This window comes from Lates calcarifer, linkage group LG4 (assembly GCF_001640805.2).
Source record: "Lates calcarifer isolate ASB-BC8 linkage group LG4, TLL_Latcal_v3, whole genome shotgun sequence".
Taxonomy (NCBI): domain Eukaryota; kingdom Metazoa; phylum Chordata; class Actinopteri; family Centropomidae; genus Lates; species Lates calcarifer.
In genome coordinates, this window is record NC_066836.1 from 11,643,295 (window position 1) to 11,787,473 (window position 144,179).

The 144,179-nt window shown below is 40.7% G+C and overlaps 1 protein-coding gene across 1 annotated transcript; it reads left to right on the plus strand.

Annotated features, from left to right (window-relative positions):
- The first annotated feature begins 41,390 nt into the window (after positions 1–41,390).
- On the plus strand, positions 41,391–100,281 carry cdh2 (cadherin 2, type 1, N-cadherin (neuronal)). Its single transcript, XM_018676541.2, has 16 exons — positions 41,391–41,744; positions 43,481–43,589; positions 77,703–77,923; positions 81,215–81,382; positions 82,634–82,789; positions 83,983–84,127; positions 84,446–84,618; positions 85,950–86,087; positions 86,557–86,742; positions 87,447–87,700; positions 88,489–88,631; positions 89,734–89,967; positions 90,903–91,136; positions 91,368–91,507; positions 95,825–95,989; positions 98,713–100,281. Exons 1-16 carry the CDS (start codon positions 41,685–41,687, stop codon positions 98,917–98,919), a joined length of 2,733 nt encoding a protein of 910 aa, XP_018532057.1. The 5' UTR covers positions 41,391–41,684; the 3' UTR covers positions 98,920–100,281.
- Positions 100,282–144,179: the final 43,898 nt, after the last annotated feature.

The window sequence follows — 144,179 nt, forward strand, 5'->3', positions numbered from 1 at the left end:
AGTGTCTCTCATTAGCGGTGCCACCGTGGCCATTGATGTTGAACTGGCCGAGGTTACCTATGGGCCAGTGCCTGGCTGTTTTTTCAACAGTGGTTCAACAAGCAGAAATTGAGGTACTGCTTCCATCCATTGGCAACACTGATGAAAATGAATGAGAGTCACTTTAATGTGTGGTTTGTTCGAGGAAGTAAAGCTGCCACTTGAAAGTGTACTTGAAAAAAAAAAAAAAAGAAAAAAGGTGTATCGCCTCCGAGTGTGTGTTCACAAATCCAGGACAAAAGTGCGAAAAAAAGAATCTGGGAAGGAGAGGAGACAGGCTTATCGCTCTGTGTGGCTGATCTTGCAAAGCTGACAGTCCGTGTCCACAGAGTGTGAATTGTTGTGGCACAGGAAGCTTAGCAGCTGCTCGACGCTAATTGTGGGCCTCAGGTGAGTTGGCAGCTGATACTTTCTGAGACACCTGAACAGCACAAGTCAGAGTAAAGTCATCATCAGAGAATTCAAGTAGAACTCAGGAAACCAGCTTTAAGTGCAGACGTGTACCAGTCTACAGCAGAACTGAAGACTGAGGTCACTCGGACATATCAGTTATCCTGTTGAGCATTAGGGTCAGTAGTGCAAATTTATTTTCTACTGTTTAGTGCTCCAGTTGTTCTTTTTTGCTGAAAACAGGATGTGAGACTGAAAATTGCTTCTAATATCTTAATGGCTCATAAGTGCTTTGTTGTTCCAGGGGATATTTTGGGCTGTACTAAAATAAAGATTGAGAAAGATAAATTTAAATAAAGCAACATTAGATGTATTGCAGACATTATCAGGCCTAGTGTGGACAAAACCCAATGAAACCTTTTTAAAAGCAACATTAAAAATAAAAAGTGTGGCAGCAAAGTGTGTCAAATGTGCGCCCAAACCCAATCTGTGTGCACATTTGTTACACCAAAAGCATACAGTTTAAGAACTTAACATCACAAATAATACACGTGCAGGTGTACTGTATCTTCCATGTCACGCACAAATACACAAACATGCAGCATCGCACCCTGAACACCATTTTCAACCGTTTTGTTGGCTAATTCTCTGTCGCTGCCAAATAAATGGAATCTGACAGAGCAGCGTATGTGAGCGGGAGACAAAATATATAATTGCTTATTTATTTTCAAATTACATAGAGTCAAATAAATTGCATATGCTGAAGACTGTAATAAGCTTTTTAATCGAGTATGACCTTTCCAGTGTGGGTGTGTGTGTTTTTTTTGTCTGTGCAAAAAAGAAAAGAGGAACAGACAGAGAGGGAGGGAGAGTAGAGGAGGGGAGAAAGAAGTAATACTGTTTTGTATCCGCTACCCTGTTGCCCTGTGGCCATGACATGGTCTGTAGGAGTTTCTCCATTAGTACGCACTGACCTAATGTAATAAACATCCAGGGCTGATTCCTCCCAGACCATGGGTACTTTATCACAGATGATAAACCCTGTTCTGGTAAGGCTAACGGGGAGGGAGGGTGGACTGGGAAGGAGGATGTGTGCGTGTGTATGTGTGTGTGTGTGGGGGGGGGGCCTTAAAGTGTGAGCAGAGCCGTTACAAAGGGCAGAAACAGACTGTCATGCTTTTGCGTCAGCCTCAAACTCCCCTTTCTCTCTCTCTCCCTCTCTCTCTCTCTCTCTCTCTCTCTCTGCATTCTGCTTCAGTTGTCAGGAAAATTGGCAAGCAGTGGGAATGAAAAAAGCGGATCAAGTTGAGCAAGCTCCCAACTCAGAGGCCATGCCCAGGCGTTGGAAAAAAAGAAAAGAGAAAGTAAAGGTCCTCCCACTTGACAAAACAAGTGGAGGAGAAGTACAAGGGGAAAAGAAACAGAAGGGCTATTTTTAGACCAGCCTTTACAGCTGTGAACATTTATACTGCAACTAAAAGTTGTCAGATTTGACTGTACTGGGATCAACATCTGAGCGCTTATAACCACACAGGGAGTCATACAAGATGAGCAGTGCAAAGATTAGTTTCTGTTGAGAGAAGTTAAATTTCCTTCTTAACATCACTGCACTTACAGCCGAGTTGTGCTCGAATGGAGAAAAGTACTGGCCAGCGGTGGTTGGTTCTGGTTCTGTCCCTGGAGCAGCTAAGCTTCAGAGTAAACTGTCTTTTCCTTGAATGCTAAATGAGCTGTTAAACGTTATCATGCCATCTCATCTCTTCTTAGTAGGTCTCACTTTGAGAACTGAGGGCGTGATGCAAAATGTGTGGTATCTGTCAGGGAGGAAGGTGTTTATCTTTAGAAAGATTTTGCCTGTGTGCACACGGAGAAAAAGGTTTAAGCTCACAAACCTGAGGCACGGCCTGAACTTTACACACACACACACACACACACATATCTACACTCATCCTTTGAACATTGTATCAATAAAAAAACACTCCGCCTTGCATTACTGAAGGCTGACTCTTTAGTCCTATGAAAACTAGCCAGGTGGGTTTGGTATAAAAGCAAGGGAGGATTTTGTGTCCCTGATGTGGCTACAGCAACACTGAGCTTTAGTAATTAATATACCTCCCACAGTGTGCTCTCAGCTAGTGAGAACCGTGGGAAGCTCTGCAATTTGGTCAAGTGCTGGGTTCTCACTAGTGCATTTTCACTCTTCCCTCTTTCATGGTAAGTCCACTCTCAAGAAGTCATTAAATATCTGACTTTTTGAACTGTCACACAGAGTAACTTGGCTGAGTAATTCTCTCAGACTGCACGGCCATTTCTTGCAGCTTTGTTTCAATGCTAAAAGTTAACTTCTAATAAAGTAATGCCACTGGGAAATGAACTCCTCCTAACTACTGGGAAGAAGTGGAGACTGTAATTCATACCACTGTAATGTAGTTATATGTACAACTGGGCTGAACCAAAGGTGATTATATTGGTAGGATTGTGAGAAGTGGAGTCTTAGCTTATATAAAACCAGAGACATCCTACAGCATGGCTTCTCTGTATGGTCATGTCACAGTGAAATGGAAAAAAAAAAAAAAAAAAAAAAAAAACACTTGCTGGAGGGCTGCTTGGCAGTGATCCAGCCGGCATCTGCTGACAAGGAGACAGGAGCTGACAGTGGACGTCCACACATTACACAGGAACAGTTACTGATGACACTTTACAGCAGTCATTCCCAAGCAGGAGAAGTTGTAACACAAAGGGTACTTCAGCAGTTGCCAGCAGGTGTGTGAAAAGGTTGACTAGCTCAAGTAATTACGGAAAAACTCTTAATTACACTTAGAAATTACAGTTTGATTGGAAAGAAATATCCACATATTAAGTCAGCTATGACGCCTGAACAAATGTGTTGCTATTGACAGTATGTGAAAAGTTGTAGCACAGAGGTCTGAACAGTTAAAACTAATGCATAAATAAAAAATGAAATGAAAGATAAAACTAACGGTCAAATATTTGTTCAAACGTTCAAAATTTTTGGCTAAAAGCAGTGGATAAATGCTTGAAAAACTTAGCTAAAAGTAATAGCTTAATGGTGGAAATAGATAGCCAAAAGTAATGGACAAATGTTTGAGTAGATGGGGAAAGTAACGGTTAAACAGCTGAAACAGATCAAAGTTAATGATGATGATAAATATATTGGATAAATTGTTGAAATGGTTGGCTAAAAAAATGGACAAATGGTTGAAATATAGAGTCAAGGATGAATGACCCTACCCTCTTCCACTCCATGTGGTTGTAGTACAAATACAAACTTGAACAAACTGATTGGAACATTACCTCAAATGTATGAAAAATGGTTCCCTTATGTAATTAATAATGTTAAATAACATCCTGGTTTAAAATCAGTTCAAATGAACATATTTGGAACATGACAGGTGGTGGTGATGAAGGGGTGTTTGAGTTCATCTAACAGGGCTGTGGGGATATGTCATTCAAGAAGAATGGGAACCAGTGCTTTACAGCTCCTAATAAAAGCTCAGGAGTGCTTTCCCTTCCAGTTTTAGCGGTCCAAAAAACCCCCACTCTGCTACTGTATTATTTCTGTATGAGTTGGAGTGGGTAACTATTGTGGGATGGTGCCAGGTAATACATGTTGACAAACCCATCAGGAGCCATTGGTAACTAATTGTCTGACAGGGGTGCAACACCCTGGCTCAGTTCACTCCAAATGGGATTGGCTGAGTTTTCCCTACCCCCTGTGCATGTGTGTGTGTGTGTGTGTAGTTGTATTTGTGCTGTTCACACTACACAGGAAATGGATAGCCATGAACTTTTACTCCTACAAACAAAGCCAGATGACAGGAGGAAGATTATGGAGGGAGAGATGTAATTAAGTAAATTGCTATGGGCACAAAAAGTGGAAGAACAATGTATGTTCAGGTTTGTTGATTTATTGACTGCGTCTGAATCGGGTGGACGTGACTGAGTGTGTGCGTGTACATGCATGTGTGCATGGGTGTGGGGATTTGTTGCCCTTGAAATGATAATACAATCCACAAACATCTGTGATTAAAAATTCTCTGAAAAGTTACTTTGTGTCTTTCCATGAAAATATACACAGACAGACACTTTAATCCAAAGAAAACAAAGCTAAAACTCTGTCGATTTCATTATTTGCACACTGTCTACAATTTTAAGATCCCCATCACACTAAGGAAATAGCTATACACCTTAGTGAACATAAGAGAGCCAACTGAGACGCAGACAAGTTTGGAAATAGCAACAGAAATGCACTTTCTGCATCCTCAGAATGTGGCAATTTCATACTACATTTACACAAGATAGTTATGATATCAAACTATCACAGCTAAGACAGATATATATATATATATATATATATATATTAGATATGAATAGAAATCCACTGGAGGTTGATTGAGGCAGTGAATGAACACTGCTAGATGCATCTGTCTTTCCAAGATCACATATAAAGCAACAGTCTTTACTTTTTGTATGGCTTCCTGGGAGCACAGATGAACTCAACTTCCCAGAATCCCTCAGGTCTCACATCTATACTGGAACTCTGCCCATGGACCCAACAACAAGCTACCATTGGTCTCTGTGTGGCCTAAGACCCATGACATCACAGGGCCATCAAAACCCCCACACAACTCTAACTGACACCATCATAATGATGTTTGACACTGTAATAACATGTTATTATTAAAGCCTGCCTTGATAGATTATGGCTTCTTGACTAATGTTAAAATGTCATAGCAGAACTGTTATAGGGGAGTGTAAACTTTGCATTGACAGTGACATTATTAACAAAATGACAATCACAACAGTCGTAAACATTCATAAAGTTTAATTTACTTTCTTGTCATTTTTCCTGACATTGTTACGGCAGCCTTACACACTCCCCCTTCACATAAAGCGTTACCCAACAGTTCAGTGCTAAAACCCAGCTAAAGGCTCCCACTTGAGCCAGAATTTTTACTGCAGAGCTATCAAATCATGTCTTCGTGCTGGGAGAGCTGGGTGCACTTCCTGCTGACATATTTGCATTTCCATACATCTTCTGACAAATCCCAGGGGACACAGGCCATTAGCAACCTGGGTTAAAGGTACTATACATGAATGCTAAATGAGCTGTTAAATAAAATCACCATCCTCATATTTCCTATCTGGGGAGCTTGGCAAGCCCAGTCCAACTGCTAGTAGTGACATATTGCTACACATGTGAGTGGAACACACAGTATGTCTCACATGCAAAGTAGGGAGGGAGTATTGCTCATACATTATCACTTAATGTTGCTATGATCAATGTACATTGAGCGAATATACGTTATATATTTAAAAAGGAAAATCTATCCAACCATACCTCCAGTGCATCGTTTATAAGGAGGATCCATGACTTTCTGGGTTCTCAATGGCTAGTGAAAGCTAAACTAAGCTAAACTATCTGTGTTTTTTTTAACATAGATGAGTAGAGGAGAGATTGATCTAGTCTTGCTCGTAACTTTTTTAAAGCAAAAATTTCACAAGAAAAAACTATCACAAGGTTTTGATGTTTCATGAAGCTCCTTATCAATATAGAGTCTATATTTACACCAAACCTCTGAACACAACACAAAGAAGAATCATTTGGTTTCCTTGACATTCCTTTGTGCTTTGCATTTGCAATAACTGTAAAGCCGTCTTTGTTTTCATTGTGTTCAGAGCTGACTGCCCGAACATCAATAACTAAAAGGTTTGTGAAAACGACCTTTGCCGTGATCAGTCTTCCTCAATACTGATCTACTCTCTAGTGACTATTCTTCAACGCTGCTCTCAAATTTGAAAAGCCGTTCTCAAGCTTGAAAGTGTAAATTCAAACCAACTTGGCCTTGAACTTAATTCTTGCTGGCTCCCTCTCTACGTCTACCCATCTAACCAAACATCAAAGTGCGGGGCTGCTGAGGCCCAGTGGTGAGTCCGCATCCACCGAGGTGTCTGCATGTGAGAAAAGTTTAGAGAAACACCAGGACTTTCAACAACTTAAAATCTTGTAAAAGTGGGATTATGATTTCTGATTCTCTTTTATATCCCTGATTCTGACAGCGCTGTTGGCCTAATACCAATCAAAACAACCAATTGTTGAGTAGACAGATAACCGCAGTCTTGAGGCGGTATCAAGGCCTGTTAAGGAAACTGAATTTGACAGAACTTCCACAGAAAAAAGCTATTCAGACACTACTGCCAGGGAGCACAGGTTAATAGTAGCCAGGTTCTATATAGTACATTGGTGAAGGAGGTTAATAAAATATTTTCCCATCACTTCACATCAGTAGCTTGTCTTTTGTTGATGAAGTGCATTTATTCATGCATTCTGCACAGGCTAGAGAAGGGCTGCTTTTTGACAGGTCTATAATGAAATGACATACAATCGAAAAGAAACAGATATTATTTTATATTGGCTGTTACTTAACTAGCAAAATAAAACATAACATCAAATGCATCTATGTCTAAAGTAATTAATGAAGTGTTTTTTTTGGGGGGGGGGGGCTCAAGAGAATTGCTTTTCAAAATTCTATGCGCAAAACACAGTGTGAGAAATATACAGCCTTCAGAGAATATAAAGCAGGGTATATTCACTTTTAAGAGCCTTACTGCTGCTTAATAGGCATCATGCAGTAAGTCTAACTAAAGGATGTGTTACATTCTTCATTACCAGGATATTGACCATTATCATACAGCGCATACTGCACAAATAACAGTCTAATGTTTTAATTTTTCATGTACTTCTTGTAATTATCTTGACATGGTGGGTATGAAAACATATACGGGTGAAACAAGGGAGGTATTAAAGCGCGTGTGTGTGTGTATGTATGTGTGCCTTGAGGCTTGCATAATTTCCATCTCTTTTAAAATATTCTGTTAATTGTGCTTCATAGCCATTATTCTGCCAACTGCATGCTGGAAAAAAGACAAGAGAAAACGCACTGTATTCCTCACAACGTTCAGTTCTGTTTATGATGCGCTTGATTAATGCAAAGCCAAACCATATGGATGCATGCTATCATCTACAACCATGTTTATGTGGCCTTTTGCCTACATCTCCTGTGTAGCATATTGTGGGTTTATAGTCTAATGGAAGCCAAAACTGTGTGTTCTAGATTAAAGCATTTACCTAATATTTTAGTATGTCAAGTTATGATACAATAGCTTCTACATAGGAAGGTCTTAAAGCAGAATTGTACGATTTTTTTGAAATTTTGGTTTTGATTGACAAAAATAAATAAGTCAATGTGCTAATAATATATATATAAAGAGGCGTGTTCTCTATGAACCTGTGCTTTTTAAAGCTTGTTCTTGGTGACTTGCACATTTCAAATTGTTTTGCTGGGTTCGTAGAGAAAAAACACCAGTCACTTGACTGCATTTGCCTGTATTTTTAGACAGACAAAAATAGCCAAAAACGTTCCTAAAATCTTCAGAATGCCTTTCAGACCTTGAAAAGCCCCTGGGAATGGATTATATTTTTAGTAATATGAGATATGTTTTCTCTCTTGGGGGAATTCTGAGGAGCAACACAAGGTAAATTATCTCAAAGATACCAAGAGCAGCCATGGTTGGCTCTCTTTATTTTTCATCTGGTTATCTTGGGCTCTTGTCTTAATGCTGAGGGTGCTGCTCTTGTAGTGACCAGCAGCAGGTTTTTCCAGTATCTGCCTATGTGTTTTACTGCTGTGTGTCTTTTGTGTTATTGATGTTTTGCTGTTGCTGTTAGATAAGGAACAATAAGAGTAGGATGAAGTGAAAAGAACTACAGAACGGTATCTTGTTATCTTGACATTTCAATATTAACCTTTATAAAAATGTTTTTATGGTGTGATGATAAAACAGTTTCCCTCAGATCAAAACATAGTTAAGAAGACCATTATTTAATATGACTCAAATAAAACAGAATTCATTTATTGTGTCTACTAAAATACAAAGAGGAAAAGCACCATTTTTGACTTTACAACCTGAAATTGCAATCTCATTATCTCTGTCTAACAATATAAGAAATAATTAAGTGTGTGTTAAAATAGAAAAACACTTTCCTCACACCATCAACAGTTTCCTTATTCGCCTTACAAATTTAAATATTTAGGCCACATTATGCAACATGTTCCCAGTTTCCCTGCAGGGATTGTTAAAGTTAAATCTAATTTAGTCTAAGACCATTAGGAGAATTTTACAAGACGTTGTACAAAACTGAAACTTACCTTCCTTTATCAACATGTATAAAACTGGTCTTTTTGAGTTGAGCAGTTAAATGCACAATATGTTGACTGTTAAAAGTCATCCATCATGAAACTGTACTAAAAAGAACATTTTTGTTCTATTAACAGCACTGGGTGCAGCAAACGAATGACACAATAACAAAACAAACAGCACAGGGAGATATAAACAGGCAAAATGTTGCATGAAAAACAGCTCGGAGCAGACTGTTGAGAAAGGCGGAATAGCAAATAATCCCTGCTCATTAATTCACTACATTAAGGCTGTCCATAAGTATCACCTCTAAAGCTTTACAGCTCAGAATCAGATGTTGATTTTTTTTTCTGATGCTCTCATCTCACTCTAAATGAAGACAGACGGATTCATTTATTTGCATAATTTCCTATATTAATTTGTTATTCATAAGATACAGCAAATTGGCAGGAGTGTTTCTGTCTTCTTCAGATATCACCACTTGCAACTCAAGTGCTGCAGATGTATTTCACTTCTTGATTAAATAACGGCTTTTATTTTAATTACCAAGTCTCTCGCCTTATTTGTCCACTCTTATCAGCATTTATTTATTTTTTACCGTTTGATAAATCATGAAATCATGTAAAATACCTGATTTTAGGTGCTTCCCTGCTTCCTGTTGAGCAACCGAGGGTGCTGCAGCCCTGTCACATCAGCATAATAACAATTCAGAGTTCATGAGACTCAGCCAAGGAGGCTCAGATGTTTTTTCCCTGATATTTTCCTCACTTTGATTCCAGGGATTGGGCAGAGGAAAATGATAAGTTTTTACCCAAAATAAGATTTGACTGGAGATGTGCTTGTCATGACTCAGTGCCAGAAGATATCACTCTGCTCAGGGGTGGCAACCCCCACGACTAAATCATAGTGACACAGAGGGAAATGTGTTTAGCAGTGTTTACATGAAATAAATTGTCTTTTCTCTTATGGCTTGAGGAAAAGAAAGCACAGCATTTGCAAGGAGAATTAATATTAGTCTCTAGAGTTCCACATCTGATCCTCTGATTTATGTAACGATGAACTTGGTTTCAAAATAAAACCTGTTATAGCATTCACAAGGCAATTTTAATGGAGGAGAAGGTCCAATTTACAAAAAAAATAACATTTCAATTTATGCAGTCTGGTGTATTCTACCTTCCACTTTCAAAGGGGTGATAAATAATAAAGGTGAACAAGTTTGAAGCCATATGCAGAACGACCTCAGCCTTTATGTGACCTTATTTTCCTTTGTTAGACTGATGCACACCGACCTCATCATCCATTTCTGAAAGGGTTCTGAGAGCTTGTGAGAAAGAGAAATTCAGTCTTCTTTTTTTACATTTTTTTTCTTCCTTTCCATTTTTAATTTCAGTGTGAATAAATATCCACCAGAGTGAAAAATAAAAATGCCCTGAAAACCAAGTACAGGAGGCAGGTGCCCATCTTTTCCCACAGTGATAATTCTTCACTTCATCCACATCAGAGCACTGCCTCAGGGGACGGGGATGGGAAACACAGATAGAGCCTGTGTAGTTCTTTTAGGGACGGATAGGGAGAAGCTCAGACTGTCACATCAATCACGGCTTGTTTTTACTTTGTGCACCAATATAAAGCAGAAAATCACATTTGTTACCTTCTCATGAGAAACATTTGTATGCAGGGAAAAAGTGGCCAGTGTCTAATGGTGATTGCTCTATAGTAAGTAGTCGTGAATGTAATATTTGTCAGTGAAAGGTCCAGCTAGCAATATCATAATAGCTCAAAATCAATTAACGTTAACAATCATATTATTAGCATATTTGCAAACTGATAAATCATTAACTTAAGCAGCTAGAGTGCAGCCCCATCAACAGTCTCATTAACTGTCATCAGTCTAACATGAAAATATCAAATACAATATAATATTATTGAATTATATAATCAGATGTTATGTGAGTGTGAATGGTTGTTTGTCTGTATAGGCTGGCCTTGCGATGGATCTGTCCAGAGTGTACCCCGCCTCTTGCCCAATGTCAGCAGGGACTGGCTCGAGCCCCCACACCCCCTGCTGCTCCCCCTGCGACCCTTGAGGATAGGTGGTATAGATAATGAACAAACAGTGTCTGTCATGACCACCATAAATGGTCAACTTAGCCATGATCAGTAAGTGGAACTGTGCTTGTAAACTCTGTGACTACAACTGAGTATTAATAAGTAATGTTAAGTCCACCACTAATGTATTATCTTAGTAAATGACAGATTAAGTGGGGCATTTTTCACTTAGTGACTGTTCAAGACAAGAAAACTGGAAAGACATCTCAAATGAGCAACTGCTTAGGAATTCAAAATAATTCAAACTAATGCATAATTTGTTCAAAAATAATTCAAAGGAAACCCACAAAGCCTAATGCTGTATTATGATGTACAGTCAACTCAAGGTGCCTCTGCTGATTCACTGAGTGACAAGCTAATAGCAGGTGTGTTTTACATGTGTATAGCAAACAGCCTCACTGTATTACTTCTCTTGGATAGGTGTCATGATGACATGTTCAGCATGGCTCAGTAGTTTTCTCAGTTTTGCATCAGTAAAGAGAACCACAATAGTCCTGTTTACTTCAGCTGATTGGCTGGACAAACACGACAAGAATGATCAATACAGGTAATATACATTTTTCATGACAGCCCTAGCAACTGTGCGATTTATCTTATTCTATTCTGATCCTTATTCTAGTTGTGAACAAACAAGACAAGCCTGTGATAATGCCTGGTACCACTGTGCCTTGTTTATTCCTTTGTAGAGGCAAATACAAGTCTTGGGTCCAATTTAAAGAAAATAATCGCAATCACAATGTTGGTCAGAAAAAGCACAATTACATATCCTCCTCAAATTGTTCAGCCCTAATTCTCTGACTCTGACTCAAATGACTCATCCACATTCTTGCAGAGGATAGATATATATCAAGAATATTATATAATATAAACTCTACTGCAGGGGCAAATAGTAAAATCAAGCAATCAAGCATACGCACTGCAAATGAGACGCAGACAGTGAACTACAGATTTTGTTGAGAACTACTGCAAATGCTGGAATTTCCAAACACTAAATACATTTTTATAATCCTCTCCTGACATCAACACAAGAGCATAGCACTACTGATGTGTAAACTTTGGTTTCTGTGTCACTGTGCTCAAGGTTTTAGCAGTGAATACAAGTAAAAGATTCAACAAGCTCTCGCTGCTTCCTTAGAGTTCCATCCACGTCTCATTCAGAGCAATAAGCATCATCAGCACTGATTCAGGGATAATTGTTCCATATAGTCATCTCTGACTACTGGTTATACAGACCAGTGGTTTAATATCTAATCAATCTGAATGAATTATGAGCTCCTGTCGGCTCTATTAGAAATACAGACTTGACCATTACATTTTTAATTAACCCCAAGTACAACATATCGGAGAGCTGTCCCAGATGTCACCATGTATAACTCTGGCTAATAGAATGAAATGGCTTCACATATTTCACATACTGAATTTGAAATCACACTGGAAAGTGAAAGTCTTTGGTCAGACGAGAGCAGAGTTTGTACTACTTATCAAGTGATTAAGGCAATCTCTTTATTCGACTCTAGTTTCCATGGAGACGTGGCTTGATTTGACGAGCACAATGTGTGCGGTGTGTGTATAAGAGAATATGTTTATGCGAGCGTATGTGTGTGTGTGTGTCTGTGAAGTAGGGAAGAGATACAGCTGAAAGTAAACCCCAAAACCCTTTTTTTAGTGTAAAATGCACATCCTCTATCTCTAAGACTTCAGGATCCCAGTCAACCTGAAAGCCTATAAGGAACAAATCAATATATTTTTCATATTAAAAGCTGCATGTGGACTATAAAATAGAAGATTGGTTCATTCAACTGTTCACCAGAAACACTGTAATTGACTGAAACTAAACACAATCTGAATCAGACACATGGAGAAACTGGCCCAAGGCAATATACAGTGTCTGGAAAAGCCAGATGTGATTTGAAGTGATAGAGGTTTTCAGTGCCATATTACAAACAAAAAACAACTTGAAAAGCTGCAGGGTGGAGAGTTTTACCAGAGGCGAGTCTTGTTTGATGAATAATGCAGTCATCTATGATCAACAAAACTGCAGAGATCCTTACAGCACGTTTGCACATGTCTCTCAGGCTTGCTTTTAATATGCAGCAGGGCTGTGTCCAAAGTGTTTCTAAAATGTTGTCCACTGCTATTTTCACACAGAACAAAAATACAAAAAATTATAAAACCAAAACAACACCATAATAGCCTGCAGCCTTTGAAATTAAAATAGAGAATCAACACCTCTGTGACAGAGTCAACAACACTTATTATTATCAGTCTCACAAAAGGAAGGATATATTGCAAAGCTGCTGTATTAGATTGCACTGTGAGTGTGTTGATATCTAATAAAAAAAAAGGTGATATCAGTGTTGGTTATGCCAAATTTGTTTTTTAATTAGTTTAGTTAATTATCAAGTTGAACACACCTAAAAGTAAGTAATATTAGGTTATATGCAGACTCTGCCTCACACACTCACATGAACACACACACGCGCTATGTATGTGTGCACGTGGCACCGGCTTGGCTAAACAGGCTGCAAGAGAACGAGGGTTTGGGGACTGCCTGAGGAGATACTGAATTCGCTTGATCCTAATTGCACTGTCCTGCTGGGGGAGAAAATGTACATCATTATGGCCATTAGTTGTAATCATAGCCGATTAAGGCCTGGGCTAGCATGCACATGGGCGAGCTATCAGCTAACGTGCCCTCATGTGCCAGAGCAAGCTACGCGAACCATCATCACGTGTGATGAGCACTGCTTTCACAGTGTAATGAGGCTGCTCGCTTTGATTTCTCTGCTCCTATATGGGATTGCATTGTAAATGTGCAGACATGTTATATTGTATTGTTTCATGGGAGGGAGTGATTTATGACAAGAGATGATGGTAGATGGTTGTCAGGTGCCACAGGTTAACGACCGCATGTGATGGATGGTGACAAGGCTGGGTCAAATTTCCAGATCTGAGAATATCAATGAAGAGTGAGGCTTTGTGGCTGTAACTTTTGCCCATAATGTTGGTTACAGCCTTAAAATGCATTTTTGGTAGCTTTTCTTTAGGTCAGGTATTTGCTTAAAAAAAAGAAAAAAGAAGAAAAAAAAAATCACATCCTTAGCTTTATTTGCCACAAGAGAGCCCAGGCTAATCCTTTGAGCACATCCTTTCTCTGTGGTACATCTATTACACTCTTCTCTCAGTGTACACACACCACAGCAACAGAGTAGTAGAGGTCATCTCCAGTTCAGTCTGCAATTAACTCTACACAATTAATTGCTGATTTCAAGAGAATAAACTGTTGAGAAAAATAAGGCGCACTGTGGAATTTGGAAGGTTATGGTTTGATTGGCTTTCATGGTAGCTTAGGCTGAAACGGTTCATGTATAATGGCTGCATTAGTATGCCACACTGTGCATTAGTGTGCCATTAGGTCCCCTTTTGCATATGGGGATGAGTATGCATTTGGCAGGAATATATAATTAAATAAGCCTTGTGTGTTTGAACTGTGGAATAAGGGGGCTCTTATTGTATTATTTGTCCAGGCTGCCCATTAGTTATCCTTGACTTTCATACAAATTAATTTAGCCTTCAGCACCCAGAGGAAGACTCAGCTATTCAGTATGCATTGCCTAGCTACATTATAATTGTACAGTTTGTGTACAAGCACAGGTCAAAGGTGTAGGTCAATTACAACCTCCAGTAGCCGAGTGTTACAAGCCCTGCGTGAACCTGGGGGTTTGATCTCAAGAGGCCCAGACGTATAGGGGTGGGGGGGTGTCGGTGGGGGGGTTGGAGGGGGCAGACTGCCACAGTCGGGGCCATGATCCGAAAAAGGGAATTAGGCCTCTTTGTCTGTTGGAAGGAAAAGACTTTGAGACAGAGCCATCCCTTCACAATTAGCTCAAGATCTGGCCTTTTTTAACAGGAGAAGAAAGGACACTGTTGATTAATTTAGACAGAAAAAGAGTTTGCGGCCTATGAACCATTTTAGAAATGACATGGAGGAAACTAATCAGAAAAAAAATCCAGCAGCCTCAAAGACAAGAGAATAGAGATGACAGGCTAATTAGTTTGGTTCCAGCCTGGTTCAGGATAGAAAGTACTGATGCTGTGCTGTGAACCAGGGTGTAATGATGAGAGAGCTAGAGTGTGACTGCCAGCATGGCCCTGAGACCCTGAAGTTTTCGGGAGGCGTGGGAGGGAAAGGCAGCCAAGCTCTCCCCCGTGACTTGACAATGTTTGTTTCACCATCTGATATTTGACATAATGAGCAAAAGTATGTGTGCCTGTGTCATGTGTGTGTGTGTGTGTGTGTGTGTGTGTGGGCTACTACTTTCTAGTAAGCGTAGATTGGGCTGGTGGTAATAACTGGGAAAAAGGAAACTGAGCGCTCCATCTGGTGCTAGGCACTACAACTTCCCCTGTCAACAATCCCTAATCACTGGGGAAAGGCTCTATTAAAGGACACAGACTGAGATGTCCAGCCCTCACCAGAGCCCCTTCGGAGTGCAAATCATTACTCTCCGTGTGTTAAATAAAGAGATAGCTGTGCCCCTTCTCTCTTGTCAGCACAGGTCATTAGCCAGTGTAAATATGTAATACTCTGACATTTAGGCTAAGGGATAGGGCGTAATGCAAAAGCAAATTTAAACCTGGGTAATTAGGGGGGAAAAAAAGAGAGAACTGTGAAAAAATTTAATGAAAATGATCAAATTAATCCATGTTTTCCTGCTCAATAGAGAGAGCAAAACCCAAACCTAATTTAGCACTAACCTTTAGCAATAACCATCTTTCTAATAAATTTATGTTAGGGATCTGGGATACATAATCAAATTCACAGAAGGTCAAATATTCACAGGAAGTATTTCATTTCTCACAAAATGGTCCAGTGATCATGTATTAGTGTTTAGTGTGTGATTTAATTGTGTGTCACATACTTTGCTGCAGTTTAAATATAATAATTGGTGGTCATTCATTGAGAGAGAAGACGTTTGTATGTGGCTGTTAATCATATACCTATCAGCCATGGTTGTTGGTTTTAATGTTGTGGACGAATGGTGTATATACAGTATGCACACTCTACACAGGAAACCAGGTTTCGAACCCGGAACCTTCTTACTGTGAGGCAACATATGTGACCGTATATATACACAACATAAATATATAAAGCCCATCAGCCCATCTTAATATTTTAGTGACTAAAATGGTGAGGCCACTTTTTAAGAAGATAAATATTTAATTGACTACAAGTTCACCAAGTTTGTCTTGACATTCTGATGTAAGTGACGGCTGTCTGCCACAGTTATATACTACTACTGTCATAGTTAAGAAGCATGGATCTCAACCAATTCAAGAGGAAAGACTTCCTCTGGCTTATGGGCATAATGTGTTATTGCCTGGGTGAAATTATGCGGTAAATATGTTCTGTGCACTACATGGAAAGAAGTCATCCTGTAATTTTTACATCAGTGAAAATGGGGTTTTCTCAAAGACACGTTCTGAACTGTTGCACAACCGAAAAAGAGAGAGATAGCAAAGAACTGAGAGGAAGAAGAGAGATAAAGAAAAATGTTATGGTTGCTTTCCCAAATTTGTGGTTAATCTGCGATTTTAATATCTAGTAATCAGCCATTCAGGCTGTATCACACATACCCCTTACTGCTTCACAGCATACTGCTGATGGCATGCAATTGTGCAAAAAAGAAAAGGCTGAAAGCAAAAATGGAAATAACATTTTCTCTGGAGTCTATGATTTAATAATCGAGGTACAGAGCTGACAAATTCTTCTCTGTGACATATAGTATTGCACAATGTAAAATCTTTCTTGTTAGGGGTAAAGCTCCCTCCTGCAGGAATGTGTAGTAGACATAAGTTAGAAGTAAGTAAGGTACAAGTAGTCAACTGCAACTCCAGCATTGTCTCTAACATCACTCTTGAGCTAATTCCTATTTGAAATATAAAAAAGAACATATACAGTATCTGATTGATTGAATCTGTATGATCAATAAAGAACTGTATTTCCCAAGGATCAAGAAGGGTTTGAGTTGGTCAATACCACATGCAGTCAGTTTTCTCCTCCTCTCGGTCAAGTCTTCCATTTAATCTAGAGGGCTTTTACTTCAGGTTAATGTGTGCTATTGAATGAGAGCTTATTGGGTTGTGTGTAAGTGGATTTGGCTGCGACGATGACCAAAGCTCAGCACCAGAGATCTCTCCGACAACACATTTGGGGCTTGAGAATGCCAGCCCTGACCACCTGTCAACTTAAAAGCCACTTAAAGCAAACAGCTCAGCAAGAGATGCGGGGAGAATATTGACTTGTGCTTTTACCCGGGGGGATGGCAGAGCACAAGGAAAATAGCGGAATGTCAAAGAAATCTGAGGGGGGAAGAAACAGGTTGTTTGCAGCACCTAGAATACTTTGGCAGGTTGTAAAACGAGACTTCTGGAGGAAAACTGTGATGATAGTTTCTCCTCTGTGAGAAAAGTGCCTGCGACCTGGAAACCTCATTGTCATTAAGTTTGTGGTACCAGCGGCTCTTGTGTATTGTAGTCCGGAGGATTTAGTCTGTTCCATTACTGAGACGCTTTACCGTCCCACACCGTATCTGCTCTAGTCACTCACTGCATCCATCATATCCTTTAATGTTAGCTTTGCAGGATAAGCAATTTAGAAGGACAAAAAGGGCAGCCTGTGTTAATTCCACGAAGCTCCAAACTTTTAATTAGGACAAGCCACGAGACAACAACAACATTAACAATAGAATACAAAACAATAAAAGGGTAATTATCGGGAAGCCATACTGTGGCTGCCAAGAACACCATAAAACTAATTACCAGTGTCTGACAGCAGATGGTTTGGGGGTGGCAAGTAAAGCTGGGAAGGTATATGTACATCAGAGGATGCACTTGTGCATGCATTTAAAAAAAAAAAAAGTTGTTGATTCCAAATAGAGTCTTATTTGTAGTTCTCCTGAGTCTACTGCAACAGCAACGCATTAGAGTGACAGAAAAGTAAAATGACAGTTTCTCCTCATAATTCAATTAAGACACCAGGCTGGCAGGTTGTTCAGCCGGCTCTAACAAGAAACCATTCTATTTTATGGATACGAGATGAGAGAACAGACATTATAGAACCGCAGACAGGATGGGACACACGTGAACTTTAAACTTCACAGGCTGATCTTGCCGAGCACATTTTTAATTGCCTTCAGATGTTAAGGGGGGGGGAAAGTGACCATTACTGCCTGTGGACCCAGCAGAGCGAGTTCAAGTGGAGGTAAAAAAGTTGAGGAAAGGTCAACTAATGTGTCAATTAAAGAGAAGAACAAGCAAACATGGTTGAGTCAAAGCAAACATCCTGGGGAGTGATTTCCAGTTGACATAAACCAATTTGATGAACACTATGTCAAACTATTACACCCCTACCCTGGTCACCCAAGCAGCTCAAATTTTCCTTTAATGGAGAAACATATTTGTGTATGTCACAGTATAGACTAATAGCACATTGGCAGCCATTTTTAACAAAGCCAGTATTTCACTTAGTTCAATGCTGCTGATTCTATCTGTCTTGGTTTTAAAAATATGTCTTTAGTCTTTATATGGCCATGAGGCCTGCCTGTAGAGAGGAACAGGGCACTACTCATTGGATTTCAGGACTGATCACTCAGACCCATTTAAAAGGCTGAACCTGGAACATGTTGAGGACACCACTTTATATTCCTGAAAGCATCATGGCTGCATTCCAGAAGCACTGGAATAAATGTAATTAACAATTATGGTCTGCCCTGCTTGACATCTCATTATTTGAGCTTTCCTGATGTCCTTCGCCTTTCCTGCCTGCATCCCTTTCTCTCTGCCACGGAAATGTTTTTAGTGAGTCAAAACACACAATGACAGCTGGGGTTGAGACAGACAGGAGTCTAAGGGAATGCTTGTGTTTAAGTACATTTTTGGCTTGGGCTTCAAAAACCGGGGGTTGAAAGAACCTCCAGCAAACAAGTGGATTAGAAAATCCATTTGTGAGCCCTGACACTGTGCTGCCTGCTGATATTCTGACATAAAAAAGAGTAGGTGGGTATGTGGTATGCACACATCAACTACAGAGTCAAACATGCCTGTCTGCGGCAAGCCATTAGGCTCAGGTGAAGTGGCTGATGGATGATATCTCTGTCTGCCTCCAATCGCTCACATCCAGCTTAGTCCAGAGCGTGACTGGATGAGGTCTTGTAAAACTTCTCAAAGTCACAGAGTGGGCCAACTGTCTCAGCTAGCCCACCTCTGAGCACAGTGACAGCAACACATCTTTTCTTCCCGGGTTACTGGAAATGCTTGGAATTTCTAGCTTATCATAATGACATGCTTGAATTTTACATATCAAACACACTGAGGAGGCGAAACATGGATTCAAGCAATGTGGCATGTACATGTAAAGGCATATCTTTGCTCTTCTTTATATATTTATCTTATTCAGGTCTCTTGTCATTTAACAGTCAGAAACAGGATCTGATAAGACTGGAGGACATGGTATAAAAATAAATAACTAAATAAAAAGTGTAGACATTTAAAAGCTAGAAGGCTGTCTATCTGAGGTGTCTGGAGGCAACGAAAAACCTTGTCACTCACTCAGTGATCCCACATTCATGTCAGACTCACCGTCGTTGGCCATATGCATCAAAGAAAAATTATGCATGACTGATGAAACGCTTGCAAAGTGACTTTTAAGCACACTACACTTGAATGACAGAAAGTAGCTCTAACATGGTCATATAAGAGTCACTCCAGCACTCCAGACAAGCTCGCGCTTTGATTTTGCAGGGCAATCCCACTTAAAAACTAAATTATTCAGTCTGTTTTGGCAAAAATGTGCGCCTTAAGTGTGAGAACGTAGCAGGAATCTAAAAGAGGCCACAAAACATGGTGTACATAACTATAAAAGAATTGTTAAAGGAATACGAAATTGCTCACCCCTCACAGCCCTGCAGTGTAGTCTCTAAAAATGGTAAGCAGTGGTAGCAACTGGTGTAGCCAGTGGTCCAGCGAATAAGCATCTGGTTGTTGAGAATTAGCGCCCACATGAAGCACTAAAAGTATATATCTGTTATTGTAGCTTCTAAATAATTTTATTTAAAGCAAAAAGTGTACCAGCATTTACAAATCTTCTGATGACACACCACCACATTTTTACATTTGAGGTGTGCCTGCATAACAAAAAAAAAAAAAAACCAATCAGGATCATCAGAGGCAGACGTCAACTTCACTCTGATTAACATGCAAGGACATCTCTTTTATATACAATCTAAGCATTTGTCAAGGTTTTTCATCATTCGCATGTAGCACATGTGCTTGAATTTTAACCTGCACATAAAGACGGGGACTCAGAAAGTGACAGTAAGTAGGTACAGTAGTTTGTCCATGACAGGCTAATGAAATCTGTGGTGTGATGAGGATTTGATAAAATAAGATGTAACTTGTGAATACAAAGCCCCATATTAACAAATGTATTATTAAGATAATTGGTGAATTCATTGTCCTACTGCAGCATATACTGAATTTCAAAGATGATGCTTTATAATCCAGCATTTTAACCTGTGGAGCTGAAAAGGTTTTGGAAATATATCAAAAACACTCAGTTAACACAGTTCCCGTGTTGTTTAGACACCATTTGTTACACATTTAGTGTGATTGTTTTTATTGTCAAAACAAACAGTACATTTTCACCATGCACGTATCAGCTTGCAGTAATCGTAAATAACACGTTTTGCTTTCATTATCGACTTTATCTTTTTATAGCATGGTGTGTTATCAAATCAAACTGAAGTAATTTTACTTTTATTCATTTGATTAATTTATTTCTAATTTTGCTATTATTATCAGTATTATTTTTAAAATATCATTATTGCTACCAAAGTAACTGTAGCTCAGGTCCAAAATAAAAAGTGCTTATGTAAACACAGTACTTTTCAGCATTTCACCTGTGACAGTCAATGTTATTTCACAGTGGTGACATGCTGCAAAAATATTTACTTGCGGTGCATCAGCTTTTCACCATTCTGCTCCACCGTATCAATGTTAACAGCTTGTCTGGATGTAAGACGTGTGGCGAGTGTGGCCCAGATAAGTAGGGAGAGGAGTATTTTTCCCTCTCACTGCAACAGAAATCCCTGCTAAGAGAGAAAAAGAAGCTACACTTAGGAGAGATCAATACCAGCTCTGACCAAAGTAAAATGGATGACACGTCTGACCTGCTGAACTTGTTGGAACAGAAAGTCATCAGACCATTATCAGTGCATTCGTGCAGGATGCACCCAACAACAGAGGGAACAAGGACAGACCTTCAAGAGTGGCTTGTTGAGGACACACAGGCTGCACTCAGTAGTAAAGAAATGTTGCTAGCTGCCAGCTAACAACTCTAACCTCTTAAAAAAATCATTTTACAGTGTAATATACTTGTAAAGATAATACATATCATTGAAATAGGCTGTGCTTGGACTGAACAAGTGATAACAATAACATCAGAAAAGGATCAAATTGGAAAACGTTCAACCCTGGGGTGGATCATTTTGTTACGCTCCTGTGTGTTACTGGAACTTTCTCTCTGTCATATTAGGCTAATGTATTGCATTGCTGCTGGTCTGAGTAATTGTGTCTTAATTGATTTGATGGAGCCTCTTCATGCACCTTTTATCAAACATCCCCATTGTATTGATCAGGTGAAAATGTACAATTGCCTTGCACTGCCATAAAAGAGGAATCACTCAGGGGAAACTGTCCTATAATTAAGAACCTGCCCAAAACCATTAAACTGCTCAGTAGCTCAAGCCTCTTTAGTTTGGAGTGCACAGCCTCCAATAGTCCATTACTTTGATCTACAGGTCACAGAGGAACAAAACTCAATACACGAGGCTTAGATGGTGTTATGAGCTATATCAAGTTCAGTTTGGTGTCGGTTGGAAATCCATGACTTTTCTACAGTATATCAGCTGTAATTTCTCAATACGATGGAGAAAGGAGATAAAAATAGCTTAAGACTGTCACAGTGCATCAATTCAGTAATACAGCCGAGCGGCTCAATGGTGACAGAATAAATGAATAGGAAGCCCCAACTCCAAACAGCTCCATCTAAATCCCCATAAAAAAGATAACTGCATTTTGCCACATTTGAATTTCAGTGAGGTACTTGCTGATGGTGTGCCATACTTCAAACGATAAGCCAAGGTTTGTGGTTTATTGAGGACATATTGGCAGGGCTCTCCATGCCGTATAAAAATTTTAGCATCGAGTCTGACCATGAGTGTAGGCTGTGGAGCCAAAATCCACAGCACTACAGTGAATTAGGATGAAAATATCAACAAACTTCGACAATGACCAGGTTACGTTTTTATAAAATAAAGTGCAGCTGTTTCGTTAACAAGATTTAAAAACTACTCAGTTAGGTTTTAGAAAAGATCATACTTTGGGTTAAAATAAGTACTTCCTTAAGGTTAGAGAACCTTTGGGGCTTGTTTTTTTTTTTTTTTTTTTTTTTTTTACAGGCAGACAGTCACGCTGCTTTCAAATGACAAATTTCAAGACTACTGCTGATCTAAAAGGTCATTTCATAGAGAATCATGTCCAGAAATGCACAAACTGGAAGTTTCAGCATGAGGACATTCAATAAGGGCACTGAAAAAAAAAACAGTACTTATCCCTCTTATTTGGAATACCTGGTGAGAATCTCTGTACATCCTGACCACACACCTGGTTGGACAGAACTGCAAAATTCCTGTCAATCACACATGCACAGCTCAGTTTGGTCCATACATGCAATGTCAGGGCAAGATATGGTTTCACTTTATATGCAAATGCAGTGAGTGGTATGTATCACTTCCACAGTAGTAGTATATGTTCACAGCTGCTACAGGGTAAACACAGGTATATATTATAGTATGTTGTCAAGCTATATACACAGGTTATTTGCTTGGTGATATACCAAACCTACTTTTGGGTTCAATCAGCAGTTTTTTTTGGTTTTTTTTTTTTACAAATTGTACATGTGCCACCACAGTGTTGCCATAAACTTTTTCTTGCCAGACACTGTGTATAACTTCCCAAAATGCAGAACTCATTTGCCTGTGGTGACATTTTTGAGATATTTGACCGCCATATTTGGAGTTGTGTAAATTTGTTTTTTAGGAGTCTGCAACTTTTCCTGACAAGATATAAACAGGGTAACAGGATACCAGCGTGGCAGGTGGTAAACTTTTACAAGCTGTTTCAAAAGTACCTCACTAGAAAACTAACTGTGATGGAAAAAGAAGGACTCTTTCCTGTTTGCTGCTCCAGCGCTCTCAGCTCTGGTGCTGAATGCTAATGAAGTCGACTAAATTCCTTTTGAACCAGACGCTGGTTTGAATCTCCTCTACTCGTGTCCGGTGCGAGTGATTCGGCTGACAGCCAAGTCAAGCAGGAGAGATGCTCTTTGGTAGGATTTTACAACTGGACTATGACCAGGATGCACACCTTTTATTTGTCTAATAGCTAAAACATTGGACTCCAGATGGAGTGCTAACTTTTAGTCGACCCTGAAATCCTGACTTGGGTACAACCCGAGCTGTAGCCAAGCCCTGAGCGTACACTTGCATTTGTGCTTGCACTCAGTCTCAAGTCATGTATTTCCCGTGACATTTTCCTATAGTTTATGATTTCCCATAATCTAGGTGTGTTGTTGCAGCATGTATAATCATTCTGTCAAGTCGTCTGTATAAAATTCTGTTAGTAGAGGGAGAAACCACAAAGGTTTACAAAAATCTTTTGACTAAATAATTACACCTACCTGTTACTCAGTTTTGTTGAAGCTCAGAAAAAGAATTGATTTGGTGAGGTGAAAGCTAACCATAAAACATAAAAGAAAAATGAAGATTTTACAGTCTACTTCCTTGGACGGGCTGCTTTTACAAAAGAACTTCACTTTTTCAAGCAGTGGCATTAGTAACAAGTGTTGCAGACTTGCACACCTACTGACTGCAAAATAACCTGAAATGTCCTTAGAAATAACAATAGTAATCAAAAAGCACTCAAGGGCTGGATTATTTGCACAAAATGAATTTCAATTATTGAAGATTCACAAAGTGTCACTAAAATCTGTTAATAGGTTTTTTGAGATCTCCTGACAACAAACTTGAAAATCAACAAAGAGGCAGTACTGAAAACATCACATCCTTGATGGAGGTTAAAAAAAAAAAAAAAAAAGGAAAAACAGGAAACATAGGTGGAGAGTATTGAGTAGTGTAATTTGGGTTAATGCTATTTCAAGAGGGGGAATCCTGTAGTCCTGTAGGCATCTTTGAGTGCTGGGGTTTACACTGACCCACTGTCTGATTAACCTCTTGATTTCTGTGTTTTTACAGGAAATGTACCCTGAAATTGCTCACAATTTAGCCAACCATAAAACACTGTGTTCAAAAGCTAGTGTGGACTGTGTTTTCTGCATACCAACAGGCATGATGTAATGCTCCTTTTCAGCCTCTCAGCTCTTGCTCTGCGTCAACGAACGAGGTGACACTCACAGCTGTACTTTGAATTTGAACATGGGTAAAATGTTAGAGCTGAATCTGGCATAATGAAAGGACAGTATTTGAGCTGAGCTGTGCTAAATTAATGATGAACACATACAGAAGTACCACAATCACAGCAATATTTGTACCATAAGAGCGTGTCATAAAACTACTAGAGAAATCCCTATCATGTTGTATAATTAAATATCTAAAATGTCCTTTAACAGCATTTCATCTGGCTGAAATATCTACATGCAACGCGTGTAATGCTCCTTTAATGTTTTCAGAAATTGGTTTTTCCACTTCTCCCACAGCTGGGATAAACTCAGGTGATTTGTCTCTGTAATTACCACCGTAAACTCTGCAGCAGTAGTCTGAGAAACCTCTTTGGCTTCCTGTACAGCAGCACCATTATAATATCTGATTTCAGTGGTCTTAACGTGCAGGTACAATAAGTGGTAAATGATGCAGAGTTAGTCTCCCCACAGAGGGGAACGCTCTGACTACTGCTATTTTTGCAGAAACCCTTGTGAGCTAATTATCTTATATTTCGGGGTAAATTCATCTAAATCAATCAGCACAAAAACAATAGCATCTGAGGCACAATTTACAGTCCTGTGTGTCCCATTCTATAAATAAAGCTAAAAACGCCTTCCATCCTTTCAGTGTTATCACAATTTCTGCCAACCAAATGTTAAAAGCCTACAAAATGCAGCCCTCTCCATTTTCTAAGAGACATAAAACTGCCTAACTGTTGGTTGTTTTGGAGAGGTGGGAACCTTTATTTTCTAGAAATGCAAGTTTTGATTGAATGGGTCTTCTTTTAGGGAATTTAATTATATCGTTTATGAGGTGAGTAGATTTCCATTGTCAGGTGAACAGCAATACCCTTTTCATGATAGCTCCCTCCAGATCCCAGCTGTCATTGCATGTGACAACAGCAGCGGTGTCTGCATTTTAGTCTGAGAACACTTTTTTTTTTTTTTTTTTTGGTAGCGCCTTAATCAGGGCTGTTCGGTGACAGTTTGACACCAAAAGATTCTTTGTTTTTCTTATCAAAAGTCCTTTTCTACAATCAGCCTCTTGTTTTTGTTTCCCGTATCTGAACGGCTTTGATGATAATCATGCTCAACTAAATTTAGGCTTCAAAATGCTTTGTTGCTCCGTTTGAATAAGCCGCATACATCCATTAACGGCAATAGGCAGGCAGATGTACAATACTGTATAGCTCTTGAATCCAAGGGTGGCCAGTCCATTCTTTTTAAGTCTAATCCATCCCATGTACTGTGACATTTTATTAACCCTAGTCAGTTCCTTGTGAAAACTGTATTTTAAACATAATCTTTACTCAGAGAAATGAGAGGTCATAATCCCCAGGGCAGCATAAAAATTAAAACCACGGATCAAATGCAAAACTCCACTGATTCGTTAATTAGCTTCTTCTGGCTGTTTTGTTGTCTTCTGAGTGTAATGAGGATAATGTTCGGTGTGAGAACAGAAGTAAGGCATTTTCATATAATCCTTAAAATGGAAAAAATGTCCCTAAATACCACTGCCGTTCTGTCTGTATTAGCTGCCTTGGCGTTGGGGCTATTTTTGCATCATTGCTGCCATGATATTAGCGAGATCCCAAGAGCCTTCTAACATGCTGTATACACAGATTTTACAAATGTTTTTCATCGGTCTTTGCCGTTTTATCCTCCTGAGGCGTCATGTTGGCTTCCACTTCATTTGATATAGTCCAATACTGATGCTTTATCTCCCATCAAATGAGTCCATAATGTATCACTAAGGAAGCCACAGAGTTTCAAGTGATTATTGTGTTTTTGTAAAATATAGTTATACTCAGTATTTAGGCTGTAGGTAAAACTACATTCAAACTGGCATTATGTTAGGTGGTGTCACTGTTAGGCTGGGTAACTAAATAATCTGTACTGCACTCTACCAATCAGGTAAAATGGGGTACACAGCATTGAACAAGAACATCATCACAAAGCTCTGAAGGTCACAAGACCAAACTATTACTGACAACACAACAATATCGAGCTACAATACGTCCAAACAAAACCAGAGCACCATTGTTACATATGGCAGTGAGTCAATGCAGTGACAAACCACAAGGTTGACAAAACATACCAGAGAAAGCAGAGATATATGCAGCATATTAGCAGTATGCCTGGTATACAGATTTGCCTACAGCAAAGCAGCACAACAATGTCAGTGGGGGAAAAAATCCAATAAAACTTAACTCACCATCAGAGTAACTGGAGGATGTGTGGGGGTTGGTGTAATCTCAGGGATAAGGTGTCCTTAGGCCTCATGCTATAGCAACATCCTGGTGTGAAAAAATTTACATGTGGCAGTGAAGGCCGGTTCCACTGATGCTCCAGGGCAAACAATATTCAACTTCTGCCTTGCACTGTGCTCACGTGCCTCTACGGTTATACCGTGCATCATCCACAAATTAGCACATTTTTGTCATTGTCAGCAACAGTGTTAATTGTCTTGGGTCGGTGGTTTTTTTTCCGTCCCTGTGATCATCCATGGCCTGCGGGCGGAAGGCAGCGAGTCCTGGCAGGGAAAGCCGACACAGCCATGCGGGGATGGAGCGCGAGGGGGGAGTGCTGAGTGACAGGGCGCACCTGACCAGCGCCAGCCGGTGAGGCGATACACCTTAGCGGGCACAGGTGTTTGTCTCTGAACTTGGCTGAATTTCCTCACTTGTTGCACTGGTTTTGGCCACAACTTGTTCCTCGGCTGCTGGAATACCGATTTCCCCAAAACAAGTGTGCTTTTGTTGAGTTTTTATAGCTAACTGAATCTGCGTATGTACCTTTAAAAGTGCTGTTACATTAATTATCTCCCCTGTAGACAAAATCCCTACGTCTGGAGTTCCGGAGTGCCAGTTTATCTCAGGTAATTAATTTGATAATTTATTAAATATTTAAGCATCATAATTTTTTATTAAATAATTTAGATCTTTGGCTGAAGCTTTGTGTGTGTGTGTGTATGTGTGTGTGTGCGCCTGTGCGTGTTACACTTTGTTAAACATCTGTTGTTTGTCACTAGTTGTTTGGGTATGAGCCATCCAAATGTCATTTTCTGTTTATTTTTCAAGAGAACATCACTTGTATTAGTACAGCATTTACAGATAAAGGAGACTCCCCAGCTTCTGAAGAATGTCTCCTGTGTTGTGGTACTGCACTCCCCTACTGTCATCACACTGAGCTAAAACACATGTGACTGTTAACAGGGGTTGTACCAGGTCAGGGAGGATGTGTCACTGCTGGTCCAAGGCATTTTCAGTAAAGGCACTCAGGCCAAGGCCTTCAGAGATATCCCCGGGTGAAACTGAAGCCTTGCCAGCTCCACAGTTAAGTCTCACAGTCACTGAAGTAGTTTCAGTTGGAACTTGAGTGAAAACTCAAAGTCTGGCCAGTAAGGTGTGGAATGTCTTAAGTATTTATTCAGCCTATCTGACTGAGATTAATTCAGGCATGTTTATTTTATTACACATTCCCAAAAGCTGTGCCATTTCAAGAAAGGAAAGGGTGATGTGAGACTGATACGTACTGTTGAAATCTGGAGCTTGATAGTGTAAGAGCTACAGGACAGTAAACATATGCTGTAAATGAATGTGCTTACAGTATCTTTATTTATGTGCTCTTTCCGTACTTCCTCTCCATTGTAAGTGGTCTTTTCAACATTCTATCTAAACAAAGGTGAATGGAAAATGTTGCCATATTGATGCAGTGCTGAGTTATTTGCTGTAATAGGTCTGTGAAGTCTGAGTCCATCTTTTATTATTCCCCAACTGGGAAATAATCACCTGGAAGCCTGCAGTGCAGTTAAGTGCTCCATCTTAGGGCAGTCCTATAGGCTAAAAGAGGCCAAGCATGGGGCCACCTAATTTTTCTATTTGTGGCATGTTTCGCCTAGAGAGCTTGCAGAACGATTTCAGCTGGCAAGTTTCACCCAGAAGAGGTTAAGGACTCTCATTCAAGAGAAAATATTTGTATTATTTCTGACTTTCTGACAAAGTTTCATTGTAGGCAACGTGAATGCACAAGACACACTTTCATCAAATAAATAGTCCATCAAGCATGTTGTTTGTGTGCATTTCAAATATGCTTTTATAATGCCTCCCTCTGATGACCGCATATAATTGAAAAAATATGGAGAGATGCTATAATAGAAGTCCATTAACAAATCCGAGGTGATTATTGGAAGCAATGATGTTAGCTGCAACAAACAGTATGCAAATTCACCAGGTAATTTGTTTTTGCACCAGGATTAGAGCTATGCCATTTAACAGAGGGAGGAGCAAAAACAACAAACAGCCCCGGACCCTGGTGTGCTCAGATTGGACAGGATCATCGACACATCAGCATGATGTTGACCACATATCAGCCACATTTCTACTAACAAGAATGCATTCATTTGTTTATAAAAAATTGGAAGCCTTGTTATTATTCTTGCTGTAGCCTGCAACCCTGAAAAAACATTAATTTTATCAGTTAAGAGGAACTCTGTGGACTTGGGTGTTTTGATATATTTTGGGTTGGTGATGGTGAAAAAAACAATACTGCTGACGACTAATTTTCAATTTGCCTCATATGTCCCACCACCCTGTGCTCATAAAAGTGGCAACAGAAGCTATAGATAGATAGATATAGATTTTATATATAATGCTGGTTAGGGGGTAGAATTTGGACAAAAGCCACATAAAAATACAGACTTAATTACAACTTAAAAAAAAAAAAAACCTTATGATGTACATACTGCAAGAACTAGTCTTTGTGTTTTGTGACTGCACAGCAGCAGCAGATGATTGTACCACTGGATACTTATTAAAACATCTGTGTAGCCCGACTAGTTAAGCAAACACCATCGTCTGCTATGGAAAAAAACAGAATTAGTCCTCACTGGGAAATAGCTTCAGCCCAAATGCTCGACATCAATAGATCAACACAACAAATTATTTTTGATATGACCGAGGAAGCTCCGTGCCACTACACAGGCCGAGAGATGTTTCCACTCTGTTGGCAGGATTAATAGTAATCATAAACATGAGAGCAGCCCATGAAGGACACTGGTAGGAGAAACCTGTTTAACATGTCAGTATTCACATAAGAAATCTAATTAGCTGTTATAAGATAACACATTTTCTTCCTGCTTTGCATGCAGGGAGATGTCACATAGTCCTTTCAAATCATAAAGTGGGAATACAAATTAAATTAACATCGTAATATTGCAAGGGCAATATTCAGTATCCTATTCATAGCATTTGTTATTTTTACCCAGAGCAGGGCCGAACACATCTCAGATGTCTGATGTGTTTGAGGAGTAGGAGAGACACAGTGGTGCGTGACATTGAATAAAGCAGGCTTTTTGTGATAGTTTTTTGAAAATCTTCAGCCACATTTTTGACCCATTTTTCCCCTAACTCCCAGCAAAGGTTGGGAAAGCACAACAAAGATGTCCAGCTTTTTGTCTCAGAGCTTCGGCAAGAGCCTGATGATGAGCACTGGGAGCCACAAAGTTTCTTCTCTGCCTGTCTGACTAAGAGTCACCATCTCATCACTGTACTTCAACAGTAGATCATGAAAAAAAAAAACAGCTTCCAAAAGATACTTAAGGGGATTAAGCCTCAGAAATAACATGCCTTTGAAATCAGTCATTTTAATCCCCTAAGTAATAATGCAGGTTAAAACAAGGTGATTCACAGCATAAACAACAGCATTTTAATAGAATAAAATTGACTGGCATGCAATGAGCTAAGAATAAAATTTCATTAAATACAGTTAATTAAACACCGGAGATAAACAGCAGTATAAGAGCAGAAGTATTTCAAAAAAAGAATGATGATAAGGCAAGGACAACAACAGTGACAGAACCTGTGAGAAAAACACAGGATAAGAGGCTACTCTAAGAGGGATCAAAGGGGAAAATATGGAAGTTTCCTTATAAGTTTCTTAAAAGCTGGCGCCAAATAGAGGGGATCATATGAAAGAGGTTGCACAGTTTGGGGGCAATATGAATATGAAGGCACAGCCAGCTTTAGTCACTTCCCTAGATCCAGAATTGCTCAAAGAATTGCTAAAAATAAAATGCAGGTAATGGGAAGTGGTGAATCTCAGCTGGGTTTCTTCTCTGTTCTACCACCATATTTTGTGATTCCAACATGATGCCGTGGGGAGACTGGGTGTTAGACCCATTCCAACTTTATACTGTGGGAAGAGAGGTTTGATAAGGAGCTTTTAGCTGTTATCCGATTGTTACTGTTCTGTGTGACATAAAGGAGCAAAGGGTTTGTTTTTTTAAATTTCCAAAATATATGGCATTATATGTTTGTATCTACCCCCCCAAAAAAGAAGAAATACAGAAAAAATGTCAGCAGCAAAATGGGAAATCTTGTGGTTCTTTGTCAGCAGTGCAAAACCCAGAAATTAAAAAAATCACTTGGCTACACCGGCTCTTCCTCTCAGCGCTTGAACAGCGTAAAGCTTGTCAGGAGTGAACAGTCTCATCTGCTGACTGCCTCTCTCCACCTCGCTGCCACCTTGTTTAGCCTGATCCGCCAATCTTCAGCACGCTAATGCAAGATGACACTTTGTCACCAGAATCCTAAACTCTACCCACAATACAATTTGTCATCACATTCAGGGGCCCATGACATTCATAAGAGCTTCTCTGTCAGTATCAATTTCAGTCTTATTTTAAGGGGCCTGAGCCCTGACATTCTCACTAACAGATGCTCAAACAGTGTCCCCAAGGTTCATTGCCACTGAGTAAGCCAAGAGCGCCCACGTCCCAAACGAACAGCTGGTCATTTCCATAACATTATATCTACGTTTCCTCTGCAGGTTTAGGTTTGCCCCTGATTAAAACAGTCATTTTGAAACAAACAAACAAGACAAAATGTCTCCTTGGCACGATGTTGAAACCTGTGCTTAAGGAATTAGAGTAATTTATATCCATCAAAGTGTGCAATTATAATTGCACATTGATTATCACTGCATATATTACTGACCTATGAGGCTGAAACTTTGTAACAGCAACTTCCAATCAAGGTGATGTCTGTCCAATTTGGCCCTGAAGGCAGAACTGAAATACAGGTGTAATGATGCGTTTATGAGAAGTAATTTCTGACCCTCAAGGAAACAAAGCAAATTAGGCACCAGGGCATTAACATTTCAGCTCCTGACCTAACGGCCATTATACTAACATTTACATTACTGCTCTCCATATAGTGTGAGAAATGTGAAGAAGGTTTTAATTGAAGGTTGATGTAACCTTTTTCATGTGTAAGGTTGGGTAATCAGTCTTAATGTTGGGGGTGCAATGCTCGGTTAACCTACTCAGGTTACATCACATCTAATATATCTGCCGTTTGCAATCTGCCCACATTAGAAAAGCAAAGTAATGAAGTGAACATAGAACCTAATTAAAAGTTGTCTGTGAATCTGTATGTCAGAGGGTCAGCAGTCTGTCTTACTGTACTTGGGGCCTCACAAAATTAACCTTGTCAAGTTAGATTAGGTTAAAAATACTTATGGCAAATCCAGAAACACAAATATAATCAACTCAGTGAGATCGATGTGAATTTTAAAGGTGAAGTCTTAACCCTCTGTAAGTTACTGCTTCCCACAGCAAGCCCTGGCAAAGTGATTAATCTTTCTATTTTTAGATCAGTTTCCTACTTATTTATTTCTTTATTTTTTTAATGTAGAAGAGAGACGGCAGCACTGCCAACAGAAATACTTTGTCAGCAACTTGATTGCATTTACATGGTAGAGTGAAGCCAAAGCTGGGGCAAATTAGAGAGCTCAGCCATGGGCTGTGCTGAAATAAAAGGCAAGAAATGCCATGTGAGGAGACTTCTCAAAAATCAACACCTCAGGAATGTGATTTTTTTTCTTAATATGCCCCGAAATTTTTACCATTCACCATGGTGATCTTACACAGCATCTTTTTTAACAACTTTGCACTCTGGTCTTATTTTCAATCCTAAAAATGTTGCAACAGGAGAAGAAAATTGGAATATTGAGAACTGTTTATTAGAAGTGCTATAAATACAGATTTTTCTTTACCCATTTTCTCAAACTGATAATTCTGCTGATTTTATTCTTGTTTTTTGTCTGTTGTTGTTGCTTTCAGTCAAATGACCAGCCAACCAGTTTTTATTTGGGCAGCCATTGCCACTGAGGTTATGAAGAGGCCCTTGCTTTCAGATTTAGAAAGATTGATGGTAAAACCACTGATGTTTTCAGTGAAGCATTCCCACTGTGATGTAATCCCACTACCAAACATGTGGCAGCTCTGGAAAAATCTCAAGGTGACCTCACCTCAGTTTACGTAGTTTACAGTTGAGCAGTTCTCTGCAATAACAGAAATATGTCACCCAGCAACAGGCCCAGAAAAGTACTGTACATTACCGATGACTGTTTGACTATGAATTTTTCCTTCAGCTATATAGTAGAGTTGATTTATACATTTTAAGAAAATCTGGCCCCTTAGCTGCTAAATGCTCTGCACTGCTCACCAGATAGTTTCCAACATTGTCTGTCAACTGTTTGGTCCTAGGCAGTTTGTGTAGTGGGTTTATCAGAGCTATTTTTGCTGAGAATAGCAGCCTGCTGCAGCTGGAACCAAAACGGTAAAGTTCTGGGCTCTAAAACCAAAACAATAAGCTGAAAGTTGCCAAAATGCTCCACAGACCCTTTTAACAGTGGTAGTCATTTGATCAATTGCTCAAAAACTGAACTGAAAAAGCTGATTAGTGCAGCTTTAAACATAAAATATGTTTAGCATGTGATGTCAGTCAATATTTTGTACAATATCCTTTAGTAGAGCCCACATTCACAAATCCCTACAGAAGTTTAATATACTGATATAAGACATCTCTGCACTACAGGAGTTTATATAATCATTTGGCTGCCTTGCAGCGCGATAGTGCTCATATGGATGGAAAATGTATTGCGGTAACACCTGCTTTTTAGGTTGCCTTTGCAATGTGTTCCAGGAATGCAAATCTGCCCATTTTGTCCACTTAAATGCAATAATATCTCTAAAATTAAACAAATTCAAGTTCATGAAAACACCAGTGGCCCGTGGAAATCTCAATCAAACAATAAAAGCCCAATTTAAACTGTGAATTTGGATCATAGCACTGTGAATACAACAGTTGTGTGAGGCTGATTCATGTAATATCCCCCCCTCTCCCTGGCTCCAGAGTCCCGCTGACACAGCAGCTGTGAGCAATACGTACACGCGTGGGCGTGTGTGTATGTGTGTGCACTACTGCTGCTTGTGTGTGTGTGTGTGTGTGTGTGTGTGTGTGTGTGCCTGTGCAGGTGGTAAGAGGGAGGGACAGCAATGCCTGTGAGCTGAATAACAAATCTAGCATACTGCACACCTGAGGAGCTGTCACTGTCATAATCAGCCGTTTATAATGCATGGCAGAAGGGGGACAGGAGTCGAGAGGAGGAAACGAGGACACAGTTGGTATCAAAGCTCTGTCTGTATTACATCCTTTTCTTCTTATCCTCTCTATTGCTGTATGGAGAATTGAAAAGGTGAGGGTATTCTTTTTTAATTTTCACTCTCCACTCAAATTTCCTTCAAGTTATTGCTCAGCTCTCTCTCATCCACTGAGCCGCAGATGTCGCATATGGAAAGCTGGATAGCTAGCTCCACTTCCTCTCTGCTTTCATCCTGCCTCCCTCTTCACACCCCGTCTGGCCCAGCAGGTTTGTGTCCGGACACCTCCTCCAGTGAGCTCAAGGTGACACATGGTTGTTCAGGCACAGATGAGTGTCTGTGTCCCCAGGCCTCTTGACGACCGCCAGTTGGCCCCCTGACTTTTTCCCCTCTACAGCCATTACTAGAGTCCCTGAGCTGTGGGCACAAACACCCCTCCTCCCTTAGAGCCTTTTGGTTTTTTCAGTGCGACGCTAATCTATGGTTCTGCTGCGAGGGCCACAGGAGCGGCAGGTTGACGCACTTCCAGCTCACTGACACAATCATTCAACGCTTGTATTGGGAGTGCTGGGGTGTGTGTGTGTGTGTGTGTGTGTGTGTGTGTAGCTGGAACGGTGCCTGTTAGACAGCCAGGCTATTTTTTTGCGGGGTCAGCAGAGAGTTGGCCAAGCCAGCATCATAGTGGAGTAAATCAATGAAACCCAATTAGACACCAAGAAAGGTGAGAGAGGAATTGAGCAGCTAAAAAAGCACAGACTGAGACAAAAGGCATCTTTGCTGTAGTGACACACACGCCATAGTGCTCTTTATGTTTAACTGTGCAAAACCTGGTATCAAAAACACCACAGCTTCACTCACGATTCGTGGGAGTTTCAAAAGTATCGTGTGGGATATGCTGGAGATGTGTGAGTCACATCAGTGCATCATTCTGCCTCACTTTAACCAAATACAGCTTTGCTATGAGAGACTATGAGGAGCCTCTGATAACAGTTTTTCATAAACAAACATTGGGAAACACCTGAAATATTGCTACAAAAAACTGCTCATTCCAGACTTTTTTGGTATCCCGCTGGCCCTTTGATATTAGTCTTGCTGAATTCCCTCAGTGGGTGGAGAGAGCAGTCGTGTGTCCGTGTGGAGGGCGAGAGTAAAGGCAATATGTCTCATGATCACCTCCCGAGTGAGCCAAATGAGGCACCCTTTTGCTTTGAGCAACCTGCCACTAACATCTGCTGCTTTGGCTGCAAGTGCCCTTAAATCCTGTCCGCTTATTGGTTCGCACTGTCACCTATACCACACAGGTAGAAACTTTCGGACAAAAACAGCATGCTGCTTTCGCATTAGTCATCTTTCCTCAGTTACAGTCCTTAATTTCATGGATGTCAGGACCTTGCTTAAAGTGAAGGCAAGTCAACAGTGGAAAGTTGATTGCTGGTTGCAATTCAGACAGGATCATTACAAGCAGCTTTAAATGTGCCACGTTGTTTGGCGTGCATGTGCGTGTGTGTATTTTTTGGCAATTATCTGATTCAGATGAAAAAATGCTGCTTTATTTTCTGAATTAATGAAAGAAAAACATCATCTTAAGCTTTTGATAACCTGCTGACTACTAATGAGTTGCAGAGATAGCATTATGCAGTAGATAATAATCCTGATCACATTGACAGGGGGAAAAAAATAGATACTAATACCCACAGGCAAGTGTGTTGGAATAAGGTACTAAGGCAATTACCATGAATTAGGATCATATTTTAATCTCATTAAAGCACACCATCTTGTGTCAAATCAACAATATTCTCTATTATATTCTACTGTAAAATAGATAATGTTCTTAATTTAGTTGTTGTTTATTAGGTACAATAGTACAATAACACATTAAACATTTCATATGTGTTAGATAAACTGGCTATATACCACCATGATAAAGGGAATTTGCAGTAATAAGGCATCTTAATATTCCATGTTTCATTTATCATTGTGGCCTATTAACCAGATTGCCTTTTATCATACTTTTCATCATGATTTTAATCCTTTTAATGAACACACTCTACCTCTTTATGCAGTCTTGACAGGCCAGCCATTCGCCACCTTCTTAAGCCCACAGTAATTATTAACACATTTTTGTAATCAGGCCTCTCCGCCATTTGCATGAAAGCAATCTAATAAATGTGAAAACTAAACTCTCCCAGCTGAAAACATTAAGATAACCAGAAATTCTAGCATTTTATTGAAGTTACCTCTAATCTCATTACCTCTATGATTACGAAAAAGGAGAGTGTCTCATTCCCTGACTGCCTCCAAAATTAAGCTCTTGATAAGAAAGCGCAGTTTGGGACAGAGGAACGCGCAGGGGTGGATCAGCAGCAGCAACAGTCCTAATATAAATCCATCCAGGCTCCTGGGCTCAGACAGGCTGTTGGTCCACCCCTAAATCAGACAGGCTGGGCTGTCATGACCGGGGACCTTGTCTTCTTGCAGATCAATGGTGATAAGAAGAAATAAATTTTCAGCTGCAAACACTGAAGACACCAAAGAGGCACTCGGGTTGCAAAGAACTCCATAGGCGTATACTGAATTTTTGAATATTACAGTGGAAAAATTGCACACTGACAGCTGTGATGATGATTTGGTCAACTTTGTTCATGCTGAGGATAACAAGAAGAGGAGGCTGGTAGTGTGTGATAGGTCACTTTGAAAATAATGGATTCCCTGCATGAGATGAGCTTGTCACTGAGGTGTTATGGTTTTTCTGTACTTGTTTGATATTGTGTGGAATATGGCTGCACACTGATCAAAAACACGTGCCTAATGATAAAAAGCCATTCTAAATTACTTTCAATTATTAACTTGTAAACTTACTTGTAAGTGCAAGTGACTGTGTGTGCGTGTGTGTGTGTGCGCAAGCACTTGACCAAATGACCTATCACGTACGGAAGATAAAGCCATCTATTAAAACAAAACTTTCTGCAGTTTTGTTTTGTCCTGAAAGCTCTGATAACAACACCATCACCGTTTATTATTTTCTCATTAGGTGCTGAAGAGAGGAACAGAAACTTGTTCTGTTGCTTCTCTTTTATTGTGTCTTTGGAGTAGCAATTTGTATGGTAAATGTTTTAAGTCATGCTAGTGGTTTGGCTCTGTGAATGGTAATAATGGTTTGTTATTTGTTCTGCTGCTGTGGTACAGACTGAAATATCTCAACAACTATGTAATGGGTTGCCATTAAAGCTTGTACATACCACACATTTATGATACCCAGACAATGCATCCTAATGACTTTGGTGATTTTCTGACATCCACTATAGCACCACCATGTGGTTGACATTTATGGTTTTATGTAAAAAATGTTTAGCAACTATCAGATGGTTTGTCGTAAAATTTTGTTGAGACATTCAGGTCTCCATCAGAAAAAACTGTAATCACTGGTTATGCCCTGACTCTTCATATAGCGCCTTCTGGTACTTTGGTTTATGACCAAATATTTGCAAAATTGATCACACTTCATCAGCCAACCTTATTCTCAGTGCTAATTATCTAATTATTAGCATGCCAAACAAGCTCAACTATGACAATGAACATGTTAAACATCACAACTACTAAGCATTCTCAGTAAGAGCATGTTAGCTTGCAAACTTTAGCATTTAGCTCAAAGCACAGCTGTATCTAGAACAGTTTTCAGTTCCTCTATTGTAGACTTATGCAAAATTGCTGTATTTTCATAAGTATGGCAATACTTTGTCCAACCGAATAAGCCCTAATATCTTGTTTTTGTTCAAAACAAATTCTGTGATTTCTACTTATTTATACAGTTTTGAATTGAAATGATGAACAGGCAAACCTTTTGGACATGGTTCGTTGATAGAAAATACAGGCTAACAAGTGAACAATAAATAATTGAGACAACTGCCTTTTCCACACATGTGCCATTACAAATCAATAGCCACACTTTTATTGCATCACTAACTAAAGATGCTTTCTTCTCTCCTTGGGTTGTTCTGGAGTTCAGCACAATTTGCCTTAATCAGGCAATCAATCACTGTTAGATCTGTGTGCCACACCAGCACACAGCAGGCAGATGTGGCCCCCAGCAATCCCCAAATTGGGGCAGACACACACTTGTATGAGCCCTCTGACACAGTAGACGTTGCCAGAGCTGCTGCCAGAGCTCGCAAAGCAGCATTTTGCCTTTATTTGTCGACAAGGGGGTGGCACCAAGCTGCTTTAGTGACATGTCTTTTCACAAGAAATTACAGAGAAAATGCTCAGCGGAAACGTTCCTGCATGTCTTTGTCACTGTTTGTCACTTTGCATACAACACAATATAATCAGATCTCTTTTAAGGTTGCAAAAAAAGTAATCATGCAATATTTTATGTCTAAAACATGTCATGCATTATATTTCTGGAAGATGACATTCTCTGACTTTGCTATAAAATACATAAACACAAATGCATAAGATTTACATATAGACAATATAAATACACACCATACATTTTCACATATATGTGTGTGCGCATCCTAATACATAATACATACAACTCTATTTGGCTCCATTGTTTGAATGATATAAAAGACTGAATGAGCCAATTTGGCATTAGAGGAGAATAATCAGAGCATTACTGTGGTCCTTAGAGATCCTTTATTGAATGCATCACAATGAAGCTTGATTGGAATTGATAATGGCTTCGATGCTTCTAGGTTGCTCCTTTGCACTGACTAATTTGTTCCAAAGCAACCTTTGACATGCGAGGGTTTGGCAATGACAAGGTAATTAGCCAACTGTTATGGAAGGTCAAAATATGTGTTTTTATACCAGAGGAGAATACATTGTCCCTTAATGACTGAATGTTTAAAATATTTCATCTCTGTCTCTGTCAATTTACATAAGCAGCCAATAAATTTGACACAAATAGGCTGTATGGATGTGTGTCACTGAATATTATCATCTATATTTGGCTTTGAGTAGAAATGACTGAGCTCTGCATTACAGCGTGAGGGAGCAGCAGGTGAACTGTATGATATTCCCTGTATCAACACAAAGTCAGCACGAAGAAGTGCCGCGGATGTGAAAGTGCTGCTGACCTCGTCCATTTTTCTTCCAGTGCCATCAAGGCCACCGCACCACAATGCCCCACACTGCATCCAATTGTACAAAGTTAAAGGCTTGAGAATCAAGGGCTCCTCCAGGCCAAGAGCCCCTCAGACACCTGCGCTTAGGCGAGTCAACCGCAGTGTCAGCACGGCAACCAACATGCATCATACGGCTGCCTCACGCATGCCTGCAAAACATTGTTATCTGTCTACACACAGACAGCGCAGGCCTGAGAATATATTAATCACAGACTGCAAAGCGACCTTGATGGTAAATTTCTCCTTTGATTGCACATTCTAGACCATGCCAAAGTCAGGTATATGCTGCACAGCAGAGTTCACGGGGGCATCAGACTGGTTTTATGAATTGTGCAACATGATATTGTTTGATTGAATGCACAAAGTCCAAATTGGATTCCCACTAACGCCTCCTCCCCTCCCTGCGAGGACGAGTACTGATGAAAGATAACCGCCTCTGCATTAATCAAAGAGATGGAGCATTTTGATCCCACTCTCAATTAGATTAGATTACATAAATTTAACAATTTGTACAAAACGCAATATTAATTATCAACAGGTCATTTAATTTGATCTCTTGCCCAATTCTGCCACAGCAAACAAAAGAAGTGTACAATGAAATCTGACTGCCTTTAGTAAAAACATGATTTTGTCATGTTCTGTAATAGCTGTGAGGAAACCATGACCACAGTGGAGTTCTTTTAATGGAGTGCGTTATCTTAATTTTGTTGCACTTTCTTTTTTCTTTTGTTTTGCGTCCCTATCCCACCAAAGAGAGAGCCTAATTATTTTAAAACATGGATGATCAGGCGTGCTAATCAATGACAGAAGTGTGAAGTGACATGAGTCACTTATCACAAAAAGCGAGTGCTTTCAAAAACTGTTCAGCCCCTCTCTTCCTGCCTATGTGTGTGCAGGCTGTAAGTGGGATGTGATAGTGCTTACTGTTTGTTTAGGATTACAACACACTCTCAGGGGCGGATGGTTTGATTTGTAGGAGGAGGGGAGCTGCATCACTCCCATCACATACTTGCCTGCACCTCAAAACGCCAATAACTTGGAAAACAACAGATTGCCCAGGAGGAGTTGAACCAAAAGTCAGCTCTTGTTTATTATTGGAGGTGGAATAAGTGTTTTTCCTCATCTTCCAAGCTGAAATATCTCTGTATCACAGATGAAATCTATTCCATAGAGCCATCTCTTGATAGTTAATTAGGTGTCAGCAGCACAGCCGAGGTAATTTAACCTTCATCAGGCTGTATCACATGAGAAGATAATGTAAGGGAATTATTCATTGCATATTTTAATGGGACATGAAAAAAAAAAGCTTTACTTACAAATTCTAGGCTTAAGTGAAGATGAATGAATAGAATGCAAAATTCAAAAAAGTGATCGAGTCAATTGTGGAACAGTGATGAGTGATGAGGCTGCTTGAATATGATTTTGTGTGTGTGTGCATGCGTGAGAGAGAGAGAGACGGGGAAACACTACACACACATGCAGATTTAGCACCAAAGCATTGACAATTAATAATCCTTAAGATCAAACATGCAGTAAACAGCAACTATCTAGAGGCAATGTGATCAAAATCTCCCACCTAATGATCAATAGAGTCTGGGCTCTTTATGCGAGCTGAGAGACAACTGACTGAATCCTGAACTACCTGACGCCCATGGCATTTAAAAATCATTTTCCTCAGCAGAGTCTGGAGCTAATATATGTTAACTAATGTATGCTAATACACAGAGCCATGGATGTACATACAACTCAGTGTATCATGATCCAAAATAACACGCTACCATTCGATAGCCTAATAATTTCCGGTACTTATAAACAAACTAGTGTATGCTATGGTGAAATTTATTCAAGCTGAAAGATATTTACATACAGGAAATGTGTGTTTTGATCATTTGTCTTTGTATTTATGGCAGTCTTGGGTGAGAGTCTCATTTAAATATAATGTGCATGTAAAGTGAAACCAGACAATAAGCAAATAAATGGTGACCTCAAACTGACTTTAAAAGGTTGGAAACTACTGCAGGGTATTGTTGTAATCAGAACTGATAAGGCGTTTTCTCTCGCAGTAAGTAAGTAACAGTAAAGTCATTTAATTTTGACTGGAAAGATAGCTTATATTGTGTATGAGTCATATCATAATTGCATTGTGTGGGTATTACTAATCAGGATACTAAAGCCCTGTCAGCAGTTTTGCATTTACTTATCATCATCATAAAATACTTCACACATCAAAGATAATAGGCAACAGGAAGGACAATAGAAAAATATATACCATAATGTAAGATGCCATAATTTAAAGCCACTATAAACCCTGCACTTACTAGCCCACACTGAGAATAAACATAACTATTGTGTGAGAATATTATAATACTCAGTCATTTGGGATAATGGTTAACATAAGGGACCATGGTCCGTCCCAGCAGTGAAATTGGCAGTGTGGCCAGTAGGGAGAGACAGTGAGAATGGGCGGTTTATAGACTAGTGGCCGGGGCTCTTTTTGTTTTTGTGTTGGACTGGATGGGAGGGAGCAGCAGCCTCAGTACCAGGCACTGCTCTCCCTCAGTACTGACTGGATAGATAGAGGAGGAGGCTGCTACATGCTGCCGCCACCGCTCCTGCTGCCACTGCTGCTCCTGCCTTTGTCGTAGAGGGACGGTTTTTTTTTCCACCGCGGCCACACTTGAGCCACAGGAAATATTCTTTTTTTTATTTTTTAAATTTTCTATCGTTCCTTTTCTTTTTTTTTCTTTTACACGGATTCCGAAGTGGGAAATTAAAACAGTCAACGGGCGTACCAATGTACTCACTACACGAGGGCAGCGGTCTGCTTCTGCTGGCGGTCTTGGCAGGACTGCAGGTAATGTAACATCAGAGCCGTTCTCGGGCGGAGTTACACCGGACAGTTGAGGTGCTTGTTTTGCTGCGGCGATGCTGTTTGTTGAGTTACGAGCCCGGTCGAGCCGCTAGCCTCACGACGGGCACTTTACATGGCGTGCAGTTTGTAAAGCAGCGCTATGTATGTAACCAAAAAAATCACGAGAAAGTAGGTCCAGCACGAATTGTAATCTTTTCAGCTAACGGTTCTTTTTTTTATTAAACGCTCACGCGACGCAGTGTTGTGGAAAATTGCGCACATTTAAATTCAAATTTGCAATGACGTAGCCTAATTTAAGTTCATATAGCTGAATCTTTTATTGTGTGGAAGTTGGCTCACACAGGCCCATATTAACCTAGTTCTCACTTGGTTATATTTAGTTTAGGTTTAATATTTATGTAGATTGCTGCAGCGTGTCCCTGTCCCCCGGCGAGTTAATTACCTCTCTGGTAAAATTGCGTTACGAGCAACAATGAAAAGTAGCCTACTGTAAATTATTGTGGTAGTATATGTTATGTATAGCCTAAGTACATGTAGCAGTGATGGGATAATGATTGTTGTCCAACCCGAAGGATGGAAACTGTCGATGTAGTGGAGTGTTTTTGTGGAGACCATTTGTTTTCTTGAGTATGTGGCTACTTTGTTAAAACTGTGTCCCCTGAGCAACAGAGAATGGCAGCCACATACTTAAATAATGCAGTTTTGGCAGCTGAAATAAGATTATGTGAAGGATTGGCTTGTGTTTTAACACTTAAAACCATAATATTGTACATCCTGGTGCCATTGTTGTAACATGCTAGAATTCTAGCTCTTCCACCCCCTCCCCTCTGCAAGCATTTTCCATTTAAATTCCTCTGATTAAGAATGGCAAGTGGCACGGATACCCACAATGCTCTTTTTCAGCAGGACTCCTCTCGTTTTACATTCTTTTGAGAGAGCATGCAAAGCAATAGGGCCAGGTCTCTCTGTTCCTGAGAGCTGAATCAATGCTGAGGTTGTGTGATGGAGTATATTTGGACATGCCCGGACACCAGAGCATTTTCCTCAGTTATGCTCTTGTCTGTGATTTCTCACTGTCAGTGATTTCTTTCTTTCCTGCTAGATTCATGCTTTATGGAAACACCAGCCCCAGTGATTAACAGTTTTTTTTCCTTTGCAACATCCCTGTTATTCCTTAGATCTTTTGTGTTGACACCCTAAGAAAAGAGTTATCTTCTTCAAAAGGTGACAAAAAAGCACTGTATTGATCACAGTCACACCAGTTTCTTTAGACATCAGCAGTTGTTATTTCTCGTTTATTCAGACATTCACACATAGATGTTGATTCCCACAACAGTGGATCGTTAGCATTTACTTTTTATTCCCTTGTTCCTGCCACTTCAAAGTGGAGTGTTTGTCCAGAGTGGTGTGTTGATCAGAGGGGCCGACCAAGAACGCTGGTTATAACCCTACCCTGTGCCTGGGCCCCACCAGGGGGACAAATGGAGCTTGTTCTTGCCTAGCCATGCTTTTTGGCTAATGCTTAACCCTTTTGGCCTCATTATCCTAATTGCAGTCCCTGCTATAAAAACAACAGATGCTTTTGTACAACTGTTGGGGCTTCAGAACGTGACCAAGAGGTTTTTTGGAGGCAACAGAGTGCATTTTTGGAGGTTGATTTATGACTCATTTTGCACCCCCACCTCTCTCTCTTTCTCCATCTCTTCCCACCATCACAGATTGCAGCAGAGGGCAGGGGCACCGCACCATGCAAGCCAGGCTTCTCTGAAGATGTATACAAGGTTGTGGTGCCAGATATCACAGAGAAAGGACAGCCCCTTTTCAATGGTGAGTGGCGAAATATTCCTACTGCTGTTTCCGTGGTGGATTCTTGTTATGTCTGCGTTTGATTGAGTGTGCGTATGTGTCGGCGTGTGCGTGCTTGCCCCCATGTGTTACATTTCAGGGAGGATCAGAACAAGCCTGACATATTTAAACAATTAGCTTCGGTGTAGCTGTGTGGTATTGCAAGTCGTGTAGTTTGCCTTGTAAACCAGCTCAAATGTGGTTTAGATTTATACAGCTCTTGTCCTTGCTTACATGCTGTTTTCTCTTTCAAAGCAGACACAAACATAAGCAGATTTTTACTTAAATGCTAGATCATACATCACAGCTAAACAGTTTCTGCTTTTGCAATTTGCATTCAGTTGAGATGAAAATTAACTGCTGCCTTTGTCATTAAAAGTAGGAAAACTTTGTTGATTGCACTGGGGACACTTCTTGTTGCGATGAATAAAAATCAATTACACACAGATTTGAATACTTATGCAACTTTAATCAAGCAAATAACCTAGCTATTAAACATTTCATGCCTAGCGCTGGTGAATTGAATTATTTCCATTATCATATGCCATGATTATGCATTTGTCTTGTCCTAATTTAACATCACTTCAGTACAGATTTAAACCGTATGCAGTGGGTGCTTGTTTCTCTCACTTTAAACACGTTTATGCCTAGAGGTTCTTGTTAGAATCCTATGGTAAAGCACCCAATTGCAGTGTTACACTGCTAAGCCCACTCAATGGCAGTAATAACAGCCATTTAAGTATCTTTGAAAATGTTTGTCATAGCAATAGTCCTTCTGTCGGAAACCCAGCTGGGGTTTATTTATTTCTAACATCTAACCTGGTGCAAACAAGAAAGTGAAAAATAATGATTTTCTTTGCAGTAGTCCATTACACTGCAGCAGGCATGACCAATACTGCCTCTTTGGAGTTAAATATTGGCAAAATGAGGATGCAGCTACCGTGAAACGGTATGCAGGCCTACAGACGGTAATAAAAAGTGGAATATATCACCAGTGTGCCATTAGAGAGGTTAGAGCCTTGAGGTCATTTGGACCAGAAAACATTCTCACTTGTGTTGGATTTCACAGTGTGTGCCTAAAACTTGCACGTTGCCGTTGGTGTGAGTCAGGGAGGTGGAGGGGGGAGGTAGCAGTGACGGGGGAAGAAAAGGAGAGAGGGAAGAGAGTGCTTAGATGGGTGGGTACAGCTTTCACTGGGCTTTACCTTGTGCACAAGTTTCCGTTTGATCCTGCAGGTGATGGATTTCCCTGTGTTGGCTTGTGGATGAGCCGTGACCAGGGGTAATCAGGTTCCCTTTTGTTTGCCCCCCCCCCATGCACGCTACTACCCCCCTCTCCTCTTTTCTCTCTGCTTTCCCCTCCCCCCAGTGAGCTGTTGCTCTGTGGAGATTTCCTTGACAGAGAGGGGCACTCCTGTGTCATTGTAATGCAGCAGGGCTCAGCAGCGTGGGATGATGTTAATGAAACTGCATTCTCTAATGAAAAGCTCCTGTGGCATGTTTTGAAAGACAAAGCCCCCACAGTGTGCAGAGTATACCTAAAGTTTTTCAACTTTGCTTTCACCATGCTGGTTAAGAATATTGTTTTTGACCTGGGGCAAAGGGGTTTTTTTTCAAACTGATTCTTCTGTAGCTGCATGTAGCATGCTAATACTTCACATTTCCTGGTATCTCATTAACTCGGTCAGTTGTTCCCTTGAATAGTGAATGAAAAGGCATTGAGTGAATCTTATTGGGAGTCATTTTACTAGATATACCTGAAGGCCTGAACGTGTTAGAACTGAACACATAGGCTTTGTCATGTTATAAATAACCAAGTGGCTAATTCCAGTATGCAGAAGCTTCTCCTTAAATTATTTGTTGAGTGGTCACCAGTTGTCTGTTGGGGTTATTAGATGATTTGAAATAAGATCTGCCTGAGTATCAGTGTAATATTATCAGTAGACTGTGTAAGGTGTCAGTAATATGACTCCCTTGCCATTATATTGTATTGCTTTTGACCCCCGATATGCATGAGACACACTGTTGGGGGTGGGCTGTTGGATATCTTTGTCGCATCTAATTGCAGTCTCTTCCTTGCTATTGATTAAGAGAATACACATCCTGAGGCCTGTAAAACCTGGAAATGGGAACAGTTTACATGTAAACAGCTGACATTGTATGCGCCAAGTTAAAGACATCCTGTGGATTTGATGATGGCAATTGTGGCCAGCCAGTTAACATAGCTATTTGATTGTAAGATTTAATCACATTCCTGGGGGCATAAACTAGACTTTAACTGTTAGCTGGCCAAGTGATGCCCCATTGATTTGCAATAGATTTGCTAAAATGCATTTCTTCAAAGTCGCTAGGCAGAGCAGCTGAGAAGAAAGCCAGGAAGGATAATTATTCTTCTATGAGAACTCCTTCCCAATGATCCATTAAAGGGAGGTTACGCTTATTGTTTGCAGATGCAAAACCACGTCAGGCTTAGGAGGTTACCCACTGTCTACCCTCTGGGCTCTGTGTGACCTTGCTTTTAAGGTTGCAGTATTTCCTCTAGCCTGATAGTGAAGAAAGAAAGAGAAACGACCCGAACATCGTCATTTGTTATCAGACCATCATACAGATGAAAGCAGCTAAGTCTTTTTTTGTCCCTTGTTCCTCTTATCTTGTTTGGTTGCTTGATAAAGTCACTTGTTTTACTAAATTGCATTTAATTTCAGGTAGACTGCAGCCACGGGTGGTTTGCCCCAGGGTGTCTAATAGAATTCTGGTGGCTTTGGAGAGCTGACACACATTGTGCAGGTTTTTTTTTTCCAGATGAGGCCTTTAAAGCGGGGTTGCAAAGTGAGTCAGTCAGAGCATTATTCAGCAGAGGTTTCCCTCCCTAAAAACTGGGTTAATGAAAAGCCCAAAAGCCTAATTGAGCTTAATACACTCTCTTATGCTGCTGTTCTTCCGTCCCTACCCCCAACCTTCTATTCTGCTTTCATTTTTCTCCCCCCCCCCAGCCCTGTGTTTTATTTCTTTTCTTGACAATTATGCGAGCTCTGGTGATGAAAGAGATGTATGTTTATAGTCTGCTTTTAGCCTTGGTTCAAGTGCTTTTGAACGTGAGCGTGTCAAGAGGGTCCAGTGAGCTGACTCCAGAGAAGCATTTGCGGGATGGAGGGGGTGGGGGTTTACAGTTGACCAGTTTAATAATGTGATTGAAACAATTAGTGTCAACGTCACAGTAAGAACACAAAGTGGAAAGCGCGCATGGACTAAATATATCTCAGAATTTTCAGTTAATCTATCATTAGGCATAATTACTTCTCTGCACAGTGTTTGTTTAAGGCAAATCTTTTAAACAAACCAAATTTCTCCCTTTTTGACAAGAAAAACATTGTATTCGTGAAACCTAAAACTTGAGCACTGAGTGAGCCCATTTTTAATGTTGTTGTGGTTCTCTGCGCTCTGTTAAGATTCTGATGGCCCTGGGTACAGCTGGGGCCACTCACATGTGTTTAAGGGGCCCCAGTGTTTGGTGAGACGTGACCCTGCTCGACCCTCTCCTGTAAACTGGGCCAAGTGCTCAGAAGCATACTCAACCCCTTTTTCCTGCTCACAGATTGGGAATGAGGCTGGTGGGGGTTGGTTTTCCTGGTGAGGTGTAGATGAATGGAACACCAGCCACAGAGGTCCCGACCCATCACCAGGGAAGCCACAAATGCACGGCACCCCTACCTCATGTTGTTCTGACCTATGAAGTTGATCGTTCATCACTTGGAGAAAGAGACAAAGCCAAATTTTACAAAACTATGTTTTCAGGCAGCCCGAATAGCAATCTTCGTAGTATTTTTCCTTCAACAGCATGATGGACAGTGAACACCCATTGTGACCCTTGTGGTATGCCAAGGACTGGACTGTCTCTTGAACATTGCTGAATTTCAGTTTTATACAGCTCTGTTGTTTATTGAAATGTTCAGTGAGAAATAGCTTGAAAAAGGGTATTTGCCAAAGCCCGTGGTGTCAGAAAAAGAATGTCTGCTATGGAGATCTTTGTGTTTGAGGTATATGAGGTCTGCATTGATGTCTGTGCCAGTGCTGAATAATTCAATAGTCAAACATGACTTTCTTAATATTCAAATCCCTGCTCGAGATGAGATCCATAAGCACAGAGGAGCCATCATACAGCAGATGAGAAAAATGAAGAGCAACACGAGACACAGTGAAACTCTTTCCTTTTAATAGTATAGGGGGGGTTATGCACATTTCACATATTCTCTTTATCACTGTGAGACATCAAGAGCACCCCCTCCCCTGACCATCCATCTCTTTTAGGTGCAGCTCAAACTCCATCTCCCATCTTTTTTTTTTTCCTCAAGCTAAGGCAGCTGTTTCGCTGTAAGTTTGTTCTTAGCAGTCTATTGCCCCCCCGCACCCCCCACCCTACCCTCTTTTTTTCTGGAAGTGGATCAATGAATCCAGGGTCTTTGTTTGCTGTGATCAATATGTTGTAATGAAGGCTGCGCTCCAATTCCCAGCTAAAGCATCACTGGCAGGTTGGGGCTGAATTTGTTTTATTCTTTATTGTTATCAGCCTGCATAAATTTATTTTCATCTCCCGTCACTGTGTCTTTTTTTCCCCCCTTTTCCTGGGAGCACCATGGCCTAGATAACCACCACATATTGTGACAACAGATTGAATCTTGGCAGTATATGGTTTCGGAAAGTAACCTTTGATGTGGTTTGCCGACAATATAGCAAGGAAGCAGAGTTAGTCGACTGCTATTGCTTGGTGGTAGGGCTGCTGTAGCCATTTGTCAGAAGATCACGGCTCTGTTGCAGTCCTAAGGCTATATCATAAAATGAAATAATAATAATGTCGGCGTATTAGAGCAAGTGCACCCATCTGTCGCTAATTTGTGGATGTGCTTTCTGAAGCTGCTGGGTGGCATGACAGGATGGGACATATTTTATTTATGTCTGACCTTTTTAAGGCTCTAAGTTCTTAACCAAACTAAAGTAGGAAAACAAGTACTTGTGCAATGCGAAAATGTAGATAAAGTATTTTGTGGAGGTCTGACGTTGCCCCAGTGGCTTCTCATCACCTCTGTTCATATCGTTCTTATCAGCTACAGGCCCTGCCCTGCGCTATTGGCACCTAACTGTGTGCCTCTGACATTGGGCAGCAGTTAAGGTGTCCCTCTCTCATCTGTGTGTGTGTGTGTGTGTGTGTGTGTGTGTGTGTGTGTGTGGGAGGGGGGGATTTGTCCTTGGCATATAATTAGATTGTTCTACCCAGACAGTTCTCAGTGGTGGTGGTGGACAAATGTAACAGAGACTTCTATAACCAGCAATCAACACAACAACAAGATTTGACAGAAAATGAGCAGCCCGACCAAGCTATTTAATCTGACTGTGACTAGTTAAATGTTAGTTATTTGTCTCTCAAAAGGTTGTGTGTAACTACATTTTCCAAATCAAATTTTCATTGTCTACTATTACCTGCAGTGAATGGAGACCTTTCACTGTATTGCTCCCTCACACAGCCATGTGAAGGTTAAAAGGGGGGGTTTATAGGTTATCTGGATCTAAACTGCACCTGGTCTCCTCCATTCATGATGCCGTATTGCTTAGGTTTTAAAATGTATGTGTGCTTCCATCTGAAAGACTGTCAAAAGAGAAAAGATAAATGTGTTCTTCAAAAACAATCCCTCCTGGTTTGTAGTTGGTCCCTACATGGAAGGAAGGAGGAGTCATTCTCAGTGACTGTGGCGTGGCACGCTTGGCACTTGGTTCTGATGTGTTTTATTTAATACGAAAGAACACCCAGGAAGCGCATAAGATGACCCCACTATGTAATGAGGCCATGTATAAATAGCCGTATTGACCTGGCTTTCTGCATATATGCCTCCATATAACTGGGCTAGTGTTATTTTTCACAAGTGAAACGCTAGAACCAGTGTGGAAACGAAAATGCCAGCTTGCACCTAGAAGACAATACATCAGCACTATGGAGTGAATTGTTTTCTTTTCTAGGGACTGATTTGTGGATTTCAGTGCCATTTTTCTTCTGTGGGACAGTCTTTTTTGGTTGGTAGAGCAAACAACTCTATATCTCTTCCACAGATCCTGTCTCTACAAAGAAAGCGCTGTTTGCCGTGTTGCGTCAGCTGTTTATTGTGCAACACGGGTGTTCGATTTTTGCCCAGTTTGACTCTCTGCCGTGCTTGTTTTTCTCATTATGTTAAGCTAGATGAGAGCATAGAGGCTTGTCTTCACATTTTCCATCAGCAGGCATGTGAGGGGAAGCCACTCCCATTCCCCCGCTACTTTCTCAAATCTTTTGTTAGTGGGGCAATACATTTAGCTTCAGCTTTGTTGCATTTAGACAAGAGTGCATTCACTCACTGCCCCAGTGTAGATTCTCCAGCATTACCTGTCTCACGTAGCTGTGAACGACAGACAGGAGGCAGACGCAGCGTCTTTGTGCACAGGGTCAAAGAGGGAAGCTAATACTCAAATGAATATATTAATGAGAGTTTGAGCAAATGTAGAAAATAGAAACAGAACTAGGCCCGTGTTTTTTCTGTATACAAATGACACACATAGCTCACATTTTCAAACCTCACGCTGCGTTCAGGAGGCTACATGAATTGGCACACTATTATTCCTCTGATAACAAAAGAGAAATTTGAAGCAGGGACACGTTAATTGACCCAGATAGTGTAGCCATGTTCACAAAGGCCAATATCCTGCCTGGGAATAGACGTCTACCTCCTGCGGGCCACGCCAACTATTGTTTTCCGGCAGAGGCTTCAATTTCAACGCACCAGCTCTTCTCTGGACACTAGCCTCTGATGAGTCACTTGCTCGTATCCAGTGACATTCTCCATGCTTCTTCCTTTTATCCAACCCTCTATCACCTCCACCGCTTTCCTCCTCGTCGTCCCCTTCCCCCTCCGTCACACGTGAGCTTTAAGGTGGAGGAGCTCCCTTGGCTCTACATTATGATTGATGTGTCTTAATTGAGTAAAGCAAGGGCAGTAGTGAAGCATTTAGCCCTTGTTTCTTGCAGTGATCTGGGTTGCTTCATGGCTTCAGCCATGAGTGTGATGTGCAATTTTAGTGATGTTAATAATATTTTTGATAGATGGCTGTCTAAGGTTTTGTGAAGCATGTGGGGTTTTTTTGATATCTCCTTATGAGAGGATACAAGAGATAGGAAATGAATAAAGCATCCCCATTTGCTATTGATTGATCATATCATTCCAGGCACCCCAGGGCAACAGTTATTCCTATTTTTTGCTTGTCTTTCAAAATAAAGAACATCATTACTTTTACTTATGGCAAAGATTGGTGATTGGTAACATTACCCCCACCCTACCCCAAAGTGTTGGCTCATCAGATAACCATAGGTAGCCCACCATATTACTTGTCTCAAGTGATCTACTATTACTCGGCCTTGCTGACACCAGTGTCTGCCATCACCACATAGATATTATGATTGACCTGCAGCAATTTTCGAGTCTCCATTTGAGCGCACACTATGGCAGTAAGCAACATAGCGCTCTGCGGCCTGTGTTGTCTGAGTTTATTTTATCTCTTCCTCTGTCGATATTTACTGAGGCATTAAAGAGCGTGCAGCATGTTGCCACTTTATTTCCTGTAGCACTGCCTGCTCAGCAGGATAGGGGCTGGAGGGAGGTAGATTCTCACTGAAGGATATAACTGCTGCTACAAACTGAGGGTCTGCTAATTTCTCCAAACATGTTGTGTCTGACTTGTATAAAATATCCTTGTGTGTTAGGCAAATGGCTAAGACAAAGGTACGTGGCATAACAGTTTGAATATTACATTTTTGATTTTTTCTTGTGGTAAATGACTTTCTGTCTCAATGTGAGCGCAATGAACCAGATTTTGGAAATAATCCAAAGGTTTGATTATCAGTTGCTAGAAGTGACTAAACCAAGAGATATCTGAAATCTAAGTGCCAACAAGACTCCATTACAGACCTCACAACAATATTTATACATAATCAGCTTTTACAGCTTAGCAAACCATTTTTCAAAAGCTAGCAAAAGTTAGAGCAGCACGGACATCCCAACAGGCTCTTGTCAAATCAAAGTCCGATATTCTCTGCTTTTTTTATGTTTAGTTTGTTCCAAGTCCTGAATAAAATATCTGGTCTTTTTATCTGGCTAGATATTTAAAGCTCTTCAAAAGGCTCTCTGCCATTTTATCCCAGGAAGGTACAATCTGCTTGTGTGAGGTTGTGAGCTTGGCTTGGAGCAGGTGTCCACTAGAGGTGCAAGATTAATTGTATTAAAATCAATATTTATATCTGTAATTCTGAAATCTCATTCATATAGATGACAGTGACTCTGCTGGTTTAGGATTAGCAGGAGATCAGTTGCATTAAGCCAAACACACTTAATTTCTCCCTAAATCATAAATTGAGATCAGAATGAGTCAGAAAAAAGGATTGTTAGCAGGAGGAAATAAATTTATCCAAGCTGGTGCATCAACATTTTCATACCCAAATAAAGGTCACATACTTCTGCAGAAGTTTTTTTTAGACTTAAAGATAATAATGGCAACCAAAAGCACATTGCAAGCAAATCATCATTGCAGTACTGGAAGGTAATGCCACAGATTTATTCAAAATTATGATACGATCAAGGCCATAATAACCAACAGAAAATCCCTGCTGCCTGCAGGTTCTAATCTCTTGCTGTTTGGAGAAAAGGTCTCAACAAAAACTTTCAAGGTAGTACTTTTTGCAGGATCAATGCATTGCATTACATTTTCCACGTGCTGCTCCTTTCTAGTCACCATTACTATAAGTTTCAACCTAAACAAATAAAGCAAATTAAGCAAATTTCCACATAACAGAGCATTATTTGACTCAATGTTAATATAGAATCTTTTTTTATTATTCTTTAAACCTGAAAGAAATCTTTGTGTTTTATTTCATAATATTTCATACTATGCACATAGTATGCTCAACAACCATAACACAGGTTTTCAAATGCAGCTTCCCAGCTGCCTTTAATCTGATTCCAATATAAGATTGGGTGCAATACACTCTATCTTATATAGGTCCTTTGTCAACCCCTCACTCTCACACTAAGTGTTCCAAGCACCGTGACCTTTGTAGAAGATAAGCTTCCATCGGCTGACTTGAAGAGTTTGGAATAACGGCCTCAACCATTAATTTATAGCGTTGCTAACCATATGAGGGCTATGAGCCAAGGTTATTGACCTTTCACGCCTGTCACTAGTGATAGAGGGAGCCAGACCCAGGAGGAAAATGAATTGGGCTTATTAAGGATCCGGGCTTGGAATCAAACCTAGGGGGCAACTTTATTCTACAGTTTTCTCTTTCATTTAAATCATTACTTTTTTATACCATTTGACCAATTGTCTTCTGTCAAAGTAGAAACTGAGAGCTCATACAGCAGGAGTTGCACTGAATCATAATGCTGCCTTAAATGTGTCTGGGAGCGATCAGGGTGCAATGTGTGAACTGCCTGAAGGATTAACACTTGGAGCACGAAAAGCATTACAGCAGCACATCTTGAACTGAGGTCATCATTACCAGATGAAGGATTTTGTGGATTCAGAATCACTCAATCAAAGTTGTTTTTTTTTTTTTTTTTTGCAAATGCGATTTGAACTTCAAGGCAGACATCACAGTTTTATTTAAGTCACAAATCTTTTTGTCTTTGTGGATCTTTGCTTGTGATTTACTTGCACATTTGTAGCTGTAAGACAAAGGAGGAAGAGAAACCATTAGAATAAAATGAAGCATGTAAAGAAAGTAGTGTGGACTGTGGAGAAACAGAGCCATGGATAGAGAAGATTGAGCGCATGTTATTTCAGCCCTGTCCTCCCTCAGAGCTCCCAGTCTGTAAAACCTGGTGGGAGGCAAGGGAGGCATGCATTTATATTGGATCAACATGGTATGATGTTATTTTTCCAGCTCCACTACTTGTGTATATAATCATACACGGTCCCTTATGGGGTTCAACTAAAACCATTTTTATTGACTCTGGAGAAGCTTATCTCTGCCTGATGCATTGTTTGTACATAGGACCACAATCACATCCCAATGGAAATAAGAAATAGACAACAGAGAACTTGTACCATAGATGTGTTTTTGCTATTAGATGACATCCACAGTGAGGTCAAGCTTAAAGGACATTTTTAATATTGTACATTTGTTCCATTCATACGTTTACCTTAGATATTACAAGCGGGCTTAGCTATAACCTCATTTAGATAGCAAGAACAGAGACAGAATCACCACTGCTGCTTCAACCATCCTCTGTAGTATTAATTTAGAGGAGCTTGTTGAATTTTTCAAGTGTTTGTTTATTCGCAACGAGATAGCCAGAGGATGAGGTAAAAGGACTAATGCATGCGAATTCTGTGCACTCGAGAGTGCTGTGACTAAATCCAGTGCATTCTTGTGTGCTGCTGGAACTTATTTACTTGCTCAGGTGTGCTACTTATCGAAATGTACAGTATGTACAAAATGGAAAAAATATACATTATCTTTGCCTGTGGGTAAGCGGGGTTTTCGTATAAGCAGGAGGGCTATTTTGGAACTGAAAAAGCTCCATATCGCAAAAGCTTATACCTCAAGTGGGGACTGTGGACAAGTGGGTGCCAGCTGAAGGAGAAAACATACACTTAGGGTATGATCACACTGCAGCTAAATGTGGTTGTCACTCTAAATCTGAAGTTCACACACAGTTCAGCTATAAAAGAGGATGATCACCAAATACTGAAAAAAATAAAGTGGCCGCTTGAAATTTTCAGTTGAATTTTACTGTGTTTATTTGAAATCTGCAGCATGTACTCAAAACCTCATTGGACAGCTAGACGTCGGCAACATCATACACATAGCTTTTCTTTTTTTTTTACACCCTCCTCCTTCCTCTTTGAGGTGTGAGTTCTCTTTTTTTTATGCAAGATACCAGTTATTCATGGAGATAGAGATGAGATGTAACATCCTCACATTTTCAACCCAGACGCCGCCTTTCCACTGGAGTTGCTCCCATTGTGGGCAATCTTGTGCTCTGGGACCAAATGCTGCACTTAACACCAAGCACTTTTCCTTCCAGTTACTAAATTTGTCAGGAGAAAAAAGCATATGAAATCACTGTTGGTTTGTCACAGTGTGATGGTTAAAATCATACCTTTTGGTTGTTTGAGCAATCAAGTCCATAAAGGTAGTGGAGGCAACGTTTTTGGTCTTTACTTGCGTTGCTGTGGTTACACGTGTTAGTAATGGATGAGGGCATAAATTCCAGTTACCTGTTTATGCTCATCACGCTGTGCTCTGATTTAGTATAGAATTTAAAATCCCTGACAGTGGTTGATAGAGCTGTCAGTCATTAACAGTCACTGTGAATAGGGCTGCCTCTGTTGTTCATTAGTCATTAGGGTTTAGGTTGACTGAGAAATTTTTAGACAATGAGTCAGGTTTTGTGGAGAATGAGCCATCAGTTGTTATCTATTCTTGGGATGTTTAAGGGATGATAGAGTTGAAGAAACATTTTGATAGACTTTGTGGTAAAATCAACTAATAGATTAACTTGGAAATCTTATGAGTAGTGAACAAAGAGCCTCTTCTGCTGAGAACAGTCCTAAACAAAGTATGCTGTGACTGGCTTGCCAAGGATATAAACCATTGGGTTGACACGGCATTATTTCTTCAGTGTTTAGTGTTTGTTTAAAGCAGCTCCCCCACCCTCTGCGCACACACACACGCACACCTTGTCTTTTAAAGGGGCTCTTATTGGATAAATAGCGGAAAAACAACTGTGGTGAACCCGTTTGAATGTTTCCCCTCTGTCCTACCAAGAATGTGTTGTCTAGGAGAGCTGAGGTCAAAAGACACAAATAAGGCTTTGTTCTGCATTTACCAGGCTTACTCTGTTCAGAGCCACTGTAGTGGGCAACACTGGTACACATTGTTCTTTTATACATCTGTTGAAAGATTGGGTAGTTTATTGCAAGAGAATATTTATTCATGAGCTTTAATGCTCTATATTAATTTTATTCCTGCTTGACAGCCAAGATAGTCACACATTCTTGTCTGCTGAATTGGGATATAATGAAGTTGTGCATTCAGAGTTTTTCCGTAGACATAAAAACAATCTAAACAGAAAAGATTCATGACCGGCAGTAGGTTACATATTGATGTGTGGAAGAGATCTGTAGCTTTTCTGTAATAGATATTTGATGATACAAGATGGAGTACTATAAAATCTACTTTTGTCTTTGCGACTTCAAACTACAGACATAGTGCAATCAAGCATACAGTGCTGCCTCATTTTATGACATCAGACTTCAATATTACCAATTATTTATAGGGTTTGAATGCTGATACTAAACTACATTTGCGTAAATGAACATCCTGAGTGATAAGGTCGACAAATCATTCCATTACAAAAATGATTAATCCACATTTTTGCACGATTTACAACTCACCACATTCTCACAGGAAAACGGTGTGGCCGTTGTTGCTTTTAATGGAAGACAAACTAACAACTAAAGCGCTCTCACACTGAGCACCTTATGAGCAGGGCTGTTGCAGGCATTAAAAGGTATGTATGTGTGTGTGTATGTGCATGCGCGCACGCAGCAGTAGGTGTTGGACCCTGCTGACAGCTGGAACAGCGTTCTATGAAACTTGGCCACAGCCAGTTGCAGTGTCTAGCCTCTCCTCAGTCTATCCTCTGATCCCAGGCCTTCATTTATTGGTCCGTCTGCAATGCACTTGGAAAATGCAATTGCACCATTGATTTGTGCCTGTTTGAAAGAGGGCGGCCCAGACACTGGGCACATGAATAAGTGGGAGTTTTTATTCTTTTCCTCTCTCATTCTCTCTCCATTTCCATTCCTATCTCCTTTTCTCTCCCCTCCACTTCTCACGAATCCATTCTCAGTGTGCCACACAGGCGAGACGACAGTTCCTTAGCCGCTTATCATGCTTTCCACCAGACCACCAAGGGGTCTAAGCATGTGTACACAGGCAGCTGTGCACCGCTGTTATTCTCCATTCTGTGCAGGATAAGTGGGGATTGGCATGTTCTCTGCCCGTCAGAGCAGTTTCATCTGCTCAAAAGTGCGACAGCTGGGCAGAGCTTTTTCACTCCTCCCATATGAGAGAGACACACAGAAATGAGACATAGAGAGACAGAATGAGAGGAGGGATGCAGAGAGTGGGGTAGCCACAGCTTCCTGACTGTGGCTTGGAGCAAAGCAAATGTTGGCACATGTGTTATGAGTTAGCGCCGACATAACTGTTTTTAAGAGTGGCCTAACACTTTAAAGATGTGTGGCTGGCTCATCGACTTTCTTCCTTTATTCTTTATGCTGTAAACACTGAGCAGTAATGGGAGGAAGGGCATAAGAAGAGTAATTTATGTGCGGAGGAGAAGCCTGAGATGAGCCCTCCCCCCGGGATTAATGGGAGTCTCTGTCTCTGTTCACAGGAAATATGAAAGGCCCTTTGTTGGTAAAGGGCTTGCTGCTGCCAGCAAATAACTACCCCCTGTCATATCGAAAATCCCCCAACCTCTAAATTCATTGCCTCCTCTACTGCTCATCCTTCACCCCTTTTTTTCTATAGGCCTATGTGTTTTCTGTCAAAGTCGCTCATTTATGATTCCGTGCCGTGCCTGCTGTACAGAGACCCAGGAGACACTAGCTTGCGTTGTTAGTATTCACTGTCACTTCGAGAGTTCCGGCCATTGGATGAGCAGAAGAAAGACTGGGAGAAATAGCGCTGTACAGGTGGTGATTCATAGTTTCACCTTTCATCCCGTGTTCAGTCTTTTGCCTCTCCTGCTTTCTGTCTGGTGTGTTTAATTCCGAGACTCGCTATCATATCAGGCAGGGAATAGCTAGTTTGCTGTGGTTAATGTGTGACCAGCGGGCTGTGCTGGTGGTAGCGGCTTATTTTTAGTGTCGGCGCCGGTGTGTGTTGGTCTGTGTGATGGCTAAGCACACCTCCTTAGGCTATGCTAAATAAAGAATGGCCTATCAGTGAGGGGAAATGACTGGCACTACACTGGCAGTGTGTCTTTCATCAGGTCACACATTGGTCTCCTCACACCTGCGGCTCAGGACAGGAGGGTGAAAGGCTGTTGGCAGGTGTTAATTACTAAAAAAGGCTCTAGAAAACAAGGTGTGGTGTTATATATATATTTTATATTATATGTGTGTGTGTGTGTGTGTGTGTGTGTGTGTGTTGTAGCAGTCTTTTGCTGTCTCCTGAGCTCCTATTCCTCACTTGCTGACATTATTTTTTTGAACAGTTTTTATTTTCTGACTCAAACCAAAATGGGAGGAATAAAGTATTTCACAGCTGATTGTTCTGTCCTTTGTCTGCCTTAAATTTGAATTTTCTGTTTGCACAAGGACTTCAATAAACTATGCAGATTAATGTGTAGAAAAATCCTCTTTTCTGTGGCTCTGAAAAGAGTTTCATTCATTTGTCATGTCCAGCTTTTCATTCCAGCATGGGGGCTTTAATTTTTTTTCATTTACTTGTACACTGCTAGGAAGAAAAACAGTTTACTGGAACATCTCTGTCACACCTGAATAAATCTTGAGTGAGTGTGTGAAGAAATAGCTACTGAATTGTTTTTTTTTTTTTTCAAAATACCAGCTCCTACCCCAAAATATATATTCTTGCCTTAGATAAAAAAAAAATGTTAGAGTTGTTTTGAGCTGTCCGTGATAGTTTCAGCTGTGTTTGCCTTCCCTGCCTCAGGAGTTCCACGGTGAGAGCAGAGAATCTATTGGCTCCATTGACATCCTCAGGCTGCCTCCAATGGATTTGACATGGATAACGCAGTTGTGTTTGTAACGAAAGGGGGAGGGGACTTAATAAAAGCAGGAGACCCCCAGCTGAAAAAAGAGGGAGGAAGAGTGAAGCGAAGACGACGGGAACTTAAATGAAGAGGGCTCAACTTGGCAAAAGCCACGGGTTGTCAGGGGCAACGAAAATGGCTCTGCGTAACCTGCCTCCCTCCCACCCTCCCTCACTCCCTCCCTACGAGAAACTCAGATGCAGGCGTATAGTAGGACTGAGCATGAGAGGCTGACATTGGAAGGGTGAAACAAAATACACACATTGGATGTCTGCCTTATAAATGATTTATAATTGAGTTTTCCCGGGCTCTGCTTGGAGTGTAGATGGAGTAGAGCTTTAATGAGCCTCATAGTTTCATGTTATTCTATGCTTTAATTGTAATACTGAGGACGCCATTCATTTGTTTAATTTACTAGACTGGGAACTGATGACTGGGCTGGCATGGTAGGGGGGAGTTTAATGGCCATCCTCTGGAAGGGATAAGGCTTATTAGGTCTGATGGGCCTCCTGTCTCACATAACCTAATGTGGCCATGATGGACAGATGATTCTGGGTTTGGATACATTGGAACTATAAATCGAAGCATATTCCCAGGCCCCGGACTTTGTAATTGCCCATTAAGGGCCATGTTTGTAGATGGAGGGGCCAGATGTCCCTGATGTGGCTGAGGGTCCGACGTGGGCTTTGAAGCAGCATGCGGTTAAAGTGAGGAGGAGCATAGGCTGGACATTGCCCCTCATTAAAGTGACCTGCTCTCTGCTCGGAGACCCATAAAAAAACCTTTTAATGTTCTTAGCAGAGAAGCTCCACAATTTGCCCACAATTCCACAGCTGTAAAAAAGGGGATTGGGATTCAATAAGAATTCTCTGCTGTCATAGCTCATGGCACCAGCTGTCTGCCCGTGTTTAAATCTAACCCTTGGGCGCCACTCCCTCTCAGTTTTGTGTGTTCCATATGTTACATTGATCTTAAAAGCTCGGCTCCCACTGGTCTACTTGAGCAGAAGACCTTAGCCTGATTGAGTGGGACATATGCAAGGACAACATCAAACATTTCAGTATTTGGTGTAAGATCACATGACCCTGGTGATGTTATCCTGATTGATTTATGATGCAAATGGGGTTTCTCGTGTTACCACTCGCCTCATTTCTCATCCTCTTTTTTTTAGTAAATATACGTAAATGTGTATTTGGCTCCTTGAAACTGGTTGTCATGAAATGGTAATTTAATTTTCTCCAGGCACACCGTCAGGGATAGTGTGTCAGTGTCATACTGTACATGCATGGCAGCACTCATCCCTCTCTGAACACCCTATCTCTTGTTTGTGTTTGGGCTGTAAACCCCTCCGTGCACAGCTGCCACCAGGGCATGTCTGGGGGGGGTCTGCAATGCCGATGACCTCCTAATGTGAATTCCAGCGAGGCAGAAAGGCAAATGTTTGTGCTTCCAGGTCTTTCCAGTATCCTGGGTCGCTACAGCTGTCATGTTATCCCCTTTCCTGCGCAAATCTTTCAGCTCAGAATGCAACACAATATCTGCTAGCATCCCAGCTGCAGAAACTTCAAGATATTTGCAGTTATTTTGACAGAAGCCTGCATACTTAGGCTTCCGGCACATACATAGGCTTCCGGCACAATAGCCTTCTTTGAGGCTCAAGTACCAACCGGAAAACAACAACTGTAGTTTTCAAGGAAGGAATCTGGTTTAATTCCCTCATAATGCTATGCTCTCCTATTAGCACTGAATGCTCTTTATGTGAACTATACTTTTAAATAATGTACACTCTAAGTATTGTTCAGGGTAAAAGGTAGTAAACTCTCTGCTTAGCTACATTTGGGTAGTGTACAAGAATCATCCCTCCCACCATCTCTTTAATTTCATTGTTTTCTTTTCTGTGGAATGTTATGGCCTTGTTTTGTATGCTGGTCATAATGAGTGCCAGTGGAAATGTTATTTACACTAGCTGGGTTTCAGAGTGTTGGCAAGGACAGTGGAAAGTGTCCCCTCTTTGCCAGTCTGCAGGGACTACATTGAGCTGTGCTTCTGATGGATGGGTCTTTTAATGTGACAACTGAAAGAAGCCCCACAGTTTCCGCCATAGAACAGGATACAATAAAACAGCTACTAGTAGAGCTCTGCTTTTACCCCTCCCCTTTCTCTTTGTTTCACTTTTTTTTCTGCCTCATTCTGTTCCCTCTCTCTCTCATCTCGTTCGAAAACTGATACGCAATAAACTGCTTCAGGTTACAGTGCAGGCTATAAGATTCTTTTGAAATGGTAAACTTAGTGAATAACAGGATGTAGCAGAGGTGCGGGTATAGGGATGGAGGAACGTAGCACTGAGGGAGGAGCAACTCTCCCCTTTTGCCGCCAGGCTAAAAGCATTCAGCTCCTGCCCATTGTGAGTCCTCACTCTGAGGGATTTGTGATGTGGATGATCTTTGACCCTTCTACACCCACGTTATGCAAATGAGTGTGCAAAAGAGAGGCATGATATAATTATTTTCCTACACACACACTGATGTTTGCTAGTTTGCACACAATGAAGTGGTTGATGTCAATGCGACACTTTTGTAAAGTAGACTTAAATTTTTGTTGCGTTTTCAACATCACTACAGGCCAAACACTCTGCTTCTCCCCTACGTATGTGTGTTTACTGCTTAGCAATCAGTGTCCTGAGGCGTCTGAACGGCATAGAGAGAGAGAGAGAAATCTAGGAAGATGGACCTGTTGTCACGTAACCGAGCTTCGTCCATACGTTGTTATGGCAGTGGTTGGGAAGGTAACCAGATCCCATCCCCCATAAGCCCTGCAGCCCCCCACCCCCACCCCATCCAAAAAAAGCTGTTATTGTCCATGCGCACAAAGGATGGGGAGATGTGTAACACAAGATGGAGCAACATGCTGAGGTTCATGGACAACGCCCTTTCCCAGACTGTATCTCAGCATATCAACTGACCATTCCTGGTCTTAGAAGTGTTATATTTCACACCAGAGAAACAATCTGGGAAAATGCTGACTTCTTCATAAGTGTGAATGTGTTCAACATGAGTTTTGTGACCTGGGTCTGTGTTCTGGATTCTGCCTGCTTTGGTATGAAACTGAGAAACACTAATTATCATACAGTTACAGCAACTAGTGGTGACAACTTCTATTCTTGTCAACCAGAAAGGGAATAAATCTCAAACCTCAGCCATTTTACCTGATGTGGAGATGTGACAGTGCTGTACAGCACATCATAGGACATAATATAAGGCGTTGTAGAACTATGCAAGTGAGGTGAGGTCACAGCTGACCTGTGACTGATACGGATTAGATATCAATTAAACCAGTGTTCAGTATGTACACGCTTCATCCTCTGGCTGTATTGTTAAAGAGACAGTACTCTCCAATTGGTGACTTATTAGTCTTGACCGTGTTTGCTTTAACCAGAAACTGAAAACCAGCCTTCCACTGCCTTTTTGTGTGCAGGGTTAATGAGTGTGACAGCACCCTGTCTGACACTTCAGTAATGGAAGTTGCACAACTGGACTTAATGGCTCTCAGTATTTAGTATTGTCTTTTTTACACACTTTATTCTACTTTTATGATGATTTCTGCTCAGTGCAGTGATGTATCTCAGAACAGAATAATGCATTTGAAAGAAAGGATGGCCTTCAAATCCGGTTAACTGAAGTTTTACCTATGCGTGTTTGGCAGCAGTTGGTTAATGTGTGTCTGAATGTGTGCCGGAGGTGCTGGGAGGAGGGGTTGTTTTATTAAACACTTAAAAGCTTGTAGCCTGACAGTGTAAGGTCTTATATACACAAGTTCCTTTGCTGATAAAATATGGGCTGTGATAGCTGCATTTAATTTAAAACCATGTTAGGTTTTATGAATATTTGTCACATGAACAATAGTTTTAGAGGTGGGATAAGTGTATATAGTCCACTCCAGCACCCCATTATAGAGTATAATCCTTGATTTTATATGAATAGGACATTGAGCCTCACCGTCAAATGCTGTTTTTAATTTGTTTCTACACAGTTGCTGGATCACACGGAAACCTTTGGCCAAGTATTCCTTTTTCTCTTTTCAATTGTGCTATGGAATTATGTGGTCACATAAGTACAGTGTCAGCATTTCTACATGTCAGGATTCATTTTATGACGTGTTTTTCAAATGTTTTTAATTAATCCAACATTTTGCAAATGCATGGGACCTTTGCTTGTTTTTAAAGCTCAGTATGACTCTGATGTACATGATTTAAACCATATGTTGAAGGGGCTTGAAAGGGTTCCACATCAACATCAACAGACACAGCTGGCCGGCAGTCTGTGATCTCATCATAGCATGCCATGTTCGCCATATTTTGCTGCACTCGTCAGCCCTGCCAAAAATCCGTACCTCCACGAACTAATCATTTGCCCTCGGATGCCAAATCACATGCTGATGAATAACCATCAAAAGTGGTGAGTGTCATGTTTTCCTGAGAAAACAATGAGAGCGGGTGAATCACTGTGGTGAGTTTTAGGGGCACCGCAAGTCCGATGCTGACGTCACAGAGCTGGTAAGCCTGTAAAAACATCAGCTGAATGTTATTTATGGGCGCTGTGTATCTGCCTGTTTTGGAGGGACATCTCTTTGACACTCGCGTTCAGGCCTAGTGTAAACATTAGAATTACCGTCTGCATTGGCAGTGAGGTGACTGTGGACAGTGAGTTACAGCCTAACTGCTCTCAGCACTGATCATTAACAGTTCTAACACACTGGGATATTAAAGTTTGTTTTACTGCTCCCATCAACAACCATGCAGGGCTATAGACACGTGTTATTGAATTCATATAATGTGAGTTATTAGGCCGTACATCTTGAGTGTCCATGTATATTGCCGGATCTGTCCTGTGTGGTCCTAGAGGAAATAGAGTAGCGTAGGAGATCATATTGGTCAATAAGCAGCTGTGTCATACCCATACCACAGAAGACATGAAGAAAAAATAAAAGGTTATTATTATTATTATTATCACCCCTGGACTGCTTGTCCGAGTCCCCACATCCGTCTGAGCATGCTCACACACCTGGTGCAGATAGTCTTTGTTCAAAACAATAAATAATGAGGTTACTTTTTGCACAGAGTTTTATCAGCCAATGAAAGTAATGAGATTAAGCCAGTAAAAAAAAAAGAGACATAATTCCTGTGCCCACTCCAGTGAATCAGAGGCATGTGGTTAAGTGGAGAGAACGGGCTTAGATGAGAAGCAGTGTAAGTAATAAAACCAGCCACAGACCAAGTGATGCAGCCCCCCATCATTCCTGTTGGTCTGTTCATGCGCTTTAAAAAATAGGATCAATTCCAGTCTTGGGAATTGCTATTCTTATACCTGCAGGCCTAGCAGAGGAGTTTGAAAGAAAAAAGGACCCCACCTGGAACAATTTAATCCTCTAACTATTTTCAACAAAGAAGCAGTGCTCTATCATGTGCCTGCTGGCCAGTTGTTGCCAACTTTTACCCAACTTTGGCCTCTCCCCAGTAATGAAAAAGCAGATAAATGTCCATCAAAACCAAAATTACATTTTCCTCATTAAGTTAGTCGTAGCTTTTCTTGCGAGTATGTAAGCTGTAACAAAGGGGAATCTTCTCAGCTGTGTAAGAAAGTCTTACTGCCACTTTTCAAACATAACATCTTATTGTGGGATTATTTCTGAATAGTGTTAGGAATCAACACGTCTCTACTTATGTATATGTGAAGGAAAAAAGTGAGACATACAGGGCCGCACATCAGGAATTGGGTGGTGGATTAGGGTGCAACAGTGTGGTTTGATGTTTAATCACTCCTTATGCGTAAGCTGTTCTAAGGGGGATAGAAAGGCTTTTCAGTAAGCTTTAATGGCAGTGGGATGCCTTCCTGGTGAATCTTGCCTCTGTTGGCATAACACACTGTGAACCTGCATTTTTTTTGTTTGCCTGAGAGGTTGCAGTGAGGCAGAATGATAGGACAGCACAGACCAAACATAGCACCTCACTTCTCTCCCTTTCATCTGCTTCTCTCGCGCTCTCTCAGGGATGGTTAGGGTGACTCAGGTGGAGGCACTATGATCACTTGCATTTTTTTTAAGCTTAAAAGCCCACTTCACGACAGTGCAGATGCGCTGTTAGGCCTCTCCTAAAAGCATTGTGTAATTGGGCAACAATTACCCTGCTTAATAACAGATCAGACCGGGATCCAAAATAAAGAAACAGATAAATAGAAACAGCAGGAAAACAGCATGTCATTCGTAAAACTAAGGACCACGACAAAAACACTACTGATAGTTTCCTTGAGACTCACGCAGAGACCACACAACAGAGCCAGAAGCTGTCCACAATGATTCACATTCTTGCGCCACCTGCTTGTTTGTGCCACCATTGTCGATGTTAGTGTGACCCTGACGAACATCGCTATCACTGCGAGGCGACAGGTTATTCCCACGAGTCCTCGTGTTAAAAACCCAAGGTCTGGAAACATTTCCGCAGGCGGCCCTTTCCAAGCGGAGACAGATTTGTACATGGCCATGCTTGTGGTTTGGTGTTATACTGCAGACAAACTGAGGACAGATGTGTTTGGAGTCACCCCCCCCCACCCCTCTCCAAGTCCCCCATGATCCTCTATTCCCTCCCTCCCACCCTCCCTCCTTCCAGTTCCCCTAATCTGGGACTCATTGTGTCTGTAATAAAGCACAGCTGCACAGATCCTTCTCTGAACCCACTCAGTTCAGCTGATTACATGGGAGTAAGAGGGCTCTCCTCTCATATAGTCCAGTCACACAGCCATGCTCCCCACATGGTAATGCTCTACTGTTCACTTAACACACATAACGCATGTGAGAGGGGACACTTCCTGGTGCTGGACTGATGCCAAGACTAATTGTTCATACCTGATGTTGCATTTGCAATGGGCAACTGTTACAGTGCGGGGACTGTAATATCCATTTCTGTTTGTGATGTGCAACACAGATCTTGCTCACATAAGGGAAAACATGTGCTCTTTTTACCTATATGAACTCTTAAAAATCCATATTGCAGCTTTGCAGATTGCAGACATGCATACATATTTCTCAAACAACAGGGATTTTGAAAACTTTTTCAAATTATCAAATAGTTTGTGTCGTTTTTTAATGCTGCTCACACCACATTATGTGAAGGCAAGACCCCTATGCAGTATGTCAATTTGTCGGGTTGGATTGTGTTAAATTGCTTCTGCTCAGAAATAAAAAAGAAGTCATGCATATGAAAGTGAGCAGCCCTAATAGAAAGATGTGTCTCTCTTACAAATTGATGCCGCATTGAGCGTCAGAGGCTGAACTTCTGCATTAAAGACAAAAAAAATAAATAAATAAAAAACAGTAAGAGGGATCAATAACAGCTCTGAATTGTGCCCAAGATGCTTGTATCATACAACATACCAACTTTCCATCCAGATCAGATAAACAACTCAAGTTCTCAAAGTCGACATAATGGAAGCATTTAAAGAATGCTTTTAAACAGATTCCTTTGTCCACTGCAAGTATACAGGTTTGTACTGTCAATTTGAAAATATGGCTCATTCAGCCTTAAGATACTGAAATTAATTGCTTTGCACAGACGGATGTTATACTTTCATCTATCCATAGAAAAAACCTGCCTCCTCCCCTTTTTCCTTTTCCACACAGTTGATCTCTTTTAAGCTCAAACTATGTGTGGGGGGAGGGTCAAGCAGGTCAAAGTAGGTTAGAAGCAAGATGCGTTCTGTATTTCAGTTGTAGCGTGATAGCTCCAGGAACCAGCACAGTACAAAGGGGATAAGCTCGGTTGACACATTAAGACAGCGTTTGTAAATTCATACAAATGCATGCTTTCCTCTCTGTTTGCTTTCTTTCGACTGGAGCAGCACATAACAAGCTGTCATGAGTCTGAAAAGCTGTGTATGTGTTAGATATGAAAGCTTTTGAGAGGAACATTGGGCTTGTCTTTAATCTTCCTTCTGTGTATTTTTCATCGTTTTCTTTAAGCAGGGGCTAATTGTGTTTCAAGCAGAATTTGACACGTATTGATTCAAACGTGCAGTGGCAAACGCGCACAACCCGTGTATTGGCAGCTGCCCTAATCCGTCTCTTTGAAGAAGCTTTATTTTCCTTGCTGTCATTGTTTTGAGGACTGATTTTTTTTCTTTTTACATTTTCTTCTCTCCCCAACCCTTCAGAGAAGGCGGGTTTCTAAACCCAGAGACTCTACAGCCTGGGGTTTTTCCATACGTTGGTTTGTTTTGCTCTTATGAAGGGATTTTAGAGAGAGAGGGAGAGATTTTCAAGTGTCTCGTGACATGTGGCATAGGGCAAGTGAGTAAAATGAAGATAATGGTTGGTAGCTGTGACCGTAATGGTCTACCCACCACGATGACTCATTTGCTTTGGCTAGTTTGAAAAAGAAGCACTGAAATGTCCTTATGGCCTCTTCAGCATGAGTGCTTTCCCCCTTGTTCTTCTCCTCATCCTTGAATATTTGTGTGCATTGAAATTTAAAATATATTCTATATATACTTATTCCACCCCTCTAGGAATATTTTAACTGATTACCACCACAACTGAATATAGATTTGTACAATTCACAGTTGTTGGTGTAAGCAGTAAGGAAGAATATAAAGTATGAATTGTTGGTATGTGTGCAAATGACTCAGTAAATCATTGCACTTTACTTGGAGAGAGATGCCGAGGCAGCGCCTATCTTACAGTATCTATCTTACAGTACAACAGGCTTCTCCAGAGGCTGTCAGCCTCATCTTCCTTTGTCTGCTGCTTTGTTTCCCAGCCAAAGAGGATTCACATGCCTTCTCCTTGTTTCTCCCCGTGCCCCGACTCCTCCAAAGGAAAAGGCGGAGAAGCAGGAATTCCATTAGCTTTGTTCTCAGAAACTCAGCGTGAACTGGTGACAGTGCCACACATGACATAATGGCCTCAGAGCTGGTCCCAGAACCCCCATGCATTCTTCTACAGCTTTTATTTTACATCGCATACTGTAGGTGAGTGCATCACATCCTCTCACGTCTTTTCTTTTTACAGATGCTCTGCGTTGTATAAAATCCCCCTCCTTTCGAATCTAGCTTAAATTGCTTCGCTTTTCTGTTTTCAGCACACAGTGGGATAAAGGGAAACTGTATATGTGTGAGTGTATTTGTGTGTGCGCGTGCACACATCCGTATGTGCATGTAAAAAAAAGAAGAAGCAGAAAACGTGAGCAGAAACAGCATGTTTGTGTGTGTGGTTAGGTTTGTAATTGGATGCAGTGGACCGCATCAATCTTTACCTGAGCTAGTTATTTGCATTGGTTTGATTGACAGCAGAGCTATGCAAAGTAGGCGCCAGTATTATGCCTCATGAAGGTAGAGAGGCTGCACAAATCATGCCTTTTTCATTAGATATCACTTTCTTGTTAATTAGCACCAAGTCATTATTGCTAAGAAAACGGTAGAAGTTTTTTATTTGCGTAAAGGCATAAAGGTCCATCGACTGGAGTGTCTGAGTTTATATTGGCAGATTAGCTCTCACCTCAGGTTAAACATAGTGGGAGGTGTCTGTAAATTTGCTGAAGCCATCAAACTTAATATACTCACAAGAATCATAAACGTCTAAGTCCACCTTAGCAGGTGCAGCAAGGCTGAACAGAGGGGAACATCAGGGAGGCATGAATCAAGAACAGACTAAAGGCACCCATACAGAGCTCCTTTTTGTGTGTCTGTGCCTCTAAACATAGAAATAAAACGGACTTCCTTTTTTCTCTACTAATGTTTTTCTAATTTTAATTTTTCCAGGATGTTGTTTTTTTTTACACCCACTGCAATAGGCTGCCTTGATTACCAGTCACTTGTGAATGTGTGAATATGACTCACTAAACACATAGTGGGAAGTAGTACATGTGAAGTGGAGTGTTATTCTGTTACATTGCCTTGAATATCCTATCGTGATGTCCTTGCCATTGTGTGTGTTCTGACTGGTCATTCATGTGGTTTATTCAGCACCATACAATGAAAGTATAAATATAGTGAAGGAAACAAGATGGCAACATTTATTACAATGCAGAGAGAGCACACAGGGAGTGTAGGATTAGTGTGCGCTGTACAGCTATGCATGGGGTATGTCACATACGAAGCGTGGGCACCTACCGCTGTCGCACATAATGGTTATTATTTACGGTGGCTGGATCTGCTCCCTTTGAGCATTAAATGAACTCCATGTCAAACAATGGCACAAGAGGTTAGACAGCCTGACAGAATTTAATCACATCCTAATATACAGCCATGTTAATTTTATCAAAACTGATAACGTACAAATTGCGTCCTTGGTGGTCAATCTCCTGGGAAATGGCTTTGTCTGCTTGAACATTAATTTGCACAACCTTCGTCCAGTTCAAATCAAAGTTTTAATTAACTGTGTGGTTTGTTGTCTCCCAGCAAAGGTGCTGTCTGTCTTTTAAGTGTCTTCAAACAATATCCAGTATTTGCAAAGATGCAGTGTACTTATGACTGTTATGGCTTTTTAACATCAAATTCTTATGTCTTATTCCTTTTTTCATTACCATTTCTATTGCAGACTTCAACACAAATCAAGCTTTTTATAAAATGTCAGCCTTGTTTTTTTATTTTCCAAGTAATCAAAAGTGATATTCCATCTGTTGATACTCATCCCAACAAGCGACACTCCTCCCAGTATTCAACTGCTGTCTGCTTGAAAAGTGGCTGTTAAAGGTCAGATGTTTTCTGCTTCGCAGAGAGCCCTGGTAACAAGTTTTCTTTCTTTTTCTTCTTCTTTTTTTTAAGAAGTATGAAAAATTTGCTGAAATTTTTCAGATCACTCCTGTAGCAGAATTCATTTCACAGCTGCCAATCTGTATGCCAAAATGTGGCCAAATACAGGGCTTCCGTTGGTTACTCCATCACTGCAAGAACGACAAATATGCGAGTGGTCAGGATTTGATTGATACAATATGTTTCCACCCTCCGCTAAAACACGCACTGTTTGCACACAATCGAGCGTCGGGGCATTTCTGTCTGGCACCAGCCATCTTGAACCACAGAGACGCCAGTAGTGTGTTTTCAGCAGTGATAACAGTTCTACTCTCTTTCTCTGTAAGTGAGTATCTTGTTGCACACCAGCCTTAAGTGATTGTTGATGTAATTTCCATAAACATGCACTTCTGACTCAGTTAAAATTGTGGGGAGAGATACAGTGCCAGTGCTGAGCCATAGCATTGGCTGGCAGTGTTTGACGGATGATATTTACTACAGCCGGAGACAGTGAAGCTGGAGCCTAACTATGCATGATTTTAACGCTATTAGTTTCCCCACCCGGTGAAAGCAGAATGAGACATTGACATCATTGCATAAGTCACCTATTCTGTTTTTCCACCAAAAGCTCTGTCTCTGTGGAGCAATGATTGGCAAAGTTCTGCCAGAGTGATATGTTTCTGTTTCTTCTCTTACCAAGAAATCAGAGACAGGAACCGCTCAGCCGGTGTGATTTAAAAAGTCTTACAGGACCCAGAGAACATGCCAGCAGAGGTTACCTCACCACTGGCCCCTGCCTCCTCCTTTGTCTCTTTGATTTTTATGAAGATATTTTGACAGGAATGATCAAGGGGAAGAACTAAATAGCTCAGAGTCTGTGCTTTGGAGATCAAAAGGACCTAATAATGTCACATTACAGGTTTCACTGAGGCAGTTTTAGTGCCCGGCCCTCGTGATCAGCCTCTTCAGAAAATATCAGCTCAGCTTGGAACCAGGGCTCATAGTGATCAGCTGATGCAGCCCTTGGCTATTTTACTTTTATATTTGTCTTGATTCTAACCCCAAATATGTTAAGGAAAAAATCCTCTATAACATCAGTTCTTTCATCTAATTCAAGCAAGTTGTTCACTGTGTATATACTGTATAGGCTTGTGTTTGACTTATCAACATAGACATACGTAACAGTGATGAAATGGATGTGGTTTTCTTACTTAAAAATTGATTCAGGTTTCTGAGTGAATCTGACTGTGCTTAATACTTGAGCTCTTTCCTTCAAGTGGTGTCCTTGTTTTTATCACAGTAGATGCATAGTAATTGCAATCAATATCTGATGTTTATTAATATTTATGGTTATTTTTCACCCAACCAGAGCCTCTGCAGAGATGAGTTAACTTCATGTTCAGTTGAAAGTGCCTGAGACGCGGTAGCACTGCAGCAGCATTACAGCACCGCCGAGATGGATGCACTGTGCAGTGGAGCATTTCCTAAAATGTGTATTAGCGTGGTGGACGGTCACTAGAGAATGACCCAGTAATACAGAAACAATAAAAAATGATGCATGTGGACACCTTAAATGGCTTATTATTCACGATCTGATTTCTAAAAGGCATCTCGGTGTCTCAACCTGCCTCTGGCCTCTACCCTCACGCAGATTGCTTTATTTTACACCTACCTGCTTTTGTTCTCCATCTCCCGTCCCTTGCCACTTCAACCCGTTAATCATTAAAGCCTTTTGTAGAGTGAACAAAGTGACCAATGCCAGCAGTTCTATGGTGAATAAGGGTATAAAAAGCAATTAAAACCCTGTGACCTTCAATGCAAGGACACAATGAGGTCAAATTATATCTGTTATGGACATAAAGTTCAACACCTCATTTCATATAACTCTTGATTTATGTCTGTGAGCTGGGCGATTTAGAGACAGGAGGGTGTGTTTGTATTACATGGTTACATTTACCTAACACTTAGGCCCATCATAGTCTACAGTAATTGTACGTTTCCTTCAAAAAGAAAAAATTTATCATCCTTTGAACTTGAAGGAGACAGGACAATGAGACATACTGTTTTTTTTCTTGCATCTGTAAAACTATCAGCATTTATGATTTTTGCCATCTGATTTACTGGTATATCAACGCCATTCTTTTCCGTAATGGGCTTCACCTATAAGCATTTGCAAGGGGTCACAGAGCTTTAGCTGAAAGACATCATAAACAGCAAAAGTGTTTGACATCCTGGTAATGTGGTCAGTTTAATACCCCACTAAAGCCTCTGTATCAAGCCGCTCGTCTCAATAACTCGCAGAACAAAATCCCAGTAGCTATGCGCTGATAACTGCAGAAGGATGTAGCTTAGCCTTATCAGCTCTTGGCTCCAGTGACACAGTAATCCACACAATGCTCGGCTGTCATTGTACTGGAAAACACACAATCATTTCATTTACCCAACAAAGGCCCAAGAATAATTGTGATGTCCTCCTGTACTCCCCCTCTTGCAACCATCCCATTGAGATTGCTAGTTTTCAAAGGCCAAGTATTACTTATTCAAAAGAGCCTGACTGTCATCACGCATTTTTTTCTTTGCAGAAGAACCTGTTTTGCCACTGGAATAAGAGGCTCTTCCTGAATGTCGGTTTATGAAGATCACAGCAGTCAGTTGCATCAGGCTAGCTTTTTGCTTAGAACCCAGCAGGTATCTGCAAAGCATGAAGTTGATGTGTAGGCATGGGACAGCCAGTGGAGAAGGGTAATGGTCGTTTCCTTGAGGCTAATCACTGCTGAGATGCAACATAGAGCCTTTGTACTCAACAGTAGCAGGGAGAAGCTCTGACACTCTGAAGAAAATGGAAGTGACTCTTGGTCTGGTGGGGAGTCTGCTTACCTTGTAATTGTCCTTTGAATACAATAGTTGTCAAAGGGAGGTTGCTGTATCCTGGGAGAGCGACGTGGCCGTGTGCAAATGTGATATAAATGCTGTTAAAAGAAAAGAGAGAACACGTCAAAATGAAAGAACATAGTTTCCCTCTCCTAAGGGCCGATTTGCTAGATCAAGGGAGCTTAAAAGTGTCTGTGTTTGAGATTGAGTAAGCTCATATGGCTATAGCTGCTTAGACGTCCACGGTGCTTATGTTTCGCAGTGTGTATACAATATGGGTATGTGTGATAAGGGAAGGTACTATCAATACATTTTTTTTTTTGAGGGGGTCTTCGTAATTCTATAATTGAAGCAGTAGATTTAGGAAAGAAAAACAGCCCCAACAATATGCATAAACTACACAAACCTAGTGCTAGGGGAATGGTCACTGCAATCAAGCTCGGAAAACGAGCCAGCTGCTTGTTAAATGTGTTTATGCTCTGATGCAATTCCTCTTTAGTTTTCTTAATTGCTAGAGACACTGAACAGAGTACAAACACTGCATGTTTTTTTCATGCAAATCCCTTACATATTTTAGGAGCAGCTATAAATGCATGGAATGCTTTGCACGTTTGAAGTGCATTGCATTAGTAAAACGCCTTCAAGGGCTTAGTCTGGCAAAAGGGAGTATCATCATTTCCAGATCCAAGCTTCAGCTACAAACAGTTTACTTTCTCTGAAGAATACCCTATTTTCTAAAAACAGAAATATACCATAGTCTCATCTCCGCATCTGAGCTTCTTTGAATAAACGGATGTTTAGAAATGTCTTGATTCAGACAAGTAGTGGAACATAGCATCACCTCAGATACCATGATCTCCCCTCTACTAGCGCCAGTTGTTTTATTTGAATAGGACTGATGTTGCTTCCACAACCGCAGATTTATTGACATAATTACATTGACACAATTAATTGTAGTTTTAGATCATTAGTTTGAATGTGAAGAAATAAATTTATAGACTGCATTATATCAGAGAGCAACAAAACACTGGAGGATTTACTTAGAAAAATAGCCTTACATTTTAAGCACCTGCAGAGAGATGACTGCACTTGTGCAGAATAGGATGTAATAAGTTGCACATTGGTGCTTGTTTACTTACCAGCCTTGAAGCTGTAGAATGTGCGTTCATAATAATAGCATCAGAAGAAACTACGGTTGGAAGAAAAAACATATGCATGCACAATTACATATGGCAAGCAGTCATCTCATTAAAAAAAACATTAGTGTATTGTGCTTTTAGCATTTTGTGCAATAATTGGGCAATTATAGAATATGCTGTGAAGCATATTTGTGTGGTCAGGCGCGATGTTTGTACACTGTTAGAGAATGCTGACCTTAATTTAGCACGTTCTCCCCCAATTTTGGATGGGATTAGAATTTCATATCACAGCAGTTTGAATTGAGGTACCAGAGTGCGAGCTCCACTGGGGCTTAACAGGATCTTATAAACAGTGGTGCTGGCATGGATGTCTCACACAGCACATTCAGTTGGAGCCTCTGCTTCATATTGCATTGTCTCAGTGCCAGTGCAGGCCACTGTACTAAACCTGGTCACATTCATTTGTGAATAATGCATTTTGTCAGGGGTGTTGTACTATTTGCCAGGGTTGGGTGGGCGGCGGTGGCAGCGGCGGTGGCAGTGGAGATAGGGGGTGGGGTGGCCGTGGGAGGTGGGGGGATCAGGGATTGCCACTGGGGTATTTGCCTGGGTCTGCATTTATCTGCAGTTCCTGATGAAACACCTATGCTGAGTATTTCTCAACTGTCAGTGACCTCACTTCTCAGAAATGAATGATGGTGTATTGGGATGATCTCACATGAGAGGTTTCAGTCTTGTCACATTTACAGCACATTAGAGGGGACTTTTCAGCCCCGCTCACTTGCAAGCCAGTGTATTTGGCAGGCAGGCATAAAAGCTGAGATTGTGGAACATTTTCTTTTCGTCTCTGCAGTCACGGAGTCTACATTCCATGTTCCAAATTAAATGTATCTCTCTCTCTCTCGCTCCCTGCCTCTGCTTCTCCCTATCTCTCTCTAACTATTTGTGTCTGTCTGAGTTAGAGTTATCACGTGATGGAGCAGACAATAGCGAGGCACTCTGGCGCTACGGAGAGGTTAGCCTGGGTTTTTGTGTTGCTTGTCAGTGAGGGGGGGCATCTAAGCCGTGAATAGGATCATTGAGTCGGAGGTAATTTTGGGCCCCGGTGCAGGGCATTAGTTGGACAGGCCTTTCTGCTGACAGGCTTGTTTCTCCCTCCCTCTCTCTCTCACTCCCCTCCTTCTTTTTTTTTTTTTTAACCCCAACCCCCAATCCCCCTCTGCTGCATCGGCATTTCTGTCCAAACCAAAGGCCTTTATCGTTGTGCCCATGACGACATGTCTGATAGGGCGTGGCAGCAAAAGATCTATTTTAACCCTGTACCTTGGGGAGCCAATACATCTAGATATAGATAAGTGGCAGCAGTCAGGATTTAAGCTGAGCCCCACTACACATTTCTGTGGTTTTATAAGCCACCAGAGTTCGCCTGATAAGTGAATAGACACACGCTGGACATTCCCATTCATTATCATTGGAAATGGTCATGCCTGCTGGGAGTTTGTGTTGCGATTGCTGTGGGGGCTGACTGTTGAAGGGCCTCTCAGAGGTGTCCTGATGGCTAAATTTCAGACAATGTTAAAGTGCTGGAGCTCCGCTCAACAAGAGGCATGGGCTAAAATAACTCGCATGGGGGAACACTGCTGTCAAGTGCACCACTACACTCGCTCGCAAAAATGTATAGTCAAAAGTGCCAGAAGGACAGAAAATGGAAACACATGGGCTGCAGCTTCACGGGGCAGAAAGGCAATATGTGTGAAACCAAAATTTGGCAGTGAGTGTTACATTACTGGTGTCCAGTTACTGGTTATTGACAAAATGCTTACTGGAATGCCCCTAAATACAATAAGGGAGGATGTACAGGCCAAATAGTACAGCTGGAAGAACGCAGACGTAGACAAAAATATTGAACAGTTCCTTTAAATCATTAGCGCAACCCAAACTCATATCTGCTGGCAACATATTTTTCAATTGCAAGTAATAGACAATTTCACTGAGCCAGCAATATTTAATTTACATATGATATAATGATGATGTAACATCACATAAAGCATCAAATCTTGAGGCGGGAGCCATCAAATTTCTCTTAATAGAGTTATCTACTGATTGTTTCAGCTCTACTTACATTTGCTGAATAACACTGTATAGCATTCTTGATCCAAGCACAGGAGTCAGAATAGTGCGAGTGAGACTATACCCACCAGCAATGTTGTGAAGCCTCTTAAATCTATGGACTTTTCTTCTGCTGTACTGTGAGTTATTTTGACAGTCCCTTACTCTGTATTCTACCTCTGTCTGAGTATCTGCTGACTTGGGCCAGCTAGCTTGATTGCCTGAAGGCTTTGAGTTTACAGGCGGCTGGCTTTAAGGCGAAAAACCTTAGGTGAGAGAAGGTCATCCATCTGATGTCAGCTTCGCCAGGTTCAAAGAAAAAAACAAAACTAATTGGTTAATGATAATTGAGCAAAAGCAGCCAGGAAGGAGGTTTGTCAATATGAAGTGTATTCCAGTATAGAGGAGAGATCTTGTCATCGTCCGTCTTCATTATTGGAACTGCTGCCTCTCCTGCAGTGCTATTTCACCTTGTGTGCTGTTAGGCAATATTTAGATGAATAGCAATTCTTCAGGTGAAAAAAAAGAGTCCAGTTTGCAGCATTGCTTTCTTGTTTTGTTAGTGTTTAAATCTTTTAGGAGGCTGTAATGGAATGCAGCACATGGTCCTTGCAAAAGATTTGTTCTCCCTGTTTGGGTTTTGATAAAGTAGAGTAAGATTGCATTTTCATTCATCTGGATGAATACATTGTGATTACACTGCATGTCAATTTCCAAACCTTCCTTGGGCAACCTCATATTTTTGATTCATTCTCTCTCTCTCTCTCTCTCTCTCTCTCTCTCTCTCTCTCTCTCTCTCTCTCTCTCTCTCTCTCTCTCTCTCTCTCTCTCTCTCCCCCTCTCTTGCATTCTTCTCATTCAAAAACACACTAGTTTGTATGGGACGCTTGCTGTGGCATTTGGTTTTTTCCACTTTTCTTTCCCCACATTCACTTTTCAATAATAGTGTTTTTATAGGAGTATTTGCCTTTCCATTTCCTGCTGCTGTCTTGCATACAGCCATTGTGCCTTTAGTTGCTCATTGAGAAAACAGGTACATCTTTGTCAGCGCTGGAACCAAGGGACTGAAAAACATTTGTCCTGTCTGCTGTTACAGGCAGCAAGAAAAGTGTTAAATTTGCCCCCCTGCCCTGTCATCACTGAGAGATTTATTAGGAGTAGGGTGTGTTGCACTTTGGCAAAATTGATTGCAAGTGTTTGGGTGATCATATTAAATTAGGTCCAGGGGTAAATGTATCACTTCCTTTAGACCCCAAGCTGATCTACTGCATCCTCTCTCCATAAGCCCAGAGGAGCTCAATGCACTCGGAGTGCAGATGATACTCTGAAGACATCAGTGGGTCCCCAAGGTAGCAGCACAAAGGAAGATTAGGCACCCTCCTTCAAGGCTTTTGTTAAGTAATTCCACATCTGCTTTAATAATTCAAAGCAGCACCAGCAGAGCCTCCACACAAACGATATATGGTAGCGTTGTGATCTCTGTGGCCAGGAGGAATTTTTATCTTTCCCTTTATGCCATTTTGTGTGTTACAAACATGAGGTGGGTCTGCCAGAGAAACATATCCACACAAAAGCATCACACAATGAAGCTCTTAGGTGCTGAAGCATGTATGTGTGTGCGTGTGTGTACATGTAGGAGCTACATAGGCTGTGCTGTACTGTCACTCACTTGTAACATGAACCGGTTGTTGTACCACTGCCACTCAGGCACCTGTGGGACCCGAGCCCCCATGAGCCACCTGTCTGTGGTGTCTGTATGTGTGCGCGAGTTTCGCTGCGTTCCCCGTGTGAACACGCCGATGAAATAAACATCACACGCACTTACCTCTGTCTCTCGAGGAGCCAAGGATTGGTAGTCATCCACGGAAGGCATCCCTGTACGTCATGGGGGACAAAGCTAGCATGCAATGACCTTAGCTAGAAATAAGAAGAATTCAACGTATTTACACACACTGTATATATTTTCTCAAATCCAAACACAGCGGGGTATTTAGACAGTACACATAAGGTTTTAAATATATTGTTTAGGCTTTTTGGATTTCTCTTAATGGCCCTTAAGGGGAACACTTCCCTTTTTTCTTTAGTTTTCTCTCCCTCCAACTCTCTCCTCCACTGCACCTGTTTTGAGCAATACCTTTGGGGCACAGCTTGAAGTGAATAATGTATGAGCGAGAAGGAGAATCAGAAAACCTTTGTGGACCTTCTGTCTGTCTGTCTATCTGGCTGTCTGTCTCTCACCACCTTTGTCTCTATATCTATTTTTTTCTAGGTCTCTCTACTCTGCCTGTTAGGGTAATTTTCTAACTTGAATCCATCTGTTTCTGTCTCTCACAGTGAGGTTTCTTGACTGTGGCCGAGGCGGTCTGGTGCAGTTTGAATGCAGTAACCCCTCTGACTTCCGGATAGAGGCCGATGGAGCAGTATACGCTGCCAGGAGTCTCCAGCGCTCCACGCTCCCTGCTTCAGCTTTGCTGATCAAGGCCAGCGACTCCACCACGCAGCAGCAATGGGTGACCCAAGTCAGGCTGATGCCCTCCATTCAATCCAGGCAGCAGGTGACTACATCACAACCACTCCTATAACATTTATGACTTGTTTTATCGATTGTCTGACTGATGTTATTGCTGTAGAAAGGTGGAATGATCAATTCTGCCCTCGCATCAAATAACTTACGGTTATTAGGCGCACTGCACATTCACAGATGACTAGTTCCCTAAATTGTAGCAGGTGTTCCGGGAGACTGGATGGATGCTTGCTAATTAAAACTTAATGTGTCAATTTACTAGGAGCACAAACATATACTCAACACGGTCAGTTGGTAGCAAGAGCAGATGCAAAATAGCTCCTCATAAAGTTGATTTCAGTGAGCATGCCTTGTGATTGCGAGGTTATTGCCCTATCATCCAAAAGGGGACGCAACTCTTTCAGTACTTTGGAAGACAGGAAGCATCTGTCTGAGCTGTGGAGCGCTGCTCTAACCGTTCCGCTGGACGTGTTGTGCAGTCATCTGCAATTAGTTAGAATGACCATGTGCTCGTATGTCAACATTGTGGTTGGCCAACGATCAGAGGAAGTGCACAAAAAAAGCACTGCACATGTTCTATCTGTCTGCCTTGTAACCAGGAAATGAAAAGAAGCTCTAAAGGCTTTGTTATTGTAGAGGTTTTAACTTCAGTGCCAGTGGATTATGTGATACTGCTCAATTAGATAATATCTATTGCTTTAAACTTAACAGGACGCTACACAGTGATGCAACACAGACACACGTTATTCTCAACTGTGTGCACTACTCTTTATCCTGACCCATTATAAGTGAGCCTTTATGTGCATATGTTAATAATCATTGCTGTAAATCATTAGCCGTCTGCTGTCTTAATGAACACCCCAAATGCAGTAATCGTGTTTGTTTTACAAAGACCAATGTGCTTTTTGTTTTAATCCCTGTAATACACTTAAACAAATGGCCACAAGTGGCCATTTCTAAATGTGTGGTGCAGCAGATAATCTCAGGAAAAGTCGGGCATCGTATTTTATGTGGGTGCAGATTAAAAGTTAATACTGACAGTTATGTGTAGTTACCATCAGTGCTGCAGGTGCAGTGGTCTGCTGGGCTGAAATTAAAGTTGTAGCCAGTAATGATTTCAAAATACCATCGTTAGCCACTGACAGTCATTTACTATAGGGACTCCTGCAGGTATGTGATTTTAATGATACCATTAGTCACTGTTGTCGGCTGGTCAAAGGCAAATACATACGTGTGTAAACATTGATTTTCTACTGGTATTTTGGATTTTAATTAAAAGTCAGAATATCACATGGGTCCCACCAGTGTATTATCACAAATTATCAACTGTATCATCAGTAGCTAACCTCTGATATGTATCTGTTGAGAGCTGAATTTGCCCTGATTTGTCCTTAATGAAATCAGGGATTGACTTTCCTGTATCTTGCACGTTTATGAGGTCATGAGCGGTTATCTTTCCCCCCAGCACAATTATTGTCATGAATCATCATGCATCTCTTAATCACATCAGCGATTACATTTTTTTATTAGTGCCATGAATGCTGCAGCCTCAGGGAAACATTTTAATCAATGACAGCCAAACAATATCCTCATTAACACGAGAGTGTCCTCACCCACTGTCTCCACCTCGCCACTGCAGTTGGCGAGTAGAAAATATTTCAGAATCTGAGAAAGAGAGAAAAAAAAATGTGTAGTCCTTTCCACACACTCACAAACACTCAGCCTATCACTCAGCCTAACACTCCTCTGGACTCCGAAGCAGACTCCTAGTCAGAAGATGGAGGGACCTTGCAGAGTGTGGATGGGTGTAGACCTCCAACGTACCAGAGATGGATGCGTGTTGGGCTGAACAAACCCACCACGCCATTCATCATTCCAGATGCAGGTTGCAAATAATTACTGCTCTCACTCGCACCCATTTTAATAGGGTAATAGATATTTCTGAAGCATGCCCCTTCGCTATCTGTCTGCTTGCTTCTCTGCATTTCCAATGTGTGAAAGCAGTATAATCGGATTTCAAACATGATTAGTGGAAGCTCTCCGACAGCTCCCCAGATGTTAGAGGAGGGGGAATGTGGGATATGGGTCACGATATAAGGTGGCAAAATGGTAATTAATTTCTGTGTTTGCGCAGGGCATTTTGTGGTAGTTTGTTGGCCTTGACTACCTCGCCACCAATCAACATTCAAATAATTACAGGCAACAGTAAGGAAGATACTTCAAGGGATGTGACAGTTTCCATTGAAATTCCAGCTATCATTCATTGACATTGACAGATTTTACATATTGTTTTAATGTTTTCCTTCCTGCCTTGTTTTGTTCAAGGTTATTTTAACTTTCTCTGGCACTACTTCAGTCTCCTCAGTCTCTGGAGCAGCATAGGCAATTTGAGCCATCTGTGTGTTTAGTGTCTGGCTTGCAGGTACCATCCTCCTTTGTTTCAAATCTCATTCATTACAGCCGAGGGAGGATGGCAGATCCATTATGGAAGCTGGTCTGTCTGTGTGGGTGCATTTTATCAGCACATAAGAAGAGGTCTGCCATTTAAAGCAAACCAGCGCTGGTGCTGTGCGGCTGTGGCAGTATCCACATCAGTGTTTCATGACATATCATCGCATGTTGCACTGTTACACTAGTTTAAGCTACAAAGGAAGTTATAAAAGACTGGATTGTTCGATTGAACACACAAATTTGGAATTGGAATTGGTTTTCCAGAAAATGGCAGCAATGTTTCCTTTTTATCACCACATCAGTTTCTTTTTGTATAACCAAAAGGAAAGTGTCATCAGTCAGCCTACCATTGAAGTAAGGTGTCATTCCAGTAAGTGGCATGTGCTGCTGTTGATTGTAGTGATTACATGTTCAGGATTAAGGCTGACTACACCCATGCTAGCATGGGTGTAGTCAGCCTTAACATGCTGATGTTTAGATGGTATAATGTTTAATACATTTACCATCTTTGTTTAGCATGCTAACATGCTAACATTTACAACCTAGCACTGAACACAGTTGACATCTATACAAAAGTTGTTGAGAGTTTTTATGCAAAATAAGAAATGTCAACTTCATGGTGGTGTTAGAGGTGAAGTGAGGAGATCACCAAAGTCAGTAGGAATAATTATCTTGCAACCACAAATGTTTGTACTATCCAATCCATGAAATAGCCTGTGGTGGACTGACTGACTGACTGACTGACCGACTGACCAACGTTGCCATCCACAGAGCCATGCCGCCAGCGTGGCTAAAAATGTACATACTCATATTTTACTGCATAGACATGACCAATACCCAGCTCTTGAACTAAACCATCTCCTCTCCACAGGTTCAGGAAGTTGCCGTCCCTTCAGTCGTATCTGAGGATTTGAAGGAAATTGTGTTTCCATCACGAAACATGGAAAGCCAGCTCAAACGCATGAAGAGAGACTGGGTCATCCCCCCAATCAATGTCCCAGAGAACTCACGAGGCCCATTCCCCCAAGAGCTTGTCCGGGTAACGTAGCTCACACACACACACACACACACACACACACACACACACACACACACACATCGCTCTCCCAACTTCAAAGAAAATGCTTTTTGCTTGATTTGACAATCTTGTAGGTCCCCATTGCCCTGTTCTCCCACTCAGAGGGTCAGACATGAGACTTATGCCTTCAACAAAATGCTTCATATTTACAGCACTTTGCTAAAGGTCGGGGCTCTTTTTTTTACACCGTATTATTTATCTTTTAGTTTCAGGGGCCAGTCGGTACCGCTGTAATGTGTTATTATTTAGAAGCAGAGAGAAATCTGAAATGCTCACCAGTGCAGTTGTTCCTCACTTGCCTGTTGAGATATTATAGTCCTTTTATCATGGCTCAAGGACACACGTGGCCCAGTTCATTTACAACAATTCTCTGGTCACGGCTGGTTGTGGGTGGCTGGCAGAGGACAAGTGATACTCGGGACAGCTAAGAAGAAGTCGATTCCTTTTCAGCAAATTAAGTTGACTTCCGTACAGAGTGTTAAGTCCTGCACACGCCATTTGTATGTATTATATTTAATCCGGCCATATTAGAGGGGATGTTTCTGGGCTTTGGTGGATGATATCAGGATGAGGAAATACTTTGTTTGCTCAGCATGGATCTGGGGTGTAGGCAGAGAGGATCTCAGCTTACATAGCAAATAGAATAGACAGCCTAGCCAAGACAGAACTTCAATATTACACAGACACACACGCTGCCTTTATATGCACTCTTTTACTTAGACAGCAACCTATTTTTAAACCAGTGCTGAAACGATTAGTCGATAAATGAGTCAATCTACCAGAAGTTATTAGCAATCTTAATAAATAATTGAATAATAAAGATTTGCTGGATATAGCTTCTCAAATGTCGAATTTGCTTTTCTCTGGTTAATATTAAAAACTGAATGCCAATGGGTTTGATTGTCGATCAGAACAAAAAGCAACCTAAAGAAATTGTTATAGAATTATAAAGAATAATCAATTAATAATTAAAAGATAAAGACTAATAATGATCTTAAAGTTGTAGCTCTAACTTTGATGCATTCTCTTATCGTTACTATTAAAAACAATTAGCTAATTGGACCAGTTTAGTGACCAATATTCGCATATTGCAAGTAAATCCATATATCACCAAATTTGTTTATGTCTGTATGAGCCTCAGAAATCCAGTTTAGTTCAGGCTGTAGTTAACATTGTTGTGAGTCACTCATTAACAAATCTTAACACCCACAGATTCGGTCAGACCACGACAAAAACCGGTCCCTCAGATACAGTGTGACAGGCCCTGGCGCTGACCAGCCCCCCACCGGCATCTTCATCATCGACCCGATCTCTGGAGAGCTATCTGTCAACAAGCCCCTGGATCGAGAGCACATCCCCAGCTTCCATGTAAGTCAGACACAATAACCCTCTGTAATGATATATCTATAATTTGCAAATGGTTTTTCCAGCCTGCTTTATCAAGAGAAATGTGTTCTGTCTGCCGGTGCTGTGCATTCCTGCCACTTGGCATGTGCTCAAGGGTCATGTGTAGCCTAAACGGCCTCTTCAGACTCAATAAAGACGAGGGTCTCCTAGGAAATCTGACTTATCCGTCTGAGAATTTGAAGGATTTAATGTGATGTTTTTGAGTGAATTGAGTGTGTGTTTGATACATTACGAGAACCTCTGCTCCTTCTAGAGCTGCTTTACTCATTAGTGGTTGTTCTTCCATTACGTTACCATGGTTTTTAAATTATATAGCTTCATTTCTAATGCTATATTTTCATGTGCTTCAACACAAAGTGGTAGACATCAGGCAAGACTGTAGGTAAAATAAAATAATGCAGTGTGTTCATACTATCTGTGAAGGTCATGAAAGACTGTAACAAGAAAAAAGCCTGGATTTCCTTGCTGGTTCATCTTCAGGCATATGTGAATTGTAAATTGTGAAGCAATACAGGAACAGCTCAGTATTGTTTATTTGAATGTGTCACTGATGTGTGAGTTTGCCAGGTTCATTTCATTTTGCTGTATGCACTTTACACTGCATAACCTGTGGATTTTCAATACTGTATTACTTACATTTATTCTAGAACACGAGGTCTGTGTTAGGCACCAAACTCGCAGTTGTGTGTATGTAGGAAAAACTGCACTTGAAGTGCAGAAAGATTCAACAGATCAGAGTTGTTTTCGTTAAACAAAACTGAACTTGCGTTGACCCAGTGTTAGGCAACAGTGCTGAATAAAATCATAGTGTATCTGTTTCAAGAGACAACCATAAAAACGCAGCTAAAATGTTTGTGTTGTTGTCAACTCTGGCAGGTATCAGACCAAATCTAATCACTGTTTTTCTTTTTCCCCTGCACATGCTAGAGTAAGTGCTGGGAAAAACTTGGTCTTTACAAGTAAAGAAATCCTCTCTTTGTTACACTGGTCTGAATAAAGAGCATCTTCTGAATGTTTACAATGAAAGATTTGATGGTGGTTTGTGAGGTTAACTATCATGGCGGTTTAATGGGTGCTGTATGGTGAGTGCACACTTGGTAATAGTCCTTGCTTGAACAGTTATACAGTCGAGATGTGTTTGTGTTTTCCTCCAGCTGAGAGCTCACGCAGTGGACCTGAATGGCAACCAGGTAGAAAACCCTATTGACATTGTGATCAATGTGATCGACATGAACGACAACAGACCCGAGTTCACTCATCAGATCTGGAATGGCACTGTTCCAGAGGGTTCCAAGCCAGGTAATAACACCACATAAAGCCCAAACGCGACACCACACTGTATGAGCAAATGATTTGCTACAGTCTGAACCTCCTCCTCCACATGATGCCACAGTGTCAAACAGCACTGATGGCATTCCTGGGGTGACCACTTTGTTAACTTTGCTTCTACTGTATTAAAGCAGTCAGTGGTATTTCAGGATCACAAAAAGGAACACTGGATATCTATATTACAAATCTATAAATCTATTAGTTTTTAAATAGCACTGTTCACTCAACTTCTTCTGTCTTTTGATCGTCAGAAAAAAAGCATCTTGTCTCTGTCTTTTTATCCTATAGGAACATTTGTTATGACTGTAACGTCTGTTGACAAAGATGACCCCAAAACAGCTAATGGGATGCTACGTTACAAGATCCTGTCTCAGACTCCGGAGAGTCCGACCTCCAATATGTTCACCATTAACAATAAAACAGGAGGTATCATTACGGTGGCGGCAGGCCTGGATAGAGAGGTGACTGACTCTTTCTCTTTACCTTCTCCCACATCTGTTTATGACACAGCTTTCTCTCTCCTCATTTCATACTCCTTAATGCTCTTGCTATTCAACTCCCTATTTAGTTTTTTATGAATGTATTTATTAAAAAATAGTTGTATCGGCATTTAAGCGAAACCTTCATTAGCTATGCCATCCGTTATATTAATTCATTTAGCATTTGCTGCTCGTCGTAGATGCAGATCAACATATCCATTTTCCATGTTTACATAAATGGGCTGTGCATTTTTTATGTAATGACAAAACACAGCTTGAGTATCTTTGCTAATATCCAGACTGTCTGGGAACTAATGAGCCAAAGTGAATTTTGCTGATTACCGACTAAATGAGAAGTAGAAATGGACTTGGCTCTTTCACACTTATTTACTCTTACAAGGAGGTAGCGTGCATCACTGAGCAGCTAAATGCTTCCCTTCCCTCATTCTCGCCTTCTGTCTTTTTTTCTCTTAAGCAGAAGCTTTACTTGCATTTTCTTTCTCTCAATTTCCCGTGCTGTAAATGCTACCTTTCTCTCATTTAATTGGATTGCATGGCTCTAATAAGAAAAAAAAAACTGAAAAAGCTGGAGCCAGTTGGTGCAATTCTAGTGAGGGCAATCTGGCTAGGTGGCTGCTCAATCACTTCCACCCTGGGGCCGGCGTTTTATGTCCGCCAGTTGCCACCATGAAAGTAATTTGCCCGAGTCTCATTACCTAGCAACTGGTCCATCACCTGAGTGGTTTTTAATGTGAAAAGAGTCATTTGTTAGCTTCATGATGGTGTACATAGCAGTGCAAAGTTCCACACGTCCACTCGCAGACTCACCCCCGTAGGGAGCAAATCAGATTTATATAAAAAGCCACCATTAGTCATCATAATTAAGAAGCCATCCACTTCAGATTTGTTTCATTGTAGTTGAAAACATTAATACTCATGCACACTGAGTTACCAGCTTATTAGGGGCACTTGTAAAGTGTATCATAGTCCAATACAATAGCCCCAGAAATAAATCTTTATGGAGCTTACAGTGCAAGTTTTTGCTGACACTGAGTGAGAGAGGTGTTGATTCAACTCTTTGGTCATTTTTGAGGCTGTAGTGTGTGTTAGTTTTGTAACGAACTGAATTATACCAAACAGCGTTTTTAATCATCCTCATTTGCATACATAAAGGGGAAAGAATATTATCAAGAAAATGCTCAACATAATGTAGTTCAAACTTAGTTAATTACACCAATAAAATTGGCTAAATAATTGCCACACAAAGAACTGTGTTTTAATCTTGTTATTGTTTATCTCTCCTTCCCTTGCAGAAAGTGCCCCAGTACACACTGATCATCCAGGCCACCGACATGGAGGGCAACCCGATGTACGGCCTCTCCAACACGGCCACTGCTGTCATCAGAGTCACTGACGTTAATGACAACCCGCCAGAGTTCACTGCTGAGACAGTAAGAAACAAACTAATATGTAAGGCAATGACAGTAATCTTAGGGGAAGAGAAGCACTGCAAGGACCCCCATTTCACCCCAGTGTGGATATATGCACTCAGCCATCAGTTCTGGTCACTTACCTGGTTCTGCTTGCCCAGCATTTCCAAAGCCATACAGATACACAAGTAGCCAGCCATGCGCAAAGCGTTATATCCCCCTCCAAATGTTGACACATGCAACCGCAGGGATGTCTGCCCGAGTGAAAGAGGCACTTACTGTGCTCACGAATCACTGAAATTTGTATTGCTACTGTTGTGCTATCAGGGGAGGACAGGGAATGAGATGACCATGACGACATGATAAGTTACCTTAGATGTCTATTTACCCAAGATTGGTCCTGCTGTGCTGTGTAAGGCAAGGCTCGGTGTGTTTTCTGCTGCCACAGCAGTATCACTAACAGCTCGCTGTTCATGGTTTATTCATACAGTTTTTCGGCGAGGTGCCTGAAAACCGTGTGAATGTCATTGTGGCCAACCTGACGGTGACTGACAAGGACCAGCCCAACACGCCAGCCTGGAACGCTGTCTACAAAATCACCGGGGGCGACCCCACTGGCAAGTTCTCCGTGCCCACTGATCCAACCACTAACGAGGGCCTGGTAACGGTCGTCAAGGTAGGGTTTTCTCTTCAAACTCCACCATTTTAATCCCTTGGAGATGCATAAATGTATGTGTGCTGCACTGAGAGGTTTTGGAGGGTGGTAGCCTCTGCATTATTTTCTACCTTTAGGAGATTCTGTGAGTGTATAATTCATAAATTATTTCAAGTACATTGAATTTAAAAGAAGTGGTGATGTTTCAAATGTTATGTTGCTTCCTGTTAATGAAGAGAACAAATTAATAATCCAGCTATCCAGTTCAGATGATGGAAGGTTAGAACTGCTAACATTATTTTATTGATTTGACAAAGATTCATTCACTGACATTGCTCAGTATGCTGAAAGTGCAGTGCTACTAGCAGATTCTTGGCTTGAATTATGTGTAATTTCAAATCAATAATAAATCATTAAAACTTAGAGCACTATTTTAAAATTCAGAACACATTTCAGATTATACTGGTTGGTTGCACAACTCTTACAGCAGCTCTCTTGCTGTTGTGTATCCTTCAACTGACCACAAAAGGATACAGTATCTTTATCTCATCTCATTGTCTCCAGTGAGCTTTCACAATAATATTTTTCAGGCAAGAGGAAGGAAAAGCTTCCATTCTTAGCATAGCTCTCTCACCAGTTTCACATTACCAAAAAGTGTAATGTGATTTCATTTATCCTGCATTTTGATGTGTGATTCACTCTCTTTCTCTTGTGCTGTTTTGCAGCCTATTGACTATGAAATCAGTAGGACGTATGTGCTGACAGTGGAAGCGAGGAACGAGGTCCCCCTGGCCAGAGGCATCCACTCCCCTCGCCAGTCCACGGCCACAGTCTCCATCAGAGTGATAGACGTCAACGAGAGCCCCTACTTCGAGCCCAACCCCAAACTCATCAAACTGGAGGAGGGAATGATGCCGGAGTCCACTCTGACCACCTTCACCGCGCAGGATCCTGATCGCTTCATGCAGCAAAGCATCAGGTAGATTTTATAGTAGAAAGGAAGAGAGGAAAAAAAAGAATTTGAGAGCTGTGTGATTGAACCATCTCACATCTTCAAATGTCCAGTTCACAGGTGTGCAAACTTTGATGAATTCCTCCAGCATTTAAAGTTAGCTTCATTTCCTACAAATGCCTGTTCCCTCTTAAAAATAAAGCACAGATGTTTCAATCACATGCTTTATCACACATTTATTTGCATTACTGATTATGTAGTGCCCTGTGTGTAACACTAGAACGGCATAATGGGTTAAGATAACTGTCCACCCAGGCTGTTTATTCCATCATTCCTGCTGAAATAACACTAAGCAGCCAGCATGTCTCCATCCCATTCTTGTTAAACAAGCCCCTTTTTTCCCTTTTCATCATCAGACGGCTTGCCTCACAGCTGTTTGGCCATGGAAGAGTTCATTTGCCTGAAAACAGTCCATGAGAAATAAGCTAGCTTTGTAATTCCACGGTTTGTCCTACAAATTAGTTTGAGCTACTGATAACAACAAGCCAAGTTTGGTCTCCCCTGAGAGGCTGTTCTCAAAAGTTGGAATAATTATGTAAAATGTATGACATCTAAAATATTTATTCTATGTAAACAAATAAAAAACAAAAGCATGTTTAGAAGAAAGAGATGCCAAACTGGTAACAGAGACTAAATCCATCAAGTGGGTTTCCTTCTGCAGAAAACAAAATTGAACCCTTTAAAACTTTCTCAATATTTTGTGTGAGGATCATGAATTACTGTGTAAACCTCTTTTTTTTTCCTCCTTCCCTCAGATACTCCAAACTCTCAGATCCAGCCAACTGGCTAAGGATTGACCCCAACACCGGGCGCATCACAACAATTGCCATTTTGGACCGAGAGTCGCCCTATGTGAAGAACAGTTTGTACAATGCAACATTCCTGGCTTCTGACAGCGGTATGTAACCATTCAAGTGGTACTGCAGTTGCCAAAAATACCTTGTTGAGCTCCTGTGATGCACCAGTTACATGGTCTAGGTGTTTTAGCCAGGCTGTTACACAAGCACTCTATTCCAGGCCATTATTGTTAGAGCATTCAGGAGGAGATAATGCTGCTTTTTCAAAAGGAAGCCTAGCGGATGTCTAATGTCGCCTACCTCTCAAAGGTCAATCTTCCACCCAGCATCACTTTGACTACCTCTGTGATGTTTTTCACCTGGAGCCAGTGCACAAACGGCACTGTATCTGTTGAAAAAAGAAAGGGAAAAAAAAAATTCCTCAGTTACAGCCACAAAGATATCCACCGTGCTTGAAGGTCAACCTTGTACCAAGCACTTGCCCCGTCAGGAACGCTGACCACCTTAGTTGAAGGTTAATGTGCTAGCAATCCCAGAACCATCCAGCAAGTGGATGTATTCACCTCTTCCCTGCACTGCTGGGATTTACCTCTGTTCAGGTTTACCCTGTTCTCCGGAGCATAGCTTAGGCCAATAGGCTTAAAAACTCTACCAATAAAGAGGTTTCTCAGCATTAATGGGTCAGGATTGGATGACTAGCTCCTTTGAGCGTGGCCTGAATGGTAAAAAAGCCTCTTAGCTGAGTGAATAAATAGAGGAGCCTGAGAGGAGCGACAGTGGGCTCTGTTTGTCTGCTTTAGTATTCCCATCCCGTGTCCTTCGTCAGGAAGACGTTCTTCAGGCACACACACGCACACAAACACACAAACACACACACACACACTACCCAAATGTTCTGATATCTCCCTCTTTCCGTCTACCTCCTCACTAGAGATTAGATTCCCAGATCAGTATGCAGTTTGGATGGGTCCTCTCCCACTAGAGTAAATAGCTGTTTAGAGCATCTTTTTATAGCATGAGGTCCAAAGAATGAACTTCATGCTTTACTTTTCTCCATCAAGCACATAATAAGTGCAAAATGAGAGCTGGAATTTTAATGGTATATATTCCTATCCGTATGGAAATTTTTAAAAATGCCTCTTCTCATAATTATATATGCGCTAAGTGTGTGTGTGTGTGTGTGTCATTTTATGGTCCATGCAGGTGTACCTCCAGCAAGTGGCACAGGTACTCTGCAGATCTACCTGCTGGATATCAACGACAACGCTCCCAAGGTGTTCCCTCAGGAGACTGAGATATGCGAAAAGCCGGAGCCGAATGCCATCAACATCACCGCACTCGACGGAGACCTAAACCCGAACGCGGGGCCATTCGCCTTCGAGTTAGCCCACAGGCCCTCTGACGTTAGGAGAAACTGGACCATCACAAGAATCAGTGGTAAGACTCAAGAAACACACAGAATTTTCATGCCAATAACTCTAATTAGATGCATATCAGGCTGCTTGTTTTATACATTTGAGCAAAAACCCCAAGCTGTGAAATGCTTGAGATAACCTGTCAAAGACGTTGATTCATCTTTTTGCCATCGACTGCCATTTGTATTCATTACTGGAAATTGAAAGAAAAAAATGACCATTTTCTGCCTTTTTCAATCAGCAGTGTGTAATAATTAGAAAGAAAACTGTAATAATAACTACGAATATACATATATGATGTTCAGCAGTCTGTTGGGCAGTAATTAAAGCTTGAGACTTTGATCTGTGATCTCTCTGAGCAACAAGTGTAAAAAGCACACTGCAGGAGGGTCAGGTAGAGCTGAGATCCACATTATAATAATATTATTATTAACCTTACCAAGCATCCATTAATTGTTTATGCTAATTTGAAGCAAAAATACACAAGTGGAAGAACTCATTTGTTATGTGTTAGCTATTAGATAGTATGAGTTGAAACGCAGTGAATATATCTTAATAGGATAATGGCATTTGGATTATTGCAGCTGGGAATTTAGCCTAAGCAGCATTATCAAAAGGTATTCAGTAGATTTATAAGCTCCAAATCTAAATCCTGACCATGTTTTGGATTAGATATGCTGATGCAACTTCCAGGTAGGAATTTACGCTGCATATTTGTGGTAATAAGTGTGTAATCGTACTGTGAACATGGTCTATACAAACGACTATTCAGAGTTCTGATTTAATCCCCTTTGAAAGACTTATCTGCTAAAGAAACATGATGTTATTTTATATTTAATCACATTAACTTGCTTAATCTCTATACTCACCACTTCATATTTGTCTCCTCTGAAGAGGAGCCATCACAGATGAGTCACTGGCTGTTGTTCTGTGTTTCCTCCTCTCTCCGTCTCTCAGGTGACTACGCTCAGGTGAGCCTGAAGATCGGCTTCCTTGAAAGTGGCATCTATGAGATCCCCATCATAATCACGGACTCTGGCAACCTGCCCATGTCCAACACCTCCTACCTGCGGATTAAAGTATGCCAGTGCGACATTAACGGGGACTGCACCGACCAGCAGCACATCATGGCCGCCGGTCTGGGCACAGGCGCCATCATATCCATCCTCCTCTGCATCATCATCCTCCTCAGTGAGTGTCTCAGTGCCTCTCTCAAACAGCACATCACACCACAGGGATTATAAAGGCAGCTAAATATTATCCTAGATACTACTAGATTACTGTAGGATTACCAAAAAGATAGCCTCGATCAGGCCCCCATCCAAGCTCTAAAACATCGGATCCGATTACATTTGTATGAAAATATGGAAGTTATTATGTTCTGTAACATGAGCTCTCTCTCTCTGTTCGTCTGTCTGTCAGTTCTCGTGCTGTTGTTTGTTGTGTGGATGAAGCGCCGTGATAAAGAGCGTCAGGCCAAGCAGCTCCTCATCGATCCGGAGGATGATGTGAGAGACAACATTCTCAAGTATGATGAAGAAGGTGGAGGAGAGGAGGATCAGGTAAGAATCATGTGGTAAACACACACAGTGCAGACTCCTTAAACAGTATTTGAGTTATTTTAAATGCCCTGAAAACATATTTTCTCAGTCAGCTTCTTACTGTAAGCTTACCCCTATGTTAACACCAAAGTAAGAACAGTTTTGGTTATTCCAACTGAAAGATTTCTGTCTGTGCTGCTTTGTCTGTGTCCCATCTCACTGGTTTGGAAGGAGATGCCACATATACCTCTGAGCACCAGTCAGGATTTAGCAACATTTAAATCTGAATCTGATGACAGTTGTGTGGGTGTTTGCTTTTTTCCTGCCAGGCCACTGTCAATCAAATTTGATCAAACTGGCACAGTCCTGGTGGAGCAGATAAGCTGAGTTTTTGAGTGTTAAATTCGTAATAAATAATACTTTTCTGCCTGAGCTTCAACTTTTAGAATTACTACTCAGTTAGATGTGAATATTTACATGAATTGACTGTTTTCAGGGCCTTTCAGGATTATTTTGTTGCATTTTACCTACACACAGGAGCTCAGTAGAGCGTGACATTTCTTTGAAAGGGTGACATAAGGCGAGTGTGTGGTCTTTGTAAGGGATTCAGGTCACATCTATGCAGCACAATTTCAGTATAACTGAAGCAGTGTAAGGACAAAGAGGACCACCAAGTCTTTTTCTGCAAGCATGTTGGTCATTATGCAATTATAAGATACACCTCACAGTCACTCACAGTGAGGAGTTTTCTTTGGAAATAAGAAATAGTAGTTTTTGTTTTGTTTTATTTTCACTTTTTTTGAGAAAGGAAGCAGGGAGTTGAAACCTGGAATCAATAAGGCAAACACATTTTGATCCAATCGGTTCTGGAAATATTGGAAATGTTTCCTCAGCTGGAAATGGTTCCCACTCCACAACCCTAATGCACACAAACAAACACAAACACAAACACACACACACACAATATGCAGTGCCACAGGCATCAATAAAGTCACATCTCTGTATCGCCGTGCACTGATCACGCACATACAGACACAAATTCAATTGTCCTAATGACCCCTTGTTAGCAGAACGGAATCATTTCATAGAGAAGGCAGTAATACACCAAATTGGCGTTTTTCTTGCTGCTGGATGAAGTGCTGCAGTGGCTTAGGTATAGCAGAAATGAGCGGGAGACCCCGGTCTGACCCAGCACAGTGCCAAATTAGCCTTGGAGACTTGTAATTGGTAAGCTGATGTCATTTGGAGACAGACATCTGCTGTGGCGCAATAATGAAGCTCTGTCTAAGGTAACAATATGACTGGAAAGCCATTACACATCTGCCAGTGATTAGGCAGGAGGGAGCGCGCGCCCACTTGTGTATTCACATCCTCACTTTCACACACAAAATGCACAAACTTGTGGGCCAGAACATGTTGAAAAGGAAACTGTTGCATGATATAATGCTCCTCAAAGGCAAACGAATGGGTGCAGCAATTTATTGAGGGAAAACAAGCTTCCATTTTGACTGGCGCAGAGGAGGGCAGGACGCCAGGAGAAAATGGTCTTGTCTGCGGAATAAGGGGGGGGAGTCAGTGTTGGGTAAAAAATGGACCTGACTTTCCCACCGATGTGGTCTTCATAATGCCCACCTCTGTTCTCCCTATCTCCCGCTGGGGAGGAAATTGAAGTGTCAGACCATTGGGTGCTCTCAGAGTATATGATTTTAGTTGCTGCTGCCATTGCCCTGGTTTGTATTGGTTTGTGAAGCACTCATTTCATCAAAGGCAGACAGCTGATCTCGCTGCACTCTGTGGACATGGGAAAAAATAATGCCGAAATAATAGCAAATTGAGAAATTGTTGTGCACAGGTTTGCAGGTGAAAAAGATAAAATGAAAGACAGAGATGAGTCATCCGCTTCCTCAGATGACCCCAGAATAATTTGATGCACATTAACCTTAGACAGCGTGGCTTTGGAGGCATGCTTTGAAATAGGTTCTGATTTGTTTTTCAATCCCATGTAATAAAAGAAACAAAAAGAAACCAGACCTGTCTGTACAGATAGTATAACTGCCTCCTGTATTTGTCACTGGAGATAAGGAAAAGTTTAATGCGTCAGAGGAACTGTTTCTGGTTAATTCAGGTTTCTAACAACATGCTTGTTTTTGCACTTCTGGCCATTATTTCAATTACCTCAATAACACTGCACTGAAGGAAGCGATTGCTAAGGTTTGGGATCATGGCAACACTGCCTCTGCTATGTCCAGCAGGGAAGGATACACAAGCAATCAGATTTAAGAGAGTAGTTAGTAAATCTGGGACATGCTTACTCGCCTTCTTGCTGAGAGTTAGATGAGACGATTACCACTGTGCTCATGTCTATATGGTAAATATGAAATAAACATCAGCACTCCTGTTTCCACTCCAAGCTAAGCTAACCGACTGCTGGCTCCAGGCCTTTGTTGCACAGACAAGACAGGAGAGTGATATCGATCTTCTGATCCAATTTCCAGCAAGAAAGCGAAAAAGCATGTAGCATTTCCCAAAATGTCCGCTTAGTTCTTGAAAGCATGTTGTAAATGTTTTGTAATGTACTAAACTGCTTTATTTGGAGGTAACGCCCAACATGAACACAGCAAAGAAAACCAGTATGTACTCAAAACTGTGTCGGTCAAAACCAAACCAGAAAGTCGTTCTGTAAACTGCAAAGGATGTTTACAACAAACTGTTTGGGGAAGTGATTGAACTGTTCTCCTCTGTTTCCTCTTCCAAACAACCTGGGCTTTGTTTAAAACGCGCGATCATATGACTGGTCATGTTTCGTTCCCTATTGCATCTTGTTTTAGAGATCTCAGCAATTAAATCAGTGTGTACAGTGTTATTATTATTACCGGGGGGGAATGATGGCAAAAAGCATGAAAATAAACTGAAATGCAGCCTTATTTTTAATGGAAGGTTTTTTGGACTTGAAGCCCTCAGTTGGCATGATGATAAATAAACTCAAGCTATGTTTTGAATTGCTCTAGCTACGTCTCACAGCAGATAAAGTGTATAAGGCTCAGCAATGTTCAGTCTCCCATGTTTGAATGTGGGTCATGAGTGCCAGAGGCAGCCATTTCACCAGGCCAGCGTACGTGTGAGGAGTCAATTCCCTGAAGGGTTGCTGGTATGTCATTAGACCTTCCTGCTTAGTTCAGCCATTATACAGCTCCGTCGCAGTTCCTGTCACCAACTCCTGACCCCTCCGGTGTGCGAACCCAGGGAAGGTCAAGCGGGAGTCGGGCTGAAATTGGACCAAAGGTGATGGATGGCTTCGTTGCATGATGTGCAATGGCCATTGTTTCTTCTGCATCCAGCCTCGGGGGTGATTGTCATTCCCCATGAAATCAAATTACACATGAATAATCAATGTACTTGTTTTAGATTTGAGATGATACTTATTAGTGTGGAGTTGAGTAGGTGTTTGTCAAGTGCCCGCTCGCTTCGTCGTGTTTGTATATCTGGGTTGTTTGTGCATCATCACAGGGTTTATATTTATTCTCACGTTTATTTTTACATCAGGATGTCTGCAGTGTTTTATTTATTTCATTTTTTCTCCCTTTTTCCTGGGAGTCAGCGTGCATGCCTGTGTGTGTAGGTACATGTGCAACTGAGCAAAGACAATTTTGAAGGGGGATATTAGAGATGGATGGATTACTGAAAATCTTCTAAAGAGGGACAATCCATCATGCACGCTTATTAGGCACACACCCTGATTCTCAAATGGCATTTTCTCTATCATATCTGCTGTCACCGCGATACCATCCAGACATTCAGCTCAGCTCAGCACGGCTCTTTCTCTCCTCTAACTCCTTCTCTCTCTTCACTCTTTCTCCTCCTCCTTCCCTGCCCATGACTTTGCACAAACTGCAAGCCATTCAGGTTGCCTTGGTAATGTTAATAGGATTAGCAATGGCTTATGCATATCCACCATCCCGTGTCTGGGCATTGATTAGAGCAAAACAGTCGCCTGCACATCTTTCCTGCAGCACACTGCACAAGTACAAACACTCTGCAGCGTATGATGTGGTCCTCAGCTCGGCCCCCCCTCAGTGCTGTGGCTCTTTTAATGTGTCAAATTGTCCCTGGGCTTGTGCTTCACAGACAAGAAGATTAAAGTTTCCCCTCGTGTTCCCTCAACTCTCCTCGCCGCATTTCGAACTTTAAAATCTTCCTTCGACTCAGCTGAACCCCCTCCCTCCTTTCCTCTGCGCAGCACAGGATGTGTTTACCTATTTAAATAATCGTGCCCAGGTTCGGGGGTTCACTCGTCACGCTGCTCGGCTCACGCCCATCTGTTCCATGTGTTTTCCCCAGGATTATGACCTCAGTCAGCTCCAGCAGCCCGACACGATAGAGCCCGATGCCATCAAGCCGGTGGGGATCCGCCGTCTAGACGAGAGACCCCTCCACCCCGAGCCGCAGTACCCCATGAGGTCAGCAGCACCCCACCCCGGAGACATTGGAGACTTCATCAATGAGGTAAAAAAAAAAAAAAAAAAAAACACACCAGCTAGCAACAGTTATTGAAAACTGAAATCAAATCCCAGGAGCTGGGGAAAGAGCTGAAATGAAAGGATCAGTGCTGTCAGAAAGCTTGAATTTCATTTTCAAGTTGAATGACTTTCTCATAATAAATTTGTATCTAAATAAACAATTTGGCTCAGTATGGCGGAGTTAAGCACCGCCTTCTAGTGAGAGAAAAAACTTAACTTTAAATGGAATCAATTATTATTAGAATTGTTTTCATCTTTTCCCAGCAGAAAGAAGAAACTTTTCTCATCTCACATATATCCACTCAGACATGTACAAAGCCCGAAAAAGTACATGATGCTAACTCACTTAGATATAATTGTTTTTCTCTTCACTTTCCGCCAAAGTAGAGTTATAGATGTGTCAGCATAGAAATAGGAGATGAGAGAAGCAATACATTGGCTTTCTATCGGAGTGCACTGTTCAGAGTGCCCTCGTTTGCCTGAGGCCATCATTGACTCCAGCATGAAGGGAGAATGTAAAATGAAAAGAGCAGTCATGTATTTTTCACAAGCTCCAACAGACAAGAGTTTCGCAGCATTACAAATGGAGTTCTCTCCTAGTTTTTGGATGGCGCCCATGTTTTTAGATTAGAACTTGCTCTTTCAGCTCTGCTCCCCGACAATCTATCTCTCAGATCCCTTTACCCAGGCACCACTCATTTTCACTCTCGCCCCATCTCATGAATACACCTAATACACTTGTCGTAACAGCAGATACGGAGTAAAATTTAATGTCTCGCGCCGTCCAATAAGGAACAGTTTGACAACGCACGGCATCCTTCGACAGACTTGTTATTTCAATATTCTCGCAAGACCTTCGAGACTTTTTGAGTCTTGAGGATCCTGACCCAGAAAACACCCCCTCCCCACCCTGCAACCAGGCAATGTTGATCTGTTTTTAGTCCCAGATTTGACTGTCGCTAAAGCCCAGTCATGGTTGCTCTGGCGCTCGCGCGGGGCTGGAATCTGACCTAACTGATAAGGGCTAGCTGCCAGGGGGGGCGTCTGATCTTCATCCTGAAACGTGCACACGCCCTGGGGAGCTCGTGGCTCTTAATTACATTAGAGTGACATAAAAATTAGGCGTGGGTTTAGCATAAGGACTTTAACCTCACAGTCGGACAGACAAAAGACTATTAGCCACCTCCTGGTCTGTTTCCACAGAGGGTGGGGGGGGGTGAGGGGGATGGGGGGTAGCATTAAATACATTAGCACCAACTTGACATGACCTCTGCTGGTCACAGGTGCCACAGAGAGAGACAAAGCTGGAGTGATTGCATTCAGTGTTTTGCATAGTGCCTTGTTTCAGGGCTTTGGCAGGGTTGACCGTGCATAGAGATACCAGTGGGGTTTGATTACACGTCTCTTTTGTTATCTGCGGGACAGAGCGGCTCCAAAAAAGTTAGGACGGTTCCCCATTTTGCTGAGAGTTGTGACTGTCGCCAGCACAGCGGATGACTCAGTTATAATGAAATTATGGAGGAGAGTTGTGTGATTGACTAACCTTATGAAACTGCCAGTGGAGTTTTGGTGGTACATAGAGGGGGCTATAACCAGCAGAGCGATTATGGTTGTAATTGTAATGAACGATCCATCTGTCATATTTCCCACCAAATTATCAGCACCACAGCCCTGAGCAAACACTCAACGAAAGCTAACAAGTGGAAAATAATCGCTAAGTGCCCAGGCACTTTAATTCAATCCATCTTTTTATTTGAGAGCATTTCAGCGCTATAATGGCAGCATAGAGGAAACAATAAATCTTTGACAAGTTCCCAATGAGCTGAGGTCTCGTTTCTCCTGTGTTATGTTGCTTCCACTTCTTTTAATTCATTTATTATATGTTGGGTGTCCTCAGCCGTGGCAGTAAGAGGGAGAACCCAGGCTCGGATCCAAAGTGGTTCATGGCCAAAGCACATCTCAACTCCTAGATTAGCAATCTATCAAGTCTCCCGAGTCCCGTTAAAGAACGAGGCTGGAAATCAATAACAATCCATAAGGACCTCTCGTGATGCTGTGAGGATTTCTGGGAATGCCGAGCACAATCTTCAGAATAGAACCACCCCCACCACGAGCGCCACGAGCTGCAAGATAACACATTGAAAGACACACACGCACACACATGCTCCTCTCATTTCTGCCTCAGTTGAGTCTTGTGCCTGCTGCTAGTGTTTAGGCAGGAGTCAGATAAATATGAAATATTAAAGATATCGCTATCTAGATTATAGATGACAAAGTATCAGCGCTGGAGTTCTACTGCTTGTGCAAGGCCCTTGAAGGGAGAGGGAGGGAGGGAGGGAGGGAAGGGGTGGGGGGAGCTCACACAGGGGTCAGTTGGGGGATGGGGAGATGATTCCAGGCTGCTGGTCTCGCTCAATCTTGGCTTTTGATCAAGCAGCAGATAATCCTACATCCCAGAAACATCAGGAGAATCCCAATGAAAAAACACAGAGGAAACTCACAGGAACACTAAAGCCTGATTTCCTGAACAAGTGGAGGCAGAAACCACTGACTGGTTTTAGGATAGATTAGCCTGTTTGTGTGCAGCAGTAGGTGGCGGGGGGTGGGGGAGCCGCGCTCACATGGCCCACTCCTTGTTGCAGACGGTGTCGGTGTACAGACACAGCTTAATCTTTTCATCTAACCATGGATTTATTTCCTCCTGCACAGGGACTCAAGGCAGCAGACAACGACCCCACCGCTCCTCCCTACGACTCCCTGCTAGTGTTCGACTACGAGGGCAGCGGCTCCACAGCTGGCTCCCTAAGCTCCCTCAACTCCTCCAGCAGCGGGGGCGACCAGGACTACGATTACCTCAACGACTGGGGCCCTCGCTTCAGAAAACTGGCAGACATGTACGGCGGAAGCGACGACTAAGGACACACAGCCACTTCTTGAAGGATGAGAAGATGGAGAGAGAGAGAGAGAGAGAGAGAGAGAGAGAAAATGAAGAAAAAGGAAAGATTTCCTGTTGATGGACATCTGCAGCTTCTGATATTCCCCCTGAGAGAGTGACGGAACTGTGACAGAAAAGAAACAAACAAACAAAAAAAAGAATAAACATTGATTCAGAAAATTTTTTCAAAAACAACCAACCTAGGCTTATTGTTGTAGTCTACGCATACATATGCTTGTTGAAAGCTTAGGCATAGGTCATGGTCCAGTTATGGAGGATGTGGGAGGGAACACTGGTGGACTGTCGCCACTCGGATTGTTGGTATTGAATGCGCTCAGTTACACTTGAATTTCACAGTACAGAAGCACTGGGATATAATGTGCCTTTTTGTACATTTTTTTGGATCTAAATGATTAGTTTTATGTTCAAGGCTTTAATGGTACTGACTTTTGGAGTGATTTCAAACAAAGTATGTTACACTCTGGTATGCTTCTACATGCTTTTTTTCTTTGGTTACACAATGCTCCTGTTTGTTGAAGATTATTTAAATAAACTACAAAGAAAATGAAGGATCATTTGTTAGCTTGGATGGAAAGAAAAACAATTAAGAGCAGCACTGTACAGTACGCTAGACTTCTAGACTTTTTCACTAAAAAATTAAAATTATGCAGCTGGTTGCAAATAAAGGGAGTTATGAATCATACTTTTGTAGCAGATTTTTTTTCCTTTTTTTTTTGAAGTGATGTAGTATTTTACAAAAACAACAAAAAAACTGTTCTGGTCTAATCTATGTACACTTCATTTGCCTTAGTCATCATCTGATATTTTCAAGTTTTACTTCACTGTAAAAAGATGTGTGTACATAATGTTTTTTTTTTTCTTTTTCTTTTTTCTTTTGATGTAGTATATGAAGAAGTGCAAAAAGTTCCAAACTTGTAAATGTATAATTTGGACTACAAAATTCAAGTTTTTTGCATGTTTTTATCAACAAAAATGAAAAATGTTGTTTCCCAAATTTATTTACAAAGTGAAAAAAAATAAAAAATCTGGGTGACATTAAATGTGTAGAAGTTAAGAGAGTTTTTTTGTATAAAACATGAAGAAAAAAAAAACACGTTGATAAAAATTGAAAAGTAGTGATCTTGTCAGCACAACTGTTGAATTTGTACCAAAAAGGGGGGGGTGGGGCGGGATGACATGCTAGGCACTAATTAATGAATCAGCTTTAAGACTGGAAAAGGTTTTGGACTTAAGCCTTGTGGATAACCATGTGTACTGGAAAAAACAAATTATACATCTCTGACCCCAACCATCCAAATAAAATGCTAATTTTGGAGCTAAAATCTGCCTCTTTATTTATTTGTTTTTACCCAAACTCAGCATTGTTGCAGAGGCGTAATTAGATTGCGAACTGTGCAATCTATCTCAAAGGACAATAGCTTTAAACAAAACATAGTCCATTGGACGATATTTAGCCAGAGGGGAGAATAAATCATTTATACCCTTATTTATTTGTTGGTTGCGCGCACTTTATAAAAAAGCTAAATGCTTCAGGCCCATACAAGTCTGTAGATGATAAGTTGTGTGAGTTGGAGGCTAAGAAGAAAACAATACACTCATTCTGTAACAATATCTGTGTATCCCTAAGCCAAGTCAAGGTCAGAAGCTCATGGAAATGCCAAATCCATCCAGCACCTGTCTGCTATCAGGGATTTGTACTGTAAAGTACTGTAGGTCAAATTGGACTTGGACCTCAAAATGAAGAACGCATCCAAAAACTGCCCCTAGGGACACTGCATGTATCTGGACACCTGGGACATATAAAGGGATGAAGCCAAGAATGACACGTGTGTGTGTATGTGTGTGTGTGTGTGTGTGTGTGTACTGTATGTGGTGGTGGATAGCGGCAGTAACGATCTGTTCAGCTGTCACGTGCACGGCGTCTTTGGATGATGAAAGTCACAGAGCGTCAGGTGTTTAGCCTTCACCTGCCCTTCCTTTCCCCTCTCTCCTTTATTACTGTGGGACTTGTAATGCACAGAGCCACCACTCGCACCCGGTTCAATGGATGTGGACATGGCTTATTAATTCAGCCAAATTAGACAGGGAGCAAGTTTGGTTTTGTAGTCCTCACACAAAGCACATTGAACGTCTATTAGAGAATAACCAGTGAACCGTACTTGCCTTTTGTTTTTCCACTGGTGTAATCAGTGTAGCTGGTCTGTGTTAATCAGTTCCACATCCCATACCTCCTAAGAACACCAGCAGTTTTTCATACCTCCTCCTGAATGAGCCGAGGAGCTGCTGTAAGAGAGTTGTTTTCAAATGACCCCGTCTGGTGCATATCACTTATCTTAAAAGTATGCAGAGCTATGCACTCCCATTTGCCAGAAGCAACACAAAATTTTGCAGTGCCCAGTTGGATGAAATGTTAAACAACAAACTGTCTGACCTCGAGGTGTTGTTTCATCTGCAAGTGAGTCAGATTTGTTTTGCCATATCACTTCCTCTAACTTTGAGGTTTTCAAACCAGATGGTTGGTTCTTCGTGTATTTCCTTTTGTTTCTGCTTTCCTAATAGAGGGGTTATACCACTTAAACCTTTGCCTAACTGCTTTCTTTGCTTTGATCTGGGGCAGGAATAGATGTGGTTAGTGACTCACCATCTGAGAAGGGCTTCATCAAATCCTTTTTATGGCTTAGATGTGCCCAAAGTTAACAACCGTGCAGCCAAGCAGGACATTGTTTCAGGGGAAGGTTTTACACCATTAAAGGAATAGTTTGACATTTTGGGGAATTTTCTGGCAGAGAGGTAGATTGGAAGGTCAGTGCCATTGTTATCTTACCCGTGAACTGTCCAATAAGACTACAGCCAGCAGCTGGTTAGCTTAGCATAGCAAAACGACTGGAAATGGGAAAAAGGGCAGATAACAAACATTACTAGCAGTCTAAAGCTCATGAATTTAACTGAATCAGTTAAAACAAATGTGATTTGTTACCTTCATATGGAACACATACAGATCTGTTTACCTCTGTCCCCAGTCTTTGAGCTAAGCTATGCTAACAGGCTGCTGACTGTAGCCTCATGTTTAAGGGACTGATATGAGAGCAGTATCAGTCCTCTCATCTAACTCTCCGGTAGGAAGTGAATTAGCAATATCCCAAAATGTCAAACCATTTCTTCAGATAATACGAAAGGTGAACAGCTCCACAGTTGCAGCACAAACTCCTGCGTACATTTGTCCAGTTCTTAATGCTGCCTTTTCCCCCAGCTTTAACTCCTCTGCAGGCTCACTCCCACCCTGCCGTACTGTCATCTTGATGTTCAGATTGCTCCAACGGGTTCATATCCACCAAGCAGTCCAGTCCTGTTTCATTTTTTTTTTTTAACCCTCAGCAGGGGGAGGAAAAAAAGAAAAAAAGAATTGATATTCCAGCACTGCACTTCAATTTCACAACATGGATTATCCCTGAAGGAACGCTGGCAATCTAAGAGAGCTCAGGACACAAAGGCAGCCACTACACAGCTCCCTCACAATCCACACTCAAAATATACAGTTCTGTGTCGTTTATAGACATGCAGCATTAGAGATTGCTAAACAGTGCAATGAAAAGGGTCAGCCTTAGTTAGAGTGACACTGGAAGATGTTATGTGGGAAATTAAGGAACAATATATTTGAGGATTCTGCTCATTGACGTTGACGGACTGAGCAGTAATTAGAATGACTCTTATGTGCAAAGCATATTATCATTTATTTGCCATATGGTCAGGCAAGGATGGGTGAAAAAAATCACTCAAAACAGTATCTCATTTGCACATTTTAGTTAGCTGACAAATAAAAATAGTAATGCAAGGGAATTTTAATATGCAGAAAATTATTTGCAAAGCTAATTAAGTTGGATGGGAATGACACGAGTTTCATCTGCCAGTTTATGCAATGTCTTTGACACTCAAAATGCACTCACGCATATATATATTTTAAAAAAGCAAACACCTCAGGAATACAAAATTATAGATAAATAATTGCGATCAAATAATAGGATCATTTATTGGCTAGCTTTGTTGTCTTTGTTGTCTACTCTGAACTGAAATCTGGCTCTCATGTGCACATTTAATTCCAGTGACTCCATATCTTTTTCCCATTAGATACTGCAATATGTGCCGGGCAGATTATTGTCTTAGTTTTTATTCGAAATATTAACTCCAAATACGAGGAGGAACTCAACTTATAACCCCGGAGTACTCCCAAGATGTTCTCTTTGGAAAATGGCTGCAGATTGCTGTTCTTACAAGCACCCCAGGGCCCCTTTTATTGACTGTGAAACAATGCTTTCACCAACACCCCCTCACCATCGCAGATTTACAAGACAGCTATCCTCAGCTCCTCAGCATGTGTGTGTGTGTGTGTGTGTGAGTGAGTGTGAGGATGTCTGAGCAAGTGTCACACAGCCACCCAGCCTCCATGGGGGGACTGTCAGTAAACATGCAGAATACAGACTAGAATCCGATGCAAACCAGTTTCTAAGTTATGCTGTTCCTGACCTTTGGTGGACTTTGCGAAGATGGATGCTGCCCAGGCTATCGATAGAAATTTCTGGCCCGCAGCAGCAGGAGCATATTTCTTATGGTTTTCCAGCCCCTGCATGCTACCTTCGAATGAATAAGTAAGCAGGCCAGGATGACAGAAAGAGCGAGCACTGTGCACGCGCAGCCTTTAATGTATTTGTGTGTAGACCTAGTCACTCGAGTGGAATCAATCAATTTAATTTGTACTCTGTTGATCTCTAAGTGTAATATTAGATCAATTTGTTTGGATTGCTTCACACACACACACACAGAGTGAAAGGGACCTGCTCTTGAGTCCCTGTTTTTTTTTCTTTTGCGATCACACCAACCCCCAGCTATGATCTACAGCTCCCCGTGTTCTCACTGACTGCGGGCAGATATCTCTCGAATGGCTTACTCTCTGTTTCAGCAGATATTGTTCTGCCTCTCTTCACGATACTGATTTATCAGCTTTCATTTATCAGGCCCCATCCTGCCATTATTCTCAGTCCACACACACACGCACACACACACACATACACTTAGCCATGACACAGTGGTCTCAGAATTGAGGGTGGGGGGGGGTGCGGGCAGTGGGAGTAAGTGTGGGGTGGAGGGGTGGCGCACTGGGACGTAAATGATGAACGCTGTTTCTTTCATAAGATGCATATCGGCTGAGCATGAGATTTTCGGCTTGTGTACCAACGTTCAATGTCACTTTCTGCTGCCTACGAGTGCACGGAAGGCATTTCTCATCTTGCCGTGGCTTCTCTTGCATGAATGGTTGATGCGCTCCACAAAGGACATGTAATCATAAACCATGCACACACACACACACATCTACAGACACCCAGGCCCTTCCCTTTCTCTTCCTCTGTCTGTTTCCATCTACTGCTCCTTCATCTATCGAGCGCATGCATTGCACTTAGCCTTCTTCATCACAACCTCAAAATGACTTTAAAAAAAACCAATAGCATTAAGCAACCATGCACTCTGGAGAAATACTTTATGATTTTTTTATCTTCCTGCGAAATAAAATATGTAAAAATGGAGTGAGGAAAAAAAATGACAAGGGAAAAGGGGGGAAACAAAGACTCCCTCGAGAGCCTTTAGATTTATTCCTGCTTTTAAACACTTGACATTCCATCACCCTCTTGTCATTAAGGCTTTATTTCCCTTGGCCACAGCCACAAAATAACTGGATAATTTTCCTCCAACGAGAACAAATATGTTACTGTGGTCTTTGCTGCTGACTAGTGAGCGACTTCCATGATCAGTGGCTAATAAATGTGCTGAAGGCTAGACAGCCCTGAGATCAATGTGCTGCTGATTGTACAATGGGGTCGTTATATTATTGTCTATACGGAGCACAGAAAAGAGGCCACCGGGTGTAGGCCAGTCTTTCCTGTCTGCTGACTCTATTGTAGTCACCCGTTCGTATGGGTAGCCGTGGGGTAGAGTGACGAGAGTGACAAGCCATCAGCCAGGCAGGAACAAAACTCCAGAGCGCAGTCAGTCTAAAGAACATCAGCTTTCATTCTCACATTGTCAAAGAATGCTAGATGTGACACGAGAGCGCACATCAATTCAAGTATGTTTTAATCAGCCCATTATTTGTTTGACATCTGTAAAATGTCAGTTATTACACGAATTACAGCTCATTACTGTAACATAGCAATGAATTAGTGACTAAAAATCATTAGTCAGCTCTGACATATATGTCAAACCATCCTCTGTGGTTGGCTGAGTAGTGATAAACACAGTGATTACAAGTAGCCTTTAATCCTTTTTACACTTCTGAGTGAATTGACAAAATTCTCATGATATAATAAATAGTTCCAACTGGTATTTCATGTATTTCATGATGGTGCCCCAGCTACTCTCAAAAGGTGTAAAATAGATTTTACACGGCGACTGGATGATGTTAAATGAGTTTTCGCCCTGCCGCTGCCTAATCTCTCTTCAGGCCATCGTTTTTACAAATGCCTCCTTCTCTTGATTTGACCCTTTACCCTCAATTCTAAGTGGAGAGGAGCTTCAAAAGCAGGGTGGCTTATACTGGGAATGTCTTAGCTCTCTGTCGCAGAAAGTTTTTACAAGCTGTGTCCTTTAGAAGTCCAAAGTCCAAGCACGGATTTTACTCAGGGGAGATTTCAGAAGTGTCACATTGGGCCTTATTGCTAACCTGCGAGTCCTCAGCTCATTTGCATGTCTCCTGTGGATGGAAGAGATAAAAAAAGAGAGAGAGAGAGAGACAGACGGAAAACGGAAAAAAAAAAAAAAAAACACAATCCAGTTATTGCTGCACTAGATGAAATCTTCAGAGAGGTTGATTTATGTTGGTATACAGCCACCACATTATGGAGCTAAATTACTTTTTATGTTGCATCCATTTTATTACAGCCATAATAACGCCTTAATAACTCCTACACTGGATTGAGTATAAGAACAGAAATAACTGTGGCTGCTCCACACAGTTCTGAATATTTCAGAAAATATATCTTGGTATCTAGCTCTGGAATATATATTTCCTACTCCTTTCTTTTGTGTTCTGTTTGTGAGTATTTTTAGCACAAAAAAACAGAACAGGACTGACTAGCAGCACAAAGAAGGATCCTTAACCAAAGCAGTGAGAGGACTGCCTCACTCGACTTGTTTATAGCGGGGAAAAATTGTATTATGGGCAAACAAATACACAGACAGGCCAGATGCTACCCAATCCTGCAGTGCTGGGGAAGGTGCTGTGTGTGTGATGCTGTAGCTGAAATTATTACAGCACTGGAAAATTCCAGATTTCACAACATTTACCCATTTTATTGTAAAGATCAACATTTACATTCTGTTAGTTTATCTGTGTTTACAGTATGCATTATGCAGTATTATCTTCTTTATCAAACTGTTTTTGTGCGACATCTGCCTAATCTCTACATCTCTGAGGGAAAACTGCTGCCAGCTCAGTCTGGTTTTATCTTAAAGCCCCTACACACACATGCACGCTCGAGTTCTTAAAGATACAATGTTTAGATGCTTTGTTTTCTCTCTTGCAGTATAGAGACTATTTCCGCCTGTAAAAGAAAAGCACTGTAACCAAAAGACAGATGAAGACAGCAGTGCCAAAGCTAAGAGCCCCATAAACTCTTCAGTTTATAAACAAGCAGAAATGCATGCCTGCCAAGATGGATAAATCATCCTCATGGCTTTAAACCTCAAACACAACTCAGACCTCTGAAACCACTTTATTATCAGTATGTAGAACATACTGGAAGTGGTTTTGGTCAGGCACACAAACAACAACAATGCGTGAGACAAAGATGCAACAATGCCTGCGTGCCTTTTCTTATTGATGTTTGAATGTTGTTGTTTCTGGCAGTAGTATCCAATGGAAATGACAGCCAAGAAGTACAAGTGTTCAGTGAACATATACAGTACATACAATGTTGTGCAATGTACAGTAAGCAGTATGTGAACACAGATAGCTCCAGATGCAAGTGCCAAAACATTAAATAGTTGGAGTTAAATAGACAAATGGAAGTATTTATTAATCTGTTAGTTAATTTAATTCCCTGCCTCAGATATTTGAGACATCATTCACCTGATGTTATGAGACCTCACGAATCCCTTAACATCCGCAATTCCTTGTTCAATTAGACTGACAATACTGTAATAATAACACAAATTCATACTAATGAAGTGTAAAACATGGCGGGAATGATACCCAGCGTTGACACAGGACACTGGAGTTCCATCTCATTATCCCCACCTATTGACACCATAGCCTGAGCCGCTCATTGTGAATGCAGCCCTACGTGTGAGTTCATCGATTTCCCTCATTTCAATATGGTCTACAAATTGCATCTTTGCGTCTGAAAACGTCTGTACACGCCATTTGTGTGTCTGCATTTTTGAACTGCACGGCCTGATGCGTTTTGGCTTCAGACACGCTTTACACTCAGTTGAAAATACATCAATAACAAGGTATCCAAGGACTGAGACATCAATTGCATATGAGGCCGAGATCGATAATTAATTTAATATAACACACCACAGTCTGAGATCTGTTACTGCCCATTAGAGTCTTAAATAGGAACCATAGAGATGTCATTAAGACACATTAGTCATGTAATGACTGTGCAAAGCCAATAACTCCACGGTTATAGTTGGCTGGGAGAGAGTCATTAAACATTCATATGCAAAATAGCCTTTAAAAGAATTTAAACAACATTATTGGCTGGTAAAGAATCCAGATTTGTAATAATAATAACACAAGTCGAGCTGAATGAAAAGATCCTGAAGTGTGACTCAGAAGCGGAGGATATTGCCACCCTGTCAAGGAACAGCACTGCACAATAATGTGGTAGCATGACCTTGTTATCCTGGCGTCTCGATGTGAGCTCCAACACCATTAATGGCATGATACTGTGATCAATCACACCTTATAATAAGAAAGAGGTGAAGCTTGTCTCAGTCCTTCACCTGATTCCCTCTTTTACCTGTTCTATTCTTTCTGTCTGCTCTCTGACACATTCAGCTGGTTTTATTGTTTTATTGTACTGCTGTGGGTTTTTAACAATGAGCCGATATTTCTTACCCCAGTTTTTTTTCTTTTTTTTTATGGAGGTGCTGGTGTCATTTTGAGACCTAGAGAAACCTGTCATAGTGTAACTCCTCAGTCCTACCATAGCTTTCCAGTAGCAGGTCACTTAGATTTTGTACTAATGAGAGCTTGGAAGGAAAGATGGCACTCAGCAAGTTTTATAGAATTTGGGAATACCCAAATAAGTGGTGTTCAAATATTTGATAAAACATCAATATATCCCTTTAACTTGCCTGCACAGTGGAGTTAAATGTGTATTTTGTTCAATTGCAGGAAAAATAAAATTTGCAGTCATAATGAAGACCTAACATGGCTAAATATCTGTCTTCTTTAGAGAAATGTCTCTTCTTATTTCATATTTTCTGCACACAAACATGTATATTAGGTATATTTAGTGCATTTTACACAAGAAAAGAGACAGAAAAAGGATTACCCCTATAATCATATAATCTCTTTTGACAAAATATCCACCAGCTCTAAAATGAGCCATTGTAAAAGCACCACGGATAATCTGATCTCCAACTGAATGCACACAGTGAAATTCCTTTAAGTACACTGTAAGAATTCCATTTAATAAAGCATATTGTATGCATGAGTGATCCTGAAATCATTGCCAAACAACACCCAACAGGTAGCCATGAATATTTCTCTGTATTTATTTATTCATTTGCTTACCTGCTTGTTTGCATATGTATTTAACATTTTGTGGAGCCTCTGCTCTCTGTCCTGGCACACACAGGAAGGACCTGAGCAGAATGGTAATCCCTACAGCTGATGAGCACGTTCGGGGGACCACTGAATAACACACAGGTGGATCACTGGCCATCTATCATCATTGCTGGACTATTGGGCACAACCTTATCAAGGACGACATTCATGTTTACACATTTGAAATTACCTTGGATGAATATCTGATATGGCTTTCTCTGGTGTATTACTCCATATGCTTCACCGATAATAAAGTGTCACTGCTAGAGATTACATCAGAGCAAACATTTTCTTAAAAATTCACAATGTCTTGTAGAGAAACAAACTAAACCACCAATTAAAATTATTTACATTTGACTTGTGTAAAAAACATACAAAAACTACTCATGAGGATGGATTGTATAGAATAAGTCTCCATTTGGTTTACAATTAACCATATGGTGACACCCACACACTTGTTTCATTGTTGATGTTTAGCCCGCAAACTTCTGGGCTTATGGGAAATAGTGTTTGTTAAAAACGCATAAACTCTGCTCTGTTTCAAGGCATGATTTTTCATCGTTAGAATAGTTTCAAATGTCTATGTTTTTTTTTCCCTTAAATTTCAAAACCAGGAAGTTTGTGGCATTATAACTGCTAACAATTTTAGCCACTTAGTCCCTGTTCACTACAGCTGCATTGAAGTAATTCTAAACCAAATAACTAAAGGCTGCTGCTGTTAATAAAAACTATGTAACAGCAATAACCTCTTATTGTATTAAGCTTAACAAGGCTGCCTAGGCTACCTACCTAGCTGGCTAACTAGCTAGGCTAGTTTGTGGCTTGATTTGTGAAGAGATGGTGTTACTTGTGTTAACTAGCGCCTGTTGGCTAGAGTGACCAAAGTTGTCTGACAATCTGAAAATCTTTGCTACCTAGTCATTCAACTAAATATAGATAGCATTTGCTATGATGTTGCTGCTCTGTATATTGTGTTTATTTACATAAGCAACATTTAGTTGGTTGGTTCATATTACCTTTGGCCTAGTTGTTGTTCCAGCTAACAAGAGCTAACTGGCTAAATATGGCAACAGTTGTTAGCTTGCTTGCTAAAAAGTAAGGCGGCAGTGACAATACCGCCATAAAAAGCAACACTGGGAAATAAAAAGTTATATTATGAAAAGTGAATGTGACATAAAATGTGTCTCTAAAATGCCATTTAAAAAATAGACTTACTGAATAAAAGTGTCAGCCGTAGAAACACCCATTGAGTACCCCAATGGAAATAATTTAGAAAATTCATTATAAAGAGATGAGATAACTCAGTTTAACAAATGTAATAAATTATTGGTTCATTTTTACATTTTACACAATTTGTTTGTTTAGAACTGAACACTTTGTTTTGAGGTCTGTAAGAAGCATCAATGGACATCAAGCATTGGATACAGTCTATTATCTAAATGGCATAATTGATGTGAGAATATGACTGGCTGCATTCCACCAGTAACCCTGCAGTGTTTGGCAGGAAAAAGCCATTGTCTTCTAAGCACTTGACTTGAATCTTCCTCTGAGGTTTGATCATCTACCATATGAAGGAAAGAGGGGGACTGGGGGCCCTTAAGCAGAGGCACTCTTCTCTTTTTGCCAATACCAACACACTGCATCTCTCAGCACCCAGGGACAGTATTAAGGTGAACACATTTCCTTTGTGTTTCAGACACTGTGAGGGCTGGCAGGATTTGGAGAGACTAAATTGGCGGAGAGAGGGGAACCTTTGGATGCGTGTGGGTAGGCTGCAGTAGGAAAAACCAATAGGAGCTCCTTTTTCTTGAGAGGACACCCACAGACTCCAGTGGGAGATGTTCTGACTGAGCTGCCTACAAAACTGAAGGTGGAGAGAAGAAGAAGAAAATAAAAGCAATGGAGAAAAAAAAGTAAATTATTTGCCCAATCTACAGTGAACAAACTGTGGGATACTAGGTGTTAAAGAATCTGCTCATACCCTGTTTAGCTCTCTCAAAATAACCCAATTTAGACAATATTATACAGCATGAGGGAATTAGCCGTTCCCAGGGCCCTGCAGGCAAATTAGTGGGACACTTGTACCTGCATGGCAATGCTTACAGGCATCCTGTTCAGCATTCAGAGCAAAGGGAAACACATTAAACAAGTTAACAATTTGTGACTTTGGTACGAATGCCAGTTTTCACACTTTGACACAGGTTTCTTTGTAACAAGTGAAAAAGAGAGTGAAAAAATCTCACTTGAACTTTGTCAGATATAGGAATATATTTCCACAGTCTTCTAATTATGAATTGCTCCTGGGGTATGATATCATGCTCAAAATGTTTTATAATTTAATGCAGTGATAATTAGCACCAATCCTTGCCCATAATAATACATGTTTATGTCAACATTCACAGGACTTAATATTGTAGATGCTGTAAACAGTCATGTAATGTTGTTAACTCCTTCCCTAAAGCCACAGAGGAGCACATTACAAACCATAATGTTTATATACAGCTGGTTTCCACAACAGAAACAAAATATAAACCTATATTTATGGTAGGACATGGTTGCAGGGAAGGTCGCTCCTGCTTTATGAGGGCATTAATATTTCAGGTTTCTCTAAACCCACAGGTTTTCCTACAGGTGAGCAGAAAGGTGAAGAGGCACTGACCCACTTCAATAATGAGGAACAATGAGATCCATCCGAAAGCAAGCAAGGGAAGGGGTTTGACGATCCCTCGTGCACAGTGTATATTTTATTCATATGGATATTAACACTGTGCTGGAGTGGGGATAAAGACAATGATTAATATCAATATCTTGACAAAGGAAGTGTCTCTAAAACGGTTGGCCAATTTGTGCTCTTCACAAAACACTTTTGTAGAAAAGACAAAAAGCTGGGTGATTAGTTAGGGCTCATTGGTCTTGGAACTTGGAAACAAATGAGGAATGCTTTATATGCCCTGTTCCCTTGTAAGCCCCCAACCCCCACCACATATACACACACACACACATGCACACACACACACACACCCCCTCCGTCCCACCCAAGAAGTGGTACCAGTGATTAGAGTGCCATTAGTTGAGCACGGGGGAGTTTCAGCTCTGGACTGCACCAGATTTATGATGGCGGGGGCCCACGCACCAGTGACCCTCTTCAAGCTGCCCCTTTGTAAGGTTCCGCCATAGATACAGTTAATGGATGCACACAATGAGCCTCAATGGCCCTGCAATGATGGATCTGGGGCACTGTGAAAAGCTCTACAGACAAACCTGGTATTTCAGATGCCTGTCACCCAAACTTAGAAGTGGGAGGAGTGGGAGCAGGGCGCGCACTGCAGAAATGTTGCCGGGAACATTTGGAGAAATATAATTGGGACACAGTACAGTTATTCCTAAGCGGTGTTTTAATTGTACATAGAGGGAACAGATTGGATTAAAATCTTGCCAAGGAACTGACCCAGAAGTGTCCACTGAATACGATCTTATATGCATATATGTAAAGACTGGTACACACAGTATACACAAACACACACACTTTAAAAGCACAAGCATGCATAATGTAGATTCAAGATAAAGCATACCATTTACACTTTTTCAGTGAGCTAAATACAAATAATGTAGGATTAAATTTGTATTTTATGTCTGTGAATAAAAATTTACCTGTCTCAACTGTAATACACTAACAGCTACACTGCAATTTCTTAATTTAGTAATAATGTCAATATTTATTGTTCATTTTTTGTTACAGTGCAGAGTTTTCCATTACGTCTGTATGGTAAGATTTTCTTAACTTGTCAAGACCCAAATTTTCAGGTAAATCTACCCTAAACTGTCATCTGTTTCTATTTACCTTGGTATTTTTGGAATCCAGTCTTCCATTACTTTTCAGATCGATAACTTTTTGACCATAACATTTTGAATGTTTTCACATAGGTTATGATTAAGATTCACTATGTTTATCAGCAGATTGCAACTAAAATAAATAAAGAAGAAACTATTTCTGCATAAAAATGTTTCTGATGTAAACAAACCTTTATCAAGAGAAAAGATTAGAATTAGTTGTTGTCTAGCGTCATTGCGGTTATTAACAGAGCTGTCAATCAATTCTGGAGCAATAAAAAGATCCATTGCTTGGTTCTGAATTTATTTTTTCGTTTGATTCAAGATTGTTTTGCCTTAAACACAACCATATTATTCTAACCCCTAATTGATGTGAGTGAAAAATACACCAGCAAAACAAGCCGTGTGGCCTGTGTAATGATCAGAAAAGCCTGGAGCTGTTGTATAATTAGGAAGAAGGGTGACCTCTTACAGACGGATTGAAATCAGTGAGCATTATTTACAGCTCTGCACTCCCTGACACAATTTGGCTAACTCCATATCACACCCACCTCACTACCTCCATTTAATTCCACCACCCTATTACCCTTTTTTTTTCCTTTTCTCTGCTTGCCCTGTCCCCCAATCAGCTTCTCGTCCCAATGGGCAACCATTAAGCCTAATACAGGAGTTGTCTGCTGAACTTTGCCTCCACTCAGTGCCTAATGACGGTGCTTGGTGGGTATAGATGTCACATGTCTTTCTCCCCTCTACGGGGATGCAGCTCCTACCGGCAATGCTCACTGCAGGGGAGAGATGTGGTAATTATGTGCAAGTAGGCAGATTGTGAACATGATACAGAATGGAGGTTGTTACCTTGTCAGTTTGATTACAATGTACGGTGATGACCGCACCTCACACTCTGACATGTGTTTTGTTGTTATTGTTGCTGCCTGTTGTCACACCTCAGGTAATAATATGATAACTGATGAAATATAGGCTTGTCTTTAATTATGTGCAGTTCCAGCTACTACTTCCTGGCTCTCTGTAAATTCACACCACGAGTGAGTGTATGGGCTGCAAAGCTATAGCTTGACATTAGTGTGGTAGTTATGATTAATGGATCGTAACCACAGCCCCCGATTCCATCCCATGAACTGCAGTGTCGGAGAAACTTTGTGTTGAGGTGATCTGTTACACTACAGAGCCCTCCCCCTGCCCCTCTCCAATCATTGTACACAGTGTTCTCTTCCACTCAGCAGCTTTGATCATGCTGAGATTGTTTGCTCAAGCCTGTCACTGCTCTTTTTTTTCCCTTCCAATCATTCTCAATGCCAACAGTGTTGTCCCGAACTCTGGTGACATGGAGAAAAAAGGAAATCAACAATGGGCCTCATTTGCCAAACAAGAGACACAGAAATGTGTACTGAGAGCCCTGCTAATAATGTGCAATCAAAAATAATTAAACTGCCAGTTAGACTGTGGCTAATCTTTACAAGCGTTTGGCAAGAAGGTTTTGTGCTATGAATCTGTTTTGGCTTTGGATTCTGATGCCTGTCAAGGCACTAAACAAATGTTTGCCTTCCCAAACATTCTGTAAACATAGATAAACTGGGTGTAATAAAACAGTCTTCATATCATTATATTACCTTGGGTATTACATTATTTATCTTTTGTTATTTTTATGATCATTTAAAGCTGTGAGACTTTCCATGGAAACAATTTTAGAATGAATCTCATTTTTTCTTATCTGCTCTGTATTTATTACGTTTAGGGATGACAGGCTAAAGCAAACAAATATAACAAAAAAGAAACTAGATTCACGTTTTCCAAAGTGTAACTGCTCTCATGTGCATGTGCAGTGACAAGTGTATTTTTTAAATTAGGTTAAGTAAACACCGGCAGCAATCAGCTCCTTCCTAGAGGCATTTTCCAAAATGTGCTAGTCCAAGGCACCGGATCAAGAAACACTTCCTCTTTTGAGATTGCTCTTTTTCTTTTTTGTCATTGCACAGAAACGCCGCTGCTGCCAAGGACCATCCCTAATCCAAGTTCATGGTCACTCTGTGCACAGAGGAAAATACCAAAGGCTTGGTGCAACAGATAGTGAGGAGGAGAAGAGGGATGACAGACGGAAAGGTCACATTGACTTCTGCAGCTAATCTCCATCCACTCCAGTCAAGTATACACGGTGACAGACAAATGAGCTCCTCTGATACATTAACACTGTAAATAAATCTGCCCATTAAGCATCCCATTTCAATGCGCAGGTGCTACTTTAACCTCGTACGACAATATCTCTCCTTTGTCTCCTGCTGGGCAATCTCTCCATTAACACCTGTGATTTAGACTCAGATGAGTCTATCACAGGTGACAGTGACAGGTAGGTCCCTCATTATACTTCATATACAACTGATATGAGTGCAGCTGTGCACTTCAAAAGAATTCCTGGATGCCCTTTTTGCTGCTTTCAGTCACTTTATCATCCACCATGTGGCCAATGAATTACAAGCCAAGGCGGATAATATAAAAGTGTGTCTCATGAATTATTCTTCACATATATTTAGCCTAAAGAGGAGAAACTGTTCCATTTAACAAGGAAAATATTCCCTTCTTATCTCATGGGCCAAGGGAATTGTCTGCCAGAGACCAGAAAACAAAAATGTAATTTGTAATGTCAGAACAATTAAGCACCTGGTGCTGAAGTAGATTAACAAGCTGCACATCTGAATTCAAACATTTAGATGACCTTGATATTGATGTTATGCCATTATAGCTGTGTGAAGAGCAACCTAGATAATGTCATCAATATTCCATTCCATGTATGCCTGACATTAAAACTAGAGGGCATAAAGCAGTGGATGTTCATATTTAAAAGCAGTGAATCAATCATTTTTAAATAAGGATAAATAAGAGTGAGTGTGTTAGTTTGTGTGTTGAGTTGTGTTTGTGTAACAAAGAGGATTTGGCACAGAACATATGGTTGCTCTGCCAGTCCTACTTTCACAGTTTGGTAGGTGCCAGAATAGTCAAACTGATTTCTAACATGCCATGTGTTCCAATTGTTCTCAATTTGCAGCAAGTAAAACGCAACCAGGAAAGTAAAATAGCAGGGAAAAAATGGTGGCCAGCATGCTATCCTATTCACCTATCTTTGCTTCACTCAGATTTGTTCAGCTAAGCAGCTTAAATTGCACATAGGGAAAAGGTGTCCTCCATATCCTACAGCACAGGCTCTTTGGTACTGAGGTGTTCTGACAATCCATCTATCTCTGTCTCTACATTTGGCTGCAGCGGCATCATGCTGACCTGATGCTTCTCCCTGTCGCATAGAGACCCACTATAGAGATAAACAGTAATTCTCTTCCAGTTCACTGGACCCACACTTAAATTAAACAGCTAATGTTAAAAAGAACTCAGCAGAGTTTCTGCCCTGCGGGGATCCTGAGAAACTCACAGGCCTGACTTAACTTCTGTCAGGTCTATTGCTTTTTTGTTTTTTGTTTTTTTTGTTGGATTGATTTTTGTACCAGAGAGACACGGCCACTGCCCTTTCCCCATATGACGTGTACTCCATTTTCAGCAGTGTATGTGAGACAATGGTCTGTTTGTGGTTTTTTCTTCTTTGACATCTGATTTTTTTTTTCCATCAAGAGGTGTCAGAATAGCATGCTAACATACATTTGTGCACCAAGAAATGGCATAAAAAATACCTCTGTATTTCCATCATATTGCTTACACTCACATGATGATGGGTTCATGTAGCACTCTGCCAAAGTTTGTCAAGGGGCAGTGCATTTATTTGCTTTCGTGCTGAGAGCTAGATGAGAAGATTGATACCACTCATGTTTGAATGGTGTATATCATTAGCAGCCAGTTGCCTTAGCTTACCACACAGACACAGGAAACAGCTAGCTAACAGAACAGCTAACAAAATTTCTAAAACTCACTTATGAATGCATTATATCTTGGTTTTACATGGGCTTATGTGCTGAACAGTTTGTTAGCTGGGAGGCAGCTACTTCCTGGACTCTCTTGAGATTACCTCAAACCTTAAGGTGGCAAAATGATTTTGTTACTTAGAACCAGGCTAGCTGTTTCCCTATTTCCATTCTTTGTTCTAAGCTAACTGGCTATCGTTTCATATTTACTGTACAGTAAATATTTACTACTTCTCATCTATCTCTCAGCAAGAAAGCAAGTAAGTATATTGACCAAAATATCAAACTAGTCTTTAAATTCAAAACAAATTCTAGTTTCTCTCTCTTAGCAGGAAACATATCACACAATTAATTTGTCAGTGAATTGTGTATAAATAAGCTAACCTCAAGCATATCCAGTGTGAATGAAGCTATGTATGTATAGCTTGTATGAAGCTAGCACATTGCTGCAGTGTGATAATGTGGGAGTGCAGGCTAAGACCAAAGGATCACTGGCTGAGCATTATGAGTGGCTATACTGTCTCTCTGGAAAGTGGTTGTGTGTGCACAGAATGAAATTTTCCAGAAAATGAATGTGCATTGCTGCACTGAGAATTTGTGTGTGTGTGTGTGTGTGTGAGTGAGTATTATGTGAGTTGCTTTCCATGCCTATATAGCGGTTAGTGTATAGGTGCTTTAGCACAGAAGTATATGCATAATGATTCTCTGCCTTCCTCTCTCTCTGGTGGCTCAGTGGAGATCAGCGGAGTGTCACAGGGGAAATAAGCAGCAGCAGCTCAGCAGGATGGGCCTAATTAAACACAGCGCCTTAGCGCTGCAGCCAGCAGACTACTGCAGCTTGGACCAGTCTAGACATGACTGGTCCCGCCAAAGACCCGCCGTTGCCATGATCACCGGCTGCCACTGCAAGTGAATGCCAGGGCGGAGCAGGAGGAGGAAGTGGACTGCACCTACAGCCCCCATCCCTGCTGTGTGGCAGCAGGTATACAGTACTGAGCAGGGGCAGCACACAGTCAGCGCAACAGAATAAGGTAGTTCTGAGGAAATGGACCAAGAACTTTTCTTTTTCATGAATGGAAAAGAATCATTAAAGGCAGAAAGATAGCTTTTTCGAGGCGCAGGAACCTGACATGAGGCTTTGCAAGTCTTTTAAAGCTTATGAAAGGGGTTATACTATCAAGCCAAACTGATATAATGATCACAATGTGGCAATTAACCCTCTTCTTAAAAATTCAATATAGTTAATAAGGTGATTAACTCATGTTGATCAGCCAAATAATATTCAAATCTGCAGTACTTTATTTTAAATTCTACTGGAGATCTAACACTTCCCAAATATACCAAACATGTCAGGTTGAATTTTGTATAAAGTCTTTCACTCAGTGAGAACATCATATAGCTTCAGTGGAGCGCTGGAACAAGTTGATGCAGAATATATATTTGATTTTGGCCCACAACCATCCGATCCTACCATGAATCTACTTGAGGGGAAAGAAGTGGAAATCTGCATATTAAGAGGGCACAATGTAGAAGTACTCAATTTCAACTAAAAGTCCTACATTCAAAATAAAGTAAGTCACAGTGCAGATGGGAGCGATTTAAGTATGTGGCTGTTTTTGGAGAGTTATTTCAGATTTTTTTTGATAGTGATTTTGATTATTATTACTGATGCTTTTATGTGTGAGCTGCAGATGTTGCAGATGTTTGAGATGCAACTACTTGTTAGCTACTTTATATACTTTTGCCAATTTAATCTATAGCGCAATCATATTTAATAAGCTGATAATAGATTTGTATGTAAAATACTGATCATTAAGTGAAGCACAAGTTCATCAAAAAATACCATACTACCACCACTGTAATGCCTTTTATACCCGCTACTTTCACGAGTAGAAAGCTGTATCAGATAAAATGGCAAGTGCCACATGCAGTACAGTACAGAGTTTGTATAATATGTCAAGAAAATGGGAGAGATGTTTCACAGGCTACTTTCCCCCGCTGGTCGATGAGCATGAAAGTTGTTAAGCAAAAAATGAAATATCAGAGCTGCCCTCATGTGATTTACAGCACCAGCCTGCAGTGAGAGCTACTCCTGACTGTGTTTTTTAAGGTCTCACAGGAAATTACGACAAGCTTTTGTGAATGTTTGCGAGAAGGTGTGAATTGGATGGTTGAGAGCAAACCAACTCTCTGCTTTGTCCTAATGCAGTGTTCATGCTGCAGGACTCCAAGCGCTGACTCGGGTTTCAGTTCCTCTCTGTTTCCTACACACTTCCCTCCTCCTTTATTGCATAGTACATAACAAGGGATGACAGCAGAGATGTTGGTGAGACAGAATAAAATGCGGCATAGCGTTTGAATCAGAGCGAAACCCACAACATACCCTGGCATGTACCTCAGTCATCTGATCTACTCAGCACTCTATTTGCCTGTTCTAACCTTGTATATTTCATTTGACCTTTTGACTCTCATGGTGTCACTTAAAATAAGGACCTCCATCTCCAGTTCTATTCTTAAACCACTTATACTGCCAGAGAGAGAGGGGGAGAGAGGGAGGAAGCTCATTCCCAGTGTGATGTTTATCTGACATTTTCCACTGGCCCGTGACTCAGTGGGCTTTGATTGCTAGCAGAACACATCGGGCTGGCAGGGGCTCTCCCAGCGCTGGCTATAGGGCACCACTTACTGGATGCTGCATTCCTGCATCCTCTCTCACACAAGAGCCAGTAATGATGAAATATTCCACCAGGATTAAGGGGTGGAGGGTGGAGGGGGAGGGGGGGGGGCTATTTGGACCCATTTGTGTTCCTTGTTTCCAGCATGTGCATTGTGTGTCTGTTTGTTCTGGGAGCATCTGTACTTTTATTGTGCTGGCAAGTGCACTGTGAATGCTGTGGTGTCTAAATCCAGGGCCAAAATTGTTGCTTTTCTCATAATTAATAATTCACATCATCAAATGAATCCCCCCCAACAAAAAAAAGCCCTCTTAGAGTATTTAGACAGTGATTAACATGCTGAAAAGATTATACGAATCTGTAAATAACAAGGTGGCCATGTAGTGCATTGCATGCAGTCCATCTGTATGCACAGATAAGTTTGAGAGACCACTGCAGAAACTTAGAAGTTACAGAACGATGATAATTATTCCAAGATTTTAGCTTTCATTCTAACTCCTCTGATCCCCTCACTGCCTGCCTGTTTAATGATGGGTAGTGAGAAGCTGTACAGCTCCCCTGAGATGATTCTTAATCAAACAAAATGTATAAAATTCTATTTTCCTTCTCTTTTTCTTTTTTTAATTTTCAGCTTACAGTGTTTGAGGGAGCATCTTCTCCTGTGCTGTATAATGATGATAATGAAAGTGGATTTCTGAGGATGATATGTGTTTTATGTTTAGTGCCTTAGTGATCTTAAATGTGGAATGAAGACGTGCAGCCTGGAAGGACAAGTATAGCACTGAAGCAACCTTGAGGAAACTTGTCTGAGTAGCTATGAGGCAACATAATGACCAGGTGTCCTGAAACAGCAGGCGCGGATGGCACATCCTCCATATTCATATTTCACATTCATTCATGTTTCACAGTGGAAGAGTGATTAGCATACATATCATGTCACATCCACCTGCCAACTTATTTCAAGTTTTATACTGCACTGGTTACTTTAACGACTCTTTCACCAAACTCCCAAAAAGTGAAATTTAATGATTCCAGATGTTGCACACTAATGTGTTCAGTAATTGTATATGCTGTGTGGGTTTCAGAGCATCTTGATGACCATATTAAGATATTTCAGAGCAGGCAGCACAGCAAATGCAAAATAAACATTTTGGGAAGGTTATTTCCTTGTCCCTGATTCAGAACAGCTTTTAAGCAGTTAGGGTCATTGCTTCACAAAACCGCAAGGCCTCTTATAATCAGAGCCACATGTTGACCGGGGGCAGAGTCTGGTCACCAAAATCAGCAGTGCTAACAACCCAAAGCATTAGCCTCGACACCTTTTCCATCAGCTTGCTCTAATTTTGTTTGTCTGCTTTCAGAAGAATGTTCCCAGATGATTTTTCACTGCGATGAGCAGAGCAGCCCCCACCTCCCCGCTCGTTCCTGCGGCTCACTCTCTGTGGACGCAAATTACCTGACCACATCCGCACAGGGCTGCCCGCATGTACTCTGTGTCTGTCTGTGAATGTAAATTGTAGCGTGAGTCAATGATGAATAGACAATACAGATGACATGCTGTATAACTTCTCTCTGTTGCAAAGAGTATACCAATGGGAATAATCAAAGAGGAGTTATGAATGCAGAATGGCCTTACAAGATGACAACAAAGCTATAATCAATCGCAACAGTGCTGAGGCTGTTACATTTGAGAATGTGATGAAACTGTTGCATACATTTAAGAAAACAACCGAGAAAGCAAAACACCTATCATAAGAGCATCCTATACAATCTGTAATAGAGGATAAAAATTCATTTATTACAATACAGAGCCATTTCAAATAACAATTGAAATTATACAAATTTTACTTACTTTGCAAGTTTCAATTAATAAATTGTATTTGAATCTGCATCTCCAGACCCATGAAACCTTACATTATTTACCAATGAGGAGGCTATTCCATTGTATTTCTAAATCAGTTACACAAAACAAAGCCCTTTAGTTTGATGTCACTTCCAGCACTGACATGTACCACTGTATTTGATTGCTGCTCTGTCCATTAGCGCAAAAAAAACTGCTTAGGTTATAACTGTCAATTTTCTGTCACTTGCTTCTCAGGCCTAAGAGCTTGTTCCTATACAGACATTGTCAATTGACTGAATGCACTGAATGTAAGCTTTTACAGTATAATTGCCTTGTATTGGTAATTTTCCTCCTTTACCGTTTGCAGTTGGTGTAAAATGAAAACAATCAGCACACTTTCAAAATATACAAACAAATTAAACTCTGCTGAATGAAGTGTTTGCAATTTTGCAATGAATGAGTTCTATTCTGTACCCTTAGGTTATTGGGAATTTTTTAAAGAGACCTTATGTAATCTTTCTTCAGTATCACTTGATATGTCAAGATCTTTCTTTCATTAAAATAGAAAATTTCATCTTACTCCAGCACTAGCTCTTGACTCAGTGTTCATCATCTTTGCAGGGTGCATTGGGCACTTGCTTTCTGGCTGTAAAATAAGAGGAAGAGCTTAAACTGTCAAGCTCCATGACAGTAGTCTATGCTTTTAATGGATTAAACTAATAATTTATAGATACCAAAGCAAGCATGAGTGAGTATACCACAGAGAAATTATGCATTTATTTAGTTTTTAATTATGGATGTATAAGGAAATGTAAGCGGAACATTTTTCAACAAAAATGTTGAGCTGAGGAGAGTAACTTTGATCTTCAGTCTTTTATCATATGTGCATGATATGATAATCATAATCATAAATACTGCATATATGCACATTATAAATGTATATACTGAGAACCCATGTTGTTAGGATGAAGCTTGTAGTTACCCAAAATGCTTTGTTTGCTCTGTTTACATTTCAGTTCCTCATTGTTGTCCTCATACATTTGTTATCACATTTTCTGTGCTTAATTTAGGAAGGAGAAATGTGTAGCGTCAACTGAGAGTCAAGTGTGGCTTCAGTCTGTCTGGAAGCTAATATCCAATTTATGAACAGAAGTTTTGGTTGGCCTAATTTGTTAAATGTGTCATCTAGATTTGTAGAATTACTGTCATAGTTTAAAGGTGCTATGTATACAATTTTTGCTATCGCTATAGCCAGGATTATCATTAGCAGCTGCTTACATACCAGTCTAGAAGAAATGTTGTGAGTTCAGCATCAAATATTATTCCTTTACTCACCAAGAGCTGTCTCCAGCGCTGGAAAGCAGCACCAGTGTTAGTGCTTGTTTTGTTTTAGCATGCTAACCAACTGTCCCTGTCTTGTGTCATGGTAAGTCACTGTATCGTCCAGTCTGCTCTCAGTCCAACATGAGAGGATGAAAAAATACCCAGAGGTGTATTCTAACATCTTGTCTTGTAAATGGTAAATAGCTGTTAATGCTAACATTACCTATGTAGCAATAGCAAAAACTTACATGTAGAACCTTTAATTTGCCATATTTGAAGTATACATAATCTCTGGGGTGCATTTTAACACATACCTAACAATAATGATTAACATGTAGAGTTCCTGTAGAATACACTGATAATGTGATACACTAAGTTATCTTCTTTGAATTTAACATTGTAAGCCAATTGCCTGCAGTTTCCACAAAGTCAAGCGTCCATTGTTGTGGAGAGTTGTTTCATCGCAACAGATTGTACTCAGTTCCCTCCCATGTTGCCTAATGGTGTTCACAGTGTTTTTAGATTTTTTTCATTTTCAGTTTTATTGATTTATTTATTTTGGAAGCCAGTATGACAGAAATTATCTGATATGATCAAAAAAGCACAGGGACGCCCCAACTCTTGCAGCATTAATCATAGCGGTGAGGGAGGTTTTTTGGATTGCTTTTGTCCCTGGCTCTGGTGTAATCAAAGGGTCAGGCCTTGCTGTTCACAGCCTGAGACACAGCATTTAATGAGGATGTTGTGTACTGGCTCCCTCAGTCACACTAACCCTGTGTCCTTTGTTAGCCTTTCATCACATAATTGTGCAGAATACCACATTTTATTTTTCTTTGATAGTGAGACCTCACTGACCAAATCCAAATACCTGCACATTTCTCACATGGTACAAGGGTGGGTATTTCAAAATTAGTATATAATAATAATAAAATGTTTGAAATATTGAACCACCTGTGTATAAGCTGACCATTTTTGCTATAAAGCCAATAATTCAAAATCATCTGGATCACAGTTTCTTGGTAAGGGTATGTGTCTCATACACCAACAACATAAAGTTAATAAACAAAATGCAAGACATGGTTGGGACTTATGACTTATAACAAGTATTTTTCCAAAATTGGAACAATTCCATTCTTGTTTTTTTTTTTTTATATCAGCTGAGAAGCCTGTGTGCCAATTCAGACAGACAACTTAAACTGCAGTACCACACACTTACTCTACTGACTGAAATATACTGTACATCCAAACCACCCTTTCCTATAGTGTGGTTTATTTCAGGTTTCAGGTTATTGAATGGCACTGCTCATTTGCCAAGACACTTGTTTTGCAACCACCACTGCTCATGCTGCTTTTAATAACAAGACTTACCTGCTAAGAGTTCAATCATGTCTGCTTCAGGGTGGCATTGAGGAGGAAATAATTGTGCTTTGTGGAGAAATAATAGTGTTTTCACATTGTTTGCCACCACTACTGTGCAGGGTTCCTTGGCTCCATGTGTTGTTTGTTCTCTGTATCACTGCTCGGCCTCAAAGTTGCACTTCAAGCCAGAGGATGGCTTCCTCTCCATGGTGTAGCCGTTTGAGATCAAATTCTACTACCAGATGGCTCTCTGCTGAGATGGCAGGGCTCACTACCTCACATCACCAAGCACACTTTGCTTCACCATATTATTTCCTGCTTGTGCTAACATGGATGTGTCATTGTCTTGGCTCTCTTCAAGTGTGCAGTATGTGTGCTTGGCAATGTCAACACTGCTGACCGTGCTATGTACTGTAGATATGCTCCCATGCGATGTCTTGGTGTCTCCCAGCTGCTAGTCTCTGCTTTCACAGTATACTGCTGCCTGCTCACTCTAACAACTACGGAAAGGTTAAGCTCCCAAACTAGACAGCCACCTTTCTCTAACATCCTTCATAGCAAACATGCACAATTTATGTTTGGGAATGACTGCGACCCTACACACAGGTGAAAACATATTGCCTGTCACTCTCATAACAGATAGTGCACAGCTTCTCTCCAGGGAGGCTCCACTGCATCCAGCCATCCATCCATTTTCTATACCAGCTTATCCTGTTTAGGGTCCCAGTGGGCTGGATCCTGTCCCAGCATGCATTGGTCAAGAGTAGTGTATTATATCATGGATAGGTCTGTCACAAGGCTCTAAAAATATACACAGACAAACACACTCAAATTAAAAAAGGACCACCAAAGTTAGTTGACTAAAAAATATGGTACATTCAGATTTTGTTATCCCACTTAGCAATCATAGAGAACTTCATTTATAGCTTTTGACATGCTTTATGTAAAGTTGTGATTTCTTTCCAGTGTTTTTGTTTGTTTTGTTTTGCCTCTTGGCACTTGCAAGTGTTTCTGCAGATCCACTCAGTGATAGTGGCCGCTCTTTGCTGTGTATTGACCTTGCTATGGTAGATAAAAAAAAAACAAAAAACGAAGCCATGGTACATTCAGCAAAAGCAGTTGTTTGGACTGAGGAGTGGAAAAGATAGTGTGATGAGCAACCTTCCTCTGCTGAGACTGGACTTTTTCCTTTAAAGCTTAAAAATAAGAAAACTTCCTATCCTTAGGGTTTTCTCAGACTTACTTACATTTCTATACTGAAATAATCACCCATGACTTTGCTTTTGGAGACCATAATAATAATAAAGAAATGCTGTGTTCAACTATTTAAGCCACAGATTTATAGTATGAAACCAAATTAAACACAATATAAGTGTATTTTCTCCTTATATTTCACAGTGTTAATAAAAAATGCCAGGAATTCCTGAAGGTATGGTCAGATAAACAATTAGTTTCGATTTATGTGAAGTTGTTTTTTTATTTACTCTTTCCACATCGTTAAATGCACCATATGTTCACAGAGTCCCATTGGGTATAAGGCTGACGGATCTCAGAAGAGCTGCATATCATCCTGGACAGGATGTAGGAGGAGATATTAGGCTAATGAGTAGAATTATAATTGTAATGGCCTCACTATTGTACAGTGTTATTAAGGATTCCTTGTTCTATTAATTCTGACCTCTATCGCTCTCCTTCTTCCTTATTCCCTCTCACAGTGTCACCTCCTTCTGTGGCTGTTTGTGCAGACTGTGCGCACACATACATGTTTTAGTAATGAACCTGTGCATACATATGTGTAGGTGGTTGGTGGGTGGATGTGCAATCATTCCCAAGTTGTATCCCTGGTGACCTCTCTTACTAATACGGCCATTAAGGAGAGTTATTGTGACCACATGGCAGCATAATGATTCGCGTGGAATGCAAATGTGAAAAAAATGTATTAGAACAGCATCTCAAGTTTGTTAATGTAATGAGAAGTGGAAAATGTTCCTTACAAACATGCACGCACACACGCACACACACACACTCAAAACAATGTCAAAAACTGTATCTAGAAACTATCGCTAGGAATATAACTTACAACTTATTAAATATTACAAACTATTTAACGCTCTATAAAATGATATTTTTGATTGCACTCAATCAAATGACTTTACTCCACTACTTTTGATACTATTTACTGTCTAGCTGCTATTTTTCTCCAACAGCTGTGCAGTGTATTTACTTTCAGTAATTATTCCTCTACTCAGTAGTTCTCACTGTAAGTGGCAGGGTCTGCCATGTATTCATGGTGCCTTTGCACGCGCAAAGAATTCTCAGGAAACAAAGCATGCATACAACTTTGCTTTAATTCATATCAGCTGTTGCATAACGCTCTATTAAGTTGCCAATATAAACAGAACATTCTGTTCTGCTTCTGCTTCACATTAAGATCTTTTCAACTGATGAAGCGTGGGGTACCTTTTATTGTGAAGCAGCCACAAGAAAAGCAATGCACCTCAGTTAACTCTAAATGCAATGATTGAACAAAAATGTGTCTACAAAACTACACAAAAGTAATATTGTAAAAATATTGCAGGAACAAGGCAGTGCAGCCACAGTGATGAAGAGCTGCAGGTGATGGACACATCCAACTCGTCAGCAAGGTAACAGAGTTTACTGCTTTACTGCTATGTTGTGTGTGGAAAACTACTTGCTCTGTGTGTAGTGTGAAATCAGATTGCTGTTATTACGTTATCGACTGACTTCTTTATCAAAACACTGTGAGTTTATTTGGTTGCACTGTAAACAGATACACCAGTTGTGGTAGCTTCTCGTGGAGTGTTTACTGGGACCTTGAGTATTAAACTGCTCTTGCTGATCAGTGACCGCAGGTGCCTCTAAAGCTCTAAAGTGACCATGACTGAAATCTTGCGGATTACAACTTTAAAAATCAACACCTGTCTCTAGAGCTCTCTCTAGCTTTACATCTTTTAAATCTAAGCATCTTGAAAGCCAAAGAAATCAGAGGATTTTTTTCTCAGGGGTTCATGGACCAAACCAGGACTGAAATGTGAGCGAGTATTTGGCTTACATTTGACAGGTAGAAAGAAAAACTACTCTAGTGGGATGCCTGTTTTTCTCTGTGTCTGTTGGATGTGTAAGCAGCCAATTTTCTGTGAATACTTTCGCCTTAAGCACTCGATAAGCTGATGGTATATCAGGGCTCTGTTACTGTGGATTTGTTTTGGAGTCTTTCTTCTCTCTAGTGGTAAACACTTAATGCAGGTTTAAGAGGCATTCATTAGTGTATGACAGCGTATGACAGACTTTCCTGAGGGACATCTTATATGTTCTCTTAAATTTCATGTTTAATTCATCATTAGACTGGAGGCATTTTGCTACAGCGATACCATCAACAGAACGCAGTAACTATCGACAGAAGAAACTGGAAGGAAAATTGATCGTCTTATGATCCTGAGAATTATGTTCCTCAGAGTACTACCGAAAATCAAAAAGGAGAAAAAATGAAAAACGCACCAAATGTTGGCTTTTTTAAAGTGCACAAAAACTTCATGTGTCAGAACACTTATGATTTATGAAGCCTTCACTGTATTGGTCCAGTATAGTTCATGACAGCTGACAAAGCCATTAATCATGTGATGTGTATCTTGCACTTCCCATGGGGCTGATCTACTGTCATTGATCATTTTTATGTCAACAGCATCGGGCCCGAGACACAGCCTGGAGATATTAAACTTTAAATAAAGATGATGGGGACATTTCCTATCATGGCTTAGTGGGACTGACTATTATGACTTGTGGCTCAGCCATCCTGTAACTCCACTGGCCCTCCGAAAGCGAGTCACCCTACCTGTGAGTTTAGTACATGAGCGGTCACTCTCAGTCAGAGGAGATAATCCCTTTGTGGATTAACCTGGATGTTCACCGATGTAGTAAATATAAAAAGGCATCAGTTTGTGCTTTCATCTTAATTAAAGATGGAGGCTCTGATTTCGAGCAGGTTAGATTGAGGTGACTCTGGAATACATCACATTTGTCTCACCCTTATCCCCAGGTAACTTATGTAAGACAAAGCAATCACCAGCACTGAGAAACAAAATATATATGGTAAAAAGCAGGTGTAATAATAACAATAATAATAGATGCTGTTGTGTTTATCTCTGTTTATGTGGACAAGACTAACAATGGGATACTTTGCAAACTGCACCACAGGGCTACATGTCCAAACTAAATATGAATTCCTTTTCCACTCTGCAGCCTATGCGTACACCAGGCTACCAGTTACAATTATCTTTCTTAGTATAGACTTAGAAGAATCATTCAGCCCATGCCATTAAATAACAATAAATACAAATGCCTGTGGACACATAGCAAGTCCAACGTGCATAAATACATCAATCATCTTATGCAGTCCACAACAAAAAAGAACCAAGACAGACAAGGAATAGCAATATGAGCACCACTATTTTGAACACTGTGCCACATATAATGCTTTGTTGCTAAGCATTGCAGTGGCTACTGCTGCCATTCCTTTTTTAAAGGAATTAAATTTTTCATTTTTTCGGTCTTTTGAGCAACAGCTGTACATCCATGCATGCACCTGTCGTCTGCATAATGGCCGTGTTTGATTTGAGTCACTTAATATGCTGGATGGCACATTAAAGATAAGTTAAAGTTTATCTGAGGTAAAATAATTCCAGGCCTAACCCTGAACTCTAATTACGTCAGGCTTAAAGCCACTGAATTGTTTTACAATTTATTTTGTACACAAAGTGCCAGGGGCTATCCTCCCCCTCGACGCACCAGGTCTGTAGAGCTCTGACAGTGATTGAACTGAACATTTTGAGAAGCGAAACTGTCGCCGCTGACTGTTGCAGAACGCCTCACCGCCCTGTTAAAGTTCAAAGAATATCAATAACTTGGAGAAACATGGTAATCAAGTTTCACACTCTACACACGGTATAGACTGCGACCAATTTTCAGAGGAGATTGTAAGTAAAGCCTGCAGCACTCAATGGCAATAGTGTTTTAATCACTCTGTCACAGACTTGAGGCCGGTTTTAAGAGCACAGTGAGACATGATGAATGATGGCTTGGGCCCAGCACAACTGGTGTAGTCTGCAGGATTGCTATGATGCCGCCATGGAAAAAGGCTGATTGGTGGCATCTTGGGGGATGATTAATTGATGCAAACACGTTTCAATTTAACGGCTCTTTGATCAATTATTAACGAACGGACCCCTCCCCCTTCACTCCCCTCTTCCTTTATTATGTACAACTTCAATTAAGAGGCTCTCTGCTTTGACCTATCACTGCCCTCTCCTGCGATTTTCAAATGCCAGAAAACTGCAAGCATGTCTCAGTGAGAAGAAACTTGGGAGACTGGGAGAGTAATCCACTTTCACATTGAGAAGACTGAACGAGAATGACTATAAATTAAGATTTCAGAACATATACATTCATAGGGAAAGGGAGAGTCATGGAGAGCTGGTTAATTTCGACCCTGTGATCTTTCCATGAAGCCGACGGCTCCCCCTCCAAATTAATGAAATGTAACAAAGAGCTTGATTCCTCATTCCAGGACACTTATTTCTCACATTCTTGCAGAAGCTGTAAATTGGAGCGCACAATCTCTCCGCAGACCTCCAGGTCAGAGAGTGCTCGTGAATGTGCTGCCGGTAAGTTGGAAATTGTTCTCCCCCTCACCCCCTGAAGGCATCGCCGCCTTCTTTCTTGTAATCTCGCTTGTCTCACAGACTGATGGTGAAAAAAAAAGGAGAAAATCAAAAACACCTATTGAGGATTGTCCCTGGGGGCCTTGCTGTTAAAACGCTTCCAGTAAAGTAAGCTTTTTTTTTTATCCGTGTTTCTGATTGCTAGGTAGTCATGGGTAATATTTGACACTCATCTGAAATCGGGAGAAACCTGAAACCAGAAGAGCAATTTAATGACTATGTTTGCGCCTACTCTACCGAGGAAGTCAAACTGCATTAGAAAATGGAATATTTAAGAGGATTGAATCAATTCAGTTTGTGGAGCAGCCAGGATTATTATAGTTAAGATCAATTGTTTGTGCATCACAAATTAATTATGATGGAGTTTATAACAAGGGCCCTTGCGATACTTATCAAGCTCGTTTGATTCAAGGTTTCCACAGTTTCACTCAGGCCTCATATGTTCCCTGAAAATCATGTTGCTAGTCCAAAAATGGTACATAGCCTGTAATACTTTGAAACTCATTTTGGCAAAAGGGCAAATGATGCCTTCCATATCATTTTATTGCGGTCATCTCTCCTTTTACTGGTATGTTTACTCTGAGGGAAATGCTCTCTACCCCCTCACTCTCCCCACTATAAATAATTCATTAAGGAGCCGAGGATAACAAGGGCATAAAGAAAAATATATGTATTGCTAGTGATCTGGGAGAGAAGCCAAAGGATATATCAGACACAATTATGGGGAAAGGGGAGAATAATTCCTCCCATGTACTGCCTTGGCCCCACTTGTCCCTTTGGCTCTGTTCTCGGCTCCTCTAGCCAGTGTGGATGGGTGCATTAAGACACACAGGTGGACTGATAGGGGTTGAAAGTGACCCTCTGCTCTCAACACCGGCGCAGTGCTGCCCGAGCATCAGGCTAAGCCACTTTGACTCTCCCGGCTCTCTTAATTGCTCAGTGAACCTGGCTGCAGCATTGAGCCTCCTGACTTACTGGTCCCCCGAGAGTGTATTAGGAGTGCTCTGTCCAACTAATCGCCTCCTTTGTCCCCCATCATCCCCACACAGTTTGTCCACACATAGCGACAGGCCAGTCATGATGATAGGAGCAGCATCACCTCTCTCTCTGCTCTCTCTCCTGCTACCCAGGTCCCCAGTCACTGTCTTATTTCCTCAATGCACCATCATGTGCAGATATACCAGGGTGCATCTGATGAAAGGAAATTGAACTTTCTGTTTTCTAAAGTAATAAAAATATTCAGCATGGATTGGATTTAGCAAATAAACACCTAAATGAGTCCCACACTTAAACACAAACTGGTGGTTTTTGCATTTTTAAGACACTCTTTCCTCTCTGTAAAAGCTACCACCAACATTCAAGGACACTGCGGTAATTGGATTTATAAAGACTTTTGGTTGGCCAAAGTGCTCTTGTAAAATATAAAGAGGTTTCCAACTCAAAGGTGCTCTACAAATTATTATTTTTTCTGTAAAGCTACACAACCTCCAGATGAGAGATACACAGCAGTGAATGCTCTGGGGCATCCTTTTGAAAGCTGAGAAAACGACAAATCAGAGCAAATGGTAATAACTTTATGTGGCGAGAGCTGATATGTCTCATCAGTATCATAAATATTTTAATACCATCCTTTGATCCAGATCAAACTGTACAAGGTTGGAAGAGCATGCTCACTATTAGGTAGAATACCATCCTTTATTTGCAAAGGCATCTATCATTAAATTGTCTGTGCCACTGCCCAAGCGTCACCACAATACCCACAGTATCAAGTGTTCAAGCTCCAACTGTGACAGTGAAATTTAGAGCAAAAACACATTTGAAAATTATTTTATGGGAGTTGCTCCAGGCAAAAAGCTACAACTGCAAGTGCTAAAATCCAAACAAGTCTAGGGGCAAGTTTTTTGAAGTTACAATAAAACAATATTTTACGGTATGTTGAGCTGACTTTGCAAACTGGTGGTCTGAGGTTTTACACCCACAACAAGGGGGGAGTAGAAAATGCATTTCCACTGAGTATAGTTACACCACATTGTCTATAAAGTCAGTGTCCTTTTCACTGTGGCGAGACCTTTTCATGGAGTGACCGCTGTTTGTTATTTTATGATGAGCATTACACTATAGATTTGTATCCTTGGTTTATTGTCTTATGAAAGACTTTTTTTACACACTAACTTTGCAAAGAACACTTTAATACAGTGATTTTAACCCTTTGGATTGGATTAACATTTAAATGCATCAAGATAGATAAAGTCACAGATGTAATACAGTAACCAACACACAGGCCTAACAAAAACATTTTGATGAATCCATTAATTAATTCCAATTTACTGTTGAAAAGCTGAAAACAAGATCTGTGCTGCATGTGAGCTTTTGTTATCTGTGTGGTTCTGTGTATGCAAACCCGACTGTAATAGCAAACATTCAGTTCTACATAATTTTCTTAGGATATAAATATTTACAGGGTATAAATATTTACAGGACTCTGTCTTATGAAACATCATAAGAAGTGACTTGATTGCACCAACAGCTGTTGTCCAGTCATAGCTTAACAAACATAGCTGTGCATGCCTGTCAAGCACTGGATAAAGTGGTGTGCATGTGGCTGTAATAAGAGAGTTTGGACGGTGGTGTCTTTGTTTTATTGCTTGTCATAATCCAGAACACACAAAAGCATGCTAACAAGCAATTGTTAGCATTTCTGGCTCATTAGTTCACAACCTGCAGCAGGCCAAGGAATACAATAAAATAATTGCATTGGTATGAAGGGTTACAGATTACATTAAAAAAAAGTCATGTTCCAAAACCTGCATATCTACTGTGAAGTATTTCCAAAAATTAACAATTGTTGGCAAGAAATGAGAAGCCTGCTTTTGTCCTCCCTGTCTGACATCAAGAACATATTGTTTCAGAATTGAAAAAGGTAAATCTGCCACCACTCTCATTGTAAACTGCATTATGTGCTGAGTGAGAGTGAAAAGATTGACAGGCATAGCAACAGTATCTAAGGGACTGGGGCTTAGTGAACAGTCAATTGTAAATATTTCATTTAATTAACTTAGATTAATGAATATTGTACATGGCTGTGAGTTAACATAGTTTAGCATTTCAGTTACTGGCATTTCTACATTCAGCCTACACTGTATCACTCTCTTACTCTTTTTTTTTTTTTTCTGTGCATTATTCGTGAATGGGTTTTAAAAATAACTCCTTCATAAGCCTTTTTTCTAATTTATCGACTAATTGTAAAGGCTGAATATTTAAATCTATGAGTCACCTCCAAACTGTCATTTCAAAGGCAAAGTCACAGACTGCACTAACAGACTAATGGCGCTGTTATGACCCCTTGCTCATTCTGGGGAAAGGGAGGCAACATAAAACCAGTTGTTTGTGATAAAAGTTATTTATTAATGTTCATGATCAGTCAACAAAAACAAAAAGGTGAGAGAAGAGAGGATGCTCACAAACTCAACTGACCTCTTGCAAGAACACACTGTGCAAGCTGAAATACAACCACACCGAGTGCTTGGTTGGCCGAGCTTATGTAGGTTTTAGTCCCCAAATTGCACCCGAGGGATTGGTGGAGCGGGACTGGGAGCCACCAATCAGAAAGCAGGTGACAGGAGTTGAGGTGAGGGGAAAGCCACGCCTTCCCAGTTGGAGCCAATCGTGCACCGGGGACCGCACATCTGAAATAACGAAAACTACAAGATAGAGGTGTACAAACAGGACTGCGTCGACTTTAGCCTTAGCAGGCGACACGAGAGGTAAGTTACCGTTTGAGTAAAGTTCTGTCTGTCAGTCCTTCATGTGTTATCTCCCTGTGCTAGTTTTAGGCAAGAACAGGAGATGACTTGAGGATGTGAAATTATTTACTTAGCCGCATTGTACATACGAAAGAATGATTAGCTTAAGAGCTGTAAAAGTTACGGCAGCGAACAAGCTAGCGCATTTAGCATAATTTTCATGAACATGGATTATACTTAGCGTGAATAAAATTTAGCTGGTGGAAATACAGAGCAAGAGCCCAAAGAATGAACAAAGCACTACTTTGTCTAAAACATGACTCACATGTTTTGCTGCTGCTGCTTGCCACTGATGTATAGATGGATGACAGATAGCATGCATGGATAGTTGGAAGATTACAGAACAGATATAGTTTAAGGATGAAAGAAAGCCCTGTGCAAATGACCTTAGCTGTGTTTTCATTCAAGAATATCTGCCCTTTTGCATGAGCTATGAATCAGTATTTGGGACATGACCTTTAAAAACAATGAGATATTTACCCAAAGGAAGGTGTTGGCATATCGTCAGTGGTGAGGCGAAGAAAATAGCTCCATACAGTATGAGACTGGCTGAAGGCATTACAAGCGGGATAATGAGCATCTCAATGGCCCTTTAAATGGTTAAATCTGATAATTATAATGCAAAGCCACCATTGCACATTCTCATCTATCCCTCTTTTATCCTTTCTCTATACATCAACTTGCAGCCCGTATCCCTCGTTACTCTAGATGTTTATGTGCACATAATTTATTCATCTATGTTTATTTGGTTTTAAAAGCAATCTCTCCCTCACTCAGACAAAACCCCATCATAAATACCACATTGACTGCGCACAGAAATGTGCCAAACTTTTGCTTTTAATTGAACATGATGTCAATGAAGGACAATGCTGTTAAAGAGGAAATTGGGACGCAATTACTGGCAGCTTTTATTGTACAATACATTGTTGCCTCTTTTCATTTCCGTCTTTGTCGAGCTAAGAGCACTGTTGATAATGTCTGCCAATGCAAAGTGCTCTTTGTGCTTCTGAATGAGGCTGTGCTTAGTATCAACAGTGTTAATGAAGACTCTTCCCTGTGCATTGCCACACATCAAGTAATACATGGTTATGAGGGATTTGCCTCTCCCATCCCTGTGTGGCGTTCTGTCTTGTCTCTTTGTATTTCTTTCTTTCGTCTTTTCCTTCCCTTCCCCTCTCTTCCTCTCTCCTCCTCCTCCTCTTTCTCCCTCCCCATCTTTCCCTCTCCCTCTTTTGGTCTCTCTCCCTCCGTTGGCATCAAAGAGGTGCATAACCTGAAATGAATGCATGTGTTAATCACCATCTCCTAAGAATTAAATGATCTCCAACCGCTCTGACAATTCATGTGCAAAAGAGAGCTCTCAGTATTCATAAGCACTGTGCTGAGCATTTACATGGATAACAGTGTCAAAACATTAAGTAGGAGGTTCAGAGAAAATGGCTCTTGCAGGAGATCAAAACCTCAGTGTTCTGTGTGAGCTTGTTTCCCCCTATGTCTCTGCTGCAGTCTAGAAATGTATTTTGTAACCAAGTTATGTTCATAAAAATGCACTGCTTATTTTTCTACTTTACTTATACTTTTCTCCATCCAATTATTTTGTATGAGTCACTCTCAACAAACATTCACATCAGACAATTAAGTTGAGGAACAACACGAGCAATTATATATATTTTGATGCTGACATTAGCAACAGGCCTCTACACTCACAACATGTTTCTTCATGGAGATGAAAATGAAAATATTAAATCAGATATTTAAACCTCCAATAGCTTTGTGATTGCACACTTGGTGGCAGTTGAAACAAGCTGCGAACCCTGACATTACTTTATATGTTGTTACCAAAGTAGCAGAGTAGTAGTGTTCATTTGGAGTTGTGTTTCTGGCCACCTGATGAATTCAAGTCCAACATTTACTCTTCTGTTTTTTGTCTCAAGGCAACCCTGTCAAAATTATTTGGCTCTTCAGCAGCTAAACTCCAATATGCTGGGCTGAAAGTGTGCTGTGTGTTTTTTTTTTTTTAATAGCTTTTTTGCTGAAAACTGATGCGCAGCCTGCCAGAGTCAGGCAATGGGTTCATCACTGGGAGCAATGTTTTTCACACACAAGTGAGCCACTGTTTATGTAGTAGTATGGATTATAGCTGCTTTAGGGTCTTTCATCAGATCATATTAGATTCCTTTTAAATATGTTCTATTTTGCAGTGAGAGATTCGCTATGGAGGAGCATATTTAGCATAAGGAAGGCATTAACTTTGTTTCTTATGTCTTCATCTCTTTGTGAAATTATAGTGCTTCCCATGTTGTGCCATTTTGGACAGTCAGCTCAAAGGACTGGTGTAGAGCCTCTGGAACCTTTTCAACGAGCAGCAAAGCGATTTCAAGACCAAACTGTAAGTCCAGTTGCCCCAGACTTAGTACTTTTGGATATCCTGTGATCTGTCAGACAGAGAATCTTCACTGACTGCCATCTTGCTGAGCGCAGAGACACAGGGATGAGTAGCTAAAGTCCTTAGAGTCATTTCAGTCTTTTTTAGGGGCTCAGGAGGAGATTCCCACCACAGGGCTCAACTTGTGATCACAGAGTTATGGTACAAAGCTATGAGGCAGGTAACAAGTATGAAATAGGTGATGGGAATGTTTTTGCTGCTGGGTTTACATTGTTAGGAAGGCACTTATCATTTAGCAGTAGCAGCAGTAGGTAAATAAGAAGGGAGTATTTTTCTGATTTATGTAAATGGAGTTGTGGAAAAAAGCAGATGTAACTGTGCGACAGAGCAAAATTTTTGTACTACATGCTTTCAAATATTCAAAAGTATTTTGAACTCGAGGGACCCCAAAAATAACATCTGCTGCAGATGAGTAATTGAAAACATTATGTCAGTTCACGATATAACATTAAGCCATCCTCTCTACATGGCTGAAGTGGTTTCGTTTAGTCAAGGCAAGGATTTTTGTCATTGATAATTTTGTTCTTAAAAGGAGCATCAAGAGAGCTCAAGCAAGAGCCGTTAAAGCAATCAACAAACTCTTCAGAACAGAGTGGAAGCACTGAAGTACAGTTGGAAGAGAAAAGGGGCTTGAAAAGCTTCAGTAAATTTGCTGGCAGATGCAAAGTCGGCATTAGAAGTTGCTGTATATGGACTGTTAGCGAAAAGAAAGAAATTAAGTATGAGCCGTTGCAAAACACTGGAAAGGAAACTGTAACTTCAAGGAGAGAGATAATGAGTGTAGGTGGATGTTGAAGACCGCAGAGCTTATGTTAATTAGTGTGGAAGTAATTTAAGAATATGAAGCAGAGAAAGAGCAATGCCATACCCAACAAGAGGTGTTAAATGGTTCTACTAGTCATCATTTGAAGTCTGTTCATGCTTTACTTTGTAAAGATCCTAGAGTTTTTGTCCTAAAAAATTTTGTTAGTTTTCCTCTCATTACAGTAAAAACCATTTAACCTAGTTTTGTTCTAAAGCTAATCTGTATGCATTCTTGTCTTTGTTAGTGCAATGGTTCTCTATTTCTGCACAAACTTTAAATATCCAAAAGACCTGCACAAGGAGTCAGGTCAGACAAATGGCAGACAGAATCTTGTCTCTTATTATTGGCACAGCTTGTTTTGACCACCACTTACCACATGGTGTCTCTAAAGCTACCAAACCATTAACAAAGCTTTTAATGGAAAATGTTTAACGTTATTCATTAGTGGGTTCCAAGCTATTGTAAAAGTTCCCACAAATGGAGGAAAAGCATAATCCACCTCTCCATGTAACTGTATGTTAGGGTTTTCTGGACACTTGCTGTTTAGTCAAAACTATCTCTACATATAGTTCTTCCATCATAATTGCATCATCAGTGTACTAGTCTCAAGACAGCCCTGCAGGAGTGCACAAAAACAACAACAGCCCCAGCAGCAAAGGGTCTATCATTCAAAACCTGGCCATAAAAAGGCTTCCTAAAAAAACACCAATTACATCCAGCAGCTGTCTGTTGTGATGACACCCAGAGAAACAATTGGTCGACTGGGGTGAAGTTACTTGTAGAACGCTGAATCAATCCCCTCCATCAAATTAAAGAACAGGAAACACAAAACCTATCAAAATCTATTCCTGTCCCTTCTACAACAGCTTTTAACATCTTGTTGTGCTATAATCTGCTCTTATTTTTATCCACACAGTTTGTAGTATTTTGTTCTTAATATTTTCAGCCATTTCAACCATTTTGCAGTAGGAATAGGGCTGAAATGATACGGTTTTGTACTTGGAAAGTACTGTGCTACTGTTATAAATGAGATCTGTCTACACAGACATTTTTGAGTGGTATTGTATTGCAGTTGCAAACAGAGGCTGTTTTTAAAACTCTCCTTGATGGATTCATTCAAGGACTCTTCAATACTCAAGACCAGGTTGTTGTTTGCAGAAAAGTATTGCACTGATGAGCTATATTGTCAGAAAATTCAATGTAAAAGGACAAACAAACAAACTATTGTGGAAAAAAAGATGATGATGTGAATTTGGTTGTTTTTTTTTATATTGAAAGGTTTATGTTCACTGGCTGACCTGGAAGTCTCAAATGTCAGGGTGTCCTTGAAGACGGTAACAAGTACAGTTTTCTGGATAGACTCTGGTCCTTTATGAAACAAAAACTTGGACTAAATAAATACATAAATGAAGAAATGCAGAGGTTTAATTTCTTTGTGATGAAGTAAAGCAAGTTTAAAATCTTTGAAACCCTATTTTCATGCTATAGTACGAAGTCAATCGTAAAACTTGTTTTGGGAAATGGATGGCAGAAAGGTAAAACGTATAATTTTTAGCTATTATAACATAATTCAAGATTCAGAGACTCATTTGTTGCAAACTCCATGCATAATCGCATTTTCACTATGTGCAGTATGCATTGTCTTGTGAGATATTGTAGTTGTGGTTGTTTAAAATTGATTTTATGTACAATAGTTATTTCTCTTGATGCCTCTTATATAAACCATTATTCTGATGTGAGTCTTACTTTTTAACTTTTAACCTAATCTCTGAAGTTTGGCATATCTACCGAGGTTCCACAACATTAAAATGAATAATGGGCTCTTGAAGCTCACCAAGTGTCATGCTCCTGAGGCAGTGTGTCTGTTTATTTCCCAGAGTGCGGTTTGTAAAGGAAATTGGTTTATACTTATGAGTCATTGATCCACAGAGAACAGTACAGTTTGTCATTCAGTAGGTCTCTCGGACAGAGGATGGAGAGATAGGGGAGAGTCCGGGGAGAGATAGATCCAGATAAGTTACTTCCGCCATCGCTATCAGCGCAGTCTAGGAGGACATGCTGTTAGGGAGGATATGAATGGGCTCACTGCTAAAAAGATTTTACCCACAATGCTAAATACGTACATTGGTGTGGATGCTCAAAGGCCAGGGTCTCCATTGCTCGGCAAACACTTAGGGACACAACAACATAGCTTTATAAAATTTTTAGCAGCATCTGTTTGTCTAGATTTAGGGCAATGAAAAACTGGGTTGTATGATTTTTTTTTTTCCCCCCACATATATGGAATAGACTTAGCAGTCCAGAATCAGACGTTATGAAGCCTTTTTACATTTAGAAAAAGCCTCTGATGTAAATTTCATGAAAAGCTTTTGAAGCTCACTAGTTATGCAGATAAACCCATTTAAAAGTCAGACTCTTCTCTGCATACTTGCTGAACTAATGATTTTTTCTGCACAAAAGAATGATTTAGCCATAAATATTAAAAGGTATGTTCTTACAACTTCTTTGTTAAAAGATGTTAGAACAGTGTTGGGATGTGAAATACTCAGGTTTTACTGCATACCAGCCAATAAAGAGGATATTCTGATGAAACCATGATTGTTTTCAACACACTGGGCTTACAGATGGAAAGCTGAGAATTGTACAATGCTGCAGGCGAGGCTTGAGATGATTCTGTGACCTTTTGATTCGTTTCCGCTGGAAAAACCAAGAAGCTATTGTAACTGATATAACGGACATGAATTGAAGCTCACCACAGCTGCTTTTTTTTTTTCTTAAAGAAAGGAACAACTACCAACAAACCTTTCGAGCTCAGACCGGGGTTAAGATTTGCTATTAAATCGATTGATTTTGGGTGGAGTATCACTTTAACACAGCTCTTAATCAAAGTCAAAGTCTTGAGGGGCAACAAATTATCAAATTAGTTTTGTCATTCCCATTAAAAAAAAAAAAAAAAATACTACTGTGGGGGCAAAAATGGATAAACTGCAGGAAAAGTGGCTCAGACTTGGCTCTTGCTTAAACATTCAGACACTGGATGAACATTAAATGTCTGCACAAATTTCTCACACCCAGTGGAGGTACAACATGATGGCCACTACTGTGATTAAAACAAGGCATGAATGTGAATGTCATTTCATGCTTGCAGAGGAGGCAGCTAGGAAATTGTATCCACCTCATCCTACATTTTGCCCAAAAGGATAAAGTTATATCTGCAGATATATTAGATTTTTGTGCTTTGATGCCGATGAATTAACTCGATAAATGCCTTATTTGCAGAGAGGCAGTGTAGCCTTTCTGAAGGAGAAGATTGCAGAGCTCGTGATGCCCGTGCTCCACTATCTGCATTCACAATATGTCATTACATACTCAAGCTTCAGAAGAGCAATTCATGCTAATGGAAGTAATTACACAGAAATTATAACCTGTCTGAGAGAATGACTACAAATGAACAGGCATGTGACTGAAATAGGTTCTTCTCATACAATCAGCACGTCTATCTGTGTACGACATACTTAACCACGGTGCTCTCTGTGTCAGCGTTCTTAACTACAGAGTTGAGAGGAAGGGAAAAGACTGACATTTCCATAATCTTACATGAACGCCGACTTTGACCTTGTGTTACTTAATACCCAGCACAGCTCAACACTTGAAAGAACTCTTATCTCCATTTTGATGAAGTTCAGAGAGGGGAGAAGTGGATTCATCCCTTTTTTTTCCCCTGTGGAATTCCTGAAGGTTAAAATCTACTCACTCGATATTTAATGTATGATAGTGAATTTGATGTCACTGATAATAAAGCTATCCTTTTTGTAGCATTACAGCCACAGGTATGGTTAAGGTCTGGTTTGGTTTACCAGGCAGAAACTACTTGGTTAAAATTACCCATTAGTGCAGTTTTCTGTAATTATACATAAGATAATCTTTACGTAACATTACATTATTTGCTGTTTGCAGTGAAACCAATAATTTTCATTGAAAGTCACCTTTGTATCCAACTACTGATAGACACAAAATATTCATATCCAATTACATCAATAATTGTCAGAAAAATATAGACAAAAATCTGATCTCTTATCAAAATATTTTGATATATTGTAACCACAGGAAGTAAAAAAACAAAACAAAAAAAAACCTACATTTTTGTCGTCTTGTTGCTAAAAAGTCAGAAGTCCCAATAAAATGTTCTTTGTATTTATAAAACAAACAAATGAACAGCAATTTCCAGGTTGAAACAAAAATACAAAAAGAACTGTCACCAGACTGTACATAAATTGTTCTATTACCACCCAAATATATTGCTTTTAGCCCTTTGAATATTTGATAGATTACTGTTTTAGGTTCATCAGGGGTTTTGGTATTTATAACGAGCATAAAAGCCATATATCCATGTGGGATTTACCCATGCATGGAGCTCATTATAATAAAGAGAGACGCTTTCACTACAATGTATATATCATGGCTAATTGGAGCTGAGGATACTTTAACTGTCAGTGGTTTCAACTGTGACCCTGGCATTTACAGAGAGAACAATCTCTGAACTTAATCCTGGACCTTTTTGGTGGGGTCATGCAGAGTTTTAAAGAGCTTCATAATGAGTGGTTGGGTTTAAAAGCTGAGGGACCAGGGTACCACTGAACCCCCAACCCTGACTGATATAACACAGTTAAATTATTCATTTGAAGTAATAGTCTTGCTGATGAAATATTCATCATTCTGTAATGAGGGATGTATTGATTTAAATAGCAGCACTTTGTTGAAAGCCTCAGCTTTAGCCTGAGAAAAAAAAAACACAGGAAGAATGAAAGGTATTCTGCAGATCATCGTTTTGTATTTTATCAGCACTGAGCACTTGTACTGATTACTAATTAGGCACTCTTGTGCGGAAACTATGTGGAGAAAATCACAGTACCTCCATACAGTAGATTAGAGATCAGCACTTACTGATAATGAAAACATTGTTACTCTTTATTGCATCATTTCATTGTGAACTTCATTTGCCCAAAGCACTAAATTGTGCAGACTACTCAATGACCACTTGTTGCAGTGAGTTATACAGTTATATTTTAAGATGAGGATTTTTTTTTTTTTTCATTACTAATGAATAATTCATTACCTCAGAGCTATTTTTTCAAGTGGCAAGGATCCTGCATTTTGGTTAAAAACAAAACTGGTAATTTTTATTTGGGGAAAAATAACAGAACAATGCAAATATAGACTGATATTACACCTAAAGGCTTGGGTACATTAATCTTCCATCCTGTTGATATTTGTTCCGTCTTTGGCTCATTTCAGCTGAAGTGACAAATTCAAGCATGTTTTCTATTTCTCTGGAAGTTCACTTCTGTTAAACCTTGCCAGTGGCACCGGCCAACAGAAACACTGACTCACCTTGTTTGGAAATGGTGAAGTCTTTATTGTGGCAGTGAGCCATCACCTTTTTTTTGTACAATGTTACACCAACCAGACAACAATCTTAAGCATTGTTTTCATACATTACTGACAGTTTGTGATTGCTATAATATTTACTTAGTAACAATGAATCCATGACATAACATCCTAATGTGAATATGTAAAAGTTATGATCTAGAAACTGAGGGGAAACATGGAGATGAAGCACACTCTAGATTGTATTCATTGCTGTTTATAATAGTTTTGAGTTACATGCTCTTCTTACCCCTTTCCCTAGAAAAGAGAATTTACCTCGGTGTGAATTCATTTTTGTGACGAGCTGCACCCTGGGACAGTTTGATTCCTCTAACCCAGCCCAAGAGCAATCAGTGCTCTCTACCGCCAGAAGAGAGCTCCCATTTAAGACTGTTGACAGTGGTTTCTGGGTTATCCTAGTTTCTGGGACCTGGATCCTTTTCTTGAGACCGTTGAGATTTTCAAATGTCGTACAAACAAAAGCAGACTAATATCCACTGTTTTGGGGATTATTTTCATGGCAGTGACTTGCCTGTTTAAAAATGCTTTGTCAAGATCAGCAGGTCATGCAATATGCAGCCCTGCAGAGTCTGTAGAGAATAAGGATGTAACCCCTTCACTTGGATGGACAGTAATCTGTTTCATACTAAATATTGATTTAAAAATGTCTGTGGAATACAATCTAGATGGACTGTATTGTTAAAAACAACAATAAGATGTGCGGTGTGCCTCCACTGCACATGGGTGGTGCCTCTGTTAAACAGAGGACAGGCAGGTTTGATGAGTCAATGAAACATTTGTCAGGGGAGTTTCAACCGATGCACCTCAAGGTGTCCCTCTCAGGGGAAACGGTCCACAGGGAATAAAAGAAGGAACAGAAAGACAATCTGGGACCGTGTGACTTGAAATCACATTCTCTTTGACTAAATTATACTTACTTAGTCTTCAGCTTTTAATAGTATCAGAAGTACAGGAGCAAATTGTAATGACGACTGTTGAGTTATTTGAAGCTTTTTTAACAGTTCAATAGGTTTGTGTTTACAATGTTTGAGGTACATGTGTTGTCATAGTAAAGCATCAGTTTTTTCTATGATGGAAGAGTAAATACATCTCTCAATGAAACACACAACACGAAAAGCTTTTTCTCCTGCTGTGCAGGAGCATAAACAGTGCTACTGTGAACTGAAATCCTGATAGTAGCTTTGATCTTTATGCAGCATGGCTGTCATTGTAAGCAAGTCCTGTCAAGAAATTGCTGTTTGTGTGAAACATGATATCGGACAGATTTTCAGACACTTTATGGCAGGGAACAAATGCCTTAGGATAATTTTGTTTACGCCAGTGGAAAACATGGAATAGCATAGAATGGCAGCCTCCGGTGCCAAACTTAGAGGATGTAATTTAAGGATGTAGGAGAGGCGCCATTTGTCTTAGGTAAGCACCAGCCTACATCTTTTTCATGGCATAAACTGCTGATTAAACATGACATATTGAGGGAGTTGAACAGGGCCTTTGAGAATTATGGCACAATCATAAACAAGTATAAAGCATGTCCCTGCTGGCTAGAATTAATTGAAATACAATGCTGCTGCATTTCTTTATTCAGCTGAATCGTAGTGGACCCATCTCCAGATGTATGCTTTTATGGGAGCAGGTGATTAAAGTCACTTATGGTGAACTTGCAGAAGTTTGACCTTAATATTTTTTATTTAACATCCTAGTCTCCACTGTAAGTAAATTTAACTTCACGTTAAGTGGAATATCAGGAGTGAGTGAAATCGTATCGATGGCTTGTTCCCACTTTTAGTAAAAATCATGCTGAAAGGAACTTCAGTTAAATTGTGCAAAACTGAATAGATAACTAGTTTTGTTACAAAAAATCTGGCAGATACAAGATATTTATATACTAACAGGAACCTTTCTCTCGCAGTTCATGGTCGGATACAGAGGTGGAACTAAAGTCAAGAAATTGACTCATTTTTAAATGCTGGTTAATATTTTGGATGTAGTCCAAGTTGACCTCAAACCTGGTAAATATTATAATTTACCAGATTTGAGTCTAATGCTAACTCTATTTCACTACTATGCATGTGAAAGTGTTTGTGTGTGAGCACTTGAGCATTTGCACACATGTGCTCCATCATCTGCCTTTGCTTAACATCCTGCTTTAAGTTTTGCAGTAGTAGCAGTTGTGATAGTCATTAATGCAATCATAATCAATAAT

Bases quoted from the DNA above. Each gene is read 5' to 3' on its own strand.
- cdh2 (XM_018676541.2), top strand. From the start codon at position 41,685: ATGTACTCACTACACGAGGGCAGCGGTCTGCTTCTGCTGGCGGTCTTG. The intron at 82,790-83,982 runs GTAAGTCAGACA...GTTTTCCTCCAG, and splicing joins AGCACATCCCCAGCTTCCAT to CTGAGAGCTCACGCAGTGGA. The intron at 91,508-95,824 runs GTAAGAATCATG...TGTTTTCCCCAG, and splicing joins GTGGAGGAGAGGAGGATCAG to GATTATGACCTCAGTCAGCT.